General features: G+C 39.3%; 9 protein-coding genes and 3 pseudogenes across 10 annotated transcripts; 3 read left to right on the top strand and 9 right to left on the bottom strand.

Moving 5' to 3' along the window:
- Positions 1-21,269: 21,269 nt before the first annotated feature.
- Positions 21,270-24,303, bottom strand: LOC143539506 (protein POLAR LOCALIZATION DURING ASYMMETRIC DIVISION AND REDISTRIBUTION-like). The gene is made up of 5 exons (XM_077032799.1): positions 23,927-24,303; positions 22,537-22,862; positions 21,499-21,754; positions 21,378-21,457; positions 21,270-21,278 (listed from the first exon to the last, which is right to left on the bottom strand). The coding sequence occupies exons 1-5, from the start codon at positions 24,297-24,299 to the stop codon at positions 21,270-21,272; spliced, it is 1,044 nt and encodes a 347-aa protein (XP_076888914.1). The 5' UTR covers positions 24,300-24,303.
- Positions 24,304-25,521: 1,218 nt separating this feature from the next.
- Positions 25,522-26,236, bottom strand: LOC143539546 (small ribosomal subunit protein uS12). Its single transcript, XM_077032831.1, has 3 exons — positions 26,060-26,236; positions 25,847-25,973; positions 25,522-25,757 (listed from the first exon to the last, which is right to left on the bottom strand). Exons 1-3 carry the CDS (start codon positions 26,200-26,202, stop codon positions 25,617-25,619), a joined length of 411 nt encoding a protein of 136 aa, XP_076888946.1. The 5' UTR covers positions 26,203-26,236; the 3' UTR covers positions 25,522-25,616.
- Positions 26,237-50,819: 24,583 nt separating this feature from the next.
- LOC143539545 (interactor of constitutive active ROPs 5-like) lies at positions 50,820-52,189 on the bottom strand. The gene is made up of 3 exons (XM_077032830.1): positions 52,170-52,189; positions 51,770-51,851; positions 50,820-51,681 (listed from the first exon to the last, which is right to left on the bottom strand). Exons 1-3 carry the CDS (start codon positions 52,187-52,189, stop codon positions 50,875-50,877), a joined length of 909 nt encoding a protein of 302 aa, XP_076888945.1. The 3' UTR covers positions 50,820-50,874.
- A 7,154-nt stretch (positions 52,190-59,343) lies between these two features.
- On the bottom strand, positions 59,344-62,068 carry LOC143539544 (ribosome production factor 2 homolog). Its single transcript, XM_077032829.1, has 7 exons — positions 62,010-62,068; positions 61,593-61,668; positions 61,310-61,513; positions 60,252-60,497; positions 59,929-60,171; positions 59,753-59,818; positions 59,344-59,653 (listed from the first exon to the last, which is right to left on the bottom strand). Exons 1-7 carry the CDS (start codon positions 62,036-62,038, stop codon positions 59,498-59,500), a joined length of 1,020 nt encoding a protein of 339 aa, XP_076888944.1. The 5' UTR covers positions 62,039-62,068; the 3' UTR covers positions 59,344-59,497.
- Positions 62,069-78,841: 16,773 nt separating this feature from the next.
- LOC143539505 (uncharacterized) lies at positions 78,842-82,563 on the top strand. Its single transcript, XM_077032798.1, has 6 exons — positions 78,842-79,247; positions 80,344-80,529; positions 80,607-80,843; positions 81,064-81,281; positions 81,821-82,075; positions 82,167-82,563. Exons 1-6 carry the CDS (start codon positions 78,842-78,844, stop codon positions 82,416-82,418), a joined length of 1,554 nt encoding a protein of 517 aa, XP_076888913.1. The 3' UTR covers positions 82,419-82,563.
- A 1,260-nt stretch (positions 82,564-83,823) lies between these two features.
- On the bottom strand, positions 83,824-89,340 carry LOC143539543 (mitochondrial import inner membrane translocase subunit TIM14-3-like). Its single transcript, XM_077032828.1, has 3 exons — positions 89,222-89,340; positions 88,780-88,958; positions 83,824-84,141 (listed from the first exon to the last, which is right to left on the bottom strand). The coding sequence occupies exons 1-3, from the start codon at positions 89,222-89,224 to the stop codon at positions 83,985-83,987; spliced, it is 339 nt and encodes a 112-aa protein (XP_076888943.1). The 5' UTR covers positions 89,225-89,340; the 3' UTR covers positions 83,824-83,984.
- Positions 89,341-90,494: 1,154 nt separating this feature from the next.
- On the bottom strand, positions 90,495-93,529 carry LOC143539504 (protein IQ-DOMAIN 2-like). The gene is made up of 5 exons (XM_077032797.1): positions 93,441-93,529; positions 93,088-93,348; positions 92,020-92,235; positions 91,766-91,885; positions 90,495-91,061 (listed from the first exon to the last, which is right to left on the bottom strand). Exons 1-5 carry the CDS (start codon positions 93,513-93,515, stop codon positions 90,495-90,497), a joined length of 1,239 nt encoding a protein of 412 aa, XP_076888912.1. The 5' UTR covers positions 93,516-93,529.
- A 5,355-nt stretch (positions 93,530-98,884) lies between these two features.
- On the bottom strand, positions 98,885-100,286 carry LOC143539542 (DNA topoisomerase 6 subunit A-like). Its single transcript, XM_077032827.1, has one exon. The coding sequence runs from the start codon at positions 100,265-100,267 to the stop codon at positions 99,002-99,004; it is 1,266 nt and encodes a 421-aa protein (XP_076888942.1). The 5' UTR covers positions 100,268-100,286; the 3' UTR covers positions 98,885-99,001.
- Positions 100,287-101,440: 1,154 nt separating this feature from the next.
- On the top strand, positions 101,441-104,759 carry LOC143539540 (adenylate kinase 1, chloroplastic-like). Its single transcript, XM_077032826.1, has 4 exons — positions 101,441-101,759; positions 103,780-103,920; positions 104,015-104,287; positions 104,377-104,759. Exons 1-4 carry the CDS (start codon positions 101,490-101,492, stop codon positions 104,518-104,520), a joined length of 828 nt encoding a protein of 275 aa, XP_076888941.1. The 5' UTR covers positions 101,441-101,489; the 3' UTR covers positions 104,521-104,759.
- A 1,835-nt stretch (positions 104,760-106,594) lies between these two features.
- On the bottom strand, positions 106,595-107,595 carry LOC143539539 (geranylgeranyl transferase type-2 subunit beta 1 pseudogene; annotated as a pseudogene).
- Positions 107,596-110,232: 2,637 nt separating this feature from the next.
- On the bottom strand, positions 110,233-112,823 carry LOC143539503 (putative protein phosphatase 2C 38 pseudogene; annotated as a pseudogene). Its single transcript, XR_013136457.1, has 3 exons — positions 112,496-112,823; positions 111,472-111,868; positions 110,233-110,463 (listed from the first exon to the last, which is right to left on the bottom strand). The product of XR_013136457.1 is annotated as a putative protein phosphatase 2C 38 pseudogene (transcript).
- Positions 112,824-123,163: 10,340 nt separating this feature from the next.
- On the top strand, positions 123,164-124,818 carry LOC143539502 (strychnine-10-hydroxylase pseudogene; annotated as a pseudogene).
- Positions 124,819-137,949: the final 13,131 nt, after the last annotated feature.

Below are 137,949 nucleotides of genomic sequence, written 5' to 3'. Positions count from 1 at the left end.
ACGTTGAATTCACTTCTTTATGATAGTCATCAACTAGCAACATGTGAGCGCATAGCTACGCCGGATTGCCGGTTAAGTGCGGCTTTTCGAGTTCGTGGTGACACTCGTGGTTATTGTAGAAAGGCTTAGGCTATGGCCACAACTATTTGGAAAAAAAAACCCTCGCCCGTAACGTATCCTTTGTTTGAAAACATCAAATGCTCGTTCAATTTCTTTTCTTACATCTTCTTGTGTTGCTTTAAAGCATTTTCTTTTGTATCATGAAGACATAAAATGATTTAACAAAGGTAGCCCACTCAACATATATGTCAGAAGTGAGGTAGCAATCTCTGACTTGTATTGTGACCCTCTAAGGTGAAATGAAAAACATTTCTACTCCGTTTACCGTATTGTTGAATAGCGAACTACTCAAGTACGTTTAATTCGCTGTTTGAACCCATTACTTCAAAGAAAGCGCATAGGTTTAAGGATGTCTAAAAGAAAACATCAAATTCAACCTATGTCACTGGTTAGTGTTAGGATAAATTTGACCCGTTTAACACAACACGACATATTTTGAGTCTTTGATAGCTTTAATTGCCACCATCTGACTCATAACCCTAAAAATAAAGCTCCTATTAGAATTGCATAAATATTCACCAATTGTAAGTTGGGCGTTTTAACCATTAGTCCATGAATTTTAACGAACATCACATAGAGTCTTATGAAGTGGCATGTGGAGTTTAGAAATTGCCTGGTCAATATGATCCGAGTGTGATTTCATTGTGCCTAAAAAAATTAAACCACCTTTATTTAGTTTGACATAAGGTGAGAATTACACAATTTTTATGTTATTGTTAACCTCTTATATAACGTAATATCCTAAACAGATTTATATTTTCTTCCATTTCATTTATTTTTTCTAAATTTTATGTTTTTTTAAATCCTGAAGTCCGGTACAATTGTTCAGAGATGTATAAATTTGTCATATTTTCTTAATTTTTCAATGACAATTTGACAAATATATCAACACTTACAATCCAATAGTATTTTATGATGTTTACAGTATTTTGTTTTCTATAAATTTGGTTGAATTCGCACGGTTGGATGTAATCAGACTAACTTTTTACTTGAAAAGGCAGCAGATTTAGGTGTCAAGAATAGTCATTATTTTATTATGTTTTCCACTGAAGTTAGTACCCAACAAAACTATAATATTGTTTTTTTAAATTTCACATATCGTTCGGATTTTTACAACGTTTTTTCATTTTGATTTTAAGATTTATAAAAGAAAAAAAAAGTTTTGAATGTTAAGCTAATCGACTCTTAAATATTTCAATAGACCACTTTCTCATCACATCCACTGTCTTTAAACCAAAAATTATACTAAAACTCACTACATTTTTTTTTTCATTTTAATTAAATAATACGTTTTATACATTTCATTATTATCTTTTTTCTTTCCTTCACTCACAACCACCCTCAAAATATATTAAAAAATTATAGGAGATGAACAGTAGCTTTTCAAATATATAGAAAAATCACTATTTTTTTTAAAACATAAAAACTCTTCACTCACAACACCCTGAATCACTCTCTAAATTATAAAAACACCCCTCACATAAAGTAGAGGGTTGGATAAGAATGCTCTTATACGTGTATATTGTATGATATGAACTCTTTATCTCTAAAATAGAGAGAAGATACATTACCACTATAACATGCGGCATAAATAATTTATAGGTTTATGCATTTGGAAAATGTTTACATAATGATGCATGGGTATTGTATCAGATGTCAAAAAAGTATGCTAGCTAGATGACTTTTAAAAGCCGATGACGTTATAAGTAATTTAAATATAAAATACTATTGAAACTAATTTATCTTTTAGTGGATTTGAACTGTTTACAAAATATGAAGTCTTAGAATAGTAACACATCCTAAATTTTAAAAGGTACTCGGTGTCATATTTTATTGTGTAAAATAGATCTCAAAACTTTTTCATTCATGTATATGACGTGAAACTTGTTTTTAACATAAAAAAGCATAACTATTCTTTCATTTACAAAACCTTATAAACTAGTATAGTTAGTTTTCACAAGCCATTACAAAGACAACAACCATTGACACTCAAAAATAAACTTCATGATATACGTTTGCTCTTTTGTCTCGAGCGCTTGATCCTATATTGGGAACAGTGGAATAGATGTTGGTAGTTATAAAGCCCTTTAATTTATTTGATTTAATTTCTTCTATTTAAATAATATACAGAAACAAATGGTTTGATGAGCAAGAAAATAAATTTGGGAACGAGACTTACACGAGCAATTGCATTATCAGTGGCGTGATTCAGAATGCGTGCAATGTAAAAGTTAATCAAAAAGTGTTTGAAAATAGATCATAGGGTAGGGTGGAGTGGTGTAGGGGTGCTAAACGGGTTGTGTTTGTGGATTGGCGGTCTAAGACACGTAACCCGAACACGACCCACATACATGTGGGTTGATCTGAACGCGACCTGAATCTGAAAATAGTGTAAGACACAAAAATCTTTACACGGCCCACATACTTGTGAGTTGATCCGTATACGACCCGTTCAACCGGGAGCTTTTTTATTTATTTCACTTCATTTAAGCACTACCCTGTTGTTCCCACTATAGAAGTCTGCTTTCTAAATTGTACAATTACCAACGATACAGTCTAGAATAATAATACAACTGAAAACATTTCTTTACATTAGATAGAATTCCATAAATGAACTAAAAAAGAAATGCACATCAAAGATATGTGCAATGACAAAGGATACAGTAAAAAAAATAGCATTCAATACACTGCTTTTTAATACCAAAAAATAAAAACGAATTAGAAACCGACGGTTCGATTTTGACTTTTAGTAAAAACCGAAATATTGTTTCCAGTTCTATTTTATAAAAAAACTGAACCCAAAAAACCAATTTTGAAACGTTTGTGTTTTATACACTTGGATTTTGACTTTCGTTGTTTTCTTTTTGTTTAAATATAACACCGACTAACACCATTAGTCAGAATGGTTGATTATTGTTGTTTGTTACAGAAGGGTTCTTGTGGATGGTTAAAGTGGGCAGATACTCCTACTTGTCCCGGCTGTGAAAGGATCCCCACATTGGTCAAGAGTACGAAGAAGAAAGACGAGTATACAAGAACCAAAGCTAAAGAAGTCACAAAATTGAAGATTGTTTTAGGAATTAGTTGATGTTTTTCCTTGCTTATGTTTGTACTTTTTGAGTTCTTGTGTTGTATTTGTACTGTGTAAACATGTAATGGTTGAATTTCTAATCGTAGTTATTTGGGTTCACTCTATTTACATGTATAAAGTTAACATGGAAGCGGATCTTTGTTTGTAATGCAATTTATTAATCAATCAATGTTTTCTTTTCAATAAAGATTGGATCTTGTTTGACTTTTGATTATAACAAAATCAATTTGTGTGTGCTAACATAATAGAATAGAATATATATGATCTTTGTTTAGTGTTTCGTTTTCACTTGTTAATGTTGAAAATATTCTTAGCCTAAACACACGAACAAGATATAATTTAGTAACACACTAAAAGATAACAACAAAAGTTATCATACCATTACATAGCTTGTGGCAACCAAAATACACAATTTGAGTAGAAAGTTATCATACCATTACACAATTTGTGACAACTAAAAGACAATATCAAAATACTAAAAAGTCATTACCAAAATACAAAAAAGTCAATACCATGTAAGGCCCCGTTCCCGGTAACCCTACTTTGGTGTTGGATTTACTCATAAACACAGTTCTAAAATCAGTGTTAATTAAAACTTTCGCGGAATAATTTAAAACTTCATACATCTCATTACAAAACATTCATTCTTGTCTTAACATGTAAATTGTCTTTTCATAAATAATTAATTAAAACAGTCATAACACTTCTTCATGGATGTCATTCTCTTCAGTCCATGCCCTGTGTCCCTCCTTAAGCCAGCTGCCTCAACCTATTTGCCTGCGTGCAAGGCTAACTGTATAACGCATTACGAGTGTCAAATATCCATTACTACTACCTCTTATATCTAAGTCAATGACACCCTCAACTAACGGGGGTCCAGGGGCAGCGCCCCTGGTAGCGGGGTCTAGGGGCTAGCAGGGTCCAAGGGGCAGCGCCCCTGGCTGGGGTTGAGCTGCATCAGAAAATGAATTTTATTTTCATTAACAGTCATTTAACAAAAATGCATCATAAAATGAATTTTATTGTGTATTTTTGTTTATCATTGTATTTTGTGTTCAGTTTCATCATTGATTGTGTTTTTTTTCTTTACATTGTGTCTTGTTTTTTTTTATATTATGTTATATAGAAGGGTTCAAATAAAAATAAAGAGTTTCCTGTTAATGGTGAGAACCAATAGATTTTTGACATTTGGCATTAAAACCTATGATAAAAAAATAATTCTAAGAAACTATGTCGGTTATAATGGTGAAAGAGTAATCTTAGGAAACTATGTCGGTTTTTGGTAATTTTAAATCTCAACCATTGATTAACATGATCCAATGGCTATAATTTATTCCTAATCTCTTTTTATTTTAACCCACCCCTATATTACGCAACATTCTATTATATTTTGTTCGTCATTGTGTTATATTTGCGATTTATTGTGTACTTTTTATTTATTATTGTATATTTTGTTTATTTTCGTCATAGTGTTATATTTTATTCGGCATTATGTTTATTTATTTTTATTTTTTATTTTTTTCTTTGGAACGGGAATGTGGAGAAACATTTTATTTTTTTTATTTTTTGTTTTTTATTTATATTTTTAATTATGATTTTTTTTTGAATTTTTTAGGGGTTTTTTTTACCACAAATCCTTCTCATACTTCTTTTTTTTATTCTCCATTTACATTTTAACTTTTTCGTATAAAACATATCAAGCTTAGCTTGAAATTAAAATGTAATACATCTACCTATATTATTAAAGCAATAAAATCCTTTCAAATTACCTTACTCTTAAAATGTTTCTGGCTTACCAACTCAACTAAAATGAATTGTTGGTAACCTTCTCTTTTTCTTAATTGGTAAAGATTCACAACCTACAATTTTTATTTTCTAATACAAATACAAATTATTCTTACTAATCTATATATTTTAGAAAATTATTTATATCTTATGAATTCATAAGTTATGTTATTATACATATTATTCAGTTTAACTTTTCTTTTTGTATATTTTTAATCACCCGTGCATTACACAGGTCATATCCTAGTTGGGTAATAAAAAAATAAAGAGAGAGACACAGAAATAGAATGTTTTATATCTTGCAAGTTTACTTGTCAAATAGAAAGGTAGTTGTAAGGTTTGGACTCACTTGTGCAATATATAATTGATTGCTTTCATGGGACTATGTATGGTCATGTGGGATTAAGGATATGACAACACAAGCAAAAGTCTTTTACAAATATTTTTAAATAAAAAATAAATATTAAGAAAATAATAATATAATCATGCAAGATTTGCCAAGTATTTCAAAAAATATTAATATATCATGTAAAAAAAAATCTCCCACCATCAATTTGATATAAAAAGGGCAAATTTCTATAAAGCAAGAAATGGCTCCCACCTTCTCCTGTATAGAATCAATGTTGATGTACAACCCAATATATAGTATTTACATGGTGGAGTTCAATTGTGATATGTTTACAAAACTACCCTTGCTACCCTTTGGGCACAACACTAGAGCATCCCCAAAACTGGTGTAATTTAGGAAATTCCATTAACCATGAATTGGCATATCATGTAGGAGTTTACCCAACACTCCAATCAATAAGAAAACAAAATGTCACCATGGGTTTCAGAAATTATTTCCATTCTTGCACTCACTATTATTATTATTATTAGTATTATTATTATTATTATAATTAGAACATACGTGATCCGGATCTTTGGAGTTTATTTTCATTTTAAGATCTCTTGACTATTATTGTTATTGCTACACACTATTATTATTATTATTATTATTATTATTAGTTTTTGTTACTATTATTATTATTATTATTATTATTATTATTGATTTGGTGTTCTATTGCTTGTGTTTGTGTGATTAGTTGCAACCATAGAACGTAGGAACCATGACTATTACTTGAGACCATGTCCTGAAACGAGGGGTGTAGGAAAGAGTAAAGATAGGGAGCGTATATTGCGTTTGGCTTCTTGGAATGTAGGAACATTAAATGGTAAGTTACTAGAATTGGTAGATGTGCTTAAAAGACGTAGGGTTCAGATAGCATGCCTCCAGGAGACTAAGTGGAAAGGACATAGAGGGGCTGAGTGTAATGGGTATAAGTTGTGGTACTCGGGGTCTGATGGAGCTAGGAATGGAGTGGGGTTTCTAGTGGCTAAGGAAATACACACTAGTGTGGTGGAGGTGATAAGACATAATGACAGGATTATGGTGTTGAAATTAGTACTAGGAGAGGAAGTAGTGGCAGTAGTCTCCGCCTACGCGCCTCATGTAGGCCTAGGGGATCAGGAAAAGAGAGAATTTTGGGATTGCCTAGACGCAGTGGTAGGGGGCATACATAGGGGGGAGAGGATTTGCATAGGAGGTGATTTTAATTGACACATTGGTAAGGCTAACGATGGTTTTCAAGCCGTACATGGGGGTTTCGGTTTTGGTGATAGGAATGAGACCGGAACAGATCTTCTAGCGTTTGCGGTGGCACATGACCTAGGTATTATAAATTCTTATTTTAGGAAACAAGATTCTCATTTAATCACTTTTAGCAGTGGCGGACGCGACACGCAAATTGACTACCTTTTGATGAGGCAAGGAGACCGACGTTGGTGGAAGGACTGCAAAGTCATACCTGGGGAGGCAGTTGTGACTCAACATCGACTACTAGTGACAGATATAGCCTTCCGAAATAAGCTGACTGTTCGAGAGAAGAAAGGTACACCGAGAATTCGATAGGGAAATTTGAAGGACGAAAATCTCCTACTGTTTAAGGATAAACTCATACTGCATACGCGGGCTCGACTAAATGGGGACTCAACTCATATATAGGAAGCTATGGAGACAAAGATCATCCAAGTAGCAAAGGAGACTCTCGGGGTCACAACAGGAAAGACAAGTGGGCATAAGGAGTCTTGGTTGTAACACCCCGACCAAAGGCGGATTATACATCGGGGCGCCACATATTGTTTCATTACTCGTGACACTATTGGGTGTCAATATTTAATAAATACATTCATTCACGCACGCGCAACGTAAACACAAGATATAAATAAACCAACATAAATCAATATATTATAAATCATAATATTCGAACTGCAATAACTTGTCTTGATACATTTTAATCTAGGTCCAAAAGTAAAAACGTCCTATGTGTCCACAAGCTCCAAAACAGCTACTGCAAACCTGAACATGTGTTAAAATAAACGTCAAACACTTGCGTGTTGGTGAGAAATCAAGTTTAATACAATACATAGATAACAATAAATCTGCGCGCAACACGTGTATGTCTGGTGTTTAACAAGGGTGCAATCAGATTGTGATCAAGCCTAGATAGATCATAGCTCATAGTTCATAGTTCAATCCGTGCTCCCAATTGAGCACAAAAACGAGAAAACATCTGTGCAAGTGTAAACAAAGAAAACCGTAAACGATAGGTCTCCCGTGTTCATCTAATGGATCCATGAAAACTGCGGAATAGGCCGAACAAAGCGGTTAATGATACACACATACAAATAAACAGCCAAGTAAACGTCCTCAACACATGGGATACTGCGCGACTAAAGCTCATAAACAAGTTTAAGACTCTAAGTTTGTATGAACACATGAACATCCCAAAACATTAAAAGCAAAAAGGGATTAGGTACGAGATTACTCACTTGATAAACGATGCGGTGTAAGATAAAGCAAGAACCAACTTTAAACAAGCACAAGTTAACCTATAATTAAAGATTATTGTTTTAACGATCTGTTTTGAGTCTTGATATAAGTTAGCATAATTAAATTATTATATATAATATATATTACCGGAAAAGCAGGACAGAACAGGGAGGAAGACGGAGGCAGAGAGGGAGGCGGCAGAGAGAGCAAGGAGAACAGGAGAGATTAAGTGTTTGTGTGTGTAGTGTTAGGAAAATAATACTATTATTTATAGAGAAACCCTAGGGAACACAATCCCTAGAAAAAGGGGAAAAGATCTCAAAAAGTAAAAGATTCCAAAAGCAAAAGATATCAAAAGATATGGCAGCAGGGAAAAAGAGAAAAAGGCTGACAGGGAACAGTAAAAAGGCATGGGCGGTTCAGAAAAAGGTACTGGTCAAGCATGGCAAAAGCAGATCTCAAGAGATTATGTCAGTCACTTTTTCTGCCAACCAATGGGGTTGGTGCGCGTGCTGCGCCGAAAGTAACTTTTCAGACATAAAGCAGATTAGGTCAACAGCACAAAAGATAAGACAACACAAAAGCAACGGCTAGATTAAACAGAAGAAAACTCAAAGGGTTTAGCGCGAGAAAGCTCGAGCGCGAAGGCAGACACAGAAGGTCAAGAGAGCGCGAGCGCGAAGGCAGACAGAACCAACCTTAACGCGTCGCGGAAAGAACTACATTTCTAAGCGCGCCGCGGGAAGAATCACATTTCTTAGCGCGCCGCGGGAGGAACTAAAATTCCTAGCGCGCCGCGGGAAGAACTATAATTCTTCGCGCGTCGAGGGATGAACTACGATTCTTAGCGCGCTGCGAGAAGAACTACAAATCCTTAGCGCGTCGCGGGAAGAACTACCGTTCTTAGCGCGTTGCGAGAAGAATTACAATTCTTAGCGCGCTGCGAGAAGAGTTCGTCTCGCGAATCGCTGTACAGGTGGTCTTCACGCAGGATTCCTTGTAAGGGGTCTGGCGCGTGGAGCTGCGCAGACAACCTTAGGCGGGAAGGAACAAAGGACAAGCAAAGAGTTAGAAGAAAAAGAGGGAAACAAGGCGTAAGGGCGGGACGGCGACAAGAGGGAAAAGAAGGCGGAAAGAGAGAATGAGAGGGACGGGACGGCGGAAAGAAAGAGAGAGAAAGAGGCGGGAAGGAAAATATATATTATTATTAAAAGTAAAGTATAAGTATAAATATTAAATCATGAAAGAAAGAGATCGGATCGGAGAAACGGGTACCTGGGTCGGGTCGGATCGGGGCAGATGTCACAGTCTCCCCTACTTTAAGAAATTTCGTCCCGAAATTTATCTCAAAGTAGGTTGCGCAGAGAACAGGTGCGGGTACTTGATCTTCATTCGATCTTCCCTTTCCCATGTAAACTCGGCTCCGCGCTTGGACTCCCAGCGAACTTTCACGATAGGGATACGACTGCGCTTGGTTTGCTTTACCTCGCGATCCATAATCTCAACAGGCTTCTCAACGAAATGCATAGTTTCATCAACTTGAACTTCATCAAGTGGAATGTGAAGGTTCTCGTCGGCTAAACACTTCTTGAGATTGGATACATGGAACGTTGGATGCACATTACTGAGCGCGGGCGGCAGGTCAAGTCTGTAGGCAACTTTTCCCACACGCGCGAGAATCTTGAATGGTCCAACATATCGAGGAGCAAGCTTACCTTTCTTCCCAAAGCGGACAACACCTTTCCAAGGCGACACTTTGAGGAGAACAAGATCACCAACTTGAAATTCGAGAGGCTTCCGCCTATGATCTGCGTAACTCTTCTGTCGGCTTCTGGCAGTCAGCAGATGATCACGGATCTTGGCGATTTTATCGGTTGTCTCTTGAACAAGTTCGGGTCCTGTGATTTGAGTTTCACCCACTTCGCTCCAACAGATCGGGGAGCGGCACTTACGACCGTAAAGTGCTTCAAATGGGGCCATACCGATACTGGAATGATAGCTGTTATTATAAGAGAACTCGATCAAAGGCAGGTGTGAATCCCAATTACCTCCAAAATCAAGAACACAAGATCGGAGCATATCCTCAAGAGTTTGAATAGTTCGCTCAGACTGTCCGTCAGTCTGAGGATGATATGCCGTACTCATGTCCAAGCGAGTTCCTAGCGCAGATTGGAGAGATTTCCAAAAGCGAGATATAAAGCGGCCATCGCGATCGGATATGATGCTCAAAGGAGTACCATGGCGGCAGACAATTTCCTTGACATAAAGCTGCGCGAGTTGCTCAACACGGTAGTTTTCACGAATGGGCAGAAAGTGAGCAGACTTAGTCAAACGATCCACTATTACCCAAATGCTATCATGTTTGCTTGCTGTCAAAGGTAACTTGGTAATAAAGTCCATCGCTACACATTCCCATTTCCACGTAGGAATTTCAGGTTGTTCGAGCAAACCAGATGGGCGTTGGTGTTCAGCTTTCACTTTAGAACAAGTCAGACATTTAGCTACGAACACAGCAATATCCTTTTTCATACCGGGCCACCAATAAGTAATGCGCAAATCCTTGTACATTTTATCGGCGCCAGGATGAACGGAATATCGAGATTTGTGCGCTTCACTCAGGATATCAGCGCGAAGATTCTCATCAAAGGGAATCCAGATGCGATTAAGATAGCAGAGAATTCCACTCAGATTGGGCACAAAATGCGCTTCCGCGCCACATGCTAACTCGGCGCGAAGGTTACCATTACTGATGGATGCGCGCTGCGCGTCACGAATACGCGATTCAAGGTTGCTTTGAATCGGCGCGAAGTGAAGCTGGGTGCGCGGCAAGATACAGTTAAGCTGGCAGGGTTTTCGGCTGAGCGCATCGGCTACCACATTAGCCTTACCAGGATGATACCGGATCTCACAATCGTAATCGCTGATGAGTTCGTTCCATCGGCGTTGCCTCATGTTGAGTTCCTTTTGATCAAAGATATGCTGAAGGCTTTTATGGTCAGTGTAAAGGATACACTTAGTACCATAAAGGTAGTGTCTCCAGATCTTCAAGGCAAAAACAACTGCACCAAGTTCGAGATCGTGAGTTGTATAATTCTTTTCATGAACCCTAAGTTGCCTTGATGCGTAAGCGATAACCTTGCCTCGTTGCATAAGAACACAACCGAGACCTTGGTTGGAGGCATCGCAGTACACGACAAAATCATCATTACCCTCAGGTAGCGCAAGAACAGGAGCTTCACACAACAAACGCTTGAGCGTTAGAAAGGCTTCTTCTTGCTTCGAGCCCCAAATATACGGTTTACCTTTGTGCGTTAGAGCTGTTAAAGGCAATGCGATCTTTGAGAAGTTCGAAATAAATCGCCGGTAGTAACCAGCTAAGCCCAGAAAGGAACGGATCTCAGAAGGAGAGGATGGCGTAATCCAGTTCTTGATTGCTTCAATTTTGGATGGGTCGACATGAATACCCATCTTGTTAACAACATGACCAAGAAACTGTACTTCATCAGACCAGAATTCACACTTGGAAAGCTTAGCATAGAGTTGCTCAGCTCTAAGCTTTTGCAATACCAACCGAAGATGTTGCTCATGCTCGGCCTTGGTCTTAGAATACACCAGAACATCATCGATAAACACAATCACGAATTTATCCAAGAAAGGCCTACACACCCGATTCATTAGATCCATGAAAACGGCGGGTGCGTTGGTTAAACCGAAGGACATGACCAAGAATTCAAAATGGCCATAACGAGTTCGAAAAGCAGTCTTCGGAACATCTTCATCGCGGATGCGCAACTGGTGATAACCAGAGCGGAGATCAATCTTCGAGAAACAAGAGGCACCTTGGAGTTGATTAAAGAGGTCGTCAATACGCGGTAAGGGATACCGGTTTTTAATGGTGAGTTTGTTCAACTCGCGGTAATCAATACACATGCGAAACGATCCATCTTTCTTTTTAATGAACAACACCGGAGCACCCCAGGGCGAAGAGCTAGGGCGGATGAATCCTTTAGCTGTCAACTCTTGAAGTTGGCTTGCCAATTCTTGCATCTCAGCGGGCGCAAGACGGTAATGAGATTTAGCTACGGGGGAAGCACCAGGGACAAGATCAATACGGAACTCAACTTCACGAGCGGGAGGGATACCAGGAAGATCATCAGGAAAAACTTCAGGGAAATCACGCACAACAGGGATATCGCGAAGCTTCTCTTCAGCAGGTTTAACCACATGGGCTAAAAATGCAATACACCTTTTCCGCATAAGCCTTTGGGCTTCGGCGCAAGACATAAGCTTAAGACCACTGGAGGGTTTTTCGCCGTAGATATGAAGATCACCATTTTCTCGAGGTATGCGAATCATCTTCTTGGCGCAAATAACTTCGGCGCGATTATGCGTAAGCCAGTCCATACCAATGATAACATCAAAGCTTCCAAGGGGCATGGGGATGAGGTCGATCAGAAAATCGTTTTCGTTAAGGTTAAGCGTGCAATCTTTAATCACAGAGTTAATTAAAACAGTTTCGCCATTAGCCAATTCAACTGAAAAATCTTCTTTTAAATCGCTGCGCGGTCGCGCAAGCTTCTGCTCGAAGGCGCGAGAGATAAAACTTCGATCGGCGCCAGTATCAAAAAGTACAGAAGCATAAAATCCGTTAAGCAAAAATGTACCATTAACTACGTCATTATTCGCTTGGTGCGCGGTTATATTAAAAGCTCGTCCGCGTGTCGCTTGGTTCGAAATCTGGTTCACCGGATTCGCTTGCGTGATTTGCACTTGTAGTCTCGGGCACGCGTTCCGGAAATGACTGGGATCACCGCAGTTAAAGCACGATCTGGGTCGTGGGTTTTGGTAGGTTGGTTGTGGATTCTGCGGGTAGACTGGTGGTGTTGGCGCAATTGGGTTGGCGAGAGGGACTCTACAGTATTCGGCAGAGTGACCAACGCGGCCACATCGGTTACATTGTCGACACGGGGTTTGGGTTGGGTGGTGAAGTCTACAGGTTGGGCAAAAGGGTTGATTTCCTGTGTAAGGTTTCTTAGGTGGCGGGGCAGGGAGTGCGGGATTGGTTAAGGCATAGTTGTGGACTACAGGAGGTGTTGGGTAGGCTGTCAGTGGGTTAGGCGCGTAAACTGGAGGTTGATAAATGGGTTGCTGGGCAATGGGCGGGTTGGTAAGCGCATAGGCCTTGCGCCTGCGCTTGAGGTTGTTACGGTTTGAGGGTTCAGGTTTGGTTTCTGTTGGTTCAGGGGCAGTCTTGGTGAGTTTGGTCTTCTCAGCTCCCCGCAGGAACAGGGTTCCTGCTCTGACATGGTTGTCGCTGAGCACAGCGGCCAACTCGATGGCGTCAGAGAGGGTTGCTGGGTTTCTGGCCCATACAGAATCTTGAATTTCCATGGGGAGACCCCCAAGGAATTTCTCGATTGCTCGGCGTGAAGGGGTAACAAGGTGAGGGACCAGTAAGCTTAGCTCGTGGAAGCGCGTCGCGTACTCGCGCGCTTCTCCACTGTATTGTTTCAGGTTCCAAAATTCTTCCTCCAGGCGCTTTACTTCGTTGGGGGGGCAGAATTCTCGCGTCAAGAGATCCTTAAATTCCTCCCAGAGTATGCTGGAAGCAGCTTCTGCGCCACGCGCATGGGCTACTCCATTCCACCATGTAAGCGCTCTGGATTCCAGGACACTGGAGGCATATAGGGTTCGTCTGTCATGAGGGCATTGGGTATGGAGGAAAGTGTTTTCAATCTTTTCGAGCCATTGGAGCATCACGGTGGCTCCTTCAAGACCTGTGAACTTTGGAGGGTTACCCGCGTTAAAGGACTTAATGTTATAACTGGAGGTATTGTTTTGGCTCAAGGCTTGGGCTATCGCGGCGGCCATTTCCTGGGAACGTTGCTGTCTACGCATGCGCGAGGCTTCTCTTCTCTGAAATCGGCGAGATAGCGGAGGCATTCTATAAAAATTTTAATTTTAGTTAATATATTAGTTTTAGCACAAAGTATAACCTTGAAAAGCTTGGTTTCACGGAGTTAGATACTATCAAAAGTTAAAGTAAAATAAATGACCCTAAATGCAGACTTAATAAAGGTAGCAAATTCGAATCAAGAATCGACAATTCATGTATCACCATGACTTTCCGAATTCCCAATTTAAAATATACGAGCAAACGAGTATTGGAGATTGACGATTCATGTATCATCATGACTTTTCAATCTTCAATATAAAATATACAAGAAAATGAGTATTGGAGGTTGACAATTCATGTATCACCATGACTTTTCAAGTCTCCAACCTCAGAACATAATCGTAAATGGAATTTGAAAATCAACTATTCATGTATCACCATGACTTTTCGGATTTTCAAATCCAACAAACGAATATGCAAGTAAAATCAATAAAAATCGAAATTCAACAAAAATCGAAATATCGCGAAATAAAACATAAAATCATATACTGCGCAAGCGCGAGCATATTCATAAATAACGAGTAATTAACAATAAGCGCGCAAACATGAGATTTCTCTCATGCGCGAGAAGGGACTCTTAGGTATTCTAGGCCGTTACGTCTAACCACCTATCCTAAGGTCAACGAGCTCTGATACCAATCTGTAACACCCCGACCAAAGGCGGATTATACATCGGGGCGCCACATATTGTTTCATTACTCGTGACACTATTGGGTGTCAATATTTAATAAATACATTCATTCACGCACGCGCAACGTAAACACAAGATATAAATAAACCAACATAAATCAATATATTATAAATCATAATATTCGAACTGCAATAACTTGTCTTGATACATTTTAATCTAGGTCCAAAAGTAAAAACGTCCTATGTGTCCACAAGCTCCAAAACAGCTACTGCAAACCTGAACATGTGTTAAAATAAACGTCAAACACTTGCGTGTTGGTGAGAAATCAAGTTTAATACAATACATAGATAACAATAAATCTGCGCGCAACACGTGTATGTCTGGTGTTTAACAAGGGTGCAATCAGATTGTGATCAAGCCTAGATAGATCATAGCTCATAGTTCATAGTTCAATCCGTGCTCCCAATTGAGCACAAAAACGAGAAAACATCTGTGCAAGTGTAAACAAAGAAAACCGTAAACGATAGGTCTCCCGTGTTCATCTAATGGATCCATGAAAACTGCGGAATAGGCCGAACAAAGCGGTTAATGATACACACATACAAATAAACAGCCAAGTAAACGTCCTCAACACATGGGATACTGCGCGACTAAAGCTCATAAACAAGTTTAAGACTCTAAGTTTGTATGAACACATGAACATCCCAAAACATTAAAAGCAAAAAGGGATTAGGTACGAGATTACTCACTTGATAAACGATGCGGTGTAAGATAAAGCAAGAACCAACTTTAAACAAGCACAAGTTAACCTATAATTAAAGATTATTGTTTTAACGATCTGTTTTGAGTCTTGATATAAGTTAGCATAATTAAATTATTATATATAATATATATTACCGGAAAAGCAGGACAGAACAGGGAGGAAGACGGAGGCAGAGAGGGAGGCGGCAGAGAGAGCAAGGAGAACAGGAGAGATTAAGTGTTTGTGTGTGTAGTGTTAGGAAAATAATACTATTATTTATAGAGAAACCCTAGGGAACACAATCCCTAGAAAAAGGGGAAAAGATCTCAAAAAGTAAAAGATTCCAAAAGCAAAAGATATCAAAAGATATGGCAGCAGGGAAAAAGAGAAAAAGGCTGACAGGGAACAGTAAAAAGGCATGGGCGGTTCAGAAAAAGGTACTGGTCAAGCATGGCAAAAGCAGATCTCAAGAGATTATGTCAGTCACTTTTTCTGCCAACCAATGGGGTTGGTGCGCGTGCTGCGCCGAAAGTAACTTTTCAGACATAAAGCAGATTAGGTCAACAGCACAAAAGATAAGACAACACAAAAGCAACGGCTAGATTAAACAGAAGAAAACTCAAAGGGTTTAGCGCGAGAAAGCTCGAGCGCGAAGGCAGACACAGAAGGTCAAGAGAGCGCGAGCGCGAAGGCAGACAGAACCAACCTTAACGCGTCGCGGAAAGAACTACATTTCTAAGCGCGCCGCGGGAAGAATCACATTTCTTAGCGCGCCGCGGGAGGAACTAAAATTCCTAGCGCGCCGCGGGAAGAACTATAATTCTTCGCGCGTCGAGGGATGAACTACGATTCTTAGCGCGCTGCGAGAAGAACTACAAATCCTTAGCGCGTCGCGGGAAGAACTACCGTTCTTAGCGCGTTGCGAGAAGAATTACAATTCTTAGCGCGCTGCGAGAAGAGTTCGTCTCGCGAATCGCTGTACAGGTGGTCTTCACGCAGGATTCCTTGTAAGGGGTCTGGCGCGTGGAGCTGCGCAGACAACCTTAGGCGGGAAGGAACAAAGGACAAGCAAAGAGTTAGAAGAAAAAGAGGGAAACAAGGCGTAAGGGCGGGACGGCGACAAGAGGGAAAAGAAGGCGGAAAGAGAGAAGGAGAGGGACGGGACGGCGGAAAGAAAGAGAGAGAAAGAGGCGGGAAGGAAAATATATATTATTATTAAAAGTAAAGTATAAGTATAAATATTAAATCATGATAGAAAGAGATCGGATCGGAGAAACGGGTACCTGGGTCGGGTCGGATCGGGGCAGATGTCACATTGGTGGTGGAATGACGCAGTGCAAGACAAGATAAGGGACAAACAAGGATGTTTTAGGGAGCTAATGAGGTGCACGAATGAGGAGGAGCGAGTGGAATTGAGGGACAACTACAAAACGGCCAAGATAGAGGCGAAGAAGGCAGTGGCGGAAGCAAAGAAGGCGGCCTTTAAACGGATGTATGAAAGTCTAGAAACAAAAGAGGGGGAACATGCTATGTTTAAGATTGCCAAAGCCAGGGAGCGTAGAAGGCAAGATCTAGGACCGGTGAAGTTCATAAAGGATACAGATGGGCATGTACTGGTCAAGGAGCAGGACATCAAGCAAAGATGGCAAACCTACTTCCACAATCTTTTTAACAATGGGAGAGCTTACCAAGAAGAACATGACAACACAAACTTTCAACGACAACAATCGAATAACTGCTACTGCCGACGGATCACACGAGAAGAGGTGAAGGATGCACTTAGGAGGATGGGAAGGTCTAAGGCGGTTGGCCCAGACAACATGCCCATCGATGTGTGGAAGTGTCTGGGGGAGGAAGGAGTCATGTGATTAACTACTCTGTTCAATAGTATTCTCAAATCAGGTAAGATGCCAGACCAGTGGAGGAGCAGCGTTGTAGTTCCTATCTATAAGAACAAAGGAGACGCCCAATGTTGTGGTAACTACCGAGGAATCAAACTACTAAGTCATACTATGAAGCTATGGGAAAGAGTGATTGAAGTTAGACTTAGACGAGAAACTCAGGTTACGGTCAACCAATTTGGCTTCATGCCGGGGCGTTCCACCACAGAGGCAATACACCTTATAAGAAGATTAATGGAAAAGTATAGGGAGAAGAAGCGTGATCTACATATGGTGTTTATTGACCTAGAAAAGGCCTACGACAGTGTGCCACGACAGGTGCTCTGGGAGTGCTTGGAGGGTAGAAGAGTGCCCGGGAAATACATAGAGATAATTATGGATATGTATACCAGGAGTGAAACAAGTGTCCGTGTGCCAGTGGGGGATACTGATTTATTTCCTGTAGAGGTAGGTCTTCACCAGGGGTCAGCGTTGAGCCCGTTTCTTTTTGCAGTAGTCTTGGATGAGTTGTCAAAGTCGATTCAGGGGACTCTCCCGTGGTGCATGATGTTCGCAGACGATATTGTGTTACTTGCTGAGAAAAAACAAGATCTAAACATGAGGCTTGAGGAGTGGCGAACAACCTTAGAGACAAAAGGTTTAAAGATTAGCCGATCTAAGACGGAGTACCTCCACTGTGATTTTGGTGGGATAAACGACAATGAAGACGCACAGATCACAATTGAAGGGCAGGTGGTCCCGCAGGTAACGAAGTTCAAGTATTTAGGATCATTTGTACAGAGCGATGGGGAATTAGACAGTGATGTGACCCACCGAGTTCAGGTAGGATGGTGTAGATGGAAAGCAGCCACAGGTATATTGTGCGACAAGAGTTTCCAGACTAAACTAAAGGGAAAATTCTATAGGGTGGCAGTTAGACCTGCAATGCTATATGGAACAGATTGTTGGGCCATCAAGAAGGCACAAGTGCGGAAGATGGAGGTAGCAGAAATGAGAATGCTACGTTGGATGTGTGGGCACACAAGGCTAGACCGAATAAGAAACGTTGTGTTTCGCGAGAGATTAGGGGTGACGAACATAGCAGACAAGATAAGAGAGTGGCGATTGAGATGGTTTGGACATGTAAAGAGAAGACAGACGACGAATCCTGTTAGATCCGTAGAAAACATTACTATAGAGGGGAAGAGGGGTAGAGGACGACCGAAATTGACTTGGGATGAGAGGATTAGGCATGATTTGATATACCTAAACCTCTCCGAGGACATGGTTGAGGATAGGAATTCGTGGAGAAGTAGAATTAAAGTTAAGGATTTTATAGAGAATTGAATACCTTATGGCTTAGACTTAACTTATTTAGGTCACATACCATAATGGTATTTCCCTTACATATATTATTATTATTATAACTATTATTAGCTTTTATATAGCTGTTAAACTGTGATCTTATTATTAATATTATTATAATTAGTAGTAGTTTTTATATAACTGTTAAACTTTGATTTCCTTTATTTTGCTTCATACACATGTACTTAGAGCCGAGGGTCTCTCTGGAAGCCACATCTTTATTCCTTTGGATAGAGGTACGGTGTGCCTACATCCCACCCTCCCCAGACCCTACTTATAGCTTTGCTGTCGGTTGGATTTTACTGGGCATGATTGATTGATTGATTGAATCAAGAACTTGTCTTTTGACCCCACAGTAAAACAGGCCCCTATCAAAACCAACACAAGAGACATCAATTATTTGACAATCTGCCTCATTTGTGTAGAATGGCCAAAAGATATAAGAATTTTCAAATCAAATTAAGGTCAAATCGGGTTAGGTTATAACCAATGTTTTCAGACCCTGCCCGGACATTGACCCGGAAGTCTTACCGGGTCAAAAGTCGGACCGACCCAAAAGGGCGGACAGGTGTTTGACCCGAATGACGTCATATATATAATTACTAATTTTTTGAACTCTTTTATAGTCATATTATAGTTATTGAAGTAATGTAAAAAATAAAATAAAATAATTAAATTCACATTTAATCAATAATAGTAAAAAAAGTAGGTAGACCTTGGAAATAGTAATGCAAATAAATATATATTAAATATAATCAATTTGTATTGAGAAAAAAAAAACAAAGTATCAACTTCTTATCTTCTTCCTTCTCTTCTTCCCCTCTTTCATGTTATCAGAAAATTTGCCGGAAAAAAACTCCGACAACGTTATTTTTTATCTTCTCTCGGCACTTTGAACACGTCACGAGAGTCTATTTAGAGGGTCAAACACATCAAGGAAGCAATCAAGCATCTCAATGATATTTTAATGTTAATATAAAATCCGGCCACCAGAGGGGCACCGGACCTCCGTAGATTCCGGCGATGGGAGCAGCGAATGCTTTTGGTTATATATTTTTATTCCAGAGCCTGTTTATGAAAAAATTGCCGGTTCACCCGTCTGGTCACCGGGTCCGGTCCAACCGCCTCCCACAAAACTCGGCCGGGCTATTGGAAAACGGTTCTAGTACTCCAACCCGGACCGGTATTGGTACCGGGTCCCCGTCTTGCCGTTCCGGGTTTCAAAACACTGGTTATAACCAAGTTCACTCAATATAGTCTCAGGGAAAATTCTGAAAATAGTCCAAAATAAGTGAGAGATTCTAAAAATAGTCCAAGAAATTTTCATATTTCATAAATAGTCCAAGTAATTCTATCGGCACCGATAGGTTTGAAAAAAGTTGAAAAAATCCGATGGTTTTCCAATGAAATCCGTCTGGACCGATAATTTTAGAATGAAAATCCGTTGACGATGGAGTTCACGAACAATTCCGTCAAACCTGGTGCGTTCGCTGACGAGCTGAAGTAGTTTCCAGCAGTGGACTTCAGGTGGGGGTGAATGTCGCCGGTATTTAAAGGGGGGAAGGCATTTAAAAGAAAAGAAAAAATTAAGAAAATTACAAAATTATCAAAGTACCCTTGACTTAACTGATAAAATAGACAAAGTTAAAAAAAGTACTAAAAATGCAAGTTTTTTGAAACTGGGATAGTTATTTACATAAAATAAAGTATAGATACTAAAGTTGCATGGTTGGTCAAACCACAGATACCAAAATGACACTTAACTTATTTTTTTAAGTTTTTATTTTATTATGACTAGATTTCTCTTATGCGTACATTATTCTGATATAATTAGTTATGAAATTTATGGCAAACTAACTAATGCCGTGAAATACAATTAATGTAGAGAAGCTGCTTGATACCAATTGTATTTTTAGTGGGTCCTTTACTCCTTCATAAAAAACATATTAATTTCGTGAATATTACATTTCACTTAGGTTTTCTTTAGTGCAAACCAAAGGTTTTCAATATGAAAATAGGATTAATGAATATCCATATCAAAGTATTTAAACAAAGTACTTGCCAACTGATGGTCAACACAGTCTATCAACTGGTAACAGAATTGATGAAGACTCGTTTGTAGGAAAACTTGATACATCAATATATAACCAAAGTTCATGGACTGAATGTTGGAATTAATTCCCGTCCTTGAGTTAATGAGGCGGGTTGGGCCGACTCATCGAGCCTATGATGGGTTGGTGTCTTGTTTATCAAGTTAAGCACGTAACTTGGTTTACATGGAATAAATTACTTGGTGAACAAGTCGAGCCAATGACTTGGACAACAAGGAATTTATTTATTAATTATTATTTAGATTTGTTTTTACCAATTAGTATTTGAATATGATTATAGTATTTGTATTCTAGTCTAGTTGGGTTTTCTAATCTAAATTAGTATATATACCTGAGCTTGTGGGTTATATATAAAAAAAGGAGAATTGTAATTTTCGAGTTAATGGAAATTAGAGATCGAGCTTATGACCTAAATTTTCATTTTTGTGTTTATTGATTCTGGTCACCAAACTTCACTAAAACCATGTAGCAGTGGAAGCTATCGGTTAAGTGGTGTATCATTTTGTTGTAAAAGCTATCGGCTAATCGAGTTTGAATTATGTTTATGAGTTCTTGACACAAGCAGTTTGATACAACCTCAGATTAAATCATATGTTTCAGTTGCAAAACTAATGAAAATAATCATAAGTAATGAAATATTCTTATATTCCATAAACCACAAGAAAACAAGAAAGTCGGTAACATGCTAGAAATCTCATCATCAACTATGATAAAGATTAAAGTTCCTAAAAATGTACAATTTCATCGTAGAACACAATGTAACTAGGTTAGCATCAGTCAATTGCCCTTTTAATCCCAACCGTTGATCTTCTGTTACCATATACCATCTTGTTACGAGCTTCATCAAACTGGTCTTCACTTTCTTCATCTATAAAGATAAAAGTTTCGGTTTCAAAATGTGTCTCTAATAAAACAATACAAAAGTTCGATTAACAAGTGATGTACCTGAGGGACACGTTACAGAAAAGTCACTAAGGCGTTTAACGCAGTCTTTTAGCGCTTGGAGCTCGGATTCTTTCTCCACGAGCTTGGCATTAGTGTGTTGCAGTTCGGACTCCAAGTCAACGATTTGACTTTCCTGTTGTTCGATTAGCAAATGGCATAGCTTTTTATCTAGTTCATATGGTAGTACACCGTTACTTTGATTAAATTCCAAATCAAGATTTTGTGGATTGGAGGAATCTTCGGTTGATGCTTTGTTCTGTAGAACATCAACAAAACATTGTCAGATATAGTTAACCAAGATTCATTGTGATATATGAGTTATAATTACAAGCTTAGAATCATGAAGGCAAAAAATTCACATAATGTGGATGTGACTCTTGACAACACATAAAGTTTCTTTCTTGAAGCTCCTTAAGCGTATTTTGTACAATTTTACTAGGAACAACCCGATTTAACTTATGTGTTTACACAATGTTGCTAGAATTGGACTAGACTGACAGGTCAAACTGGAACCGCCTACACATCTTCGTTTGAGCCTTGCCAGTGCCAGTTGCAGCTACGAACTGGATCGGTGGTCGGACCAGGTTTTCAAAAATCACAGTTTAATATTTTATAAATATTTTTCCTTCCAAAACCGCATTTACTACTTCAGGCTTCATAATTTGTTTACTCCAGACTTTATCTTTTGTTTATAACATGCTGCATATTTTGTTAAATTGTAAATACACACCAATATATATTGTTTATTTTAATTATTTTTGGCAGCGTTAATTTAGAAAAACACTAAAACGGTCAACGGGCCCGTAAGACGATGCTTCAATGACAAATCTGGTTATGAAAACATTGCATTTTATAAAAGCTGCTAAAACAGTAGCATGTCTAGCGTGTTAAAAACCGATCAAAATCTATATATAGTGCATACAAGCTCCTAAGTCATTTCATTTTTTTAGATGACCTTGTAACAATATTGCTTATACAATCATAGTTTAATGCATTATTACTTATAAGCAAGATATCAATACCATAAAAAAGAATTACCTGAAAAGGAGATGTGTTGGAAATTTGAAGCTTCAGAAGCTCAGATTCAAGTTCAGCTTCTAACTGCTCCATTTCCACCGCATCTCTCTGCGGTTCATCGGTCAAAATACTGCTCGCATATTCACCTTCATCATTCATGGCAAAACCGTTAGCATCATCAGCCTTCGAATCACAGGATAATTTTCTTTTGGAAATCTCGGCTTTTAATTCTTGAACAACTTTAGCGGTCTCGTCTATTGCTGCATTTAGCCTCTCGATTTCAGCTTTCCCAGCTGACATCATGTACATCATGCCAACTCCTACTCCATAACTGAATGATGATTTGCCTGAATACGAATACGTTATAACGAATCAGAAACAATATGTCCCAAAACTTAGGGTTATAGAGGTCACTATTTCGGGGGTGTTTGGGATTCCTTATTTTACCTCCTTATAACTTTTCTCCAAAAGTTAATAAATATTGTTACTTATTAACTTATCCCCTCACAATACCAAACACCTTTTAACTTTTCCAAAAGTTAATATTATATATAATAATTAAAAAGTTTGGCGACGTAATCACGTGATTGGTCCACGTGGCCTCATGTGGTTGGTGGGCTTTTTTATTTGCTTTTAATTTGTTTTTCGTTTTTAAATTTGCGTCGGTTCATCTCCGTAAAATACGAGTTTTTTTTTATCGTTGATACCGTCAAAAGATTCTGGCCAAATTCGGTCAGCTCGTTAGTTATAAGTAGCCTAAAATAAGCAATCCCAAACACCCCGAAATAGAACTTGTTACATCGAAGAAAATTATAATCAAAAGGCGAATCATTCCCATGGTCCAGATATCCGTTACACGTACTAGAGCCAGGTCACACGCGTTACATGGCGCTGGATGCACGTTTCCCGGCCCCAATATGCGTAACTGCCATTTAAACATGTGTAAGGGCTGTTCACGAGTCGAGCCAGGGTGGTTTCAAGCTCGAGCTCGAAATTAAACGAGGCAACTTAACTAGGCTCTAGCTCGATGTTGAAGTTAAATGAGCTTAAGATCGAGCCGAGCCATGACTCGAGCTGAGCCTGGGTCGATTTTGGCTCGGTTACAAAAATGATCCAAATCAGCTTAGGATGTTTCAAATCAACTTTTTATAGCTAGCTTTATTCGAGCTTTTATCGAGTGAGCCACGAGCTTTTTAAACAGCGGTAGACCAAAACCAGAAGCAAAGCTGAAATGTACATTAATTTCAACAAAAAAATATACTTATGACAACCCGTTTTGACCAGAAACCCGTTCTTACCCGACCCCTTTCAACCTGAACTTATCCTAGACCGAACCAAAACAACCTTTGCCCCGTTCCGATTGTAACCCGTTCTAACCTGGTTCGGACCCGAACCAATTGCCATTAATTACCTTCAACATCAAAAGACTGGCATTTTGCAGACGCGTTTCTTCCAATACGCCTCTTCTTCAAACTAACACCAAATTTCTTCGCATTCTTCTTATGATCATCAATTAAAACATCCCCAATTTGGTTGTCCGATGCAATTTTTCTTTCATGATTTACTCGATTACCTTTAGCTCGCCCCAATTTCTTCCGAATGTTGTTTGATCCGCTAGACGCACTAGAAAACCTAAAGACCGATTCGTCTGTTATTGAAGTATCTGGTTCAGATTGAGCATTATTCTCGAGATGAAATTGTGGTGTTTGTGTGGGTTTGGTGAGAAGGGTTTTAGCGAAATAGCCGGATCCTGCGATTGCTGCTGCCACCAAAACTTGCCACATTGTATGTATGTATGTATGTATATATGATTTAGGTTTAAAAAGTTATTAGGGTTTTAGAGATAGATGATGAAATTAAAAGGCTCAACACATGGAGGAAGCAGGAAGAAATGACTGTCAAAGTCATGTGCTTCTTGCCTTTGAAAATCAAAAGCCTTTTACTTTACTTTTGGAGGGACTTTCAACTTTCAACTTTCATGGGGTTTAGACTTTAGATTATAAACTGGAGTATCATTTTATATTATAAGTTCAAAAAAAAAGTGTTTAGGTTTTCTTATTATGTGAGAGGAAATGTTAATAAGTTACATATTTGTAATTTATGACGACTTCTTATAAGTTATAAGGAGGTGAAAATGAGGAATCCCAAACAGCCCCTCAGACTAATTTTATGGTGCTTTACCTTAAATCATTCGATTACTTTTGCTTAAATAGTAACATATAATAAGACCATCTCAATGGTGAGGTGCAAGAAATTTGTGGATGATTTCGGGAATAGGGACAAGTTTAGCGTGACAAAAAGAGGGGTGAATGAAAGCGTTAGAAATAGATAGATAAGAACAAGAAATGTTAAAAGAGAGGAGAGATGAAGTGATGGTAAGGGGCGCACGTATGAAGCTAAGGTCATGCGTAACGGGGGACATAGGGGAAGTTAGTGCCTACACCATCCCCCAGGCATTGTGGGGCGTTATAAGCGCATTAATGTTTTTACAATAAGGTTTATGTGTCTTGAAGTGCATTAAGGAACATTATTCGTTACACGTGTTTTTAACTTAAAAAGGCGATGATAATATGACGGAAATGCCTCTTAAGGGGCATTACCCTTTACGCATGGCCTATTAGCCTATTGTTTCGAGTCTATTCGTAACAAGGTTTTACAGGTGTATGTCACAAGGTCATCATCTAGCCAGTGATCATTTTCCCATCAAAACTCGCATCTTATCTTACTACTCAAATATAGTGAAAGACAATGTTAAAAAGGTAAAAGATACATCTCAATTCTTTTTATTACAGTTAAAACTTCGGATATATTTTGATTTACAGTTTCTAGTTTAATTTCTTGACAACTGAAAGCATTTTTTTAGCTTGTTTCACTACTGTTACTGCAGCCAATTTGCAGCACAAAATGGCACTTGTGTGAAAAAAAACCAAATATGAGGGAAATTTTAGTCCATTTCATTAATGAAAACCAACAGTTGATATAAGTAGAGTTAAAGGGACAAAACAACTTTTAACAAACTACATGTTTTAAGATAACAAAACAAAACCAACATTTAAAATCCTTGACAAACATAACAAAATCTCAAAAGAACCTCTGAATACTTAAGATCTTGGCTTCTCCTTCTTCTCCTTAAACAGAGCCAAAAGAGAAACACCAGAAACCTTAACCACCTTGAACCTAACTCCAGGAATATCACCAACAGCATGACCCTTTCGCCCAAATCCGGCAATCAATACTTCATCCTAACACACAAAACAATCAAAAATTATAAATTCCAAAATCCGAACATATTAACAACATTTCTTTAAAATAAATAAAATTAAAAACTAACATTTTCCTCGATGTAGTTCAAGCAACCATCGTTGGGAACAAAGGCGGCGATCTTCTTGCCATTCTTAATGAGTTGAACTCTGGCACACTTTCTAATAGCAGAGTTAGGCTGCTTGGCTTCAATACCACTGAAAATAAAGACAAAACAGTTGTCGAGTTCATAATTGATAACGTAATGTAATGACAAGTAAAAAAAATTAAGAAATGTAATTACATTTTCTCAAGGACAATGCCTTTAGCGTGGGAAGAACCAGCAAACGGCTTCTTCCATTCGTTACCAAGATGAGACTTCTTGTACGACTTGTCGGCCCACCTTTGCCTCCTGCGGTGGGACTTCAACTTGCGACCAGCTCCCATTCCATGTGTCTTACTAAATTACAAACATTTAACCTTAATCAATCAATGAATCCTAAATAACCATTCTTAATTTGTACCGATCAAATAGCGTGTAAATTGTAGCAAAAAACAAGTAAATTACACTATCATAACATTGACAAAGTTGGTCTTCTTTATGTAAGAAAGCATATGCAAAATCAGGTTCAGTAATGTTTCATGAGCTAATTAAATCTCTTGGTACCTTTGTTTACTACAAGTAATTTGTTAAGTATGATGAGATCTCAAAACAAACACATTACACTATCCTAACATTTCAAATCCAAAATGTGGTACTATAACTTTCTATGATGTCTAACGCTATTAATACATATTCAAATAAGCATCAACCAGATGAAAACAAAATAATCAGATAATTACTTCAAATTGGCATATTCACACTGCCTAACTGCTAAAAATCGACCAATGATTAGGTTGATCAAAAGCATTTTAAGCTTAATAATTGCAACAGGATCTCTAATCATCATAAGGTGAAATTACAAGTTGAGGTAAAGAAGAATATGAATTAGATGACTGGAAGTGATGCATACCCCATGTTTGCTTGATTGGATGGAGAGAGGTTGAAGATGAAGAAGCGGCTGCCTGCCTGCCTTGTGATGAAAACCCTACTTCTTGTTAGGGCCGGATTGGGAGTGCTCGACCGTGGTTTTATATGTGTGGCAGAATTGGCCCATCTTTTCTATCGTTTGGGCTTCGTATTAAATGGCCCTAAGTCACTTTTGTTTGGGCTTCAGATCAAATGGGTTATAAAAATGACTGTTAACTCATAAGTGGGGAGTCTAAGTGGTTCTAATCTTGCTTTCGTTAGGGCTTCAAAATAAATGAACAGCTTAAACGAATATAATAATAATAATAATAATAATAATAATAATAATAATAATAATAATAATAATAAAGAACTAGTATTTAGACCCCCGCGTTGCGACGGGGCTATTAAATCAAAAAAGGACGTATGCAAAAATGTTAAAGATACAAAATGTTAACTCTCAAAATCTATATCCAAATCCTATATTGATTCGATGTTGAAGAAGAGCAGTCTCAGCTAAACAACCATATTGCAACCTGCATATGAAGTCGAGAACAAAATAATTAAAGATCCAAATCCTTGAACTGATTCATACAACATAAAGAGGTTTTTAATTATCAAATGTTAATCTAAATCAATAATAAAGCCTAACAGATGTTTATGAAGAATAAGGTGGTGTTTGTTTTTTTACAAAAGATCTTCCTGACCTCTTTTGTCTGCAGCGCGCAGACCACGCGCAGACATTGCCCTCTGCAGACTGTTTGTTTTTTCGAAGACGTTTCATTAAAAAACGTCTGCGCGCCCTCTTCTTGGTGCAGACTTGGACCATAGTCTTCCAACCTCTTCTAAACTCATTATTTCCATCAAATATCAATTAAGTTATTAAGTTTTTGTGAATTGAATTCTTGTTAATTGATTTGTTCAATTGAGTTGTTAATTGATTAGTTTTTTTCTTTTTTGTTCAATTATAATTTTGCATAATTGTTCAAGTATTATTAGTTTTTAATTGAAAAAAGTTTGTAGAAAGTTAAGGATTATAAAAAGTCTATAGAAAGTTTTTGTTGAAAAAGATTTGTAGAAAGTTTAGGTTTATGTCATCGGCTTGTGAGTTGTTTTAAGCCCGAGTTTTGGCTCGTTTCATTCGTTTGTATGAACTATCTACTTTCGAAAACAATTGAAGAAACTTTTAGAGGAAAAAACATTCATGTGGAAAATTGTTTATGTAAGTTTTATAATTTGCTAGTTCAGAGGTATAAAAGTTGGATTTATATTTTTAATTGTTGCCGAATAATTTGTGTTTTTGGTATAGAAGCTTATATTGAAAGTTTTAGTAGTTTGTAGACGTTAGAAAACAAACGGTCTTCTTCTTGCAAAGTGCAGAGGTTTGGTCCACCTCTTATGCTACAAATGTCCGCAGATGTGGTCTGCAAACTACAAACATTTTAGCTCTAAAAAAACAAATAGCACCTAAGAGGTATTTGGAAATTACACAGGCTAATAAAAGGGAGCAGTTTAAAAGGAAAGGTAAAAAAGAAAATAAAAAAGGCAAAACTAAAATTTTCAGATTCCAAAATGTGAACCTACGTGGAATCTGACTAACCCACAACTAAGAATGGTACACGAAGTTGTAAATGTAGTACAAAAATTCTACACTAAATTGAATAGTGAAAAGCCTCTTACAGCCGGAATCTGCTTTTAATATATTTATTAATAATAAAAAGCCTAAAGTTAAACTCTGAAGTCAGTGTGGGTCCGGTTAAGACAACACAGTCTGCCAGAGTTAAGCAATTAAGCTTTTCAATTTAGGAAGTGCGATGGCCTAAACACAGAAAAGTCGTCGTTCTAAAAGAATAAATAAATAAGATATTTGTTGACTATTTTAGTCTAAGGGTATTTTACCTTCTCAAAGTAACTTAGGGGGAAAAATGGATGAGGGTTTGTGGATTGTAAAAGAATGAAACGAAAGTTGAAACTACTGGACTGGAATTAATGGATATTTAAGCTTTTGGACTAAAACACTTATTTTGATCAGGCCACACAAAACTTTATTCGACTCTACAAAAGTATAATTTACACGCAACTTACATACACATCGTATAAATGGATGGAAGGAATTCATGAAGGATTGTAAAATACCTGATACAAACGGGTGGTTATAATAAACATATAAAAGTGAGTGTCGTAATTTCGTATAATAAGTGAAAGACTCAATATTTACTTTCATCAACGTTAGAGCATTCACATCCCGTTCTTCATCCTTATCTCTATAATTACACTACAAAACATTACATTTCTCTTTCATGTTAAATTAAATAATACTTTTATCATTACAGTTTTCTCTCTCATCTACTCACAACCAATCCAACAAATATTAAAAAATAAATAGGGGCAAACAATTTTCCCCAAATTTACAAAAAAACACTACATATTTCTTTCCACCCTATAATTTACACTCACATTCATTCAAAACCTCACCCTATAATTTACCAATCCCCCTCACATAATTATGGGGGATGGGATGGGAATGCTCTTAGAGCATTTCTGACAGCTTTTCTATCCCTATCTTTATAATTACACTAAAAAACATTACATGTTCCCTTTCATATACAATTAAATAATAACTTTTTACATCTTTATCGCTATCTTTTCTCTCTCCTCCACTTACAACCACTTTCAAATATATTAAAAAATAAATAGATGATGAATTGTGTTTCTCCAAATTTACTCGTCTATTTAAAATCTATTATTAAAACCATTATTGCTATTATTTTAAAAGGGATATGTTAAAATACTGAGAAGGGTGGATAATAATTTAAGAATAAACATTGATGAGAAGGGCATTAAGATAATAACTCACTTATGATGATTTTCTATCTTCACATGCAGAGCGCATGTCAATTACCCCATCATTTTCAAATTTTAAATTTTTATAACTTTTTCATACAACATTTTTAAAAAAAAAATTAACCATAATGACAAGCGTTTTCTTATCTTTAATATGAATATCATATTATTATATAAAAATAAAATAAAATTAGTGGATTTTTTTATATTGTGTTATTTGATTGTTCATTGTGTTTTTTAATTGGCTTTTTCTATACATTGTTATAGATTTTGGTCATTGTGTTTTTCAATTAGTACTCATATCATAGATAAAAATTAAAACTAAAATTACGTCATGGTGTCTTTTTGTTCGTCATTGTGTCTATGTGCTCAAAATTTGTCTTTTTTACCTATCATTGCGTTTTAGTCATTGTGTAATACGTTCATTGTCTTTTGTTCGGAATTGGCATGTGGCATTCTCTTAATTTGAGAAAAATAGTATTATGTTCATTATGTATTACGTTCAAGTCATTGTCAAATATGTAGTTTCCATTGTGTTTTACGTTTCAGGTCATTGTGTTACATGTATTCACCATTGTGTCTTACGTTTCATGTCATTGTGTTATATGCATAAATCATTGTGTTTTACGTTTCGGGTTGTTGTGTAATATGTATTCATCATTGTGTTTTATGTATTAGATAATTTGTTGGTATTTGTCATTATATTTACATATTATTATCACATAACGGTGTTAGTAGCATTTAAAAAAAACAATTATGAGCTGAAAGACACAATGACAAACAGAAAGTATACAATGACGAAAAAAGATGCAATGAAATAATTTTTGTTTTAATTTTTATATAACAAATTTATACTCATATTAAAGATAAAAAAACATTTGTTATTATTGTGAATTTTTTTAAATACAATATGAAAAAGTTATAGACGATTTAAAATTATGTGGGAATTAACGCGTGACTTGCATGTGAAAAGAAAAATGTGTACTATTACTTTTATATATTTTATTTCTTTAATCTTCACTTAACACATGTCAATTAATTATGATTTCTCGCACTTCTTATTTTTGTTGACATTTTTAGAATAGCTCAACCGTATTTTAGAAACACTCCTATTCAAATTATTTAGGCATTGCCTGTTGTGACATAGTGTGATGTGTTGTTGGGTTGAACATCTCACGTGTAGACCGGTTTAGTTTTGTTACCTTCAAAACCTTGAATTTTATGAAGAAAAAAGATATCAAGCGGACCTATCGTAATTGCTATATTCTAAGGCTACATACACATAGGTTAGAGATTGTTGTGTTAAACCCGACAATCACAAATCATTTCTCATAACTAACATACATGGAAGTCAATAGGCGTGCATCCAATGAGGACATTTCATATGTTTTGTTAAGATATTAAAAAAACTAACATGTAACTTTACAAGTGACACATTTAACAAATACATTTCACCTGCCTATAGGGTGGGTTAAAATAAAAAGAGATAGTTTTCTAGGAAGACTAGGAATAAATCATAGGCATTGGATCATGTTAATCAATGGTTGAGATTTAAAATTACCAAAAACCAAGATAGTTTCATAGAACTACTATTTCATCATTATAACCGACATAGTTTCATAAAATTATTTTTTTACCATAGGTTTTAATGCTAGATGTGAAAAATCTATTGGTTCTTATCATTCCTAGAAAACTCTTTATTCTTATTTGAACCATTTTCTCACTACCTATCCGATCACAATGGTGCAGGCATATAAACTTCGTTTTAATCGGTTTGCTTAAACGCAATATATATATTAAGCATTGTTAAATATTTATATGTACTCTCTAATATAAAAGTTCTGTTGATAAATTAGTCGTATACTCGTTGAAGAGGTAGGTCCCAGCAGAGCCCAGTTGGACCCGCAAGACTCACCTTAAACAGGGACGTCTGCGCAAAAACCAACTGGATCCGCAGGACCAACCATGCTCAGAGACGTGACGTCCTTACGCGCAGTACGCAAGCTGGTCCCGCAGGAAATGCCTCCCAATGGTGAAGGACTCCGCCTGTCCCCGCAGCCTCGGATACAAGCCATTAGGGAAGGCCACCCGCGCAGCAAGGCTACACGCACAAGGCACTTAGCTCTCAATCATACAGTGTCACCTGAAGGAATGAGCGAAGCCGGGAACAATCCCGCATAAGGGCGGGAGGGGGAATACTCCCGCCCAAATAAGCCAGTCCGTACGATACGGGAAGATCTTCTGTACTGTACCTGACGAGGTATGGGAAGAAGATCTGACTAAAGATACGACAGCTTATGGACAACAGTATGGCGAGCAGCATGCTCCTACACTGTATGTCACTATTAGCCGCTGCCTACTCACCAACTATTGTCATACCACGTGCGTAGCCGGCAGTTGGTAGAAAGGGAATAGTATACAGCAGGCCTGGTCACTATCAGCCGCTACCTACCCACCAACTACCAGCAGGGCACGTGCGTAGGCTACTGTTGGTGGAACAGGAACACTGTTGCAGCCGGCCATACCTCCTTGGAAACCTACCTTCGGCTATAAATACCACAAATGGTATGACCATCTCATCTTATCATATCTTATCACATTATCATCATATTATACCTGATATCTGCTCTAGCAATCTCTTAATATACTTTTATATTTAAAGAGCAATCTAGTCTGATTCTCACGCCGGAGGGTGGTCACAAGGAGGAACCCCCCCCCTTCTCAGTGACGAGCTCACGGTGTCTGTTTTGCAGGTTATCAGAAGAACCATCTTCAAAGGGTCTAACCACTCGTGGGAAACATCTATCTAACCCCCAGGTTATCAGTAATCTGCCCGGGGTCTGGTTAGTGTTTCTTCATTGGCGCCATCCGTGCATAAAGCTAGAACTACATTTTTCTCCAGTTTTTTCAAACTTCTACAAAGATGGTTAGAGAAATTCTGGTAACCACAACCCCAGCTACTGGGGGGAATACCGGTAACACAGTTTTTACAAACACTACCCCGGTTACCCAAGCCGGGGCAAGTGATGTGACATCTGCCCTGATCCGACCCGACCCAGGTACCCGTTTCTCTGACCCGATCTCTCTTTTATTATTTAATATTTATACTTATATTTTATTTTTAATAATAATATGTATTTTCCTTCCCGCCTTTTGTTTCCTTCCCGCTGTCCCGTCCCTCTTCTCCCTTTCCGCCTTCTGTTCCCTCTTGTCGCTGTCCCGCCCTTAAGCCTTGTTTCCCTCTTTTTCTTCTAACTCTTTGCTTGTCCTTTGGTTCCTCCCGCTTAAGGATGTCTGCAGCTCCACGCGCCAGACTCCTTACATGGAAGCCTGCGTGAAGACATCTTGTTCCTGCGATGCGTGAAGAGAACTCTTCTCGCAGCGCGCTAAGAATGCATGTTCTTCCCGCAATGCGCTAAGAATGTATGTTCTTCCCGTGATGCGCTTAGAATTCTAGTTCACGCAGCACGCTAAGGATGCGATTCTTTCCGCAGTGCGCTAAGGGTTGTTGTGCCAGCCTTCGCGCTCGCGCACTCAGCCTTCCCGCGCTTAACCCTCTTCTGTTTATTCCAGCCTGTATGCTTTGTGTTGTCTTATCTTCTGTGCTGTTGACCTAACCTATCTAATGTCTGAATAGTTACTTTCGGCGCTGCATGCGTACCAACCCCATTGGTTGGTAGATAAAGTGACTGACATTATCTTTTGAGATCTGCTTTTGCCATGCTTGACCAGTACCTTTATCTGAACCGCCCATGCCTGTTACTGTTCCCTGTCAGCTTTATCTTGCCCCCTGCAGCTGCCATATCTTTTGATATCTTTTGCTTTTGGATTCTTATGCTTTTTGATATCTTTTGCTTTTTGAGATCTTTTCCCCTTTTCTAGGATTGTGTTCCCTAGGGTTTCTCTATAAATAATAGTATTATTTTTCCTAACACATCACACACAAAACACTTAATCTCTCCTGTTCTCTTGCTCCTTGCTCTCTCTGCCGTCTTCCTCTCTGCCTCCGTCTTCCTCCTTGTTCTTCCTGCTTTTCCGGTAATATATATATTATATATAATAGTTTACTTATTAATTATGCTAACTTATAATCAAGACTTAAAACAAATCATTAAAACAATAATCTTTAATTATAGGTTAACTTGTGCTTGTTTAAAGTTGGTTCTTGCTTTATCTATCACCGCATCGTTTATCATGTGAGTTATCTCGTATCTAATCCCTTTTTATTTTAAATGCTTTGGGATGTTCATGTGTTCATACAAAACTTGAGTCTTAAACTTGTTTATGAACTTTAGTCGCGCAGTATCCCATGTGTTGAGGACGTTTACTTGGCTGTTTATTTGTATGTGTGTATCATTAACCGCTTTGTTCGGCCTATTCCGCAGTTCCGTTGGTACCATTAGTTGAACACGGGAGACCTATCGTTTACGGTTTTCTTTGTTTACACTTGCACAGATGTTTTCTCGTTTTTATGCTCAATTGGGAGCATGGATTGAACTATGATCTATGAACTATCTTAGGCTTGATCACAATCTGATTACACCCTTGTTAAACTCTAGACATACACGTGTTGCGCGCAGATTTACTGTGATTATCTATGATTATCTATTAAACTTGATTTCTCACCAACACGCAAGTGTTTGACGTTTATTTTAACACATGTTCAGGTTTGCAGTAGCTGTTTTGGAGCTTGTGGACACGTAGGACGTTTTTACTTTTGGACCTAGAATTAAAATGTATCAAGACAAGTTCATGTTGTTTGAATGTTATAATTTATAATATATTGATTTATGTTTGATTTATGTTCTTTATTTCCCCCGCTGCGCGTGCGCGATAAAATGTGTATTAATAAATATTGACACCAATAGTGTCGCGAGTAATGAAGCAATATGTGGCGCCCCGATGTATAATCCGCCTTTGGTCGGGGTGTTACAGATTGGTATCAGAGCTCGTTGACTTTAGGATAGGTGGTTAGACGTAACGGCCTAGAATACCTAAGAGTCCCTTCTCGCGCATGAGAGAAATCTCATGTTTGCGCGCTTATTGTTAATTACTCGTTATTTATGAATATGCTCGCGCTTGCGCAGTATATGATTTTATTCCGCGATATTTCGACTTTTGTTGAATTTCGATTTTTATTGATTTTACTTACATATTCGTTTGTTGGGGTTGAAAATCCGAAAAGTCATGGTGATACATGAATAGTTGATTTTCAATTTCCATTTACGATTATGTTCTGAGGTTGGAGACTTGAAAAGTCATGGTGATACATGAATTGTCAACCTCCAATACTCATTTTCTTGTATATTTTATATTGAGGATTGAAAAGTCATGGTGATACATGAATCGTCAATCTCCAATACTCGTTTGCTCGTATATTTTAAATCAGGAATTCAGAAAGTCATGGTGATACGTGAATTGTCGGTTCTTGATTCGAATTTGTTACCTTTATTAAGTCTGCATTTAGGATCATTTATTTTACTTTAACTTTTGATGGTATCTAACTCCGTGAAACCAAGCTTTATAAGATTAAAACTTTGCGCTAAAACCAAGATATTAACTAAAATTAAAATTTTTATAGAATGCCTCCGCTATCTCGCCGATTTCAGAGAAGAGAAGCCTCGCGCATGCGTAGACAGCAACGTTCCCAGGAAATGGCCGCCGCAATAGCCCAAGCTTTGAGCCAAAACAATACCAACACCTCGAGTTATAACATTAAGTCCTTTAACGCGGGTAACCCTCCAAAGTTCACAGGTCTTGAAGGAGCTACCGTGATGCTCCAGTGGCTCGAGAAGATAGAAAACACTTTCCTTCACACCCAATGCCCCTCAGACAGACGAACCCTATATGCTTCCAGTGTCCTGGAATCCAGAGCACTTACATGGTGGAATGGAGTAGCCCATGCGCGTGGCGCAGAGGCTGCTTCTAGCATGACATGGGAGGAATTCAAGGAAATTCTTACGCGAGAATTCTGCCCTCCCAACGAAGTTAAGCGCCTGGAGGAAGAATTTTGGAACTTGAAGCAGTACAGCGGTGAAGAGCGCGAGTACGCGACGCGCTTCCATGAACTAAGCCTGCTTGTCCCTCACCTTGTTACCCCTACCCGCCGAGCCATCGAGAAATTCCTTGGGGGTCTCCCCATGGAAATTCAAGATTCTGTATGGGCCAGAAACCCAGTTACCCTCTCTGACGCCATCGAATTGGCCGCTGTGCTCAGCGACAACCATGTCAGAGCAGGAACCCTGTTCCTGCGGGGAACTGAGAAGACCAAACCCACCAAGACTGTCCCTGAACCAACAGAAACCAAACCAGAACCCTCAAACCATAACCAGAAACGTAGGCGCAGACAAGCCTATGCGCTTACCAACCCGCCCATTGTCCAACAACCCATTTATCAACCCCCAGTTTACGCGCCTAACCCACTGTCAACCTACCCAGCACCTCCTGCAGTCCACAACTATGCCTTAACCAATCCCGCACTCCCTGCCCCGCCAACTAAGAAACCTTACACAGGAAACCAACCCTTTTGCCCAACCTGTAGACTTCATCACCCACCTCAAGTCCCGTGTCGACAATGTAACCGATGTGGCCGCGTAGGTCACTCCGTTGAGTACTGTAGAACCCCTCCCTCCAATCCGATTGCGCCAACACCACCAGCTTACCCGCAGAACCCACAGCCAACTTACCAAAACCCACGACCCAGATCGTGCTTTAACTGCGGTGATCCCAGTCATTTCCGGAACGCGTGCCCAAGGCTACAAGTTCAGATTACTCAAGCGAATCCGGTGAACCAAATTTCGAACCAAGTGACGCGTGGCCGAGCTTTTAACATAACCGCGCACCAAGCGCAAGCGAATAACGACGTAGTTAATGGTACATTTTTGCTTAACGGATTTTATGCATCTATGCTTTTTGATACTGGCGCCGATCGAAGTTTTATCTCTCGCGCCTTCGAGCAGAAGCTTGCGCGACCGCGCGATAACTTAAAAGAAGATTTTTCAGTTGAATTGGCTAATGGCGAAACTGTTTTAATAAACTCGGTAATTAAAGATTGCACGCTTAACCTTAACGAAAACGATTTTCTGATCGACCTCATCCCTATGCCTCTTGGAAGCTTTGATGTTATCATTGGTATGGACTGGCTCTCGAAGAATCGCGCCGAAGTTATTTGCGCCAAGAAATTGATTCGCATACCTCGAGAAAATGGTGATCTTCATATCTACGGCGAAAAACCCTCCAGTGGTCTTAAACTTATGTCTTGCGCCGAAGCCCAAAGACTCATGCGGAAGAAGTGTATTGCATTTCTAGCTCATGTGGTTAAACCCGATGAAGGAAAGAAGCTTCGCGATATCCCTGTTGTGCGTGATTTTCCTGAAGTTTTTCCTGATGATCTTCCTGGTATCCCTCCCGCTCGTGAAGTCGAGTTTCGTGTTGATCTTGTCCCTGGTGCTTCCCCCGTAGCTAAATCTCCTTACCGTCTTGCACCCGCTGAGATGCAAGAATTGGCCAGCCAACTTCAAGAGTTGACTGCTAAAGGATTCATTCGCCCTAGCTCTTCGCCCTGGGGTGCTCCGGTGTTGTTCGTTAAAAAGAAAGATGGATCGTTTCGCATGTGTATTGATTACCGCGAGTTGAACAAACTCACCATTAAAAACCGGTATCCTTTACCGCGTATTGACGACCTCTTTGATCAACTCCAAGGTGCCTCCTGTTTCTCGAAGATCGATCTCCGCTCTGGTTATCACCAGTTGCGTATCCGCGATGAAGATGTTCCGAAGACTGCTTTTCGAACTCGTTATGGCCATTTTGAATTCTTGGTCATGTCCTTCGGTCTAACCAACGCACCCGCCGTTTTCATGGATCTAATGAATCGGGTGTGTAGGCCTTTCTTGGATAAATTCGTGATCGTGTTTATCGATGATGTTCTGGTGTATTCTAAGACCAAGGCCGAGCATGAGCAACATCTTCGGTTGGTGTTGCAGAAGCTTAGAGCCGAGCAACTCTATGCTAAGCTTTCCAAGTGTGAATTTTGGTCTGATGAAGTACAGTTTCTTGGTCATGTTGTGAACAAGATGGGTATTCATGTCGACCCATCCAAGATTGAAGCAATCAAGAACTGGATTACGCCATCCTCTCCTTCTGAGATCCGTTCCTTTCTGGGCTTAGCTGGTTATTACCGGCGTTTCATTTCGAACTTCTCAAAGATCGCTTTGCCTTTAACAGCTCTGACGCACAAAGGTAAACCGTATATTTGGGGCTCGAAGCAAGAAGAAGCCTTTCTAACGCTTAAGCGATTGTTGTGTGAAGCTCCTGTTCTTGCGCTACCTGAGGGTAATGATGATTTTGTCGTGTACTGCGATGCCTCCAACCAAGGTCTCGGTTGTGTTCTTATGCAACGAGGCAAGGTTATCGCTTACGCATCGAGGCAACTCAAGGTTCATGAAAGGAATTATACAACTCACGATCTCGAACTTGGTGCAGTTGTTTTTGCTTTGAAGATCTGGAGACACTACCTTTATGGTACTAAGTGTATCCTTTACACTGACCATAAAAGCCTTCAGCACATCTTTGATCAGAAGGAACTTAACATGAGGCAACGCCGATGGAACGAACTCATCAGCGATTACGATTGTGAGATCCGGTATCATCCTGGTAAGGCTAATGTGGTAGCCGATGCGCTCAGCCGAAAACCCTGCCAACTTAACTGCATCTTGCCGCGCACCCAGCTTCACTTCGCGCCGATTCAAAGCAACCTTGAATCGCGTATTCGTGACGCGCAGCGCGCATCCATCAGTAATGGTAACCTTCGCGCCGAGTTAGCGTGTGGCGCGGAAGCACTCTTTGTCCCTAATCTGAGTGGAATTCTCTGCTATCTTAATCGCATCTGGATCCCCTTTGATGAGAATCTTCGCGCTGATATCCTGAGTGAAGCGCACAAATCTCGGTATTCTATTCATCCTGGCGCTGATAAGATGTACAAGGATTTGCGCATAACTTATTGGTGGCCCGGTATGAAAAAGGATATTGCTGTGTTCGTAGCTAAATGTCTGACTTGTTCTAAAGTAAAAGCTGAACACCAACGCCCGTCTGGTTTGCTCGAACAACCAGAAATTCCTACGTGGAAATGGGAATGTGTAGCGATGGACTTTATTACCAAGTTACCTTTGACAGCAAGCAAACATGATAGCATTTGGGTAATAGTGGATCGATTGACTAAATCTGCTCACTTTCTGCCCATTCGTGAAAACTACCGTGTTGAGCATCTCGCGCAGCTTTATGTCAAGGAAATTGTCTGCCGCCATGGTACTCCTTTGAGCATCATATCCGATCGCGATGGCCGTTTTATATCTCGCTTTTGGAAATCTCTCCAATCTGCACTAGGAACTCGCTTGGACATGAGTACGGCATATCATCCTCAGACTGACGGTCAGTCTGAGCGAACTATTCAAACTCTTGAGGATATGCTCCGATCTTGTGTTCTTGATTTTGGAGGTAATTGGGATTCACACCTGCCTTTGATCGAGTTTTCTTATAACAACAGCTATCATTCCAGTATCGGTATGGCCCCATTTGAAGCACTTTACGGTCGTAAATGCCGCTCCCCGATTTGTTGGAGCGAAGTGGGTGAAACTCAAATCACAGGACCCGAACTTGTTCAAGAGACAACCGATAAAATCGCCAAGATCCGTGATCATTTGCTGACTGCCAGAAGCCGACAGAAGAGTTACGCAGATCGTAGGCGAAAGCCTCTCGAATTTCAAGTTGGTGATCTTGTTCTCCTCAAAGTGTCGCCTTGGAAAGGTGTTGTCCGCTTTGGGAAGAAGGGTAAGCTTGCTCCTCGTTATGTTGGTCCATTCAAGATTCTCGCGCGTGTGGGAAAAGTTGCCTACAGACTTGACCTGCCGCCCGCGCTCAGTAATGTGCATCCAACGTTCCATGTTTCCAATCTCAAGAAGTGTTTAGCTGACGAGAACCTTCACATTCCACTTGATGAAGTTCAAGTTGATGAATCCATGCATTTCATTGAGAAGCCTGTTGAGATTATGGATCGCGAGGTTAAGCAAACCAAGCGCAGTCGTATCCCTATCGTGAAAGTTCGCTGGGAGTCCAAGCGCGGAGCCGAGTTTACATGGGAAAGGGAAGATCAAATGAAGATCAAGTACCCGCACCTGTTCTCTGCGCAACCTACTTCGAGATAAATTTCGGGACGAAATTTCTTAAAGTAGGGGAGACTGTGACATCTGCCCTGATCCGACCCGACCCAGGTACCCGTTTCTCTGACCCGATCTCTCTTTTATTATTTAATATTTATACTTATATTTTATTTTTAATAATAATATGTATTTTCCTTCCCGCCTTTTGTTTCCTTCCCGCTGTCCCGTCCCTCTTCTCCCTTTCCGCCTTCTGTTCCCTCTTGTCGCTGTCCCGCCCTTAAGCCTTGTTTCCCTCTTTTTCTTCTAACTCTTTGCTTGTCCTTTGGTTCCTCCCGCTTAAGGATGTCTGCAGCTCCACGCGCCAGACTCCTTACATGGAAGCCTGCGTGAAGACATCTTGTTCCTGCGATGCGTGAAGAGAACTCTTCTCGCAGCGCGCTAAGAATGCATGTTCTTCCCGCAATGCGCTAAGAATGTATGTTCTTCCCGTGATGCGCTTAGAATTCTAGTTCACGCAGCACGCTAAGGATGCGATTCTTTCCGCAGTGCGCTAAGGGTTGTTGTGCCAGCCTTCGCGCTCGCGCACTCAGCCTTCCCGCGCTTAACCCTCTTCTGTTTATTCCAGCCTGTATGCTTTGTGTTGTCTTATCTTCTGTGCTGTTGACCTAACCTATCTAATGTCTGAATAGTTACTTTCGGCGCTGCATGCGTACCAACCCCATTGGTTGGTAGATAAAGTGACTGACATTATCTTTTGAGATCTGCTTTTGCCATGCTTGACCAGTACCTTTATCTGAACCGCCCATGCCTGTTACTGTTCCCTGTCAGCTTTATCTTGCCCCCTGCAGCTGCCATATCTTTTGATATCTTTTGCTTTTGGATTCTTATGCTTTTTGATATCTTTTGCTTTTTGAGATCTTTTCCCCTTTTCTAGGATTGTGTTCCCTAGGGTTTCTCTATAAATAATAGTATTATTTTTCCTAACACATCACACACAAAACACTTAATCTCTCCTGTTCTCTTGCTCCTTGCTCTCTCTGCCGTCTTCCTCTCTGCCTCCGTCTTCCTCCTTGTTCTTCCTGCTTTTCCGGTAATATATATATTATATATAATAGTTTACTTATTAATTATGCTAACTTATAATCAAGACTTAAAACAAATCATTAAAACAATAATCTTTAATTATAGGTTAACTTGTGCTTGTTTAAAGTTGGTTCTTGCTTTATCTATCACCGCATCGTTTATCATGTGAGTTATCTCGTATCTAATCCCTTTTTATTTTAAATGCTTTGGGATGTTCATGTGTTCATACAAAACTTGAGTCTTAAACTTGTTTATGAACTTTAGTCGCGCAGTATCCCATGTGTTGAGGACGTTTACTTGGCTGTTTATTTGTATGTGTGTATCATTAACCGCTTTGTTCGGCCTATTCCGCAGTTCCGTTGGTACCATTAGTTGAACACGGGAGACCTATCGTTTACGGTTTTCTTTGTTTACACTTGCACAGATGTTTTCTCGTTTTTATGCTCAATTGGGAGCATGGATTGAACTATGATCTATGAACTATCTTAGGCTTGATCACAATCTGATTACACCCTTGTTAAACTCTAGACATACACGTGTTGCGCGCAGATTTACTGTGATTATCTATGATTATCTATTAAACTTGATTTCTCACCAACACGCAAGTGTTTGACGTTTATTTTAACACATGTTCAGGTTTGCAGTAGCTGTTTTGGAGCTTGTGGACACGTAGGACGTTTTTACTTTTGGACCTAGAATTAAAATGTATCAAGACAAGTTCATGTTGTTTGAATGTTATAATTTATAATATATTGATTTATGTTTGATTTATGTTCTTTATTTCCCCCGCTGCGCGTGCGCGATAAAATGTGTATTAATAAATATTGACACCAATAGTGTCGCGAGTAATGAAGCAATATGTGGCGCCCCGATGTATAATCCGCCTTTGGTCGGGGTGTTACAAGTGAAGTAAATTTTACGAACACTACCCCAGTTACTCATGCTGGGGCAAGTGCAGTAAATGATCGCCTACTGGGATCCACGGATACCCAGGTTGAAAAACGAAGACTCCCCCGCCAAACTCTCGATGAAGTCAAGGCATGGGCGGAGGCACGACAAAAGGAATTCCAGGCCGAGTTGAACGAACGCTTGCGTTCCGTACAACAGGCCGACGAATTCGAATACTGGGAGGATGACTCGGAGGAATCCGACTCCGACGCGAACCCTCGCCATAGGGCAAAAGGGAAGCGTAAGGAAATGGAATCCCAACCGAAAAGGCATTTTGGACAAGCCTTCAAACCAAAAAGCACAGGTGGAAGTCCACGAGACTTCTCCAAAACGTTCAGACCAAACATTGCAAATGCAGGAACGTCCAAGTTTGCAAGGGACATTGCGGAAGCAATCGCCCCAAAGAGTGCCAAACAAATGCCTAACATAGGCACATATGACGGTATATCTGATCCAGACGATCATTTGAACAGGTTCATAGCGGGGGCAACCGTCAGCAATTGGACGGAACCCACGTGGTGTTACATGTTCCAAATGACGCTTGTTGGGGCTGCTAGAGCTTGGTTTGATCGTCTACCGGTCAACCACATCTACGACTGGGCAGACTTCCAGCAGAAGTTTAGCCAACACTTCAGCCAGCAACGGAAGTATACCGAGGAGCAATGGACAATCCTCAAATGCATACGAGAAGAAGATGAATCTCTGCCAAACTTCATCACTCGCTTCAACTCAAAGAAGCTAAGTTTGGGCAATATCAGCGAAGATCTTGTTCGCGCTGCCTTCATCCAGGGCGCGCATGACCCAGAGCTCATCCGCACCCTAACGGGTAAGGATGGCATGCCATCCACATGGGATGCCATCATGACAGCAGCAAAACGCTATGCGGAAACAGAAAAGCAACTGGGTAGAGATCTCCCACAGAGCACAAACCTCTACACTCAAAAGACGAGAGAAGACAACGTCCTCACCGCCCGACTAAATAAAAAGCGAAAGCTAGGCATTTGGCAGTCAAGGGTAAACTTTGACACCCCATCCGGCTTGCAACATCGATTGGGCGGAAGGGATAATGTACAGCCGCACCGGAACTCCAGATGGACGCCACTCACCAAAAGCGTCACTGAGATATTCGCCACTGAAGAGCTCCCGTGGCCAAAGCCTCCAATAATCCGACATCGTCACGATGCTGATCGGAGCAAATACTGTGACTTTCACAAGACAAAAGGCCACAACACTGAAGAATGCATAGACGTAAAAGACATGGTTGAAGCATTTGTCAGAGATGGGACGCTCGCGCACCTCGTGGCGCAATAAAGCCTGAGCAGGCGGGTGCGTGTAGAACCCCAGCTGGGGAAAACACGAATAAAAATTCCAGCTTCAATGTCGAGACTACATGCGGCGTAAAGAACGAGATCCCGAACCAGGTGCGTATCGGCTCGATGGCACTCCCATCCCAACAACATGGAAGGGAGCTCATTTACACAGTTCGCATGTAAATCAATTCCAATTTGTAAAGAAAAGGCCAAGAGCCACTTCTAATGGAAATGATTCTCTTTAGAACATCGAAGCTGATGATTTTACTTTTCTGAACACTAATATGACGATATTCACATTGTGAAGTCGTTGCGTGGGAAGGCGGTTCTACCCGCACAAACCCAATAATGTGAAAAAACCTTCACGCAGGTCAGTTGAAGGGGAAAGGTTCAGCACCCAAAAATGAAAGTGCCGGTCTATCCGCACGAATCATAATGCGGAAACTGAACAATAACCTATCAACAACCGCGCGTCGAACGGTTAAACTATGCAACACTGGTAACGGCATTCACATTACGTGAAGTCGTTGCGTGGGAAGGCGGTCCTACCCGCACAAACCCAATAACACGAAAAAACCTTCACGCATGTCAGTTAAAGGGGAAGAGTTCAATTATCCCATTAAATGAAAGTGCCGGTCTATCCGCATGAATCATGAAAGGAAACTGAACACTAACCTATTGACAACCGCGCGTCAAACGGTTCAAAACAAAATTCTTAAAAGGATGAGGAAAACCTACACGCAGGTCAGATAAGGGTAAAGTTTTGCCATCCTACTAAGTGCAAGTGACGGTGCTACCCGCACAATCACGAAAGAGGAAGCAAAACTTCACACCTATTATCAACCACGTTCAAAGGTCAACTTATCCTCAAAGGATAAGGAAGACCTACACGCAGGTCAGATAAGGGTAAAGTTTCGCCATCCTACTAAGTGCAAGTGACGGTTCTACCAGCACAATCACGAAAGAGGAAGCAAAACTTCACACCTATTATCAACCACGTTCAAAGGTTAACTTATCCTCAAAGGATAAGGAAGACCTACACGCAGGTCAGATAAGGGTAAAGTTTCGCCATCCTACTAAGTGCAAGTGACGGTTCTACCCGCACAATCACGAAAGAGGAAGCAAAACTTCACACCTATTATCAACCACGTTCAAAGGTTAACTTATCCTAAAAGGATGAGGAAGACCTACACGCAGGTCAGATAAGGGTAAAGTTTCGCCATCCTACTAAGTGCAAGTGACGGTTCTACCCGCACAATCACGAAAGAGGAAGCAAAACTTCACACCTATTATCAACCACGTTCAAAGGTTAACTTATCCTCAAAAGATGAGGAAAACCTACACGCAGGTCAGATGAAGGTTAAAGTTTAGCCATCCTACTAAGTGCAAGTGACGGTTCTACCCGCACAATCACGAAAGAGGAAGCAAAACTTTAACCCATTATCAACCACGTTCAACAGGTTAACTTATTCTTAACACTTGGAAAATTGCTAATTTAAACTAAGTATGCAAGTCATAAGTTTATAAAGCAAGAAACCCAAAGAAGGAAATAACAATCTTATACGCAAAAAGATTTGTATTTCACAAACGAATTATTACAAGAATGGCCGGGTAACTACCCGCCTACGAAAAGAAAATAAATACATCTGTACAAGACTATCCTAGCAATGGGAAGGGATCTTCAGGATCAAGCTTCAGGGCCGCTTCCACTTGGACCCGCTCCATCAGAAGAACGGGGCGGTTCGAGGAAGGCTTTAAGGATAGCTAACCCATCATCAGCAGCAGCTACTTGGTTCACCTTCTCCACCACTGGATGCGGGAAGGCGGCGTATTGATTTACTGCTTGGTCGTATATGGCTTCAGTATCAACATTGTACAAAGGGAAGTTGGAAGGCGGGAAGCCTTTCTCAACGAACCCTAGACCAAGCAGGAAGCCGGCCCGTTCCCAATCCTCGTGAGAAGCGTTGAGGGCTGCGCTCATGGCATCATCGTAAGTAGTCTCTGAGAAGACCCGATGCACAACCTACAAAGAAAATATACAAGTGTCAAACACCTTTTCTATGTACAAAGGAAAGCGTGAAGCCGTAAAGCTAAACATACCTGAGGCAACGCCTCTCGAAGAAGCCATTCCTTAGCAACCAGAGCTTCTTGGAGGGCGGCTTGAGCTTGGGTGCGGGCGCGTTCGGCTTCGCTTTTGTTAAGGTTGGCAAGTAGCACTTCCTTTGCAGCAGCCTCTTCAACGCCCTTAAGCTTCCGCTCGGTGTGATCAAGCACGCCCCTCTGGTCCAGGATCTCTTGAAGCTTCTTGGCATCCTCCATCGCCAAGGCATCATGAGCACGTTGGAGAGCCTCCAATTTGGCCTTGAGCTCCTCGTTCTCCACGCGTAAAGACTCAGCAACGGCTTCAGCCTTGGTGGCCCTCTCGGTTGCGTTCCTCGCAGTCTCCTTAGCCAGCCGAAGCTGTTCGTTAACAGCTTGGGCAGCCTTGGAGCGGGCCTCGAGTCGCGCTTGAACCTCAACCTCGAGGGCCTTGAAGGCCTTCTCCTTCTCCGCAGCAGCTGCGGCCAACTTCTGGTTCTCCTCCCGAAGAGCCCGCGCTTGAGATACTTCCTTGGCGCGAGCTGCTTTTAACTTGTCGTTTTCACGACAAAGCAGCTCGACGCGCGGCTGCATCCGGGCCTGGAGAACCCGAAGCTCATTGGTTAGCCTACCCTCCTGGTAGCTAGCCATGGCTTCCCCCAACGCACCATGGGGAGCAGCGTGGCGAGCCCATTCCACGCACTCCACAGGGGTACGAAGGGTTGTTCCTCGGCGTATGTTCCATCGCGGAACATACACTTCATTGGAATCCGACACTGCAAAAAACAAAAAAGCAGTTAGGAAAAGATGATAAAAAATAAAAGTGAAAAAGGGCCAAAGGAACCCTACGCACCTGTAGGGTCTATAACAGGCCGATAGCCGCCGAACCCATCACCTGAACCCAAAGGAAACCCATCCAAAAGGTCAGGCAGATGGGAAGGTGGCAAAGATTGGCGAGTACTCCCATGCGTACCTGATGGGCCGGCCGTCGGTGCCGGTGGCGGGGGCATGGTGGCAGCCGCCGCAGTCGCTGCCGCAAAATCCGCAGCAATCGTAACCGCCGGCTCGGTGAAAGATGCTGTAAAAATCGCACTTACCACCGGCGGTGACGTCATCTCGGCTGGAACAGTCGGCTCAAGGGACTGAGCAACTGATCCAGCGGAAGCAGGCGCAGGCGCCTGGGTCGTCGCCTCAGGAAGGCTGACCGAGCCTACCGTCATCGGCGGAGAGGTACTCCTCTGCGCTCCACCCTGGAATGCGTCAACATCCACGCCTGCACAAGAAGATAAGTGTTCACAATAAATTTATGAAGTATGATAAATCTACAAAAACAAGGATGTTTGTACTTACGGGTTTTCTTGAGCCTGAACGTACGGACGGGCGGGGACAAGCCCGATGGAGCCGGTCTCTTGATGCCGGTCACCGTCGTCGTCAATGGTTCTCCGGAGGTAACAGTCGTAGCCTCCGGAACAGTGGTCTTCTCACCACCAGGGTTCCCCGCCACCTCTTCACTATCTGACTCGGTGTCAGATAGGAGCACCGGATCAGCTGTGGAGGCCTTCTCCTTCCCTTTCCCACCGGCAGCCTTCCTCTTCCGCACCAGCGGAGGACCATCTGCGGATTCCTCAGAAGAAGACAGGATGTCAGGGATTCCAGCAGCGGGTACAGCATTGAGGGGTTGAGGATAGAGTATCGCCTTACCTGGCCGCCGTTGGCTCAGGATCTCGTGGCCCAGCGGATAGACCTCCACAAACCGATCCGCCGTTTGCTCCAGGATGGGCAACTCATTCTCGTCTAGAGCACGAGTGCCCACCCGCACGGGACCGTCTGCTTCCCGCGGGTACAGGAGCGACTCCAAATCGTTCCCCTCTGAAAAGAAAAACAGTTAGAAGACAAGACATATTGCAAAGAAAGAAGAAACGATTTCGGAGGAATGCTCAACTGAATAAGAGTATTCACCAGAAATCGCCTTAAGAGATGAAAGAGAAGAAGTGAAGATGTGAATTACAAATGACCCTCTTCCCCTTTATATAGTGATCGCAATTAATGCGGTGAATTTAATGCGAAGGAGAGAGAAATCGAAGGTGCAATGAAACTATGACACGTGGCAAAGAGCAGGCTGGCAACAGCTGTTGACAGGACGTGTGCCAGCAATTTCGCGGCCACGCGCCCGAAAAATCGCGCCCACGCGCCTGAAAAAGCGTCTGGAATGACCATATAATGTCACGTCACCATAACTTCCTGCACGTCATGACACAGTCAGAAGAGACCGTCGCACGACGTTTCAGAGGTTTGGATTGTTCCTATCTTTCCACCAACCTTTCGAATTTCAAAATTCAAAATTTGAAAACATTAAAAAGTAAGCGGGAAAATACCCCTTACCTTGGCAAACAAGTAACCGTAAGACGGATGCGGGTACAGTGTAAAGGCAAAACCCTTCACGTACCTAGCACTCGCAGGGAATTGAAGCCAAGTAAATTTTGGCGAACAAGTAACCGTAAGACGGATGCGGGTACAGTGTAAAGACAAAACCCTTCACGTACCTAGCACCCGCAGGGAATTGAAGCCAAGAAAAACCTTGGCAAAGTAACCGTAAGACGGATGCGGGTACAGTGTAAAGGCAAAACCCTTCACATACCTAGCACCCGCAGGGAATTGAAGCCAAGTAAATTTTGGCGAACAAGTAACCGTAAGACGGATGCGGGTACAGTGTAAAGGCAAAACCCTTCACATACCTAGCACCCGCAGGGAATTGAAGCCAAATATTCCTCGGCAACCAAGTAACTATAAGACGGGTGCGGGTACAGTGTAAAGGCAAAACCCTTCACATACCTAGCACCCGCAGGGAATTGACGCCAGGAATACCTTGGAAGTAAAGTAACCGTAAGACGAGCGCTGGTACAGTGTTAAGGCAAAACCCTTCACATACCTAGCGCTCCGCTGGGAATTGAAACCAAGAAGGATCTTCTGGGCAATGCTTGCGGAAACGGAAATAACATCCCCGCATAGCGGGAACGTCGAGAACTACGTTGTTTGAAGCTCCAGGATGGAATTGGTGGTTTTAACATAATTGATCACTATGTTCAAAACTACCAAAACCTCATGGAGAGTCCACACAAGTGGGACTCAACGCTCCTGACTTGCGAGGAGGTTACAGACCTACCCGCATCATACCCAAAGACCAAGCAGGAAACTCGGGAATTTCTGCAAGTGACAAGGACTTCCGCGGGAAGAATCCCCATGGAAAACCTTAAAAACCCCTTTTCAAAACCCTTTGCTTAAGTCTAAAAGTTCACCTCACTTTATTAAACACGCATGAGAAGAACATTGGACTGGGGGGACTTGAAGAGGTAGGTCCCAGCAGAGCCCAGTTGGACCCGCAAGACTCACCTTAAACAGGGACGTCTGCGCAGAAACCAACTGGATCCGCAGGACCAACCATGCTCAGAGACGTGACGTCCTTACGCGCAGTACGCAAGCTGGTCCCGCAGGAAATGCCTCCCAATGGTGAAGGACTCCGCCTGTCCCCGCAGCCTCGGATACAAGCCATTAGGGAAGGCCACCCGCGCAGCAAGGCTACACGCACAAGGCACTTAGCTCTCAATCATTCAGTGTCACCTGAAGGAATGAGCGAAGCCGGGAACAATCCCGCATAAGGGCGGGAGGGGGAATACTCCCGCCCAAATAAGCCAGTCCGTACGATACGGGAAGATCTTCTGTACTGTACCTGACGAGGTATGGGAAGAAGATCTGACTAAAGATACGACAGCTTATGGACAACAGTATGGCGAGCAGCATGCTCCTACACTGTATGTCACTATTAGCCGCTGCCTACTCACCAACTATTGTCATACCACGTGCGTAGCCGGCAGTTGGTAGAAAGGGAATAGTATACAGCAGGCCTGGTCACTATCAGCCGCTACCTACCCACCAACTACCAGCAGGGCACGTGCGTAGGCTACTGTTGGTGGAACAGGAACACTGTTGCAGCCGGCCATACCTCCTTGGAAACCTACCTTCGGCTATAAATACCACAAATGGTATGACCATCTCATCTTATCATATCTTATCACATTATCATCATATTATACCTGATATCTGCTCTAGCAATCTCTTAATATACTTTTATATTTAAAGAGCAATCTAGTCTGATTCTCACGCCGGAGGGTGGTCACAAGGAGGAACCCCCCCTTCTCAGTGACGAGCTCACGGTGTCTGTTTTGCAGGTTATCAGAAGAACCATCTTCAAAGGGTCTAACCCCTCGTGGGAAACATCTATCTAACCCCCAGGTTATCAGTAATCTGCCCGGGGTCTGGTTAGTGTTTCTTCACTCGTATTCATAAATTTTAAACAACAAAATGCCATAATACATGTAGAAATTTTGTCAAAATAAAAGATAAACATTTAACCTACTAATATTTTAGGGTTGAAAAATATTAAAGTAAATAATTGATCTATTAGATAAACACTTTGAAAATTCTAAATATAAAACAGATTATGACAGCTTTATCATTGATTTGTTGAAATATTGATGAGTTGGCCTGTTGATAAATTTGTTATCCAACGATCTTCATAAATGTTATTATATAGATTTTTAAAACTAAGTAATGCACACAAACCTGTCACTATGTCCATTTAACAACTAATGATGCAATCTTAAGCCTCAAAGAAATAATTCATAAGTATGTGGTCAAAAGCGTATCACACGCACGCATATGCACTTATGCGAGGCACATCTTAAGTGCCTTAAACACACTCAAGCGCAACAAAGCTCGGAACCAGTCAGAATGTGCCTAAACCAGCCAAAAAACGGCTTGGCGGCTGACTCAAGTCCCCCCCCTCTCTAACCGTGCGAAATGGTCGCTTACTACACGGCTCACTAACTCTGCCTAGAGTGTTGGTACATATTATTTGTTGGCGAGGGCGGTCCAGAAAATTCTAGAGTATGTTGCATCAACGGTCAGCCATCAGGTAAACATTATCCCTCTTGACGAATTTCTTCACATGAAAAGACGTTGGAAACCAATATTTTTATAATTTGTTGAACTTTAATTTAAAAGAAACTAAAAATATACCTTTTGTTATACTTGTAAAATAGTATTAAGTAATTGTTTTTATATACCTATTACATATAACTTAGTTTCTTATAAGTTATTAATATTAATATGTTTTCGCCTCGAACTTGTGTGACGCGGTGGTCATTGGCCACTGCGTCCTTCATCCCTTGAATGCATCTTTTGCTATATAAGTATGCGGTAACATGTTATAAGGTAAAAGTTTTATAGTAGATAAAAATAAAAATTGGATACAAAAAGTAACATAAAGGATGTAAAAGTCTATAATCTTAATCCCACTTGTTTAATTTATTCCCTAACTTGCTTTTCAAGGTCGTGCAAACCAACTTGTAAAACAATTTATGTCGTGGAGACAATGATCAGTCATTCAGTCAGCCATCATCAAACTCCACCAACTCATCAATTTAAAACTTATTATTCTCTTTAATATTATCTCATCAAAACACAACTAACGTAAAATTTTTTTCCTACTGTTATCCTAAAGCAAACAATTAAAAAATCGAACAAGAAATCAAACAGAAACAGACTAACAATGTAAATTAACTGTTTATATCCATTGGATTATCAAACTAGACACATATATATCAAACAAAATTACCTACTATAATTTTTCTAACTACTTTTGTCCCATTTTCAACAACCACCCAAATTTCTTCAAGAGGTTACTCGTTTTCTTGATCGATGATTCATCTTCCGTATATTCCAAATAACCCGAATTCAACTTTTCACCAATCACATTCCCATCATAAGATTCTGTCGACTCCTCAAACTTCCCACCACCACCAACCTCCCCCAAAACCATCGCGGCCGCCACCTCAGCCGCCTTCCTCCACTGCTCCATTTGCACTTTCAACCGCTTTAATTCACCCTCCATCTCCGCCTTTGCTGCCAGAGCGGTCCCCACCTCCTCTGCCCGCACCGATTTCACCAATTTTAATTCTTCTAAAGCCCGAGATTCGGATTCTTTCGACTCGTTTAACTTAATCATAACCTCTTTGACTTCATTAACAGATTCTGAAAGTTGTGATCTTAGAGTTACAATCTCCTGAGCCAGCCTGGCTTGCTTAGCTTGCTCGGCTTCGGCTTGAGCCATTTTTTGAAGCCGAGTGTTTAGCTTCTGGTTCTCGTTTATGGCTGTGGCCAAATGTTTTTGGACGGCTTGCAGCTCAGACTCCCAAGCTCGGTCTCGATCCTGCGATATTTTTCTGAGCTCTTGAATTTTCGCTTCTTCGCTAGCCCATAGCTCGTCTAGCTTCGCTCTCATAGCTGCAAGCTCATTCTTGGCTTCTTCGGCTTCTTGACGAGCGTGCTTTGTGCATGACTCTGATTGGCTCAGCCGGGCTTTTGTGATCTTCAGCTCTTCTTGAAGCCGAGCCACTTGAGTTTCCAAGTCAGGTGCTTTCGTGGCTCGCTTTTTCTGCGGCTTTCGAGGCATGGTGTGTGATTAAAACATAGGATTTTCAGAACTCAAAAACATTTAAAGGATCATCTTATCATAGTATCATATATACCTCGGAAGTTGGAGAGCGTTGCCATCGGTGGTCAACGGCTTTAGGTCCCGAGTTCTTGGGTTTTGTGACTGTTTCGGTTGTTCTACCTCAGATAATAATAAAAATTGTTTTAGAAACATGTATTTTTTAAAAAACGATAAATCAAAATGATCGATATTAACAGTTTAACTGTCTGAACCGGTTTCTTAATCATTAATTTGTATTAAATTTTTGAAAACGCTAAAAATTGAAAATGCACAAGTCTTTTGATCGAATGATTGAAACAGCAACCATCCTAACCAAACCAATTCGGTTTAAACGGTTTGGTTAGTTTTAACGTTATACGTTAATAAATATGAAAAATGTTACATTGGGCTTTGTAAACTTGTACTTTGAGTAAATTAAAGATGGGAGTTCTTACCTTGTCTTGGGATGTTGCATTGTCTAAATTGCCCTTTAGGTAGACTACACCTTCAATGGGGTTCTTTAAAGGGAGAGATTTTGTGACGTATATATGTAAGGTTTGGTATGTACATGTAAATGAATACCTAAGGATGATGTCATCATGAAAACCTCAATTTAATCAAAGTCCATTAATGGAAAACAAACAATAAGTCAGAATCTACCATCTTACACCTGGTTGAAATTTCTAAATCAAGATGAAATTACAACTTTTAATGCATGATTTACAAGTTATTATAGCGGTATGGCTGTGGGAGAGTGGTTTTATGACAGGAAACAAGACAACCCTGAAATGAACTCCATACCTAATTGGAAGTTTGGAACTAACCCCACTCCAACAACCAAAGGAAAATTAATAAATGCCTCAAATTGGCAAAGGAGAATGAAGAAACATGAAATGAATCTGACCTGATCCGTGACGATGTTCCTTGATGTTCGAGATAAAACGAACCACGACTTCATCTTCTTCTCCGGTAGCTTGAGATCTGCCATGGAAATACGGGGGTGTGGAGGTGACTGCTAAGAAATCTCGAGGATCTCTTGTTTACAGACACAAAAATGGTTATGGTGGTGGCTCTTATTGAGAACCTCCACCCTTAATAAGGAGGTGGAGACCTCCTTATATAGGGAGCCTCATGGCCACCATCATGATACCCTAATGGGCCTAGCCCAGTTAGGGTTACCTCCACAAAACCCCCTCAGCCCAATAATATTGTATTAGTCCATATAATAAAATAAGCCAGACAAAATAAATTAAGGTCGTAAGCCGGGTTTAGTACCATACCCCTACAAGCCCCCCAAGTCCAGTGTTGCTCCTAGGCGTGCAAGCGTTTAGGTGGAGCGCTGGACTTCATTAGGTGTGTTAGGATATGAGGCAGTTTTTTCCCCTTTCTACGGCCTTGTCTTTATTGTCTTTGAGTTTTGAGAGGTTTTCTCCATGATGGTGACATGTTGTGATCCTTATGATAATGATGGTGCACTGGCATGAATAAGATATAGCACGCATCATAACAATAGTGGCGCGGGGCCTGATAAAAGATAGAGTGCGCATCTCGATAATAATGTAATGCAACTTGCGCGCGAGGCAGCTTACGAGCTATAAAATAATGAAGCATGCGCGAGTTGCGGCTTATGAGCTATAATATGATGATAATGACTGGCCCACAAGGGCCTCTTCTACGCAGGATGACTATCCCGGCTTGTCTTCAAAATAATAATGGAGGCACAAACGGCCAGATGATAATAATAATGTCATAGGTGCTTGTGCGACTCGTAGCCGAACCTGCAAAAACATATCAACTAAAAGTGGATGTATTACAAGGTTCCCATCCTCGGGCAAATTATGAGGTGTGCCCAACCTACGTTGGCGCGTGGCCGTTTGGGATATTATTAGGCTCCCGACCTTTATGTTTGCCGCGTGGCCGTTTGAGATATTATTAGGCTCCCGACCTTTAAGTTTGGCGCGTGGCTTATGGGTTTATGAGGATTCCTAACCTTTAGGTTTGGCGCGTGGCCTATGGGTTTATGAGGATTCCCAACCTTTAAGTTGGCGCGTGGCCTATGGGTTTATGAGGATTCCCAACCTTTAAGTTTGGCACGTGGCCATATGGGTTTATAAGGATTCCCAACCTTTAAGTTTGGCGCGTGGCCTATGGGTTTATGAGGATTCCCAACCTTTAAGTTTGGCGCGTGGCCTATGGGTTTATGAGGATTCCCAACCTTTAAGTTTGGCGCGTGGCCATGTGGGATATTATTAGGCTCCCAACCTTTTTGTTTGGCGCGTGGCCATGCGGGATATTATTAGGCTCCCGACCTTTATGTTTGGCGCGTGGCCTTATGGGTTTATGAGGATTCCCAACCTTTAAGTTTGGCGCATGGCCGTATGGGTTTATAAAGATTCCCAACCTTTAAATATGGCGTGTAGCCGTATGGGTTTTTGAGGATTTCCAACCTTTAAGTTTGGCGCATGGCCGTATGGGTTTATAAGGATTCCCAACCTATATATTCGGATGTCTTCCATCCTTAGGCGAATTATGAGGTGTGCCCAACCTAATATTCGACGCATAGCCGAGCGGGTTTATTAGGATTCTCAACCTTTAAATATGGCGTGTAGCCGTATGGGTTTATGAGGATTCCCAACCTTTAAATTTGGCGCGTAGCCATATATTTTGCATTAATATAAGCACTTTTTGTGCCATTTCATGCAAATCCTATATACTCATACATCAAGAAAACACCTTCATTCATCATACGAAAGACATCCAGATCGCTTCTTCAGTCCCCGATGATGGTGGTAGAGTGAATTTCATCCATGCGAAAGCGTGACGAGCCCCGGTAGTAACCCGCAAAAGTTGTTTACGGACGCGGAATGGCGCGAATCAACCCGCTATGGAACTCTCTCGTGATCTGCGGGAGCCAGAAATGACCCGCGATACGTCCATGATGGCTGAAGTTAACTTTTGGGAGTGCGCATGCGGCTCTTTATGGTTGCTAGTTGATCCTCGTGAGTGCCCAGATGACACGCCGTTAGTGTTTCATGGTGGCACTGTGCCGGGGCTGGAATATCTGAGAGCTTATGTCACCCGCGGGAACGGCTGTCACGTCTTGCAGTCCGCGTATATGACCTGCCACGGACGGCTTTTAGCACGTCTACTCACATGTGACTGGTGGTGGAGTTGGTCTACTAGAGGGAGTATGGAGCACGCATAATGCCTGCGGGAGGCGGAATCGACCCGCCTAGTTTTACTCGGAGCTTTCATGTGGTCTGCGGAAGCCATAGTGGTGGAATTCATTCGCCAGAAGTTTTGCACGTAGCTCGCGGGAGCCCGAGGCGATCCACCAGATTCTTTTGATTCCCGTGATTGTTGGTGAATATTGTGTTGATCTATCAGAGCTTGCATGCGAAACGAGAGGGTCCCGCCATGAGTGATTAACACGCCATCAATAACTTAACCTGCCGGAGTCCGAGGTTAACTTCTCTTCCCGCAGGTGTTGATGGCATTGCCAACCCGCAGGTGTTGATACGCGGATCGCGGCTATGATCCGTGGGTGGCGTTACCAACCCGCAGGTGTTGATACCAGGATTGCGGTTATAAACGGGTTTTTCCTTCGCACGTGTATAAACTTTCTTGGACATTTTATACTTTGTAAAATTTGCTTTTTATCAAGCGCGGTGCAGACAAGCGGATTCCGTGGATCTAACAAGTTAGAGGCGCGGCTCCTCGGCGGAGGTGGTGGGTGATCCTTAACGGTGTGCATGCATGGAAGCGGAGACTTGATCTCCGATGGCGCGTATGCATGGCAACGGAATCTTGATCCTTGGTAGTGCGCATGCATGGCGGCGGAGTGGTGACTCGTGGGCGCACATGCATGGTGGCGAAGTCTTGATCTTCGACACTGCGCATGCATGGAAGCGGAGACTTGATCTCCGGTGGCGCGCATGCATGGTAGCAGAATCTTGATCCTCCGCAGTGCCCTTGCATGGCGGCGGAGTGGTGATCCAAGGTCGCGTATGCATGGCGGCGGAGTGGTGATCCAAGGTCGCGTATGCATGGCGGCGGAGTGGTGATCCGCGGGCGCGCATGCATAGCGGCTGAAAGTTGAGTGCGCATGCATGGCCGAGAGTTGAGCGCGCATGCATGGCGAAGAGTTGAGCGCGCATGCATGGCGGAGAGTTGAGCGCGCATGTATGGCGGGAGTTGAGCGCGCATGCATGGCGAAGGGTTGAGCGCGCATGCATGGAGTGTTGATCCGCGGCTGCATGCATGGCGGGAGTTCAGCGCGCATGCATGGAGGCGGAGTGGTGATCCAAGGTCGCGTATTCATGGCGGCGGAGTGGTGATCCGCGGGCGCGCATTCATAGCGGCTGAAAGTTGAGCGCGCATGCATGGCGGGAGTTGAGCGCGCATGCATGGCGAAGGGTTGGGCGCGCATGCATGGCGAATGGTTGCGCGCGCATGCATGGCGGGAGTTGAGCGCGATGCATGGCGGGAGTTGAGCGCGCATGCATGGAGTGTTGATCCGCGGCTGCATGCATGCATGGCGGGGTAGTGCATTATCCGCGGCCCGCGCATGCATGATGGTGGAATGCTCATCCGCGGGGACGCATGCATGCATCGTGGCGAAGTCTTCCACAGGTGGAGTGTTGATCCGCGGCTGCACGCATGATGTATGAAGGCGTAGTGCACTATCAGCAGCGGCGCGCAAGCATGTCGGTGGAGTGCAACATGTGCATGGCGCGCATGCATGGCGGCGGATTGTTCATCTGCGGAAGCGCACGCATGGCGGCGTAGAGTTGATCAACGGGACACGCATGCATGCACGGTGACGCGATGATCCTTAGCTCGCATGCATGGTGACGTATTGTTGAAGCGCACATGAATGGTGGTCGGGTGCTTACATGCGGAGCTTCTGGTGATCCGCCTTGGTCAGAGTTTGTTATGTCGGAGCACGGCGCCCATGAATGGTGTCGTCTTCCAAGCTCATATTGTACTATTTTTGACCCGCATGGGGTCATCTTCCAACCCGCATGGGGTTTTGATCCGCGGTGCGCATGCATGGCGGCGTACTGAGGACCCGCGGATGCGCATACATGGCAGCAGAAAGTTGATCCACGGCGCGCAAGCATGGCAGCATAGTGAGGATTCGCGGGTGCGCATGCATGGCAGCGTATTGAGGACCCGCGGATGCGCATACATGGCAGCGGCATATCAATTGACCGCGGGAGCGTTTTTGATCCGCGGTTGTCCCGCAAAAGCTTAAAAGCTTCATTCGCAACGTGGAAGCAAAAAATGACCCGCATGAGATTATAGTTGATCCGCGGGGAGCGATTTTGATCCGTGGTTGATTGAAGATGACATGCGGGTGCGTGTAAGCAGCCAGCGGTTTTCCAGCCAGGGCTGTATTAGATAAAGAACTTGCGGGTGGCGAGTTTCATTCTCTGGGTAGCGTGAATGATTTTGTGGTGACAGTTTCACTCGCAAGAGCGCATATCGCCTGTGTTGGCTGGTGTTAGTCCGCATTTTAATGTATATGACCCAACCGCCATTGACGTTTCTGGTACAACCTCGCAAACACATCCAACCATAATCGAACTCAGGTCTGAATAAATCAGAACCGGATCTCGCGTATGTCACTTCGAAAAAACATAGATCTAAGGGTTTTCACCAAAAGGAGTAAAATTGTCGAGAGTGCGCATGCGGCCCGCTATGGCGGGGTAGAATCGCCGGAAAGCGCGCATGCGGCCCGCAATGGCGGGGTAGAATCGCCGGAAGCGCGCATGCGGCCCGCTATGGCGGAGTAAAATCGCCGGGAGCGCGCATGCAACCCGCTGTGGCGGAGAGTAATCGCCGGGAGCGCGCATGCAACCCGCTGTGGCGGAGAGTAATCGCCGGGAGCGCGCATGCAACCCGCTGTGGCGGAGAGTAATCGTCGGGAGCGCGCATGCAACCCGCTGTGGCGGAGTGGTGATCCAAGGTCGCGTATGCATGGCGGCGGAGTGGTGATCCGCGGGCGCGCATGCATAGCGGCTGAAAGTTGAGCGCGCATGCATGGCGGGAGTTGAGCGCGCATGCATGGAGTGTTGATCCGCGGCTGCACGCATGATGTATGAAGGCGTAGTGCACTATCAGCAGCGGCGCGCAAGCATGTCGGTGGAGTGCAACATGTGCATGGCGCGCATGCATGGCGGCGGATTGTTCATCTGCGGAAGCGCACGCATGGCGATGTAGAGTTGATCAGCGGGGTATGGTACTAAACCCAAACGGCCACGCGCCAAGCGCACGCATGGCGGCGTAGACAAAGAAATTATTACAAATATATCTATATATCAATATATATTAATTAATTTGACTTTCTGATTACTCTTATTTTGCTATATGCTTTGTTTTAAAGACATGATTTACTTGCACAATAATCATGTGAAACAGAAAAGTTGTAATTAAGTGAAAGAGAAATGGGAGACTAAGAAGTGTAGCTATCTTTTAATATTTTCGGGCTTGATAAAATACCTTAATAAATTGCATAAATGAACAAATTAAAAACTTTACTCACAACAGAATGCTAAAAGCTATTTGTAAATTTGTACGATTCAAAATGTTTTCAGCTTTGTCACTTATTTAATCATGAAACCTTGTTATCGTAAAAAAAAGCCATCCCGATATAGAGGTGTACCTGACCCGGCCTAACCAATGAACCAAACAACAATAAACATCTGGCAAACCCAGTCAAAACCCGACCATACCCAGAAGTCCGGAACCAGTGAAAATCCAACTTGGTTTTTAACTTTTGTTAATAATACCAAAAACCGGTTCTTACCCGGTTTCAGTTCCTGAAAGTACTTGTTTTGTCCACTTCACCAATACAGGGTTAGATACAATCAACTTGCACCACACACGCCACAATTGACGACCAGACATTATATATAGTTATCGAAATAGGAGATATTGCCTATAGTATTAATTGGTTTTCTGCCTTCTGATTATAAAGTAGGCTTGCATTTGCTACTTTGATTTAACTAGGGGTGGCAAATATGACCCATGAATTGAATGGGCTGTATTAAAATATATATAATGGGTCAGAATGGGTCAAATTAAAAAAAGAAAATGATTGAAACGAGTCAAAACGGATTGACATTTCTTGAGTTTTTTTATGTGGAACGAGAAAAACGGAGGAAACTTTTTAGTTTTTTTACCTTTTAAGTTTTAGATTTATATTTCGAGTTATGATTTTTTTAAATTTTAATTAGGGGTTTTTGAAATGAGTCAAAATGGGTTAAGATTTAAGAAACCCCTTATTAAAAAATTCAAAAAAATCATATCTTAAAATATAAATAAAAAACTAAAAAAGTAAAAAAATTATAAAGTCTCCTCCATTTTTCTCGTTCTATAAAAATATAAAAAAATAAAAATAAATAAAAAATACTTAAGAAATATCAACCAGTTTTGACCCGTTTCAATCATTTTATTTTTTTAGTTTGACACATTCTAACCCATTATATACATTTTAATACAACCCATTCAACCCATAGGTCACATTTGCCAACCCCAGATTTAACTAAAACAAAGGAAAACTGTTTTTTTAATATTAATTAATTTGGAGCATAGAGCAACAAGTATAGAACTAACACGAACAAACATGGCTACTTCCAAACAACATGACCTCGCACGGTTTTTACCATCTCACAGTACCAAAACTTACGCCGAAAGAGACCCAATAAATAATTAAAACATAAAATAATACCAAAAAAACTGTTTAAAAGATAAAGATACATTCCTTTTGAAACCATTATCAAGCAGAAGTTTCATCATCCTGCTTCTGCTTCTGCTTCTGCTTCTGCTTCTTCTGTTTCTTTTCTGAATGCTTATCATCATCACCTTTCGCCTTCGCTTCACGTCGTTCCCTTTTCACTCCTTTAGGCGTAAACGGTAAAGACGTACTTCCAACCTGCGATAAACACCATAAGGGTAAAATGGTCATTTTCTGTCAACTGGACCTTTTAATTCAAACACACCAAAGAAACAACAATTTTCATTCATCACGCACTTGTTGATCTGGAACATAAATTTTTCCAATTTTCCCTGCAATTGCATCTTTGCTGACATTTTTCACCTGAAAGTACGGCAAATAATAATGTAATTTAAGCCAATTAAAAACAACAATAAATAAAAAGTAAAGCAAGCTTCATTGTAAATAAAACTTTTAACAAAAGATAAACTAACCTTCTTCTGGATTAACTCCGGAGCAACTTTCATGGCTTCTTTCTTCAAGCTTTCATCAGGAAGCCGATGTCTTCTAACTACCAAATCCATTGTGGGCCCCACCTCAACCAGCTCTACCTTCGGGACAACGGTCCCCGATTTCTTAAGCCTCAAAGCACAATGTGTAAACACCACTTTGTTAGAACCCACAGCTGTACACACGTACACACGGTCTAATCCAGCGAGATTTAAATTACTCACAACCTGCAATAACAGATTATAAATCCAATTTAAAATAATAATATTATAACCACTAAAAAATGCTAACTATAACTTATACGCACCTGTCCTCTAAACAAATCAAGCAAAACCTCTTTTAGATGTTTTAATTCTTCAGTGTTTTCAAACCCTTCTCCAATAAACGCAAAGAACGGTTTTGACCCAATTAATGGGGCAATCTTCTTATCGTATGAACATGATGACAGGCTTTTAAAATTTTCAACTCCGACTTCCACGAGGTCGTAAATATGGTGATCGTATGTTCGTCCAATTACAAGATTGTCGGGTCGTTTCTTTGAGTGTGAACCAAACTGCAAGGGGCATAAAACATGTTAAAAAAAACAACTCAAATGTAAAACAATTAAATAGATTAGTTCTTTGCGAATTGCTAAATATTAGTAATTATTGATATGCACTCCAATAAGATGTAATTAGGCTAGTAAAAGGACAGAGAAAACACAAACGGGGCATGTTCGTGTTTGTTTGTTGAACTTAAAACAGAACAAGCAATCGAACATGAACAATTAAGCGACCAGGGTTTTCTTGTCCATGTTCGTTCGTTAAAGAAAAGAGTGTGTTCGTGTTCGTTTGCTATTAAAAGAAAATTAAGGATTCAAAAAACATAAAACCATCAAACACAAACAAGGTTTTCCTATTCATGTTCGCCCGTTAAAGTAAAGAGTGTGCTCGTGTTCGTTTATGTTCATTTGTTAATTGTTAATAGCATAAACGAATGGTACACAAAAATAAATGAATAAACACAACTGAGCATAGATGAACAAACATAAAAACACTGAACGATGAGCATCAATCTGTCAGACCTAAAAAATTAATAAAACCAGACTAAATAGTAATGGGTCTGAAATTTTTAACTGAAAACTAACGAACAATTAAACATAAACGAGCGTAAATGAGAGAACATTCACGAACATAGATCAACAAACAATACGTACCAAGGTTTGTTCGTTTTTAACTACCTAAACTCAAAATTTTGTTCGCATCTGTTCGTTTGACCCAAAAAAACAAATTTTTGTCAAATGGTTCACTGAACGTTCGATTCCTTTGCAGGCCTAGATGTAAGTTTATCTAAACACATCAATTTAAACAACAGTGTTTGGCTTACCACAAACAAGCTGCAGTCAGTTTTGAGTGAATAAAATTCTAATGAAGTTTCACCTCCAGCTTCAAAAGGTCTGATATTATCATTTCTTCTGCTATATTTAACAGAATTATCCTTCTTAAGATGATATATTTCCGTCAACACAGCATTCAAAGTGTTGCTCGTTTTTGTCCCGTGCAATATGAGTGTCTTTTTTTCAAGTTCCACCTGCAAAAACACACGACAAAACATCAGCTTCCATCAACCTTTTTTCGCAAAAAAAAATAACAAAAATCTATAACTTCACCAGTTTCGGGGCCCGTTTCTCGAGAGCTCGCTTAGCTCTTAGTGATTTAGGTGTTTTTATACTCAACATCGTCTTGCTGCAACAAAATAAAACATGTGAAAAAACCAAATATCATCAAATATCATATTATTAAGTGAGACTAAATTAAACAGCAATAACACATAATAATCAGATTATCACTTCACACTATACTTAAATAATCAGTTTTGAGCTTAATCTTTACAGTGAGCTTTCCAGCAGCAACAATTAAGCATCAAAACGTGCTTACTTTCAATCAATTAAACCTAAATTAATACAAACCCTAGCAATTAATCTTTACGGCCGAGAACCACACACGATTTAATCTTTGAACCGTTAATTCAATCCATGAACATAAGCTAAGTAAACGTAGATTGAACGCATAGCATCGATTGTTACCTTTGCTTCTTGGTATTTGGTTTCAACATCTCTGTATAACTGCAAAATACAACGAGCCAAGTGATGACGAAAAGAGGCTGCTAGGGTTTTAGAATCTTATTTACATAGCACATTTGAACTTAACTCCTTTTACTTTAAAGGTATTGCAAAACTAACCTTGGACTTTTTCCGAGTGTTACATGAATTAATGGAATAGACGAATGTGTCCTTTAAAAACTCCAAAAAAAAAAATTAAGAAATTTGAGAATTATTAACAACGAAATGTTTTTTTAAATTTTTTTTATATATTAACATTATTTAAAAGTAGTTTTATTATATTTTAAAATAAATTTTTGATTGCGTATGCAAGTTACAAGTTTTTACATATGTATAAAATTTATGTAATAACAAAAGTTTATATATGTGTAAAAAAACATAGATATGTGTAAAAACTAATTTTCATAATTGTAATAGTAAATGTAGATATAGAGAGTGACAAAACTATATTCAAATAATTGTAGCATACAATTTATTTTTATAAAAAAAAAAGTTAGTTTTTAAGGGTTCCTTGAAGCTTTTAAATAATTTAAGAGTTATGCAATGAAACTCTATAAACCTAAACTTTGTTATTTGTATTCTTTAAGATTGAAACACCAAGATCTAAGTAATTTAAGCTGAGTGACACGAATAAAATATTTAGTGTTGTTTATACAACGATAATATAAGAGAAGCTTGTATAACTATTACACCAAAGATATGACTAACTTTTTTTTCACAGGATCAGATTTTTTTTTGGTTTGATGTGGGTTTCAAAAGTTTTATTTATCTGGGGGGGTGTCAAAATATCATGTATAAATAGCAATAACGCTTGTTTTCGCATTGATGTCAGGCGACCCCGATAAAAGTTGGGTAAGTTTGCCCCTTATACCATATTAAAAAAGTAATAAAAGGTTCTTGTTATATTGTTGGGTTGTGATGAGGGATATTATACCTTCATGTAGCGTTACACTTGTATTTGTGATAATAGCATTTGTCTTAAAGATATATTGTTGAATGTGGATTTGTGAGAGAAACATTATTTTGATACAGTGTTAATTTGTATTTCTAAAGTATAACACTATCTTGGCATGGTATCGTGAGAATTCACTATTTTGACAAAGTAAATGGTGAATGAGTGTAAATTAGTTATTTTGGCGTGACTAGTAAGTGTAATGTTAGTTACTTGATGTGATTAGTGAATAGCTAGTACAAAATAAATAATATTAGTTTAAATTTCTAAAGTATAAGGGCCTTATATGTAATTATTGTAATGGTTAGAGCTATGTTTGTAAACTATTTAATAAGCATTATGTTTGTAGCGCGCTGTATTATAATGAAAGCTTTGAGAAAACTGTAAAAACCATTTGTAACATTTTTTTTACATATGTAATATATGTTGTTACATTTAAATACGAAACATCAAAGAATAAAAAATTTGTTTTGCTATTTTTTTTAGCTTTTAAGCACATTTTTCAAAAGAGAGAAAATGTAACTTTATTTTTATATTTTTTATTAACTTTAATTGTGGATCACAAGAATCAAAATTTAATAAAAATCATGTGGTTGATAATGAGTTTTCATAGTTTTCTCAACTCAAATGGGTTTTTATTTTATCCTAACCCAATCGTTACAAACCCAGGTAATGTAATGAAGGAGTATCAATCAATTTGAGGCTGTATTCTACGTGTCAAACTTTCGGCTCTCAATTTCCAATTAGGGATCTATCTTTGAATTCTGACAACAGGATTTCAATTCATTTCACTAAAGACAATGAGATGAATTAACCCAAGACTTGGATTACTTACTCCAGCTCAATCTAAGCCTCATTCACACATAATTCATGAGTTATTATTTTGTAATAATAAATAATCTTTACTTTAAATCATTTGTATTATCATTCAATGTGATATAAACTCGTAATTCTGTACGACTGATATTGAAAATCAGTTTTTCATTACGCACACAAATCACCCACTAATATGTTGAAATCACTTGCCATCTTTGATAATCGAGCTGTCTTGGATCCAGCAATTTCATTAACATCCATTTTAAACTTTATAAATCAATTGTGTTATCTCTCTTTCAAAACTCATTATATATTTTTTATTGAATTATTAAATATAAAAGTTGTAGTAAACTTATTAAAGAAAGATAAAAAAATAAATTTGAAGATAGGGATGAACAAAACGGGTACTAGTATCATCAGTACCAAGTTTTGAATTTTCGGTATCCATACGATACTGGTATTTCTCAAATATACCAAATATTTTCAAATTTCATGATTACTATGGATACCGCCCCGAGCTCATCGTTATTTGAAAATAAGAAAACAAACCTAGTTGATGCATTTAAAAGTTAAAACTACATTATTTGAAAATAGATGCATTTAAAAGTTAAAACTACACTACTGTACTATATTAGTTTTTTATTAGCATTTCTTTTGAAAAAGGAAAAATAAACTCAAAAAATTCTATCCAAATCTTACTTCAACATTAAGCTTTCACTTTCTGTTCATTTTGGCGCCTCGGATTTATTCGTTTAGCAAAATAATCCTCAAAAGTATGATTTAACTTTGGTCAGTTGGTGCCCTATATTTTAACGTTCACTACCGGCAGTGTTGGCAAAAAAACGTCGTCAATTCAACAAGGTAGAAAATGACACGTCAAATTTAAAAGAGAGACATGTTTATGGAAATAAACACACTTGTATGTTACAAATTATTACGTAATCTATATAATAAATACTAGCTTTTATCCCCTGTATTACAGACCTGTTTTACTTTATTCATTTATAATATTTATATATATTTTGAATTTAATTTTATTTATTGTAAAAAAGTTAATAATATACATAGGATTTGTTGATAAAAGGGTTTCACAAATAAATGAGATGTTATAATCCATTTTAAAAGTTATTTAGGTTTGTGAGACCAATAACCCGCTTATTTTTTGTTTACTATAAAATTATTTCTTAATTATAAACAATATATTTTTTTTTAAATCGGATATTATTTTTTAGTATATTCCTATTTTATAGAATTTTCGTATCAAATATTTGGTGAGGTTCATTTTTAATTTAATGAGATATTATAACTCGCTTAAATACCTGTGAATCGGGTCAAATGCATGAGAAACATCCATTTACAAATAAAACAATCTGGTGGCTTGAGATAAAGCAAAGGGAGCAACTAGAGAGTTCTTAAAGGTTTCGTTTATATATATTTAAGATTGTATTGTGATTGGATATAGTGGTGGAACCATAAATTTTTTCCAATGGGTTCAGGATTTTGTGATGTTTGATTTTTTTTTCGACGTGAGGGTTTTCGGGCCTAGAGGGTCGGGCCGGTAATTCGATCAAATAAATAAAATACAATATCACTATCATATCAAAAGTATATCGTCAACATTCAATAAAATACAAAGTCGTATTAAATAAAAAATATATTACATACTATTATTATCTACATGTATTATGTTTTGAAAATAGTCACGACTTTCAAAAATAGCTCATTTTCAATATAACAAATACAAGTATCATTCATATAATCGATTGAAGCCTTGAAGTCTTGAAGCAATCAAAGAAATAGTTGAGCGGTCGTTGTTGTCTGGTTGAAGTCCGAATGTGAGACGATGGTTGAAGTCTTAAGGCGAACTGGCGAAGAGTCAAAAACGATAGAAACATAAACTGATTGCTGTTCTTTTTTGTTTTTTCTTATTTAGGTATTATGTTTAATTAAAAATGTTGATTGGATTGGGTTTATCCACCCATTTTATGAATAGTTTTGGGCTACTTTTAATAATCTATGTATGAGTTATTATTTGCTAATTTACAATGCTTGCTAATAATTTAATAGCTTTTTAAAAGCTTTTTATATTTATAAAAAAATATTCATTGCTAAAATAATTTAAAATTTTCCGTAATCAATGCGTTTGATTTTTTTTAAATGGTACCGGGTTCGTTCGCCGATAAATAATGGATTCAGTTATTAATTCGATACCATACATTAAATGTTCTTTAAAATGATAATGGGTTCACTTGTCGAAAAATAATTGGTTCGATCGTTAATTCGATACCATGGGTTATGTATAAATTCGAAAGAACATCGGGTTTAGCTGAACCCAATGCGTACAATGTGGCTCAAACATTGAGTAGATATGAAACTATTTGTTATGAAATTAGTTATTTGCAAAATGTTAATCATTAATAAAGGGTGTTGCTAAACGTACTCCTCCTCTCTACTTTTACTAAACATACCCCTTCTTTAAATTTCACATTAATACTACTTAAACCCTTTTGTTCTACTATTTGTCATTTTGTATGTTTTACTATCATTAGTTTAAAGATGTTTTATCCCTACCTTTTTAAATAAATTATATAAATTATATATATATATATATATATATATATATATATAATATTTTTTTAATAATTTTAAAACAACCAAAATTTTTTTTCAATAAACAACTTTTTTTGTTTTAATTTTTTTATAAAGTGTTTTTTTAAAATAATTATAGAGATAACTTACACTAAAAAAGTTGTATTGGTTTATAATAAACAAAAAAAAGATTAAATAATAGTTTGATTATGCTCCCAGATGCCATTAATCTCATGCGCACGAACTTAGTGAAAATAATTCAAATTGTTTTGATTTTTTTAGACATGTGATAAGAAAAATATAAAAATATACAATACATTTTACATCGTTTTTATAAAGACATTATACAATTATTCTTTGAATATATTTTTATAAAAAATGAAGAAACTAGCTAGAGAAATATAATTAAAATGATTTTTAAAGTTTTTAAAGAAAGTAGTTTAAAGTTTTCTTATAATTAAATTTTAAAAACCTTTTTAATTAAAAGAAAACTTTATATTTTTTGATTTAATATTAAAAAGTGTTAAAGACAGGTAATATGCCAAATAACTGTTAAGAAAAGTGAAAGTATAAGAGAGGGATATGACAAATAAAGGAGAGAATACGTTTAACCTAACCCTTAATAAAAATTGCCATGAATTTAACAAATAAAAAAAATGATACATGAACTTAAAATGAGAAACAAAGAGAACTTATAAAAGTTAACCAGTCATCAAGTAATTAATCCAAAGTTTTATTAGAGCATGCAGGGGATTGAATTTGAAAACCTTTCATGGTTTATTGGCTTTTTTCAAAAAACCATTTTAAAAAGTCATGATTTAAGGTTTTAAAAACTGTTTTTATGCCGTTTTAAAAAACTAAAATAAAATAAAAATAAATTTTATGATTGTCAAATACTACTTTTTAATTTATTAGCTTTTGATATCACCAGTAAACTGTTTTTAAACTCAATCCCTATTATCCAACTTAGTATAAAAACAAGAAGATCAACAGAAAAAAAAGAAAAAGCAAAAGGAAGAGATAACCAAGGCACGTCATAGACGGTCGAGCCCACATCAGATCCTGCAAAACTGACCCCACCATCAATCACCTCACCCCCAAAACCCACAAATCAAACCCTCAATCGAGTGTCTTATGCACATCATAACCGGAGCTCCATTAATGGCTGCTTCCTTCCACATCATATAATTAAAAAAAAAGTTGGGAAAACTTCCAAATTAAGTATTTATGAAAATAAAGTTCTAGTTTTAGGTATTATTTATAAAATAATTTTAGAAATAGGTATTATAATCTAGTTATAACGAATAGTTTGTAGAACCAATTAAAAGTTGTCACGTGTTCTTAAATTAACCGTAACGAGCACGTTCACTAATCATTTACTCGTCACGACTAAGTAAGTTTCATGACTCGTTATCAACGCCCACGAGTTATTTATGAATCCTTTAGTCGCGACGACTAGTTTACCTGGTTTATATTTCCTATACGAGTAGTTTATTAGTAGTTAACCCGTCGCGACTAGTTTAATTTTATAATCTACTCGTCGCGACTAGTTTAACCTTATATTTTACTCGTCGCGACTAAAGGACTTATGAATTACTCATGGTCGTTGATTACGAGACATGAAACTTAATTATTTAGTCGTGACGACTAATTGATAGTGAACGTGCTCGATACGGTTAGTTTAAGAACATGTGGCAATTTCGAATTGGTTTCTACAACCTACTCGTCACAACTAGTTTCTAATACCTAATTTTAGAATTTTTTTACAAATAGTACCTAAAACTAGAATTTTGTTCTCATAAATGATTATTTTGGGAATTTTCTCAAAAAAATTTGCATTACATTTTCACCACACCGACCACTTCTGAAAATGGCGGGTTGTTTATGTCAGTCACACTATTTTCGTCCTAAAGCAAAAAGCAAATAATAATAATAATAATTGACAACTTTATAGAATAGTAACCAACTTTCAAAAGTGTTTCAATTAGGTCACTCAACTTTAAAAAGTGTTCAAATTAGATCACTTAACTTTCGTGTTTGATTAAATTAAATGTTTTAACATGTTTTTTTAGCCAATTTCTTTTTTGTTTCATATAGGAAATCTTTTTATCTTCTTTTTGAAGTTGACGTTGAGTGGCGACGTGAATTTTATTTTTTATTTTTAAATTTTAATATAATTAACGTTTTTTAAAAATTTTTAAATTTAACTACATATATTGCAAATTCCGACACCCACATCTTATCATCCATTTCTTTCTTGGGGCACACAAAAATCGGTGAGATTTGATTTGAAGATTTAGTGACTCGATTTGGAAAAAATATGCATAAGTGATCTAATTGAAACACTTGAAAGTTGGTATATAATAATAATAATAATAATAATAATAATAATCCTTTATTCAACTTCTGAAGAAACACTAAGTGAACCCTGGACAGATTATAGATAATCTGGGGGTTAAGTAATGTTTCCCACGGATGAGATCTAGCTGAGAAGGTTGTTCTTCAGGAGACCTGCAAAACAGACACCGTAAGCTCGTCACTGAGAAGGGGGGGTTCCTCCTTGTGACCACCCTCCGGCGTGAGAATCAGACTAGATTGCTCTGAATATAAGAGTATATTAAGAGATTGCTAGATAAGATTGAGATATCAGATAATGTCCTTACCATTCCAAGGTGTTGGAGTATTTATAGCCGAAGGTAGGTTTCAAAGCAGGTACAGCCGGCTGAATAGTATTCCTGTTCTACCAACAGTGGACGTATGCACAGACCATGCTGGTTGGTGGATAGGTTACGGCCAACAGTAACAAGGTCGGCTGTATACTGTTCCTTTACTGCCGGCTGCGCACTGTTCCACCAACTGTAGGCTGCGCACGTCCCCTCGTAAGGGTTGGTGAGTAGGCAGCGGCTAATAGTGACAAACAGTACTAGAGGGTGCTCCTCCTCGTATTATTGTCGGTGAGCTGTCACCCTGTGATTAGTTCATGGGCTGCTCTGGTCAAACTGTCTGTTCCGTCCATACCTTAGTAGGTATAGTACGAAAGACCTTCCAGAAGTATACGGACTGGCTCATTTAGGCGGTAGTGTTCCCGCCTTGCTCATTCCTTCATGTGACAACTGAACGGATGCCTTGTGCGTGTAGCCTTGCTGTTAGTGCGGGTAGCCTTCCCTGATGGCTTGTATCCGCAGCTGCGGGAACAGGCGGGGTACTTCATTATTGGGAGGCTTTCCCTGCGGGTACAGCTGGCGTACTGCGCGTAAGGTTCTTTGAGCATGGTGGGTCCTGCTGGAGCAGTTGGTCATCGCGCAGACGTCCCTGTTCAAGGTGAGTCTTGCGGGTCCAACTGGGCTCTGCTGGAACCTACCTCTTCAAGTCCCCCCAGTCCAATGTTCTTCTCATGAATTATTAATAAGTGAGGTGAGCTTTTGGACTTAGCAAGGGGTTTTGAAAAGGGTTTAGTTTTTCGGTTTTCCGTGGTGATTCATCCCGCGGTTTTCCTGATGTCACGCAGAAATTCCCGACTTTTCTGCTTGACCTTTGGGCGTGAAGCGGGTAAGTTTGTAACCTCCTCGCGCGTCAGGAGTGTTGTGTCCCAATTGTGTGGATTCTCCATGAGGTTTTGGTGGTTTTCGACATAGTGATCGTTTATGCTAAAACCACCAATTCCATTTTGGAGTTTCAAACAATGTAGTTCTCGACGTTCCCGTCGTGCGGGAATGTTATTCACGTTTCCGCAAGCATGGCCCAGAAGATCCTTCTTGGTTTGAATTCCCTGCAGAGTGCTAAGTATGTGAAGGGTTTTGCCTTGACACTGTACCCGCACTCGCCTTACGGTTACTTTACTTCCAAGGTATTCTTGGCGTCAATTCCCTGCGGGTGCTAAGTATGTGAAGGGTTTTGCCTTGACACTGTACCCGCACCCGTCTGATGGTTACTTGGTTGCCAAGTTATTCTTGGCTTCAATTCCCTGCGAGTGTTAGGTATGTGAAGGGTTTCGCCTTAACACTGTACCCGCACCCGTCTTACGGTTACTTGGTTGCCAAGGTAAGGGGTATTTTCCCGCTCACTTGAATCTTTTTGAATTTTGAATTTTTTGAAATTCGAAGAGTTGGTGGAAAGATAGGAACAGTCCAAACATCTGAAACGTCGTGCGACGGTTTCTTCTGACTGTGTCAGGACGTGCAGGAAGTTATGGCGACGTGACAGTACATGGTCATTCCAGACGCTTTTTCAGGCGCGTGGGCGCGATTTTTCGGGCGCGTGGCCGCGAAATTAATGGTGTGCGTCCTGTCAACAGCTGTTGCCAGCTTGCTTTTTGCCACGTGTCATAGTTTCATTGGACCTTCGTTTTCTCTCTCTTCCGCATTAATTTCATCGCATTAATTGCGATTAGTATATAAAGGGGGAGAGGGTTATTTGTAATCCACACTTTCACTCTTCTTCATCTTCTTTGCGATTTCCGGCGAATACTTATCCTTTTCAGGCAAGCATTCTCCCGAAATCGTTTTCTTCTTTTACAAGATGTCTCGTGATATCGATTCCACAGCTGACGACAGGAGTACTGCTGGTGAGTGCCAGTGTGCTCTTCCTGGCGATCTGTACCGGTATGTTGTCAGGAAGTTCATGCTCGAGTCTCTCGAGCCTGAGTTTCTTGAACCCCATCAGACCGTGAACGATGCCCCCCGAGGCAAGATCGGGGTTTATGCAGCATTCTTTGTCTATGGGAATCTTAGGTTCCCATTGACAAAGTTTGTTTACCGTGTCCTTGAGAGGCATGGTGTACACTTGACCGAGTTGCACCCCATGGCGATCGCCAAGATTCGCCATTTTGAGTGGGTGTGCCGGATACTGGGCATTGAGCCCTATGTTGACCGCCTGATGACCTTCTACACTTGGAGGTGCATCCAGGGGTGGTACACGTTGACAACCCGGATTAAGGGTTTGAAGATCTGTGCGACCGAGCACAGTCTTCGCGCGTGGAAGAGGGAGTTTTTCTTCATATCCGCCCGCGCCATCCCCATTGCTATGAAATTCAAGAATGGGCAGGCACTTCCCAGCCTTCACGCTTCCAGCTACCAGGAGGCGGAATGGTTTGCCCAGATATCTCGGGTTCAATCTCCGGTTTACCGGTTTGCGGAGTCCGGGATGGTAATGCTGGGGATGAGCCGGGTGTGGAAGGAGGCTGATGCGCGCAAGATTCCGATCGTCCTCGAATACGGTTCGAACTCTGTTCCTTACGGTATGCCTTTTTCCCTTTTGTTGATTTTGAATTTCTTCTAACTTTTTTCCTGTTTATTTCAGAGGGGAACGACCTGCAGTCGCTCCTGAACCCGCGGGAGGCTGACGGTCCCGCACGGATGGGTACTCGTGCTCTAGATGAGAATGAGTTGCCCATCCTCGAACAACGGCGGATCGGTTCGTGGAGGTCTATCCGCTAGGCCATGAGATCCTCAGTGCCCGTCGGCCAGGTAAGGCGCTCTTCGCCCCTCGACCTTTCAATGCTGAAACCTCTGCTGGAATTCCTCTAATCGTATGTTCTGATGAGGAATCCGCAGATGGTCCTCCGCTGGTGAGGAAGAAGAAGGCTGCCGACGGGAAGGGAAAGGAGAAGGTGGCCTCCACTGCCGATCCGGTGGCTCTGTCTGACTCGGAGACTGAGAGCGAAGAGGTGGCGGGGAATCCCGGTGGTGGTAAGACCACAGCTCCGGAGGTTGCGACTGTCACCTCCGGAGAGCCAAAGAAGACGACGGTGACCGGCGCAAAGAGGCCGGCTCCATCGGGTCCGTCCCCTCCTCTCCGTACCTTTAGGCTCAAGAAAACCCGTAAGTATAACTTTCTTTTAGCTTTTATCTTCATAGCTTTATCTGTTTTAACACTTTTCTTCTTTACGCAGGCGTGGATGTTGGCGCATTCCAGGGTGAAGTGCCTAGTAGTACCTCTCCGCCAATGACGGTAGGCTTGGTCAGCCTACCTGAGGCGTCGACCCAGGCGCCTGCGCCTGCTTCCGCTGGATCAGTTGCTCACTCCTTTGAGCCGACTGTTCCAGCCGAGATGACGTCACCGCCGGCTGTGAGTGCGATTTTTACAGCATCCTTCACAGAGCCGGCGGTTACGATTGCTGCGGATTCTGCGGCAGCGACCGTAGTGGCGACCACGGCGGCTGCAACCATGCCCCCACCATCGGCAACGACGGCCGGTCCATCAGGTACGCGTGGGGCTTCTCGCATTTCTCCGCCACCTTCCCATCTGCCTGACCTCTTGGATGGATTTCCATTGGGTTCAGGTGATGGGTTCGGCGGCTATCGGCCTGTAATTGACCCTACAGGTGCGTAGGGTTCTTTTGGCCCATTTTTCTACATATATTTTTTATCATTTTTTCCTAACTGCTTTTTGTTTTTTGCAGTGTCGGATTCCAATGAAGTGTATGTTCCACGATGGAACATCCGCCGAGGAACAACCCTTCGTACCCCTATGGAGTGCGTGGAATGGGCTCGCCACGCTGCTCCCCATGGTGCGTTGGGGGAAGCCATGGCTAGCTACTAGGAGGGTAGGCTAACCAACGAGCTTCGGGTTCTCCATGCCCGGATGCAGCCGCGCGTCGAGCTGCTTTGTCGTGAAAACGACAAGTTGAAAGCAGCTCGCGCCAAGGAAGTATCTCAAGCGCGGGCTCTTCGGGAGGAGAACCAACAGCTGTCCGCAGCTGCCGCGGAGAAGGAGAAGGCCTTCAAGGCCCTCGAGGTTGAGGTTCAAGCGCGACTCGAGGCCCGCTCCAAGGCTGCCCAAGCTGTTAACGAACAGCTTCGGCTGGCTAAGGAGACTGCGAGGAACGCAACCGAGAGGGCCACCAAGGCTGAAGCCGTTGCTGAGCCTTTACGCGTGGAGAATGAGGAGCTCAAGGCCAAATTAGAGGCTCTCCAACGTGCTCATGATGCCTTGGCGATGGAAGATGCCAAGAAGCTCCAGGAGATCTTGGACCAGAGGGGCGTGCTTGACCATACCGAGCGGAAGCTTAAGGGCGTCGAAGAGGCTGCCGCAAAGGAAGTGCTACTTGCCAACCTTAACAAAAGCGAAGCCGAACGCGCCTGCACCCAAGCTCAAGCCGCCATTCAAGAAGCTCTGGTTGCCAAGGAATGGCTTCTTCGAGAAGCATTGTCTCAGGTAAGTCTATCTTCATGTCTTCACGCTTTTCTTTGTAAATAGGGTGTTGACACTTGTATATTTTCTTATGTAGGTTGTGCATCGGGTCTTCTCAGAGACATCTTACGACGATGCTATGAGCGCAGCCCTCAATGCTTCTCACGAGGATGGGGAACGGGTCGGCTTCCTGCTTGGTCTAGGGTTTGTTGAGAAAGGCGTCCCGCCATCCAACTTCCCTTTGTACAATGTAGATACTGAAGCCATATATGACCAAGCAGTAAATCAATACGCCGTCTTCTCGCATCCAGTGGTGGAGAAGGTGAATGAAGTTGCTGCTGCTGATGACGGGCTAACTATCCTTAAGGCTTTCCTTGAACAGCCACGCTCTACTGACGGCGCTGGTCCAAGTGGAAGTGGCCCTGAAGCCTGATCCTGAAGATCCCTTCCCGCTGCTAGGATAGATTTAGTTTGTATAGATTTACTTTCTTGTAGGCGGGTAGTTACCCAGCCATTCTTGTAACGAATATTTATGAAATGTAAATCTTTGTGCGGCTAAGACCACTTGATTCATTGGATTTCTTGCTTTATAAACGTTATATGACTTACATACTTTAGTTTAAATTAGCAATTTTCCAAGTGTTTAGAATAAGTTAACCTTTGAACGTGGTAGATAGGTGTGAAGTTTTGCTTCCTCTTCCGTGATTGTGCGGGTAGGACCGTCACTTGCACGTAGTAGGATGGCTAAACTTTACCATCTGACCTGCGTGTAGGTTTTCCTCATCTTTGAGGATAAGTTAACCTTTGAACGTGGTAAATAATAGGTGTGAAGTTTTGCTTCCTCTTTCGTGATTGTGCGGGTATGACCGTCACTTGCACTTAGTAGGATGACTAAACTTTACCCATATCTGACCTGCGTGTAGGTTTTCCTCATCTTTGAGGATAAGTTAACCTTTGAACGTGGTAGATAATAGGTGTGAAGTTTTGTTTCCTCTTTCGTGATTGTGCGGGTATGACCGTCACTTGCACTTAGTAGGATGGCTAAACTTTACCCATATTATCTGACCTGCGTGTAGATAATAGGTGTGAAGTTTTGCTTCTTTTTTTTTTTTTTAGGATAACCTTTGAACGTGGTAGATGATAGGTTGAAGTTTTGCTTCCTTGTTCGTGATTGTGCGGGTAAGACCGTCACTTGCACTTACAAGGATGGCTAAACTTTACTTATATCATACCTGCGTGTAGGTTTCCCTTATTGTGTTTATGCGGGTTTTGCCGCCTTCCACACGTAACGACTTACTTCTTCCCGTTTATGCGGTGAATACCGGCACCAGTGGGAAGTTCATAAGTATAAAGGTAAACACATTATGAAAGGAGAATCATTTCCATTAGAAGTGGCTCTAGGCATTTTCTTTACAAGTTTTGGAATTGATCTACATATAACATTTGCGTAATTGAGCTCCATTCCATGTTCTTGGGATGGGAGTGCCATCGAGCCTTTCGAGCCGGTATGCGCCCTTTCCCAGGACTTCTTTGATAATGTATGGCCATTCCCAGACCGGGGCCAGCTTTACCGGGCGCTCTTGGTTTGAAGCCTCGTTGTTACGCAGTATGTAGTCTCCTATATTGAAGTTGCAGAGTTTTACCCGCGTGTTGTAGTACTTTTGCATTTGTCGTTTGTAGTTCTCTTCACGCACTGCGGCTAAGTCTCTGCGTTCCTCGGTTAGCATAAGATCCAACCGTCTTTCCGCATCATTGTCTTCTGGCTGACTCAAGACCCTTGGTGAGGGTAGACCAATTTCGACCGGGACCATGGCTTCAGTGCCATAAGTGAGGCTGAACGGGGTTTCTCCCGTACTGGCCTTCTTCAGCGTTCTGTTTGCCCAAAGGACGTGCGGAAGCTCGTCCACCCAGCCGGATCTGTGTTCCGATAGTCTCTTCTTGATGCCTTCGACGATGCTCTTATTTGCTCTTTCCACCTCACCATTACCTTGCGGGTGTGCCACTGAGGTAAAGGTGTGGGTGATTTGAAGTTCTTTTAGCCACTGTTGTAGCTTCTTGTCAGCAAAGTTGGTGCCATTATCGCTCACCAAATTATGGGGAATGCCGGTGATCATCGCTACACCCTCAGCTGTTGGCCATCCCATCATGCCGTGGACTGAGGATACCACGGCGTTGAATCTTGCCATCCCGTCTCTCCCGAAGAGAATGTCGTACGTGTGGTGTGGCTTCCTCATCACGACAAAGTCCACATCCTCTGTGCGGGAGTGTTTTCCATCTGTAAGAGTGACGGGGAAAGATAGGATACCCAGGGAGGTGCTTGTGCTGCCATCAAACCCTTCCATCGAGGCGCAGATCGTCTCCAGGCGCTCCTTGTCTTCGTCATCTAGCTTGTCGAAGAACTGCCTGTACATCACCGTTGACGAGGCGCCGTTGTCAGCAAGAGTGCGAGAAGTGATGTAGTGCCCCAGCTGGCTTTTTATGACGATAGGGCCTTCTTTGCTGGGTCCTCCTGGCACTCGCGGGAAGCGCACCTCAGCTTCCTTCCATGCGCATGGTTCTGGTGTTCGCCTTTTTCTTCCACTGATGTTGCCATGAACCATGTTGATGTTGATGTCGACGGGCTTTCGTCCGTTGCCCCGGTACCGGTTGTCGTTCCGTCCTCCCTTCTTGATTGATGCCACCAGGTGTGTCAATCTTCCATCCTTGACGAATGCTTCAACAATGTCTTTCAAGGATGTACACTCCTCCGTACCATGACCTTTTGTCCCGTGGAAGTCACAGGATTTGCTCTGATCCGCATTAGGTCGGTGGCGGATCGCTGGAGCTTTTGGCCACGGTAGCTTTTCAGTGGCAAATATCTCCGTGACGCTTTTGGTGAGTGGCGTCCACCGGTGCTTTTGGCTTGAAGGGTGTGTGTGACTTCTTCCGCCAACAAGAGGACGGGAGCTGGATGAGGTGTCAAAGTTTACCCTTGACTGCCAGATACCTAGCTTCCTTTTTTTGTTATGCGGGGCGATCCGGACATTGTTCTCTCTTGTCCTCTGCGTGTAGAGGTGTGTACTCTGGGGAAGATCTCTTCCCAGTTGCTTTTCCGTCTCGGCAAAGCGCTTTGCCGCCGTCATGATGGCATCCCATGTTGATGGCATGCCATCCTTACCCGTCAATGTGCGGATAAGTTCTGGGTATTCGGCGCCTTGGATGAAAGCGGCGCGAACCAGATCTTCACTTATGTTGCCGAGACTTAGCTTTTTGGAGTTGAAGCGGGTGATGAAGTCTAGTAAAGATTCATCCTCCTCTCTCACGCAGTTGAGGATCGTCCACTGTTCTTCAGTGTACTTCCTCTGTTGGCTGAAGTGCTGGCTGAACTTGTTCTGAAAGTCCGCCCAGTCATATATGTGGTGGACCGGTAAACGATCGAACCATGCCCTGGCCGCTCCGACCAGAGTCATCTGGAACATGTAGCACCACGTGGGTTCCGTCCAGTTGCTGACGGTAGCCCCCGCAATGAACCTGTTCAAATGGTCGTCTGGGTCGGATAGACCATCATAAGTGCCAATGTTGGACATCTGTTTGGCACTTCTCGGGGCGATTGCTTCCGCAATGTCCCTTGCGAATTTTGACTTTCCTGCATTTGTAGCAGTTGGTCTAAAGGTTTTGGAGAAGTCACGCGTGTTTCTCTCCGCAGTTGGTTTAAAAGCTTCCCCAAAATTCCTTTTTGGTTGGACGTCCGTTTCCTTACGCTTCCCTTTCGCCTTATGGCGAGGGTTTGCGTCGGTATCGGACTCCCTCTCGTCGTCTGAGTACTCGCACTCACTGCTCATATTGAGGTGTTGGCGAGTACTGCCGAATTCGTCAGCCTGTTGAGCTGAACGCAAGCGTTCATCCAATTCAGCTTGGAATTCTCTTTGACGTGCTTCGGCCCACGCCTTCACTTGATCTAGTGTTTGGCGAGGGGCCCTCGTTCGATTTTCCAACCGGGCGTCAGTGAACCCCAGTGGAATATTTACTGCACTTGCCCCGGCTTGGGTAGTCGGGGTGGTGTTCGTAAGATTTGTGTAACCGCCGGTGTTCCCCCCAGTTGCTGGGGTTGTGGTTACCGGGGTTCCTTGGTCGGTTACTGGCCTTTGGACCGGAGTAACGTTAACCATTTCTTCAGAAATTTTGAAAAAACTAAAATAGCTCTAGCTTTTATGCACGGATGGCGCCAATGAAGAAACACTAAGTGAACCCTGGACAGATTATAGATAATCTGGGGGTTAAGTAATGTTTCCCACGGATGAGATCTAGCTGAGAAGGTTGTTCTTCAGGAGACCTGCAAAACAGACACCGTAAGCTCGTCACTGAGAAGGGGGGGTTCCTCCTTGTGACCACCCTCCGGCGTGAGAATCAGACTAGATTGCTCTGAATATAAGAGTATATTAAGAGATTGCTAGATAAGATTGAGATATCAGATAATGTCCTTATCATTCCAAGGTGTTGGAGTATTTATAGCCGAAGGTAGGTTTCCAAGCAGGTATAGCCGGCTGAATAGTATTCCTGTTCTACCAACAGTGGACGTATGCACAGACCATGCTGGTTGGTGGATAGGTTACAGCCAACAGTAACAAGGTCGGCTGTATACTGTTCCTTTACTGCCGGCTGCGCACTGTTCCACCAACTGTAGGCTGCGCACGTCCCCTCGTAAGGGTTGGTGAGTAGGCAGCGGCTAATAGTGACAAACAGTACTAGAGGGTGCTCCTCCTCGTATTGTTGTCGGTGAGCTGTCACCCTGTGATTAGTTCATGGGCTGCTCTGGTCAAACTGTCTGTTCCGTCCATACCTTAGTAGGTATAGTACGAAAGACCTTCCAGAAGCATACGGACTGGCTCATTTAGGCGGTAGTGTTCCCGCCTTGCTCATTCCTTCATGTGACAACTGAACGGATGCCTTGTGCGTGTAGCCTTGCTGTTAGTGCGGGTAGCCTTCCCTGATGGCTTGTATCCGCAGCTGCGGGAACAGGCGGGGTACTTCACCATTGGGAGGCTTTCCCTGCGGGTACAGCTGGCGTACTGCGCGTAAGGTTCTTTGAGCATGGTGGGTCCTGCTGGAGCAGTTGGTCATCGCGCAGACGTCCCTGTTCAAGGTGAGTCTTGCGGGTCCAACTGGGCTCTGCTGGGACCTACCTCTTCAACTTCCGTTTAATATATTCCTGGATTCAATTTCACGCTTCATTCACTCTACACACATTCGCTTTACCTTTAATTCATATATTAACTATTATTATATTATTATTATCGTCTAAAACCTAACTGAGTTAGTTTAGTTACTCATGGACAATACCGGTAGACTGAAATCATGGACGGAGGAGCTGGCGAGTCTGGTGGAGGACACCGGAATCCGCTACACCGGCGACGATCATAACACTCGCCTACCAACAACGCCGTCGTATGCGGTGTTGGAAGGCGAAAAGGCGGAATCGGAGAGTTTTAAAGACCAGGTGCAAGGATTTGCGAAGGCGTGGGGTGAGATAGTGGTGGAATTAGGTAAAGGATGTAAGGACGTTGTGTTTCAGACTGTGTTGACGGATGATTCGTTTATAGTTAAGAAAGCGAGAGGTCCGTGGCGAGTTGTGGAACGAAAACTGAGTGTTTTGAATGAGTTGGTGTTGCCGGAGGATCGGGATCCGGTTGTTGCTTGGCAGGTTATATTGTCTGTTTTCCTCATTACTGTTGCAGGTAATTATGATATTATTAGTGAATAATGCGTTACAATAGATAGAGAACTAAATAGCCGAGCTGCGCTAGGATTGATAAAAAGGTTTAAACGAGCGGGACTTTTTCGAGCTCGAGCCGAGCGAGCCTGAGCCTTAAATAAAGCTAGTTTATTAATTGAGCTGAGCTTGAGCTTGGGCTCGAGACTTGTGTACTTTTAAGTTTGACCTCTTTTGTACTATTATGTATAATTTTACATTTCACAGTTGAGCTACAGCTGAGCTTGGCTTGGGCTCGATTAAGTCTTTTCTTAAAATATATTAAAGTAATTATAAATGTATTTAAATTAATTATAAATAATACACACTCAAGTTTGAAAAACAACTCACGAGCCGAGCTTGAGCTTGAGCTTTAGGAAAAGAGCTTGGAACTAGCAGAGCTTGAGCCTAGTCGAGCTCGGGCTGCTTGCACCCCAAGTCGTAGTGCAAATAAATCGGATTACTGAAATTTTAGCTATTTCAGGTCTTAATGATTAGGTTAATCGCATAGCACTAAATTACTGAGAGAACAAAAAGAAAAAAAAAACCTGAATCGTATAATTTTGTTTATTTTTTTGTACTTTATGTTTGTATGCTATGAACTCAAAAAAACTATCAAACTAATTTTTTATATATACCTTTTGAATATTAATTGCTTATTTACACATGTGTAAGCATTGAATTTTAATCATTTTCTTATATTTTGAAAAATCTTATGATGGATAAAAGTTAATGATTTAGTTCTTCTGTTAGTGAAACCTTCCTATAGAAGTATATACCTTTTGAATTTTAATGATTTAGTTCTTCTGCTAGTGAAACCTTCCTATAGAAGTATTTAGGTAGTTCCTTCTTGATGCCATAAGTGGACACTAATTAGTAATTTATATTGTAGAGGTGTCAATTTCGAATTTTTGACCCGCATACTTGCAAAGGGTTAATTTAGATTGTCTTTTATCTCAAACGGGTTGGGAGACATCCAAAAAGCACTGTCTGTATGCAGCCACATTAGTTTATCACACTTGATATATGAGGTTATGGTTAAAAGAATTTTAAAATTGGAACAATATTGTTACATGTTGCAGTTCTATGTGTGAATATCAAACACGACAACATACCCGTCCCACTTGTTCAAGTGCACGCGCTGTCCGCCATGCGTATATTACTTCCCGATGGTAGAAACATGTCGTATCATGAACAAGGCATTTCTGCAGACAAAGCTAGATATGCATTAGTTGCTGTTCACAGCTTTCTATCTTCTCGGCTTGCAGGTTCAAACTGTTCAACACTTACTACAGAACTCTTGTTATACAGGTTGTAACTTGTGAAGCTAACTTTTGTTTTACAGGAATACCAGGGATCAAATTGTCACTTTTGGAAGAGTTCGGGGTTCGACTGGTAACTTATGATCTTCCCGGGTTTGGGGAAAGTGATCCACACCATAATAGGACTCTCCAATCATCAGCTATGGATATTTTATACTTAGCAGATGCACTTAAAATTGATAAATTTTGGATTGTCGGATATTCAAGCAGTGCGGTTCATGCTTGGGCTGCCCTAAAGTACATACCGCATAAAATTGCAGGTTAGACTGTTAGATTAAACGTGTCCCATTAGGTTGGCTAGTTTAACAAGTCAACCCACTAAACCCGTTAACCCAATTTTTTTACAACCCATCAACTCGATTAACACGTTTACAACTTGGTTATCACCACCAACCCGTTAAACATGCTTAGATAAATGGGTTGAACGGGTCATGTTCAAGTTACACGCTACTGAGCCTAAATTTGGGTGATAATGTACAGGTGGAGTAATGTTTGCTCCAATGGTTAACCCGTATGACATGGGTTTGACAAAAGAGGAAAAGTTTGGAATTTGGGAGAAATGGACAAGAAAAAGGAAACTTAATTATTATTTAGCTCGCCGGTTTCCTAGGATTTTAAGGTTCTTTTATCGGCGTACTTTCCTTTCGGGAAAACACGGACCTGTTGATAAGTGGTTGTCCTTATCTCTTTCAGAGCGGGTGAGTTTTATTTTAAATTTTCATCATTTCATTATTGACTGTTTGACCAGTTTCCAGTTTGGCTCGTTTACTCAATTAGCCCGCTGGAGATACAACATAACCCAAAACTAGGGGTGTTCATCGGTTCGGACATCGGTTTATTCGATTTTAAACTTTTTTACTCTAGCAGAAAAGCGAGCTGATTTGAATAAAAATTTGTCTAACGGAACTGAATTCAACCGATTAAAGAGATTTATTTGGTTCGGTTATCCAATTAAACTGGTTGTTATTTGGTTTATTCGACTGAATTCGGTTCGGTTATCCGAATAAGCAAGATTTGTGGAACCAATAACTAATCAACTTCACAATGCGCTTTGGTTTTTTTTCCGGTTACAAATACGGTTTGGTTTTCGGTGTTTTATTTTTGGGTGTTTTTGCACACTCCTTGATTCTACCCTTTCACTAGTAAAAGGTCAGAAATTTTGACGCCATTATTTATAATATTCTGGCAAATGGTTTTTGCGAAGACCTTGACCTATTTATAATCTTGATTAACGCAGGATAAAAATGTGACGGAAGACCCATTATTTATAAAATTCTGGCAAAGGGATGTTGAGGAATCAATTCGACAAGGAACTGTTAAACCGTTCATCGAGGAAACTGTGTTACATGTGTCGAATTGGCCCTTTAGTATAAGGGATTTACATGTGCAAAAGAAATGCCCAGAAAAAGGCTTATTTCACTGGTTCAAGTTCATATCTGAAGAACCAGAATGCGAGTTGACCGGGTTTCAAGGACTGATTCATATATGGCAGGTTTGTAATTTCATCACAACTTATGTTTATTGCAGTTTTGATATTTGAGAAGTTGGTCATAACTGTTTGTTGAATTTGAATTGGTGAGCAGGGAACGGAGGATTTGGTTGTGCAAGCTGCCATGACCGATTACGTGACTCGTGCACTACCAGATGCCATTGTACATAAACTTCCAGATCATGGGCACTTTTCGTATTTCTACTTTTGTGATGAATGTCACAGAGAGATTCTGTCAACCCTGTTTGGAGAACCTCAAGGTCCTGTTGAAGTTAATGATCAAGATCCTATTGAAGTAGATGATGATGATGGTCAAAGTCAAACATCTCCAAGACTTCCCAGCTAAACTCATCCAAACTAGGTTTGACTTTGACTTTTTACCAATATAAACAGAGTTTTGATTTCACAGTATATACCTCACAGGTTTAGTGTCTGTTGACTTTTAACAGTTTAGTCATTGTTCCCACGAAAAGGTTTCTTGTTTTGCAAGAAAATGTGTTCATTTATAGTTTTGATGTTATAACATTAAATTGAAGGTTGAAATTCTGATTTTACTAGGGACATGCTTGCTTTGTTTGGTTATTGATTTCAAAGCATATACTTTCTATAAAAAAGACCTAAATCGAAACAGTAACACTTCGATTGGATTGGGGTCTGTTGGTAATCAAGACACAAAACTGTTTTTGTATTAAAGAGAGGATCAAACCACCACACTTTTACAAGACACTTTAGCCACCTATTTATACTAAAACATACAACATAAAATTTGTATAATCTTGAACAACATGCACAACTAGTTGCAAGTCACAACTTTTATCTTTCTAGATATGCTGACTTCATTATTTTAAATTATCTAATATAACAACTTGACACATAAGTTGTTTACACAAAACATCCTTTTACTTGATCCAGAAGCCTAACCTGACTTCTGTTTTGACTGGACCTGAATATTGACTCGCGACCCGTGTGTTAACAAACCTGTGAACATAACGATTAAGTCTAACAAGGTTCGATTGATGGGATGACTGGGCATACTTGTTTTGGGTCAAATCGGACCTTTTTGAAACGGTTTTTTGAGTAATGACAAAATGGATATTCAAGAATAATTAGCATTTAGGCCAATGGAATTGTGTTTTCTTCTTTCCCTAAAGATTAATAGCATGTTTGGAATTTAGTTTGAAAAGTGTTTATTGGTTTTTTCAAAAAGCATTTTGAAAAGCCAGGATTTGAGGCTTTTGAAAAACTGCTTTTTAACCCTTTCAAAAATCTAAAATAAGAAAGATTTTTGTGATTGCCAAACACCTTTTAATATATTGGCTTTTTAAAAACACTAATAAGCCAATAAACATTTTTCAAACTAATCCCAAACATCCTCTAACAATGCCATTTTTGAAGAATCATAATAAACTTGACAATCCATTTCATTTCATTAGGTATTGGTGCAACGTTACGTATTGATAAATCTCTAACTTTAGGTCTTTCTTTGAGTATTTAAACAGAGAATAGTTGTTTGAAAGTGAACTCTCCCAATATACGCATAGTCCTAACGATCAGCAACAAAGGCTTTTAGAAAGTTCTACATCTGTTTTCGTAACGGCTGAAAGGTTAAGGCGCGCTGATGGTGGCTTTGCTGGTGGGCATGCCTATTCTAACTTAGAAGTGAATAGGTATGACTCCCATGTCATTTTAAACAAAAATAATCCAAATCAACCTATTTATTGAAGAACCGGTATGACCGCCATAGTGCCATGTCAATATAAACAGTAACAGAACATAAACTCCAAACCTAAACTATGAGCATGACCATGGGTCATTTTAAGAAACATCAAGCTTTTAATAGATGGTACACAAATCAATAAGAAATTAAAGTATAACCAAAATTTATGTTCTTTATTCTCCTTGATGGAGATAATCAGAAAGCCGAACCATTGTTGCTTTTCTTCCTCATATTCATATCTTTGGCTTCACTGATCTTTGAAGCGAGATAGCGACTGCCACCAGCGTCCGGGTGGTTTGCAAGCATTACCCTTCGGTGTGCTTCCTTTATCTTATCCATTGCACTACTTCCCCTAAATAACAAAAAATCATCACATTATATAAAAGAATATAAATAATATTTGTCGAAACATGAAATAAACTTGACCTGATCCATGACGATGTTTCCACGGATTTCGAGATGAACGAACCACGTCTTGATCTTCTTCTCCGGTTGCCTGAGATCTGCAATGGCCTTTCGGGGATGTGGAGGTGACTGCTAAGAAATCTCAAGGATCTCTTGTTTACAGACAAGAAAATGGTTATGGTGGTGGCTCTTACTGAGAGTGACCCACGCTCAATAAGAAGGTGGAGACCTCCTTATATAGGGAGCCTCATGGCCACCATCATGGTACCCTAATGGGCCTAGCCCGATTAGGGTTACCTCCACAAAACCCCCTCAGCCCAATAACATTGTATTAGTCCATATAATAAAATAAGCCAAACATAATAAATTTAGGGTCGTAAAACCGGGTTTAGTACCATACCCCTACAAGCCCCCCAAGTCCAGTGTTGCTCCTAGGCGTGCAAGCGTTTAGGTGGAGCGCTGGACTTTATAAGGTGTGTTAGGACATGAGGCGGTTTTTTCCCTTTTCTTCGGCTTTGTCTTTATTGTCTGAGTTTTGAGAGGTTTTCTCCATGATGGTGACATGTTGTGATCCTTATGATAATAATGGTGCACTGGCATGAATAAGATATAGCACGCATCATAACAATAGTGGCGCGGAGCCTGATAAAAGATAGAGCGCGCATCTCGATAATAATGTAATGCAATTTGCGCGCGAGGTAGCTTACGAGCTATAAAAATAATGAAGCTTGCGCGCGAGGCGACTTACGAGCTATAAAAATAATGAAGCTTGCGCGCGTTGCGGCTTACGAGCTATAAAAATAATGAAGCATGCGCGAGTTGCGGCTTATGAGCTATAATATGATGATAATGACTGGCCCACAAGGGCCTCTTCTACGCAGGATGACTATCCCGGCTTGTCTTCAAAATAATAATGGAGGCACAAGCGGCCAGATAATAATAATAATGTTATTGGTGCTTGTGCGGCTCGTAGCCGAACCTGCAAAAACATATAAACTAAAAGTGGATGTATTACAAGGTTCCCATCCTCGGGCAAATTATGAGTTGTGCCCAACCTACATTGGCGCGTGGCCGTTTGGGTTTATGAGGATTCCCAACCTTTAAGTATGGCGCGTAGCCGTATGGGTTTATGAGGATTCCCAACCTATGATTAGGACGTCTTCCATCCTTAGGCGAATTATGAGGTGAGCCCAACCTAGTATTTGGCGCGCATGCATGGCGGGAGAGTCTTGACCCTCAGCACTGTTCGTCCGCAACGCACTTGCTATGACGGAGTGGTGATCCGTGAGTGCGCATGCATGGCGGCGGAGTGTTGGTCCGCGGGCGCATGCATTGCGGAGTGATGACTCGCGGGCGCGTGAGCATGTGATATGCGCCATACGCAGATGTGATATGCGTGAGCATACGTGATGCGTGAGCATATGTAATTTGCGTGAGCATATATGATGCGCGAGCATATGTGATACGCGCCACGCGCATAGGTTTTGGCTTTGTGTCCATGACATCCTGATTTTAAGCCTGGTCTATCTTGTGGGTTGACCCGCCCCGCTCGATGTTAAGGCGGGTGCATACCCCTTCGAGCCCCTCCAGTCTAATGTGTGTCTTGTCTCGCGCGAGCGAGGTAAGATAGATATTAGACTTAATAGTTTGCTTTTTCAACAGTGCTTGTTAAAACGAATCGTCGATGCACGTGGTTGGTTGGTGTTGGATCGCGGTGGTGCGGTGTTTGGCGCCAGCGCGCATGTGTGATGGCGCGCTGCTGCTTCATAGCGGTGGCACTCATGCATGGTGGGATGCACCATGGCGACCAGATGGTTATCCGCGGGGACGCGCTGCTACTTCATGGCAATGTACTGAACCGCGGTGGCGCATGCGTGGTGGCGATGCATTGAATCGCGGTGGCGCATGCGTGATGGCGGCATATCGAACCGTGGTGGCGCATGCGTGATGGCGGCATATCGAACCACGATGGCGCATGCGTGATGGCGGTATATCGAACCGTGGTGGCGTATGCGTGATGGCGGTGTATCGAACCACGATGGTGCATGCGTGATGGCGGTGTATCGAACCACGATGGCGCATGCGTGATGGCGCGCGCGTGTGCTTGTTGAATATAAGGTATGCTTACACTTTGAAATTTGAACAAGGTTGTAAGGAAATTATTTTTACTTACTCCTTAACCGTTGTCATATTTCAAGTTATTTTGCGATATTTTGAATATGCTGACACGTGCCTTGGCATTTCATTATTCCTCTTTTGCGCGACGTTATCGTGCATTTATTATAAGGAATTATGAATGAGTTTTTTAGCCTTTACGTGTCAGTATGTTTTACTCTGCCTATATCCATTGTAATCCCATGCGCGGCCCCGACCTGAAACCTTAACAATTATGCTTTGGCATGTGCTTTGCCTTAGTTGTGCTTAGGTATTTTATGGTCCAGCTGCGTAATGCGTAGGAGGAATGCTATGAGTAATTTGAGCTAAGGCTCATGTTATTGGGCTAAGGCCCTAACGTTTTAGAGTTAAAACTCGTCAACGCGTCTGAGCTTGAAGCTCGCGCATGTATGTTTTACTTCGCTTTATTTTTAGTTTGATGTCAATACAATGTTGTCATATTGCTCAAATTTATAAAGGGTAGTGTGAAACATGTATGCAAAATCAAAATCAGGCTCGCACATGCATGGCGGCGGAGTCGTGACTCGCAGGCGTGCATGCATGGTGGCGAAGCTTGATCCTTGGCAGTGCGCATGCACGGCGGCGGAGTGGTGACTCGCGGGCGCGCATGCATGGCGGAGAGTTGCTTGCATGGCGGCGAGTTGCGTACAAGCATGGTAGAGGGTTGCGCGCACATGCATGGCGTTGGAGTCTTCTACGTAAAACCAAAAGCATTGAGTCGTCTTCGAACTCACATGGTGGTTTCCGCGAGCGCGCATGCATGGCTGCGGAGTGAGAATCCGCGGGCGCGCGTGCATGGCGGCGGAAGTCTTGTAATTTTTGGATCTACAATTTGAGAGTTAGATCTGTAATTTTAAACCTAGAATCCAGGTCTGTAATCTAGATCTAGATCTGTAAATCAGATCTAGATAGATCTGAAGCTCGGAGTGGAGAGAATTTAAAACCATCACAGATCCGGAGGCTTGATCATCCGAATCAGGTAGTTTCTTTTTTTGGATCTACAAATCTTTTTCAGCTTCATTTTTGCACAGATCTGGAAGCCTCTTTTAGATCTATGGATCTTTTTGAGCTTTAATAGAACAAATCTTGAAGCCTCTTTCTGTAAACTTCCAGATCTGGGTTTTTCTTGGGAGAGATCTGAGAACCGAGACGAAAATCGAAGGGTTGTTCGTTGCCGTCCCACGGATGGCGCCAATGTCGAAACATGAAATAAATCTGACCTGATCCATGACGATGTTTCCACGGATTTCGAGATGAACGAACCACGTCTTGATCTTCTTCTCCGGTTGCCTGAGATCTGCAATGGCCTTTCGGGGGTGTGGAGGTGACAGCTAAGAAATCTCAAGGATCTCTTGTTTACAGACACAAAAATGGTTATGGTGGTGGCTCTTACTGAGAGTGACCCACGCTCAATAAGGAGGTGGAGACCTCCTTATATAGGGAGCCTCATGGCCACCATCATGGTACCCTAATGGGCCTAGCCCAGTTAGGGTTACCTCCACAAAACCCCCTCAGCCCAATAACATTGTATTAGTCCATATAATAAAATAAGCCAAACATAATAAATTTAGGGTCGTAAAACCGGGTTTAGTACCATACCCCTACAATATTAATTCACCCTTCTCTAGTTCTATGTGCTTTCCTTAAACTACAAGCTCATAATCACGAGTGGTAAAATGGGTTGCGTCCACAAGGTGGTCGGTCGAAAAAGCACATGGATCCGAACATGACATGAAAGCTGGTTATAAAATTACAAGTTCAAACAAAACATACGAATATATATTTAAAATACAAAATCTAGAGGTGTACAAAACCAGTTTTTTTTCCCAAACTGATCCTGGTCCGGCGTGGGCCAACAAAAGTTGAAACCGGCTTGAATTGGAACCAGTTCGAAGAAAGCCAAAGATCGAGTTTGACCGGTTTGAAACTGGATTTTGACAGGTTTGGTCGGAATTGATTCGTTTCAACCCTACAGTTCGGCTGGAACCAGTTAAGGCTTGGATCAACAAAAGTCAAAACCGGTTTGAGTTGGAACTGATTTTAAGAGTTAAAAAATCAGGTTTCACTGGTTTCAACCATGGTGTTCGGTTTGGAACAGGTCCGGTTGTTATCCAACTAGTTCCTAATCAGAACCAAAGCCAGTTCTTTTGTACACCTCTAATAAAACCTATTGCATTTTCTCTTTTATCTTTCAAACTTTGGCATCAAATACAAAAATCGATAAAAAATATATATTGAGCCCCGCCAGACCTGAAACAGCCCATTTCGCTAAAATGTCCACGGATTCAACCACAACCTATTAGATTAAACCCAAACGCACAAATTCCGCATAAAGTCGAAAATTCACACCCATACAGTCATCATAACTTTTTACTAAACAACCAACAAGTTTGAATAAAAATCAGGATACCTGACTCCAAGAATAAGTGCAGCTTCTCTTCTAGTCATCTGCGGTTGAAACCCGCCTGGATAAAATTTGCGAAAGGCGCTTGCAGCCGGTCTAGCCTTGAATGCATTCCAAGCTTGAATGCTATACCGACCGGCGTATGCAGCACCAGCAACTGCAAGCCCTACCAACAATGGAGTTGCCTGACCATGGTTATAGTGTAAATATTCATAAATTGGCACTAAAATAGTAAAATCAAACAAAAAAACACAAACTTGATTGTTGCATTTAATAATACAGCACTAAATTCATAATATTTAATCTCTGTTACGAAGATGAATTGTATTGTATTGCTATTGTTTTCATTAATTTGAGAAATTGAATTGCATACGAACAAATAGAACCAAAATCTAAAATTAATAACAAGTATTATTGCAGAAATTAATAGGATTGACGACTGACTAACCATTGAAGATCTGAATCGGTTATATCAGAGAGTTTGAAGGAATCGAAAGCTTGGCAATAGATTATGGCTTGCAGCTTCGAGAATTTAGGGTTTTATCGTCGCAACGTTTCTGGGAATTTGGAGAATTTGGTGGATTTGTTAAAAATCAGGGTTTGATTTTGGGGGTTTTTTAATTTGGGGTTCGCCGACTCTCTTTCTTCTTGTCCAAGTTAGCAAAATGTCCAAAACTTTCAGTTTTGAAAAATCAGATTAAATTGACACCTTATTTCTCAGTTAATATATCTTAACTCAATAATTAAAAGAAATTAATTGTTATTTTTTACATGCCAATGATCTCTAGTCTAATCGGTTAAAAAGGTAGCCCGTCAAGTTCAACAAAAGAATAATGCTTTTTACATGGGCATTATGCAGAAAGTAATGTAATGTTAGAAATTATAAAACAAATGGTATAATTATTAAAACTTTATTGTCAGGTGCAAGTCATGTGTAATTTTTATAAACGTTAATAATTTTTTATTAGTCATTTAAAAAAAATGCAATATTAATTAAGTTTTTTTTTTCTTTTTAATATGTTTATGCTATTGTCTTATAAGAATAATTACGTTTTAACTAGGTTTTTAATTATAAAAAATATGTTTTTTTTTCAAATACAATATTATAAATCACTAACCTAAACGTTTTATTCATCGTCGCGTCAGAATTTCTATGTAAAGTTTGTATATGATATGAATGTGTATTAAAATTTGGTATTTATTAAACAAATTTTTGAGCATAGTGAATTTACTAGACTATCTCCTGTTACGATTAAACATAGTAACACATATTATAACAATGAATGAACATAAGGATTTTACATAGTTATGTCTAAGTTGGCCTACGTCCATAGATGAAAATCAGGTTATATTATATTTTAGTTAAAACGATTATAAGTACATAGCAATCAATATATAAAAACTAGGCTAGGTTACCGCGAATAAAATAATCAGACTCATGCGGTGTGCCACACTTCCTGCGCGCCGCACTTCTGTTGCGATCTCATCCGAACCCGGCCCAACATCTCAGTGGTGTATACACACAATACATATCATACGAAAGAATCAACATCAAGACCGAATTCGAATTTTGGTTGTAGCAAGAATAATCAAAAAGAAATGCAGCATATGAGCAATAATTACATAAAAACTTCATACAAAGTAAATAAATAATTTTTTAATACATACATACATACATACATATATATATATATAGATCCAAATTGCATCTTACAAAGAAATCACTCAACCACCTCCCTGCTCTGCTCCAATCCATCGCAAACTGTGGGTTCAACCTTTGGCGGCCCAGAATGCCGCCTCGGTTTAGCCTGAAAAGAAAGATGCTTCTTCGCACCACCCACCACCGCTGTGCTCCCGCCACCACTCCCGGCCACACCCTGTCCACGTGGTTTCCCCTTAGCTGACTTACCAGCCACCACAGAGCCTCCAACACTATGCCTTCTATTAATCTCAGATTTAACACTTGACACACTCTTTGAGTCATCATCCACCTCGACCCCTGAACCGTTAGCCCGTGGGCTAGGGCCTGTCTTGGGCTTTCGTGATGCTAGCGGGTCACCACCGCCTCCTCCTTTTGACCGAGGAGTTGAAGGGACGGAGTTAAGTTGGCGACGAGCATAAGATTTTGTAATTTCACTTTTACCGTTGTCGGTTCCACTTTTAACCGAAACATGGTCGGTCCCATGATCTTTGTATCTCTCTGACCAGCTCCAACCCCATTGGGGATTTGTCGGGTTCATGAAAAGCATGTTTGTCCCCGCGGTCCCCGCTGATTTCTTCCACTGTTGCTGTTTCATTAGAATCATCAAATATCTCAAATTAGATGTCTTTGTATTCATCTTTAAGTTTGATATGATTAGAAAGCTATTGAATGCTTAAACTTGCCTTTGGTATTTGGTAAAATATTCAACTCTACCAACACATAATTAGCTGGTTTGAATTTAGTCTAAGCCGACTAAACGGGCCCGGGCCTGTTTCGGGCCAAACTCACGAGCAGGTTTAGATAAAGTCGGGTTCGGGCCGACCTGATGTTATTTAAATAAGAGGGTATTTTAGACAAACCCGCAAACACATTTATTTTAATTAATTTTTTTAACAAGAGGGAATGGCAAATTTTGAAAACCGCAATGTCTGCCACGCAAAAAGTAAACATTTTGATTAAAGTGGGAATTTTAGCAAACCACAAAGACTAAAAATGAAATTACCTCTATACTTTAAAAGAAACATGTTTTATGTCATGACTTGAACTACTAGGTATTTTATGCAAGATTTGAAAGATATAAGAAAAACAAGCAATTAAGCATTAGGTATTTTATAGTTTAAAGGTCATTGTTTTACACACGTTCCTATTTCTGGTTATAAACGTGTACATTAAGAGCCATAATATGCAAAAACGAAAGTTCGTTTTAAAACTAGTTGTGTTCGTGTCAACCCGTGAACCGATCTATTTAGCACCTGTACACCTAAAACCCGCGTATCTTTACGACTTTACCTGATGAGAAAAGGAATAAGCCAATGCCCTCTCTCTTCTCATAGTAGCATCATACTTGCTCAAAAGCTTTGCTTCTATCTCTTCCTTAGACTGCACACGATCGTCCCATTCGTCTCCATTCTATAACAAAATATTAAAAATAACATGATAATAATAATAATAATAATAATAATAATAATAATAATAATAATAATAATAAATAAGTGTTATATAAAAAGTAGCAGGAGGCGGGATGAGCTGTAACAGAGAATAACCTCCATGTTGGCGGTTTCTTTGGCCCTTAGGAGTTGTTTCCGTATAGCTTGGTTCTCCTCCGCCATTCGGGATCTTCTAGAACTTATTTGGGATTGCAAATGAGACAAAGTTTGTATGGATTTGAGGGTGTTAACCGTTTGCAGCTTCACACACGGCCCTTCGACCACTGTTTTCAACCTAACAAACCCTCGCAAGCCCCATAACGCCCTTCGTGCCTATAAACACATGAAAACAAATCAATAAACATGCAACATATGTTTTGATTAATAATTATTGGTGAGCATGAGTCCATTTGGGTCGGTTTTGGCGAAAACCGTATTAACATGCATCATATGCTTTAATCATATTTTCGGCGAAAAATTGATTGTTTATATTTTGAAAACAGTTCGTTTTCTGATTTTGTCATTTAGGCTTGAAAGTTTTGGGATGAAAACCAAATGGTCCAAAGTAAATGAATTTGGGTCTAAATCTTTTTAATAATTAATAATTTATTGATTATTATACATTTGGGCTCAACTATTTGGATTACACTATTAATTAAATTCTTTAAATTACTTAACATTCAAAACAGGTCCATAAATTTGGTTCGCTTCAGTCTTTTCGGTTATAATTACATGCAAAAGTGAAAATTTGGTCGATTTGGGCTCAAACTGAACCAAAATCGAATAGTCGGTTTTTGAGTGTTTGAAAACCGTTCAGTTTCGGTTTTCGGTTTGAGTTTGCTTTAAATTTTTGGGCCGAAAGAAAATGGCCCAGAATAATGAACTCGGGTCTTAATCTTTTTGTTAATCAATAATTGACTGATTATTTCACATTTAGGCTGAAATAGTTAGGTTATACTATTTGTAAAATTATTATAAGTGACTTAACATTCAAAATACAAATGAAAATCCATAAATACGGTTTGGTTTTTCCGTTATAATTACATGAAAAACCAAGACCGAACGGAAAATTCGGTTTTTATGAAAACATAAAGCCAAACTGTCAGTTTTTTTGGTTCCATGCACACCCCTAGTTGTAATGTAGACAATAGCTGATATTCTTGATTTAATCAATTTATGAAGTACCATGTAACCGCGAAAAACCGTTTGAATTTTGATGGCTGCCACTTCCTCCCTTAACTCTCCCGCATATCGGGTCGTGACGGCTGCCACAGGTGTCAACACATCAGCAGTGGCAACACTGGCAGCTTGTGGCGGCTCATCAAGCGGCGTCACCTCTTCTGGCGGAGGAAGCGGATGAGAATCGTAAGAATCACCAGCATTTTCTACAATTGGTGTGTCGGATACTGAAGGATGATCCTCAACAACCGCATTATGTTCTGACTTCTGATGTTTCATTAACAAAAAGATTGTTACTTTCATGATCATGTTTAAATAAATTGAGAAACTTTAATGATCAATAATGAGTTGTAAAGAACCTCGATTTTCTTCTCTTTGGAGCTCGGGCTTAACGTCTTCTTAATCGAAGAAAACCAGCTTCCTTTCTTTCTCATTACTGAATCATTCCCCAAATATCCTGAGGGTCAAAGTCAAACATAAATAACAATCTAAATTTATAATTTTGACATGAATTTAAGACCAACATTATTCCTAAATTGTAAGAATTTGTCATGAGACTCAATGTACTTTGCAATATCCTCTAAAAGACTAAAATTTAACTATTACATGTCAATTTTAAGCTTAAAAATAGCCCATTTGACCCAAAAAGTCAAACGAGGGTAAATTCTTGAACTTGTCAGTGAAAAACTGTTGAATTACTACTTAAAACCCAAAATTCATCAGTAAAATATATAAATATGCATACAAACAGTAAATCAATGAATACCCAGAAGCCAATTGATGATGAATTTCAAGAAACTCAAACAAATTAGCAGGATCGATGAGAGAATAAATACCCAGAAGCCAATTATGATGAATTTCAAGAAATTAAACAGAAAATATTCAAAATTCAGATGAATGTCGGTGCTTTTACACAATAACCGCTTACACCCAATTTCGAAAACAAGAAAAATAACAGGATTCAAGTAATTATTGACACACCCAGATGCAAAAGATTAAGAATTTGAACAAAATTCAGTAAAAGATTAAGAATTTGAACAAAAGATTAAGAATTGACTAGAAATAGTTTATGCTTTTGGAGTTGAAGAAACTTAGAAGGATGGGAAATGAGTCAAATTACCGATGAATGTGGTTTTGGGATCTTCAAAAGTCTCTTGATTGTGTTGAAATCGGTGGGTTTTGGAATGTTTTGAGGAAAAAACAGATCTTGTGGATGAAATGGTGAAGTTAATTAAGGAGGCTGCAGAATGACACATGGGTTTCGGTTTGATAAAAGTCCGGATGAGTTGGACCCTGGATGCGGTGGGCTCCTTATATCACGACTCACTTTCTTCACATTTTTTCATATCCTTTTTGCAAATTAAAATCAAAATTTAGTAATAATCAGCAAGCATAAATCTCGTGGATTGTCATATGATTCTTCCCACATGGTGGATTGTCTTTTAGATCTAATTGTATTATAAGTTTATTTTCTTATGATTAGCATACGAAAGAATCATAAACTGTGTGTTTTATAATCTCACGCTAATTATAAAATTGTATTTCAAAACCGTCTAATATATTAGAGACTAAAGTATTTTTGGTTGGAGGTAATGGAATAAAGGGGAATGAAATGGACAATGAAATGAAATGGATCATTATCATTTCTTTGTCATGTTTGATTAACCTATAGGAATGAAATTAATTATTACTTTATGTTGTTTGGGATAAAAAAAATGTATGAATGAAATATAAATAATAAAAACACTTTATTTCAAAATAATTTTTTTTAACAAAACAAAAAAACTACATTGGCGACGGTGGTGGTAGCTCCGATGATGAAAAATGGTGTTGGCGGCAGTCAGGCGGCATGGGCGATGGTTGTGGTGGTAGCATTGGTAATGATGGCGATGATAGGGTGGCAACAACGGTGGTGGTGGTCAGGCAGCGAGAGTGGTGGTGACGGTGATGGCCAAGCCTGGGAGATGACAATAGTTGCGGTGGTTACCGTGACGATGGTGGCGGTGGCGGTGCGGTGATAACACCAGTTGTAAAGAGGTGATGGTGGCTGCAGTGGCGGCGGCGGCGGCGGCGGTGGTGGTAGCGCCGGTGATAAGGTGGTGGTGGCGACAGTGGCAGTGGTGGTGGCAGTCAGGTGGTGGTGGTAGCGATGGTAGTGGTGGTGGTTGTTGTAGTTAAGTGATAGTATTGTTGAAAAAATAGGGTGAATGAGGAATGAAATAAAAAAAAGGAGGGTGGGAAGGAATGGTTTTAATGGAATGAGATTTCATGTGTAATGGATGACTCTATTTCATTGAGCAACCAAACATCAACTTTTTCCATCCCACGCAATGAATCATTCAATTCCCCCTGTTATTGCTGCATACCAAACGCTACCTAATAATTACCCATTAGGATTCCTATCACCCAAACATCATACATGGCCTACTTTAATTTAGGTGAGTTATAGCCTTATTTGCTTATGTTGAGTATATGTTTAGTTTAATTTATTTGTGTTAATTGTTGAATGTCTTGTATTTAAACATAGCTGACACTACTAAATGTGTGAAGTGTTCATCAAGATAGTACAAACAATCTAGCATACCCAGTGATATATCTCTCGCATAGTGTAGTTTTGATAGGATGATATGAGAGCAAACCCTAGTTTGGAGACTTCTTCCAATGAGAACCCGATTCAATAAATCTTCTTGAGATGATAAGACCATCCGTAGCGGATGGCATTATGTGACGTTTTGGAGCCATAATGCCAGGAACCCCCCCCCCCCCCCCCCCCAAAGGCATTACGGATAGCTTTATGGTGAGGAATGGCTCACATTTTGAGGGTTTTGTGAGAGAAAAGGGGAGAAGAGGTGCGTTTTGTGGCCATTTCCCACTATACCCATTTTTTGCAAAATGCCCAAAAGCTAAGTAGACGTCACATGGCGCAAAATGCTCTATGCATGGTCTAATAAGAGACATAAAATTGAAGTACATTATGTTCAACTTACAAAAACTAAAATGGATATTGATATACGATGACTTGTTATCACTCGTGTTTCTGAAGAAAATGAAAAGAATTAAGAGGAAGTCATAAAAATTGTGTTCTACAATTTTTATTCATTTTTTAAGGAAAAAAAAAATAAGACTTGCTTTCTTCCTTCCATAAAAAAATTCTTTCTTTGCTTTTCATTTCCTTTAAACTTGGTAACACAGTTAGACGTGCACAAATCGGGTATTTTTAAAACCCGGAACTGGGTAGGAACCGGTTTTTTTAGAAACCGGGTATAAAATGTCCAGACCCGATCGGGTAGGCAAAAATCAAGAACTAGTGGAACCGGGTAGGGTAGGAACCGGGTCCGGTTTATACCCGAAAACCAGTTCCAGCGGGTTTTCCTTATTTAAATCAATTTGACCATTGAAAACCGGTTCCAACGGCTATATTACCGTTTTTAGACCATTGGAACCGGTTTTGAATGTTCAAACACCTCCACACATACTATATATAGATATACTAGGTTTAGAACTTATTAACCAACTCCCTTAACTTGTTAATCACTTCCATTACTTGTTAAACCACTTGTTAAACCATTACCAATGGCAACCAACAACGAAGTTGTTATGGTTATCGACACCCCGAGATGTCCCGAGGTTTGGGTTCACTATGACCTGTGTGTTATTACCGACACACAGGAGATGGCGCGCTGCATATACTGTGGCAAGTTTTTGAATGCGGGATTGAATTCCACTCTTCGTAAGCATATCAATAAGTATTGCAAGAAAAAAAAACATTTGGATGCCAAAAAAGGAGAAGCCGGAGAGTCGTCCGGCTCTATAAGTCAAGCCCCAGTCGCCGGTAACAAAGCTTGATGGTCGTCGTCCGGCTATATTTCCAACGGCTATATTACCTATGAAACCTATTACAACGGCTCTTTTTCGAAAAAAACCCGGCGGAACCGGTTATTACGGGTAGGAACCGGCACCGGGTTGGAACCGGGTAGGAACCGATTTTTGGGAAAATATATGGATCCGGGTAGGGTTTTCCGGGTATAATAATACCCTAACCGGGTATGGGGTACACCGGGTACGAACCAGAACCGGTTCGGGTACGGAACCGGTTTTTTTTTTGCACGTCTAAACACAGTAGTTAATTTGATTTTTCCTTTCCGCTCCCTTTCTTTTCTCTCCTTGCTTGCATTTCTCTTTTTTTTCTTTCATTGAACACAGCAAGGCAGCAAGGCCAATGTCCAATTCTTCACATTCTAAGTTAAGCGTCAAAAGGACTTCCTTCTGTTCGAGTTGCCACTCGAACCATACAGTCAAGCACTCAAGTGATAACGAAGCTTTGTCATAGTAATGGTGCCTGTCTCTATTTTGATGTAATCGAGGACGTAGTTGGCTTGTTGGTCAAACTTACCATGACAAGTTTCAAAAGCACCTATTCCATAAAATATGCTTCAAAATAGTAGCCTTCAAAATATTTTCATGTTGTACAAATTAGATAATAAACATTAAGATGTAATTTAACATCGAAAAACATATAGGGATGTAAAATCAAATCACCATAACAACAAATCTAAGCATCTGGCCTAAAACTACAAATCACAACACCAGGAACAATTTCATAAAAGCAGTTTCACACAACCTTAAATTCCTAAAATAAACTTTTGATACTGGAAAACATTTAGGAATGCAAAACCAAATAACCACAAGTATGAATTCATGTAATAACACGTCACCTACCATCATACGACAAATAATCAATTGAGCAAAGTCGTTAAGAGAAACAGCATTAAGATTTAAGACTCTTTGGTTGAGATTGAGAACAAGTTTGAGCATGTAAAATAGAACAAACTACGTACTTGGCTGGCCTAAACTCAAGCTCGAGAATGGGAAAAAAAAATACTCGTTCATCACTCCATCGTGTTCATCATCCCTTCAGTTGCTTCCAGACTGCACCCTTTCCCTCTTCACAAAGAATACATACATACAAACACATGGAAACCGGTAAATCAGTGAACCAGAAAATAGAGAAACAATCCATTGTATCGAAACTCATAAAACTAGTAAATCACAAATCAACAACCCCAGAAAATCCCAAATGAACAGTAACTCCGAAATTGGCAAACAAAGATATCAAACCAGAAAATCCCAAACATATATCATATATCAGATTTATCATTTATAGACCAATGAGGGTTCTGTTCATGTATGCGAGAAAGGAATTTCAAGTTTAAGATATGTCCAAGGGTTTTGAGTTATATATCAAAGCACCAAAAGTCTAAAAATGTTTTATTGATTTGATAATCTCAAGAGCATATATAAAAATAGCAGTAAGTATTCATTGAGCACCTCATGTGAGCCTTAGATTCTACTCCTCGTCCCAACCCCACTCTGAGTTGAATCAATTTTCATGAAAACTGCTACATATACCCTCAAAACTCAAAAGCACATAATTGCAATAAAACTTTTGTTAGAAACAAAAAAAGTAAGACAAGTCATAAACTTTGTAAACATGCTTCAATCAATCAGCGACAGATTACTTGATCAAGAATCTACCAAGAATTTCAAAAACATTTTCTTGAAAAAGTTTCATAATTGCCCAATTGTAAACTATACAAATGGCTCATTACCCATAACCTGTTCATTAAAGAATGATTTACAAGCATCAAACTTTACCCTAGAGTTCAACAATTATATTACAAATTCTAATATAACCAAAAAAAAAAATAGTAAAATGATTTTTTTTAGAATGAGGTCAGTAGAAGTCAGTCACAGTAGACTTCACATTTTGATAGTAAATATATTAAAGATTAACAATATATCTTCTCAAAGACAGTTTAACAATCATAACTTGGTAGTTGTCATAGATTCAACACAAAGTATTAAACTTTAAAAACAACAAACTTAACACAATGAAAAAAAAAGAGGTAACAAACCATCACTAGAGCCAATCCTGCTGCTGCAACTTCAATGGCAGATAAACCTCAGACAAATACTGAAACCCAAACGTACTCAACGCCTGAATTTCCGCCTTCTGCTTCGACTTCACCATCAACGTCAACTCCTCAACCCACCCAGGATTCTTCTTTACAAAATCCTCTTCCAACAAATCCTTCCCAGTCTTAATATCCTGCTCCGTCATCGGCAGCCTACACTGTTCCGGTATCTTATACTTATCCAAATCACTAGGCCTAACTCCCAACCACTTAATATCCGGCGTCGTCAAATTTGCACTATCATATGACATATTCTTCGACCCACACCCGTAAACCGACAGTATCTTCAACCCGTACGGATCACTATCCACAAGAGCCAACACCGGCAGCTTCAACTCCATCTTCATCTTCCGCAAAAACAACCTCGTCGCAACATCCGGCTGCCCTTTCGCCGTCACAATAATACACGGAAACCGATTGTAAAACCGATCCTCCGCCAACCGCATATACGCAGCATCCTTCTCAACCAACAAAATAAACAACGCGTCACTCGACATATCCCCGACTCGATCGATATTCGGCGGAATCGCCTTCCCGCCAATCCCCATTTTCGTACAATCAATCATATCACCATTATCACTAAACATAAGCCTACCAACCACCACACCTTTCTCAGCAGCAACCACATTCAACGACGACCTAGTGCACCCTAATATACACGACACGTCATCCAAAACGGCGTCGGATTGCGTCTGGTCCTGAAACAGCTTCACGTCGGTGTAAAACAAGTCACGCTTGGTGACGTGGATGTTTTTTAAAGAGAGCTGGTGAATGAGAGAGAGTATTCGTGTTGTGATTGTGGTTTTCCGGACGGTTGCTACGGACGCGTACGGACGGGCGGTGGACTTGTCCTTGAGGACGATGCGGTCGAGTTCGGGGACGTAGAGTTGGTTGGTGGCGGCGCGTGAGGGGACGTTGAAGGAGAAGCCGTTGCCGGAGAGGATGGATTTGGTTAGGGAGAGAGCTAGGGTTAGGATTTTGTTTTGGACGGAGGATAAGGGGAGGTCGGTGACTTCACGGCAGGTGCTGGCGAGTGAGAGGTCGGCTAGGGTTAGGGCTTTGGAAGTGGAGGCTGAGGATTTGGTGGATTCGGTTAGGGATTTGAGTGTGGCGAGGATGGTGGAGTCTGGTTTCAGGCGGCTTTTGAACGGGAGGTGAGTGTTGTCGTCGGAGTCGGAATCTGCTCGCCGGCGTTTTCTCTTGTCCGCCATTTCAGAGATGGAGGCGGGAAAGTGGTCAAAGGGAGTTCGTTTCGGTCTCCGGAGTGTAGAGTCTACAATTTATGATGATGTGTTTGTTTATTTTTTAACAACCAACAACAAAAAGACAACTGTATTGGTACTCGGCTTGGTGATTTAACGGTAAAAGGTCACTACCAGTTAATCTAATTTAATTATACAGAACCCTTAAAATCCTTTAAGTTATCTCTAATTTCGAGATAAACCAATCTGTCTGAAGACTCATTGGTGGTAAAATCCAAACGCTCGTCAAGCTCTCAGGATCGAACTCGAGATCACAAAGATCTCATTCTTTCTTCATTGAGCCATATGTGCCCCATAAAATGTTGTCTGTATGGATTGAACCTGGGTCTTTATCGAGACGTCCATGCTTCCTACCACCACACCATATTGAAACTATGTGTTGATGTGTTTACGAGGATTTTTATATTTTATTTACTGGTTTTATTTAACTAGTGGCATGCGACAACGTCTGATCCTACATAAGATGGTTTTTCGTATCTTTAGATCATGGAAAATACCAAGCCAAAACCTGCTACATGTGAAATCAAAAGCTAAATTCAAATGAAATCCGACATGTCTTATGAAGAAAGTACAACCATATTCAAGTTCACAAATATATATGGTCATATCTATGGGGTGGTTAAATATTTAAAAATAAAAAATGTTAAAATATTTTTCCTTTCTTTTTTTCTTTTTCCCTAATTGTAGAAAGCCAAGGCATATGCCTTCGGAATTATCCTCACTTGTGGCTCAATGGTAGGAGGTTTGGGTTCTCTAACGGAGACTCAAGTTCGAATCCCACTTATGTCATATTTGGGTGTATATTGGTAATCAAGGATTTGAACTAGGCCTTGTGCAAAGGTTGTCAGCTCGAATCCTGAGCCCACCCGGGTTTTCGTCTCACCGTGTGTTACGCTAGAGAGTTCTGCTTTTGTGGTGGCACGGCTGTCAAGTGACAGTCGGCAGTATGATTTCCTGATGGAATACCCAAACCAAACCAAACTCTAAAACTAAAGTTAGCATGAGCCCGGTTAAGACATCGTATCGTGGCTCTGGCCTAAATATAATTGAAGTAAGCCGAAGGCATATGCCTTCGGAATTTGGGATCTCATCATCTCCCTCATTCATTCATATTCATTACGTCGCTGACTTTTCTCTTATCTCTGCAATTCCTTCCGCCGTCAACCCACCAATGGCGGCCCTCACCCGCCTTCTCAAACCCTCCTCATCCTTATTATTCAAACGCTCACTCTCAGCCACCTCCTCCGCCGTCGCTTCCGACATCCCCAATTTCTCAGATCCCAAACCTTCCAGAAGCTTCCAGTGGGTCTTTCTCGGCTGCCCCGGCGTCGGCAAGGGAACCTACGCTAGCCGCCTCTCCAATCTCCTCGGCGTCCCTCACATCGCCACCGGTGATCTCGTCCGTCAAGAGCTAGCTTCTTCTGGCCCTCTTTCTCGCCAGGTACCTTACCACATCTTATTTACATTTAATATCATTATTATTAATCGACCTCGTGCTTTGTATACATCGTGAATCTTATTTTATTTTGCACTCTGATATGTCAATTGGGTCTTTGTAATTTTTAATACCATCTACAAAAGCTTGCATTTTTTTTTTAAATTTGGTTATATTTTTTGTATAGGGGGTACGAAAGTTATTCACTTTGTGATTGTAAACTAAAATCCATGAATGTTTAGAATAGTGGTTACATGTGCTTCAAGTTTAAAATGAAGTGTTTCATTGAGGCCTAAGCAGTTAATGCGGAAAAATATCGGATATCGGTCAACCAATATCTGACATATCGGTTATCGCAGTGAGATATCGGCGGGATATTGATAATTTTAATATCATGTAAAATTCATATATATATCAATTTAACACTAATAATTCAGTATAGTCTCCTACCATTAACAGATTAACCTTTTGCAACTTGCAAAACACTAACAATCATAGCAAGTAAGAATTGATTAAGACTTAAAAAACTAACATTAAACACTAAAAGTTGATAATTAAGACTTATCGGGAATATCGATGATTTATCGGTCAAATATCTGTCAATATCGCTGATATCGGTACCGATAGTTTGACTGGTATTTCACCAAGGGACCAAAAACCGATATATCACTGATATATTGGTGATATATCGGCGATATCGACTGCATAGATTGAGGCTTCAAAGAAAGTTGATTGGGTGCCTAGTTGCTTACCGATTTTATGATGGTAACAAGTTATCCATTTTTGGGCGAGAACGTGAGATTCCAATCAAATTTTATTAGGCTATGGGGCGTGGCGCACCTGGGGTGAGTGTGAGTGTGTGACTGCAATTGGGCTTTGTAGTTATAGACTCTTTATTTTATTTTTTTTCAATTTTTTTTTCACAGTACATATTATTTTTAGATAGTTAAATTGAAAAACACTTAAAAACATGAATTAAAGACTAGCATTAATTTATATTTTAAACCCATACCATTTACATAATTGATGAAAATGTTAATAACTAAGACAACTAAACAAGATAACTTAAGTCCATATTTGTCCTTAATTTTCTGCCTCATCATCTTGGCTGTTCCAGTCTTGTCAAACGATCAATGTTATTCAGGAGTGTTGTTATATTGTGCTGTCCTCTCTGCTATCGCCGACCGTTTCGTTCAAGTCAATTCACAAGCATCTGATGCACCCTGACTGCAGTCATTTGTGGATGAAGTTTTGGACATGATTGATTCATCAGGGCCCACTTGGAGAAATTCGTTCAATATCCCAAAACGGTGTCAGTAAACCCAACTCTTTGATTCTCTTTGTATACGCGTGTGGCATTGTTCATGTTGTTGACATCATTTGATGCATTCCTTTGGTTGGAATATAAGTTGTTAAATATCCCGTTAAACTTGGAAACCTTTATCCGTATGTCCCACCATTTGGATGTTGTATGGTCTCCGTCCCATATCGTTGTGAAAAATTTCGGAGTCTCATGTCCACCGATTTCGATTGATCATTGCCTTAAATTAATAAGAAACCCAAAACTATTTACAGTAAGAAATAAACAATAAACATAACAAAATAAAAGAAGAAACTAAATATAACAATAAAAATTTTGCCTAACAACGGGATCCTCGGATACATCGATCCACGCTGAACCTAGAACGATTTCTTCTTCGGAAGTCCATTTTTGCTTTTGGTGCATGATTCCTTTGTTTTGTATTACATTCTTCTTATGATTTCTTTTTCACATTTATGGTTGTGTTTCTGGGATAAACTCGGGCTGTTGTTCTTGGAAACCTTCTTGTTGTTAGCCCCGACAGCGGAGAATAACATTGTGATCAATTGACTCAACTTGTGGGATATAACAATTCGACAAAAAGTTTGGGTTCTTGGTGAGAGCGTGTTCTTTTGGTATACGAATTGTGTAATGTATAACGGTGCATATACAGGTTCTTTTTGTTTAACGTTTTAAATTAATTTTTCCTTTTTGCTTGGTATTCAGCTTGCTGAGATAGTGAATCAAGGGAAGTTAGTCTCTGATGAAATTATATTCACCTTATTATCAAAAAGACTCGAAGCTGGAGAATCAAAAGGTGAATCAGGCTTTATTCTTGATGGTTTTCCACGAACCATAAGACAAGCTGTAAGTATTGTTCTTAACCAGATCGAACTATATTAGTTCATCCGATGTTCGATAACTAAAATTATCTTTTTCTTTGTTGTGCTCAAATGTACAGGAAATTCTGGATGAGGTTACAGAAATTGATCTGGTGGTGAATCTGAAGCTGAGGGAAGATGTGTTGGTTGAGAAATGTTTGGGACGAAGAATATGCAGTCAATGTGGAAAAGGTTTTAACGTTGCATCAATTAACGCAAAGCCTGAAAATGGGAGACCGGGAATGAGCATGGCCCCACTTCTTCCACCTCAGCATTGTGCTTCAAAGCTCATTACTCGTGCTGATGACACTGAACCTGTTGTCAAAGAACGACTTCGTGTGTATTATGAAATGGTATTATTATTATTATTTTTATTATTGTTGTTGCTATATTTTGCTATACTAAATGAAGCATATTAAATATGATCTCTGGTTGTGTGCAGAGTCAACCTGTTGAAGGTTTCTACAAAAGTCAAGGTAAGTTGATGGAGTTTGATTTGCCTGGAGGGATCCCGGAATCATGGCCAAAGTTGTTGGAAGCACTTAACCTTGATGAGACCGAGGTCAAACGGTCAGCCGTCGCGTAAACCAGCAGCTTGTCTCTATAATTAATATTATTTTACGCGTAATTGGTGTGCACACCAAATTTTGGAAGAAAGAATAATGGAAAGACACTTGTTTTTTTGTTCTGGTTTTCATTGTTTAATAACCAAACATTAGGGGCTACTGTAAGCTGTCAAGTGCTGATGGCTGCTCCCTTTTTTGAGTATGTTTGTTAGTTGTAACGTTGTCATGAAAACTAACTTTGGGAGAGGCTGCTTTCTAAAGAATGAATGATTCTTTTCATATTGGTTTAATCCTCAAAAGTTTTCATCTTGTAAAAACCCAAAAAGGTATCATGTTGTTGACTTAACAACTCTTTTTTTTCCTACCTCGTGTCACAACAGCCACCTTGGAGGAACCTTGAATTCATCACATGTACAATTAACAAAAGGCTAAGTGAATACTTAGAGCGGTTTGTGACCCAAAAACTGCGATTAGACTTTGCCAAAACAAACCTGAGTGTTAAACCTTGGTAGAAACAACAAAAAGAGCTCGATAGCCCATTTTAACATATCTCAAAACAAACTTGAGCGGTTTGTGACCTAAAAACTGCGAATAGAAGGTAAACATGAAGTCTTGAAGTTCGAGATTTATCAAGTCTTACATGAAAGAAATGAAGGAATTAAAGAGACATTTCTCAACAAGTTCCTCAAAGACTATAATGAGTCCTCATGTTTATCAGGAGAAGCCCAAAATACAGAAGATATCACATGCCTAGATACGGACTTGAACAAATACTTGGAAAAACTTGAAGAAGAATTCATAGATCAACCAGAGGAATTTTCTCAAAGCAAACTCGACAAAGAAAAGGGAAACAAACAAAAGTGATAAAGCACATTCTCTATTCATATAGTGAGAATATCTGACAAAGCTTCATAACATATTCATATAGTGGGAATCTCTGACAAAGCTTCATATGCGTTGGATTAATACCAACATATGGAATAATAGTTATGTCTAGGCTACTCTTATAGAGTTTCTTTATAGCCACTAAGTAATGTTATTTGTATTTTCCGGTTTGTTTTTAACTGTTTTTATACTATTCTAGTGTGTGTTCACTATATAAAAAAGGTTAGGCTATAGTTGGAGACAGACTAATTTCTAACATCTCCTTTCTTTTTGCATTTTTGTAAAATATTCATCTCATATAAATAAAAATTTAAAGCTTTGGAGTCTTATGGCGTATCATTCTTGTGCAATTAAGAAATTCTGATTCTATTATATTTGCATTGTATATTTATAAACATCATGATAAGCTAAGCCCACAAAGTATTAAATCATGTCATAATGACACCCCTTTAAGAAATGGTTCTAATATTATTTAAGTAATGTTAAGTACATGATAAAGCAATTTAGTGACTAAGTTAAAATTAGCACGTAAGGAAACTTTGTCCACATGTTTATTTTGTTAGGACGTCCTTTTATTCTTTACAAGCTACTTTGACGGTTTATCATTTTGTAAAATAATTATATTCTTATTGAGGGACTTTGCTTAGTAATATTAACAATCCATCCATGTTTTACTCTTACTAAATGGTATGCGGGTTGTATAGAAAAAAAACTGAATATTTTAGTGGGCAACAATGAGCAAACACAAATAGCTTAGGTTTGAAATGGCTTTTGGATCTGCACATTCTGCATGTAAACATAAGATGCATACTTACAATACCTTAACTTATAGAAACCCATCATTATTACACAACTTTAAAGTTTAAAAGTATTTCAAAATGTAGTCATATTGAATCCAAGATGGTTAATAATGTGTTTTTCTGAAACAACCTAATCTTTTACCGTTTTACATGAATCAAACTAAAGGCTATTTGGTAACCTCTTAATGGTTTCATAACCTCAAAAGGTTACCTCTTAACCATTAAGAGACTATGAACCATTAAGAGCCTCTTAATGACCATTAAAAGGCTACAAACAGCCCCTAAACCTTTTTAGTATCAGCTTTTCATGTGATGAATTTAGCATTTGACAATCCGCTGTACATAGATTGTTGATCAACCATTATAAAACCGTAAAGAAAGTCTAATACTCGTCATTGGTAACAATAATAACAATAAAAACAAGGTCTACCAGCATAAAGTTCTCACCTTTCTCAACAACCAGAACACCAATCAACGAAGCAAAATCCTATTTATAACATCAACAGGCAATGCATAAGCTGGATCAGTCGGCTTTAACCCCGGATATTCAAGAAGCGAAAGACCCACGACTCCAAAATAAGTGTGAAAAACATCAACCGCATCATCCGGTCTATCTGAAATTCCACCATTTTCCTTATCTTGACAGTCCAAAATAAACTTAACAAGCTTATCTTTATCAATCCAATGAACCCTATCAATCATTATCAAACTCGATAAAACCCACCACGAGTAACAAACATCGGGAAGCTTCTCAGGTCGCCCGTTTAACCCACCCGATTTCACCTGTCTTTCACATAACCACCATCCCAAAAGATCCTTATCAACATAATGTAAAGAACCCGTTATCGCAAGCGCACCAATGCAACAAAAGATTTGACCCGCGTGCGATTCCGCACCTGGGGTGCACCCGAACCCGCCATCAAGATTTTTGCAACTTATAATGTACCTAACTGCCTTTTCAACGTTTATTTTATCCAACTGCTTTAATAATGCCAGAGAACATATAGCAATGTAGGAAAACCTAGTATCGATTTCGCCCCATTTGTCTCCTGAAAATGACCCGTCGTCATTTTGAAGGGCAGTTATGTAATTTGTCACTTTTTGAATATCGAGTGTGTCTATTTTGTTAAAAAGGGCTAGTATTTGGATGGCGCTGAGGGTGTAATGCAAATGCGGATCGTGGCCTTCGTTACCACCAAAACCACCAGACTCGTGTTGGCAACTCATGACCCATGAAATAACTGTTTCTTGATCAACAGCTGTGAGTTTACCTAAGATGTCGAGCGTGGTTAAACCCCAATATGCACCGTTGATTCTTAGATGCTCCATTAAGATAGATTCAACATCATCTTTCTTCTTTTCAACTGTTAAGATGTATTTGGCGTCATTTTCAGCTGCTAATTCTCCCATTCTGTGAAATGTAATTCTACATAATATTAGATATTTAGATTTATCAAACAAGATTCAATCATATAATCATATCAGTTTAGTTGATATACGATTTCAAGATTCTAATTGGCTGGCAGCTGATCATTAGATGATTTAAATCAAAAGCAAAAATCTTACAGTTTGACTAGTAAAATTTCTCAATCTTAACTTCTGTTTGGATGTAACTGTATGAAAATTATGTGATATGAAAACAATATGAACAAAAGCAATCCATCTAAATTGCACACAATATAAGTGGCAAAAAGAGTCATTTAAAGTTTAAACAATGGATAACTAAATTAGCCCGTTCAAACACAAATAAGGGCCTCTTAAACGATAAGTGACAATTTACCCAATTGATAAATTTGTTTTAAACGACAAATTTGCCTTTTTTTAACCTTTTTAGAAACTTGAAAATGTAATTGGTCAAATGGGCTTGACAGACTGCATACAGGAACAACACAATCAAATGCAGACGAATAATAAGAAAAATCTCAACTTCTAAACATTCAATCCTAGACATGTTAACGCAGCGAAACACCGTCCAACATTTTTCGTAAAAGAAAACATTCTATCTGCAAAAAATTCACAAACCTTTTGGCACATCCAAGATCCAAAGACATAAATGACAAATCTTAACTTGTGGCTATCGGCTAGTTTATCAGTAACTGACGGAGGAATAAATCACGCTAGAAAAATACAAATAGAACCTAAAAGGACTTCACTTTTCCAGAAATCAAGTGCGTAACGTTACTAGATACTGATAACTGAATCAAACATATGCAAAAGCATATCATAACATATCTCAAGAAAACCAAAAGGCAAACAAAGTTTGTTTCTGTAAATTGAAGTGAATCTGTTAACAACAATTTGAATCACATAGAGTTATAATTATGATTATAGTAGTAATAATAATAATAGAGTTAATCTTAACAAGTTGAGAATTGGAAGTGAAGCACAATTAAGTGAAGCATTTGTTGATAATAATTTGAAAAGATAACCTAGAAATCTGATAAATCAGGTACTGAGACAAGACAAGAAATTAGCAAACTTACAGGATCCGATCAAATCGAGAGAGACGGAAAAAGGCCTTTGAGAAACCCTAGATCTATGAAGAAACCCTAGCTTCTCTGTCTAGATATGAAGAAGAAGAAGAAGAAGAAGAAAGGAGCAGAGATTGATTACCTTGCAAACAATACAATGGCGACCTGAGAACAACTCAAGACCGGTTATAACGGTGGTGGTGGGTTAATGGGTCAATTTTATTTCTCTTTTTTACATTTCGTAGTGTGGTTCTGCTTTTTAACATTATCTTATGTTTGGTTTAGCAGTCTCACGTTGCTCAACGTTTTAATATTATCTTATGTTCCAGTTTAACAGTCCCGCACAACGCACGGGCCTAAAATACTAGTTTATACAAAGTATGGTTGTGACTCATTCTTTTAATAGCGTTTGAAACGAACTATCGCCAGTATGTGAGTAATCCTTTCTAATATGGGACGTCAATCATGGTATTCATGAACACAAATTATACAAGCATGTGCATTTTTTTTTAGGTTTAACAAATACAAATTATTAACCCAAAATAAAATGGATTCGGATACTAAATTAATTATGTAAATTATTAACCAAAAACGGAGCGGTGATTTGAGCATTGAATTGTCGCTACTAGGGGTGTTCATCGAATCGAATAACGAATTTTCAAGTTAAATCGAATCGAATAATTCGAATAATTGTTTTTTTTTGCCGGTATTCGTATTCGATTAAAAGTTGAACTATTCGATTCGTATTCGTATTATATGCTCAATTCGAAATTCGATTCGAATTCGTATTTCAAACTCGAATTCGAATAAATTCGATTTTCATTCGAATAAATACAATCTAATTCAAGTTTACCTATGCAAAATATCTAAAAACCATAATCATAATTGTAAAAGAAACATATAAATTTAAAATAGCTACGATACCATATGATAATAAATTTAAAACTAAACTACAAATAGTATGAAATTCAAAATATTCAAAACGAGAAGTAAATAACACACATATTAGTATAGGCTAGGAAACAATAATATGGCATATTGGGTTAAATAATTTGTAATGAACATTTATTATTTATGGATTTGACACAAATAAAAAATAATAATTATATATATGCATATATGTATATATAATTTGAATTCGAATTTCGAATCGAATAATAAATTATAAATTCGTATTCGATTAATATACTCGAATACGAATCGAATTCAAATTTTTTAAAACCGAATTCGAATCTTAATAATCGAATTCGAATCGAATCGAATTTCGAATGTGAATCGAAATCTGAACACCCCTAGTCGCTACTGACTTCCACAATGGGCAGCCCCGTTTAGAGAGGGCAATGTGCCCACGGTGGTGCCGATGGCCACATCAAATTACAGAGGTGAATTGGGGACTACACCCCGATAGTCTTAATAATAAATCTACAAACAAGAATTTAGCGTGTCCCTTCAAAAAAAGGTATAAATGTATAAAACTATATACATAATAATTATAAACATCAAATGTTCATATTTACAAGAGCCCCCACACTCATCCACACATGCTCTTGATTTACACACATTCACTCATTTTGGGCTACAACTTGTTGGTACGAGGTAATCCTCGGGTTCCTTTTATTGATAGAGCCGAAGCACGAGCAGATGTTCGGTCTGTCAACGACGGGTCTAAAAACACGACAACTACCGTGATGTCATCATGGAAATGTCTTCTAACCCCTCTATCAATTTTCTTCAAATCTGAATATCTCATTTCTCTTTTCTTGGCTGCTATTTCAAGTGCGGCCTTCACTAGTCTTCTTGCAATTCCCTACACACACAAATAAAAACACAAGATTTTAATACTGTAAACTCTCGGGACCCACCAATATGTGACCTAAAATGAGGTTATTAGGACACAAGGACTTCTAGTCCAATGGTATTTTGGTGGTGGGATAAGACTTAGTGACCAAAAGGTCTTGGGTTCGAATCTCACAAGAGGGGGGGTTTTCTCAAATATTGAGTTTCCTCCTGAATTGGTGGCTTGGTGGTGGATATGATCGCGTGGTAGGCACAATGATACTCCAGTGGTCCGTGAGTGATCCAAATTAGTCGTTCAAAAAAAAAACTATAGGATGAAAAGACAACAAAAGTATGAATCTCTAACTGAAACAAGTCCAACGGGTGTTTTGGACTTCAGTTTTTAATGTTTGAATTATAAGATTCTACATTAAATTATAGGTTTTGGAAAATGGGTCAATTTGGATATTTACCTTTTCTTTCAACCTAGTTTAGATGTTTTACTCCTATTTTACAAAAACCTCTCATTTTCACGAAAAAGTTGCATTACATTAAACTTCTTGAATAAATAGGATGTACCAAATACGAGTGTGCATGAGTCGGTTTTAGGCTCAAACCAAACCAAAAATCACTAATTCAGTCTTGAGTTTTTGAAACAGTTTGGTTTATGGTTTAGGTTTGGTTCTGGTTTTTCGGTTTTACCATTGGGCTTGAAATTTTTGGGTCGAAAAAAATATAGGCCCAAATCTTTTTGTTAATTAAGGATTAAACTGATTATTATATGTTTGGGCTAAAATACTTAGGTTACACTATTTATTAAATACTTATTAATCAACTTGCATTTTAAATTAAAAACAAAGATCCATAAATTCGGTTCGGTTTTTTTGGTTTCATGCACAAAATAGAGCAGAAAATATTGAGAATAAAAAATGATTATAATACTTGCACCAAAGAAATGAACCAAAAAATACAAACTAACCTGACTTAACAAAGAAATGAACCAAAAAATACACCAACCAGATTTTAATTTCAAAGGTACCAAGTTTGACTTCTTATAATTCAAACTAACCTGTATAATCCCTTTAACGCGCCAAACAGTATGCTTCAAAACAACAATCTTCGGATCATCAGGATGCATTGAATGAAGCTCGTCTCTAACTGAAGCATCGCTCGCATTATGCTCGGTTGATAATTGTACAGCTGAGACACCTCTAACACCCCTATCTGCCCGCCCCAACACCGCCCTCGAATCGCCAGCATTCGCACGTATAACAACCCATCGCAAATAATACCCGCCAAGCAGCATGTCCCCACCGTCGCTATTTGTGGGCAAACACGCCATTGTTGTCTTACAAGTGATAGAAACTCATCTTCTGTCGCTAAAAATGCTTTCTTGATCACATTTGCAGACATTTCTTGATCTTCAGATGCAACTTCTGAACCAAAATACAGTTTTTCTTTATTATAAAAACAAATAAACGCATCCAGTAAGATTCCAATGCATCAGTGGGGTGTGCATGGGTCAGTTTGGTCGATTTTGGGCTCAAACCAAACCAAACCAAAGACCGAAATTCGGTTTTTTAGTTTTTGAAAACCGTTCAGTTTTTTTGGTTGGGGTTTTCGGTTTTTTCCAATTTTACCTTTTGGGCTTGAAATATTTGAACCGAAACACCGAAAAATTAGCCAAAATAATGAACTTGGATCTAAATTTTATTGTTAATTTATAATTAACTGAATATTTTACATTCGAGCTAAATTCTTGTAATATACTTGGGAGATTCAAAACTGAAAATGAAAATCCATACATTCAGTTAAGTTCAGTTTTTTTCGGATTTAAATACACACAAACTGAAACCGAACCAGGAATTCGGTTTTTACATAATCGTAAAGTCAAATAATCGGCTTTGGTTTGGGTTCATTATTTCGGTTCGGTTTGGTTGTTTCGGTATCACTTTTAAGGGTAAAATAACAACAAACCTTTCCTATATTCCAATAAAGACCAAACCTTTCTTGAGTATAAGATTTCATAATCAAATTCAATTCTTGAAATCAACTAAACTTACTATTAAGATTATCAAACAGATTCTCATTAACAAATCTTGAAGTTTCCGGTCCACCGTGTCCATCATAGACGCCGATAAACGTTCCGTACGTCCCTGAATTCGAACAACTTAACGGTCCAGATTCAACCTGGCTCTTATCTTCCAACAAATTGTTTGCTTGGATTGCCGCCACTGAAAACTCACCATTTATATGAAACCCTAAATCTTTATACCATAATAATCCGTCTGTTCTTCCAATTTGATCGCCTTCAATTGATGGCTTCCAACAGGGTTTCACCATGTTCATGTAATTATTCCCAGATACCATATTATATTTAACAAAACCCTAAACCCCAATTCAACTTCAGGTTCTTGAAATTTTTGAAATTATGTAATTAAAGGGATTAAGATCAAGTGGGTATGCGTCAAGATTGCTTAAAAGCTAATAACTGTCATCAGGAGGAAAGAAAGATTGTTTTTTTATGGGTTTGAGAGAATATGGAGGTGTGTGTGTGTGTGTGTGTGTGTGTGTGTGTGTGTGTGTGTGTGTGTGCGCGTACCTTTGAAGTTGAACCCACCCTCTTCATTTATGTGGACCTTACCCTTGTGTCACCTTCCAAGCACAGCCTTAGTTGTAATAGCCCATGTAGATTTGATTGTGACAGAGTTTGTTCATAGATCAATGGAAGATGACAATGGATAATAAGAAAATAATAATAAGGGGAAAACTAAAAAAGTAAAAATAATAATAAGAAAATAATAATAAGGGGAAAACTAAAATAATAATAAGGGGAAAATAATAAAGGTGAGTTTTGGATTTATTATTATTTTTTTGTTGGTGTAGGAGATTTTTAAGTTTTAAATATATAATTATACTAAAAAAGTAAAAATTATTGTTTTTCTTTTCTGTTTAATTAAATAATATTTTTATACTTTTATTATTATATTTCTCTCTTCTCCATTCACATCCTCTTTCAGAAATTATTAAAAAAATTATACGGTATGAATAGTGAAATTTAAAATTTAACTTTCTTATATAACATTTTCTTTCTTTTCTACTTACAACCACTCATAACTAGGGCTGTCAATTTTAACCGAAACCTGAAACCAAGAAAACCTGTACCTGAACCCGAACTAACCCAGCACGAGAAACCCGAACCCGAGAAATGGCTAACTCGAACCCAAACCGAAGTAATTTGGGTTGGTTTTTTGTTCGAATTCTAGAGTTCTGGTCAACCTGAATAAACTTTTAGTTTTAAAACCATATATATTTTTAAATGTTATAGGCCAAGCCTTAACCACTGACGTTATCTGAATTTAGTCAAAATCGACTGCTCTCATTCCACCTATTATGAATCGATTGTTAATTCTTTATTAATGTTTCAGTTTATGACTAAAGGCAACTATGATCCGATACCCTAGTCACGATATACTGAAGACAATTATGTCGGTCGCGTTTATCATAGTTGAACTTTCTTGAATTTACTCTTTTATGATGTTTTGTCAGCTTATTTTTGTTTTGTTATTGTTTAATTTCCTTTACGAGTAAAGAAGAATATGTTACATTTAAATTTAGCAATGTAGTTTTTTTTTCTTAGGACACCTGAAACCCAACTCGAAAAAATCCGAACCCGAAGAAATCGTAAGAGATTTGATTGGGGTTTGTGTCTGGATTTAAAACTTTGAAATACGAAAAACCTAACCGAAAAACCCGAAACCCGAAGAACACCTACTCATAATCATACCATATAATTTACAAATCTCCCTCACATATTTTTAGGGAACAGACTGAGAATGTTGTGTTTGGGATTGCTTATTTTTACCTCCTTACAACTTATTTAAGTAATAAATTATAAGTCATAAGTTAACTTATCAATTTATCCCCTCACATATCAAACAATCCCAAACACCCTTTTTAACTTTTCAATAAGTTATAACTTATAAGTTGGCTAAAATAAGCAATCCCAAACACCCCATTAGTCTATCTGTCTATGTGTTATGGCGTGTTGTTGGGAGCGAGGTCACGAAAGTGCACTACCATGCTATGGTGTGTTGTTGGGGCGAGGCCACGAAAGTGCACTACCATGTAAGACGTGTCCACATGAACACCGTTTCCTCGGGTGAGAGATGGGCATGAGGTTGCGATCAGGCATAGGGTACCATCGCCCAACACTTCAAACATTAACACATTTATAATCTTTTAACAACCAATCTTAATCTTTCATTACATCACTTCTTTTATTAGAAGAACAAAAAATCACTCGGTTATCATGTCCTCTTGATCATAACACGTGTCTAGTGAGTGTGGAAACACCATTTTTCCACATTATACAAACAACGCATTTTCGGGTAAGCTAACACGTCATATTTTTATTATGATGCAAAACCATTTTGTTAATTTATTTTTTCTGGTTCTCTGCCTTGTCTCTCCTCACCATAACAACGGATTTTTTTTATGTACATGTCTATAGACATTTGGCACACGTACGTTTAGTAGTTTCGATTATTAAAAGATGTATGAATAAACTAAAGGTTTTGTTTATGCAGTTTAGCTTTTTTATAATGTGGAATGGATTAAGAACCTTTTTTTTCTTTATTAAAAAGTCATTATATATTTGGAACTTATTTTCTCTATTCCGACAGCTAAAGAATCAACCTCATTTTCTTAATAAAAACTTTAGATTTTATAACAAAAGTTTGACAGAATTCCAGTCAATGGATCCGTTGACACTGTTGAAAGTTGATCTTAAAATAGGTTATTGAGAAATTGAAGCGACTAAGTGAAAGAGTTTAATTAATTATTATTTAATTAATAGTTTGGATGTTTAAATTTATCGGTTTAGTAGTATATTCGTTTGCATTTTTGTTTTATTAGCATGAAAGTTTTGAAATTAGGAGTTTGAGCCCTAGTATGTATAAGAAGTTATTTAACATAAGTAGATGGTCAGAACTATATAACCGGTGTGCAAGTGTCAAGAATTATAATAAACATAAAACAGTCGATCTTGACTGAGATTAATCTTATGTTTATATTCTTAGGTGTGATTTTCAACATACACCATTTTGTTCTCTCCTACTCTCAATAAATTATATTGTTAGAAGCTAAAAATATAATTTTCTTATTTGTATATTGTATCAATATAGAAATATTAAAAAGTTGTTTTATCTTTTTCTTCTTGAATTTAAAAGAATACACGATTTAAAAACATATGTTATGTGATTGTTGGACAACTATAAAACGCGTCTTGATAAACGTCATTAGCTTTGTTTTTAACATTCGGTGTACAATCCAACAAAATAAATGGCATTTTTATATTATTCGTATTTAATTATTTTGTTATGTTATGGAAATTACATTAGCATATTCGTTATGAATATGTTTTTTTTTCAAAGTATATATTTTGATGATACTATCCAAATCTTTAATTATATAATTAAATGAGAAATCAAGAATGCATATGACAATTTGTTATGAAAAATGTGTACCAAGAAATGACCAAGGACTTGTCTTCTATTGTTGGGGGAACCATCTCAATGATTTGTTGTAATATCACAACTCCTCATAAAATAGTATGCAATCTGATAGTTAAAACTTAAAACTGTATTATTCACTTACATTATCAGGCAAATCGTCGTCAGCAACTCAGTTACAAGTAATGGCTGGCTCGTCCAGCTGTAACTTGTGTACTGTTGATCATCCAACACCCTGATACTGATGCATAATTAATATTGATAGTAGTTACTACCAATGCCTACTGCCTAGTTGCAAATAATAGACCAAGTCGTCATTGATCACAATCACTACTAACGAAGGTGCTGCCCCTTGGAACTCAGTTATCACATATGACCAGCGCGACCACCACGAGGGTGCTGCCCCTTGGACCTCAATGCTTTAGAAACCTGTTTTTACGTTGTATCAGGTCGGGCTTAGAAATGGGACAACCGATAATACCAACCGTTTTTTTTTTAAAACAACTTCAACATAAAAAATAATCTAAAATTACATTATTCCATAATCAAAAATCAGTTTCCAACAAAGTTTTATTTTTTAATAAAAAAGTATATAATAGATTTATGGAATTTGATTGTTGAATACATCAAGTTCACCAGTGCTTAAAAGATAAAATTGACTATCAACGCAATCCTCATAAACAAGAACATAACTATGTTTCTTACAATATAAAAGAAGTTTAGTTACCAATAATCATAATATACTAAAACTGAGTGATGAAATTGAAAAGCCATTAGGTTATAATGGGGAGTTTAAAAATTAAAAACTCACAATTGAACTTGAGTATAAACCAGTTCATCGATATGCACCTGTAATACCGGACTTTCCGAAGGTTCAAAAGCTATGCAGTCCTCTAATTAGGCCAGGCTTTATCATATTGGCGATATCTCCAATAGCCGGTACAACTGGTAATAGCAGACAGTTTGAACCGGTTTTAAATGCCCCCTTGTAATGTTTGTTTATTTATTTGGTTTCAATTTAATCCAACTAGACTAAAATGAATAAACATTTATCCCGCGTTTTTATGCAGTCTTTGATTAATTTAAACATTTATCCCGGTTTCCTTTGTTGTTCGCTCTTTCCAGGTACAAAGATTATTTGATTTCAGATTGTTATAAAAGGTTGGGATAGCATGTTACGTGGGATTGGATGTGGGCTTGTCTTCCAAACAGTAACAATGAAAAAAAATGACAAAGACATTTCCAATTATAGAGGAACCTCGTCAAGTCCCCCTAGTCCATTGTCCTCAATCTTTTGGAATCCATACGAAATCCTTTCCCCAGCCCATTTCCGATTATAGAGGAACCTCATCAAGCCCCCTAGCCCATTGTCCTTATTAGTTATGATAAAGACAAAGGACTAAACTAGTCTTGGCCCATCCTTCGGCCTATCACCTTGGCCTCTTGGGCCGAATCATTGATTTCAGTGAGATCCTCTTTTGATATCGACACCAAGTATGATGAGACAAGAACATCCATTAAACTGTTCAAGTGGCCAAAACTGTAATATTTTCAAGTGATAATGTTTGATCCCCATGATCTTGACCCAAGATTCCTTGTTATGGCAAAACCTTTTTGGAGTGGCTTTTAACTCGGCTCTCTTGATAGTTTAAACTTACCATGGTAAGCAAGAGGTCTCACTTCTACATAATAAAGAGTGAGTCATAACCCTAATTGGTTGGCTCCCTTTCGGCTTACTATAAAGTTGGGCTCAACAAGTTGGACTATTGGGTTGAGTCATGGGGTGAGATAAGGACCAAGCGTATCTAGCTTCAACCCCATACAATAAACCCAGTGCTGGGGTTACCTCTTCAAGTACCCGCAATCCTTTATGCTAATTATTTATGATTGGGATAAGTGACTATAAGCCCAAACTTCTGATCATGAACAAACCACGTTTAATGTCTTTCTTTTAGGATAATTTAGCATAGTAAGGTGGTAACTTGATAGAAAGTTCGACGTTTATTCGCAAGTTAGGAAAATAAAGTTGTGAGGTCATGGACCTTGACCATCGGAGGTTCGTAAACGAAAAGGATTGAGAATTCGTTTGATGGTCTACTTGGTCATGACGATGTAATTTATAGAAAAACAAAAGATGAGGATGAGATTCAACACAACCTTGGTTTTATGGGTTATTTATGGAGTATGGTCATTGTCTTTGTGAGTGGAGGAAACACAAAAATTGCTTGATAAAAGTGATTCATCAAGACCAAGCCATACAAAAAGACTTCTGAGGGTCAAAAGGTTATATGCAATAAGGGGCCGGCACAAAGGGGGCAAACCTGCGTGCATACACATAACATGTATTTACAAACCTGCGTGCATACGTGTGTATACAAACATATACACCTGTGTAGAAACGTATGCACATACACACATACCTATTTACACACGTACACATGTACATGCATAGATACATTTACACTAATACACATACATATAGTACTCGACCATCCAGCTTCGACAGACATCCAACCATGACAACCCTACTCAATGAAAGTACTCACAATGATTTTTACACGACCACACAACTTAAAGTTACATAGCAAGACAAAGTTTTCACATCATGTGCAAATTTAGTAAATATGTAATTATAAAATCGGTTATGCTTCTAGATTAAGGGTGTATAGAATTTTATATTTATCGGGATGAAAGATTTAAAATGTGATATATCATAATCATCCCACGATTAAATAAACTATTAGCTTTGTTTAAATTTTCTACAAAAGATTGTCAAAGACAGGATGTACACATTTTAGTATTTTACTGTTTGATTAATACTAGAATTTTAAGTTTTCAACTACTTTTGTAATTATGTGTTGTAACTATGTGCAACTCATCGGTATGAAAGAAAACGTATTCTTTTTTATAAATATATATTATTGTTGTAGGGGTATGGTACTAAACCCGGTTGTACGACCCTAAATTTATTATGTTTGACTTATTTTATTATACGGACTAATACAATGTTATTGGGCTGAGGGGATTTTGTGGAGGTAACCCTAACTGGGCTAGGCCCATTAGGGTACCATGATGGTGGCCATGAGGCTCTCTATATAAGGAGGTCTTCACCTCCTTATTAAATGGAGGATGCTCAGTAAGAGCTGCCATCATATATTTTTGTGTCTGTAAACAAGAGATCCTTGAGATTTCTTAGCAGTCACCTCCACACCCCCAAAAAGCCATTGCAGATCTCAAGCAACCGGAGAAGAAGATAAAGGCGTGGTTCGTTCATCTCAAAATCCGTGGAAACATCGTCATGGATCAGGTCAGATTCATTTCATGCTTCGACATTGGCGCCATCCGTGGGACGGCAACGAACTACCTTTCGATTTTTGTCTCGGTCCTCAGATCTCTCCCAAGAAAAACCCAGATCTGGAAGTTTACAGAAAGAGGCTTCAAGACTTGTTCTATTAAAGCTCAAAAAGATCCATAGATTTAAAAGAGGCTTCCAGATCTGTGCAAAAATGAAGCTGAAAAGGATTTGTAGATCCAAAAAAGAAACTACCTGATTCGGATGATCAAACCTCCGGATCTGTGATGGTTTTAAATTCTCTCCGCTCCGAGCTTCAGATCTATCTAGATCTGATTTACAGATCTAGATCTGGATTACAGACCTGGATTTTAGGTTTAAAATTACAATCTAGATTACGGAGACTCCCGCCGCCATGCACGCGCGCCAGCGAATTCTCACTCCGCGGAAACCACCATGTGGGTTTTGCGCAAAAGACTCGCCGCCATACATGCGCACCTGCGAGTCACCGCTCCGCCGCCATGCATGCGCACTGCCAAGGAGCAAGCTTCGCCACCATGCATGCTCGCCCGCGAGTCACGACTCCGCCGCCATGCATGTGCAAGCCTGATTTTGACCTTTGCATACATGTTTCACACTTCCTTTTATTAATTTGAGCAATATGACAACATTATATTGACATCAAACTAAAAATAAAACGAAGTAAAACATACATGCGCGAGCTTCAAGCTCAAACGCGTTGACGAGTTTTAACTCTAAAACGTCAGGGCCTTAGCCCAATAATATGAGCCTTAGCTCAAATTACTCATAGCATCCATCCCGCGTATTGCGCGGCTCGACCATAACATACCTTAGCACAACTAAGGCAAAGCACATGCCAAAACACAGTTGTTGAGGTTTCAGGTCGGGGTCGCGCATGGGATTATAATGGATGCGCCAAATATAGACGCGCAAAGGCTAAAGAACTCATAATTCCCTATAATAAATGCACGATAACGTCGCGCAAAAGAGGAATAACGATATGCCAAGACACGTGTCAGCATATTCAAAACATCGCAAAATAGCCTGAAATATGATAACTATTAAGGAGTACTTAATAAATTCCTTACAACCTTGTTCAAATTTCAACGTGTAAGCATACCTTATATTCAACAAGCACACGCGCGCGCCATCGTGCATGCGCCACCATGGTTCGATGTACCGCCATCACGCATGCGCCGCCGCGATTCAATACATCGCCACCACGCATGCGCCGCCACGATTCAATACATCGCCATGAAGCAGCAGCGCGCCGTCACTCATGCGCGCTAGCGCCGAGCACCGCACCACCGCGATCCAACACCAACCAACCACGTGCATTGACGATTCGTTTTCACTAGAGGGATGGAATCACGCGCAACGCGCGTGCAAGAAAAGAAAAAGAAAAAACAGGCCCTATTGAAAAAGCAAATTTGTCTAATATCTATCTTATCTCGCTCGCGCGAGACAAGACACATTAGACTGGGGGGTTTGAAGGGGGTATGCACCCGCCCTACATCGAGTGAGGCGGGTCAACCCACAAAATATAGACTAGGCTTAAAATCAGGATGTCATGAAGACACAAAGCCAAAACCTACACGTATGCTCACGCATATGCTCACGCATCACGTATGGTCACGCATATGCTCACGCATCACGTATGCTCACGCATACGCTCACGCATATCACATCCGCGCGTGAAACATCCGTGCATGGCGCATATCACATACGCGCCAAACTTAAAGGTTGGGAATCCTCATAAACCCATAGGCCACGCGCCAAACTTAAAGGTTGGGAATCCTCATAAACCCATAGGCCGCGCGCCAAACCAAAAGGTTGGGAATCCCCAAACCCATACGGCTACACGCCATATTCAAAGGTTGGGAATCCTTATAAACCCATATGGCCACGCGCCAAACTTAAAGGTCGGGAGCCTAATAATATCCCACATGGCTACGCGCCAGCTTAATTATTTTATAGCTCGTAAGTCGCCTCGCGCGCAAGCTTTATTATTTTATAGCTCGTAAGTCGCCTCACGCGCCAGCTTAATTATTCTTATAGATCGTAAGTCGCCTCACGCGCCAGCTTAATTATTCTTATAGCTCGTAAGTCGCCTCGCGCGCAAGCTTAATTATTCTTGTAGCTCGTAAGTCGCCTCGCGCGCAAGCTTTATTATTTTATAGCTCGTAAGTCGCCTCACGCGCCAGCTTAATTATTCTTATAGCTCGTAAGTCGCCTCGCGCGCAAGCTTAATTATTCTTATAGCTCGTAAGTCGCCTCACGCGCCAGCTTAATTATTCTTATAGCTCGTAAGTCGCCTCGCGCGCAAGCTTAATTATTCTTGTAGCTCGTAAGTCGCCTCGCGAGCAAGTTTTATTATTTTATAGCTCGTAAGTCGCCTCACGCGCCGGCTTAATTATTCTTATAGCTCGTAAGTCGCCTCGCGCGCAAGCTTAATTATTCTTATAGCTCGTAAGTCGCCTCGCGCGCAAGCTTTATTATTTTATAGCTCGTAAGTCGCCTCACGCGCCAGCTTAATTATTCTTATAGCTCGTAAGTCGCCTCGCGCGCAAGCTTTATTAGCTCGTAAGTCGCCTCACGCGCAAGTTTAATTATTTTTATAACTCGTAAGCTGCCTCGCGCGTAAGTTACATTACATTATTATCGAGACGCGCACTCTATCTTTTATCAGGCCCCGCGCCACTATTGTTATGATGCGTGCTATATCTTCTTCATGCTAGTGCACCATCATTATCATAAGGACCACAACATGTCACCATCATGGAGAAAACCTCCCAAAACTCAAAGACAATAAAGACAAGGCCGAAGAAAAGGGAAAAAACCGCCTCACGTCCTAACACACCTTATAAAGTCCAGCGCTCCACCTAAACGCTTGCACGCCTAGGAGCAACACTGGACTTGGGGGGCTTGTAGGGGTATGGTACTAAACCCGGTTGTACGACCCTAAATTTATTATGTTTGGCTTATTTTATTATACGGACTAATACAATGTTATTGGGCTGAGGGAGTTTTGTGGAGGTAACCCTAACTGGGCTAGGCCCATTAGGGTACTATGATGGTGGCCATGAGGCTCTCTATATAAGGAGGTCTTCACCTCCTTATTAAATGGAGGATGCTCAGTAAGAGCTGCCATCATATATTTTTGTGTCTGTAAACAAGAGATCCTTGAGATTTCTTAGCAGTCACCTCCACACCCCCAAAAAGCCATTGCAGATCTCAAGCAACCGGAGAAGAAGATAAAGGCGTGGTTCGTTCATCTCAAAATCCGTGGAAACATCGTCATGGATCAGGTCAGATTCATTTCATGCTTCGACAATTGTGGTTATCAATACATAATATAGATTATGTTTTTTCTTCAAGTTATCTTCTCCTACACATACATCTTCTTACATATCATTGTAATACGTACACACCTAATTAATGAAATCTCAACTTTCTCCCTACATGTCCATTTCTTATTGTTTAACTATAAGGCCTTATCATTTGACATTCAAAACATATAATAACTTATCTAGGGCATGCACACATCCAAATAATTCAAACGTAATCGCACGTTTCATACGGTAAACTGTGACACAAGGCTGTAAATTTTCAAATACTAAAATTAAATCATTTTTTTTCTTTTTACTTTTTTTTTTTTGCTTTTTTCCATTAAATGTGTAAAGCGCTTAGGAGGTATCTTTAATCGTCTTGTTAAACGAATCATTATTAAATTTAAATACCCCTCGTGGATCATAAACAATATTTCAAGTAAATTATTATAATAATTAACCAATGCAACACACACACACCCATTGTGGTTACACTTACATCTATATATATATATATATATATAAATATAAAGTTATTCACATCGTTGCTTCACATAGCCAGAGACAAGAGTTGTCATGGAGTTCCTTCTCTCGTTTCCCATTTTTCTAATCCTACTTTATATCATCAACAAAAAGAGGGCTAAGAATATTGACACCACTAGAAGCCCACCTCAAGCCAAAAGTGCATGGCCTGTGATCGGACACTTCACCTTCTAGGAGGATCTCAGCTCCTTCACAAGGTTGTAGGTGACATGGCTGACACATATGGCCCTATCTTCACCATCAAGCTAGGTTCTCGCCAAGCGTTGGTGGTGAGTAATGCGGAGTTAGCCCGTGAATGCTTGACCAAAAACGACAGGGCCTTTGCGAGTCGTCCCAAAGGACAGGCTTTCGAACTCATGGCATACAACTATGCCGTGTTAGGGTTTTCTCCGTATGGGGATTACTGGAGACAAGTTCGCAAGATAGTGATGCTTGAAGTTCTGTCTCAACGCAGAGTTGAGATGCTTGAACATCTTCGAGTTTCAGAACTTCGAGCATCAATAAAAAGCATATATGATGCTTGGCTAAAAAACAAAGAGGATGTGGTGAAGGTGGATATGAGTCATTGGTTTGGAGAATTAATATTAAACAATTTGGTTAGGATTATATCGGGAAAGAGATTTTCGCCGAATGATGAAGAAGGCGTCCGGTTTCAGGTTGTTATAAGGAAATACTTCGAGTTATTGGGCGCATTTGTGGCGTCTGATTATATCCCTTTTCTCAAGTTCTTCGACGTGGACGGATATAAAAAACTCATGACGAAGACCGCCAACGAATTGGACGAAATCGTTGAGGGATGGTTCAAGGAGGTGAAGATTAAGAGAGAGTCTGCTCCACAACATGAAGGCAATCAAGTCTTAATGAATGTGCTAATTAACATTCTTGAAGGTGCTTCCGAGACGCAGTTTCCCGGTTTTGATCATGATACAGTTATCAAAGCCGCATGTCATGTAAATTCGAATTTTATTCTCTCTTTATTTCCTTCTACCTTCTATTATCGCTTTCTTTCTCATTACTTTGCATTTTAATGATTCCTGGTATATTTCATTTTGTAGCAACTCCTAACAGCAGGCGTGGACACGACATCTGCAACTTTAACATGGGCGTTATCGTTATTGCTAAACAATCCAAGATCACTAAAGACTGCCCAAGCGGAAATTGATAAACATGTTGGAAGAGAAAGGCTCGTGGAGGAGTCGGACATGAAGAACTTGGTCTACCTTGAAGCCGTCATCAAAGAAACAATGCGTATGTATCCGGCTGCACCTCTCTCCGTACCTCATGAGTCAATAGAGGATTGCGTTACGGGTGGCTACAATATCCCAAAAGGCACCCGTCTCTTGGTAAATCTTTCCAAGATTCACCGCGATCCAAATACTTGGTCAAATCCCCATGAATTTCAGCCAGAAAGATTCTTGGCAAGTCATCAGAATATTGATGTGAAGGGAAATCATTTTGATTTGATTCCCTTCAGTAGTGGTAGAAGAATGTGCCCTGGTGGTATCTTGGCTCTGCATGAGTTACGCATAACGCTAGCTAGTTTGATACAACAGTTTGAACTAAAATCGCCATCAAAGGATCCGATTGACATGAGTGAAAGCTTTGGAATTACTATTAGCAAAGAAATGCCACTTGAAGTTCTTCTTGCTCCCGGCTTATCGCCTGCTATGTATGATCTTGGTGAATGATCTATCAACTTCAAAGTATTTATGCACCAAACTCAAGCCCTTACTGTTTTGGTTGTGACATGTTTTCTAAGATAATTATCTATGTGAAATATTGATAATAAGAGTTATGACCTCTCCTTTTATTTAAATGCTAGTGTATATATCATTGCTTATGAGACTATGAGGGTGATAGTAAAAGCTATAACTAAAAACATTTGCAAGGGTCTAAAAACACTCACAAACACTATGAGGGTGGTGGTTGTGGACGGTGGGTGGTGGTTGTGGCCGATGGTAGGTGGTGGTGGGTGGTGGTGGCGGACGATGGGTGGTGGCGCACAATGGGTGGTGGTGGTGTTGGATATTGGGTGTTGATAGAATGTTAAGAAGTGTGTACATGTGTGAAGAAGATGGATAATAACTTATTTTTTAAGACAATAAAAGCAGTTTTTTCAGATATTTTTTTTAAAACAAACCATCTTCAAAGGCATATGTCTGTGTACTCGCAGACATAGGCCCATTGCAGACCTTTTAAGCAAAAAAACAAACACAACCTAAATGTCAATACATACAAATAGGAGTCCTGATACGTTTTTGAGAATCATAGAATATATACACACATGATTATGAATATTTAAATTTCGAGACCATGAATTCCAACAAACCCGCTACAAGCTATTTACGCTATTCTCATAAATCCCGTCCAAACAAAGTCATGCCATATCATAGAAAGTTATGTCGACGGATAATATGTCGGCGATGGGCCTAACACTTACAATGAATAAAAAGTCTGAGCAAGAATCCAATTTGAAATCTTCTTCTCAACAACATCGACAATTACCAACAAATAGTTCGTCCTCATACCGTTCCCTCCAAAAATGGTAAAATTTTATAGTTCGTTCCAAACATAACTGTTTGTAAACCGTTGGTAAATGTCAGTTTGCTCATGATCAACAATTGCGTTCTTATTCGGTAATTACTGATGGATTACTAGTTGTAGTGTAACATTTAAATTCCATTAATATTTTTTCTTTGGTTTTTGTCAGGTTCAGTTGCCCGTTAGAAATCATCGTCGAATGAATTTTGTCGATAATGGTTTGTCGGTGAAAATATCTTTTTGTTTCTTGGTGAATGTTAACGTACAAACTTAAAAAGTGTGCTAACTGTGCGAATCAAGTAATGCAATTATATATACAAGTAGTGTAATTATGTAATTACATCGTAGTGTAATTGCACTACACTACAATTACAGTACGTTGCATGTATAATTAGACTACTTGATTCACATAGTTAGCACATTAATTTAATTTGTATTTGATCAAAACCCATTTTTTCTAATAGGGTAAAAACAAATGCCGGATCCAAAATTTTTTTCATGGGATCTTCAATAGGGTTCAGGTCAGGTCGGGTGTATATTCGATAGGGTTCAGGTTTCACATGCTAAAAAAGATAAAAGTCAAATTAAATTTCAACTTATTTAATATTTATTCTAGCAACAAGTTTCAATATTCAAGCTAATACTCATACACAGTAATAATCAAGCATTCTATCAATTTTTTGCTAATAAATCAAACAATCGAATCCACTAATAATAATCATACAATTAATCTAGCAAGTAAACAAGTATTAAGGTAAAATCATGAGAATTTTTTTTTAAGAAATAACCAAATGACTGAATTGAAATGGAAGTTGTTTAGAAAGTAGAACCGATTTGTAAGGAGGGTGGCTAGACTTCTGACTTCGGATTTGGATTGTGAAGGGACAGTCGAACTTCGAAGACCGGCTGGGAGTTGAGCGGTAGTGTGTGCAGGCAGGCGGTTGGGTGATTGTCCAAATCTCTGATGCACGGAAACGCCGATTAGGGTTGAGTCCCCCTTCTGGGAACGGAAACGCAGCCGAAACACGTTGGAAACGTCCCTATACGAATCCGGTTATTGGAGACGGATCCAAAACCGTTTCGAGGACGTTTCTATTAGAGCCATATGCCGCTACAGAGTACTTGGCAACCAAATAGCAACCCCCTGTAGCGAATTCCGGCGACGAATTCAGTTTTGCCGGAAAACCAAGAAAGAAGAAGGAAGAAGAAAATGGAGGCTGTGAAATAGCGGCTGGAATTAGGGATGAGCAAATTTGGTATTGGTACCGGTACTAAAGTTTTGAGTTTGGGGATCGGTACGGTATCGGTATTTCCTGAATTTTATCTTCAATACCGGTACCGAAACGAATATTTCGGTAGCGGTACCAAGAACTTGCGATTTTCTGGATCGGGATTTTCGATACTAGTACGGTACCGAGCACATCCATAGCTGGAATGCTTTAGGTTTAAATAAGTTTAGTTTTTTTTAACTTTGATCCCCTTTATTTTTCACTTGTTTGCATCTAGTCTCTAAAACTTTTACATAAAAGGTGTTTTTTCTTCAATCTAGTCTCTCTAGGGTTGTGTATTTCTTTTGTAACCATTGGTTTTAAAGTAACGTATTTAGTTCTTAAGTAATATATATCTATTTTGGAATTTTTTTAATATATTTTATTTTTTTATTGCCGTACCCGTATCTTGAATTTTTGAGTTTTGCCGTTTCCAGTTCCCGTATCGATCACGCACCCTGATACCATACCCATTCCTGTGCTACATAGGTTCAAATGCCACTAATGTTTTGAGTTGCTTTAAAATGCCCACTAATTTGAGTATTTTATTGGGTTTACATAAACAATATTTGGGTTAGTTAAATAGGCTTAATAGAATCATAAATAATTGTTTAGTTTGGGCTTGAATTCAAATTAATTTTTTTTAATAGTTTTCAATTAACCAAATTAAATGTTTTATCTATGTTAATTAGCTAGCTTATAAAGGCTCAATATTTCATTACAATGAGTGTAATTAAATTCAAAGGGGTTTATGTCAACACTATAAGGTTTGATAGATGTTAGATCGTATAAACTCTATTTGGAAAAGAATTTCTATGGGATATGGGTGCACCATGCACACACATGGGCGAATCTAGCACAGGTTGAAGGGTATCTAGCACCATGTAACACCCCGACTTTAAGTGGAATACGCCCGGATGTAACGTACAGATCATTCAAAGCTCGTAACATTATTAAAGCGACAATAATTATATTTAATGCATTTCATATCATCAAAAGTACAAATATTGTTCATAAATAAATGCAAAAGATAACACTTCATCGAAAAGTAAACAAGTTCTTTATTTCAAATATTCTAAGGCAAACTAATGAACTTCGTCCTTAGCACACCATCGGTTCAACCTGTAACACGTTGAAAATAATATATTTTGTCAACAATTAAGTTGGTGAGTTTTCATAAGTTTTTGTGTATACATATATATAGGAAACTCGCGACTTAACAATCGTAATGCAATAATTATTCAAGCGTAAAGTAAATGAAAGCAAGTAATGTCGTCCTCCCGTTCATTTAGCCGAAGCCGTTGAAGTCGAGGAAATGAGAACCACCTTACGTAAACAACCGAGGTCGTAACGTTAGACGGCGCGGGTACGTCCCGTCGGACCCTCTCACTATGTGTATGCGTTTGCGTTTGCGTAACTTCCACCATAAAAACAATAAACACATTGCAAGCAAGTTCACGTATAATCATAAACAATATGCACGAATAATATTAACATGTACGATGTAAGTGAATCGGTTTGTAAACAACCACATAACTAACGAAATAAAAACTTGTAACGTGCTACCCCCAAAATATTATAAAACGTTAAAATAGGGTTATGAAGAACTCACATGGAATGAGGAATACGGTAATGAGAAGACGGTTAAGATTAGAGCAAACTAGTTGGTCCCGCGAGAATTTCCGACAATTTGTCCTAATTAGTAAAGCGTAAATATAATAAATACTTGAACGAAATAAACGAACAAGACACAAGGAGATGGGTTTACGGTTTTTGGGGTCATTAATGAATTAGTTATATGCCATAAATTATAGGTAAAGGTACACTTCAATTTTAATTTTAATCATTAGAAAAATAGTTGAAAAGTTATATTTATTTATTAAGGAAAACATTACAAATATGAATACCGACTTTTCCATGAAACGATTTAGGTGATAGTTTTAACGAGATTTCATTTAGAAAGATAAGAAACATATTTATTATTATTATCATTATTATTGTTGTTATCATTACTATTTAGTTAAGCAAAAATATAGATTTATAATTAATTATGTACATATGTGTGTGTATATATATACATACATACATATATATATATATATATATATATATATATATATATATATATATTCATACGGGTTTGTTTTAGAACTTATCGGGGCTCAGTTCGTTTAAACGAGTGTAACAAAAATTATGGTTTTAATGTAAATATAGTTTTTATATTAGTTAAAACAAAAATTTATAAAGCAAAACAAAAATAATATCAAAAACCGGACCAGGGGGGTCGAACCTGCGCCCCTGGCCAGGTTAAGAGTTTAACGTGATATGCACTGGCCATCTGAGCTAGTTTCTAATTCGTTAATAGACACAGAAAATAATATGTATAACCAGTTAATCAAACAAAAGCCCCAAATCATATAAACCCGAATCAAACTAAATTCCCAATTGAAGGTCTTGTACCCTCTGTCTATTAAAATTGACAGAGGGATTTTAACCATCATCAAAATCCGACCCTAATGCATATACTAATTACCTGAAAAGATTACGAATTGATAAAGAACAAGAGCTACGGTTGGCGGCCGGAATATGAGCACAAAAACGATCCTGGAATGTTTATAACTTGCAATTTCCTTAGGGATTAAGGTCGCAGTATGCTAAGGTGTGTGTGGGACAAGTTAATTGCGTTTTGGTTGAGTATTTATAGGCTAACAAGTTGGATTTCAGTCCGCGGCTCAAGTTGACGAAATTTGATTATAATTGATTCGATTAGTTGGCAATTACGCGTTATTTCCATAGGGAGGATTGGCGTGGAGGTTAAATATCAACAACTACTGATTTTACGGGTCAAACGAAGCGAAATTATGGAAGGGGGGGGGGGGTCGACGGGCTGTGATGGGGGAAGGAGAAGAGAAAGGAAAAAAATAATATTTTTCAAAATATTTGTAATTTAGTCCTTATAGTTTGAGTTGGGTCCAGAAACTGATTAAGCTAAAGTTTAGGGTCAAAAGTGCATATAATTGATACTTTAACGATCTACGAAATGTTTACTCGTAAAACAAAATAAAGACAAAATCGTGTGACATAGTTAATACCTCGACGTAATAAATAATATTCGGTTACAAGAAAATAACATAAATACAATTATAAAAGAAAAAAAAAAGACGAATGTCACACACCATCCCTCAACTTTTTTGACGAATTACATTTTAAGTGCAAAATTCTCTTCTTCGTCTTCTTTGTTTTATGTGTCGGCTACCCCCCGAAAATTTTTTTTAGCCTTAGCTACCTCTTAACGTTTATTCTAGATCCGCCATACTCACTTAAACCCACTACCATTTGTATTGTTATTCGCCTAGTGGTCTCTAGTTCATGGCCTATTGGCCAACATGTTCCAACCGTCAAGGTTCATGAACCTATGTCATTTAAAGTGGTGCAAGCACCCAATGGCGGATCTTTCTTTGGGCCAAAGTGGGTTGTGGCCCATGTTTTTCGATTGGTAATGTATTTTTTTCGAAAAAATCAAAAAATATATGAGTGTATTGAGTCCGGCCTAGCCAAGTTATTTGAGTCTCCCCAGCCTTGAATTTTTTAAAAATATAAAGTTTGTTTAAACTCGAAGAATGGGAAACCGTTTTTGAAATAAACGTGAAGATAAAAAAAGGCTAAGAAATAAAATTTCATAAGATCAAGCCCGAACCCAAATAAATTTTAAACAAAAAAAATAAACATTAAGACCAAATCCAACCCTACCATCTGGTCTATGTTCGAACACAACAACACACGGAGTTTCCATTGTGCGTTGGCCACCGTGTGACTTACTGACTTGTAAGGTTCGACACATAAACAGAAGCCGAGAAGCAAGTAGGTGAATTGGTGACATCATTTGGGTGTGAAATCGATTAATCGAATGATTAGGCACTTCCGCTGTCTACTTAGGCCTGAGGTTCAGAACTGACTTGTATGGGAGTGAAATCAATTAATTGAAACAATCAACATAAGCAAGCAGAGACTAGGTTTGATAATTCGCATTTCACTATTTTGTATTTCTTTCAATCTGGTAGGTTAGGGTTTGGAATTATTGTTTAACCTGACCCGAACCGAATTGTCGACCCGAAACTTGAAAGTAGGAAAAAGAATTTAGGTCTTGTGACTTTCGGCCCATCTATATTAGATATTTAATATCCGCCACTGCAAGCACCGCGTGTGTCCCTCTGCTACCTTAAACAAGCTCCGCGTGTGCGGTACCAATGCTTTGCTACTTTATCACAAAATATGGATTCTGGAGTAGCATCATTTTATATTACACATATGCAGTATACATACTACACATATGCAGTATACCGTATATCATTTTACTTTTAACTTGACAACCACTTTTAAACACTAGTTTTTTTTATCTTTTTATAATATATACAAGCACACACTATGCCATATTTGATTATATATATTTCATCTTTTCATAGTAATCTATATCTATAATATATATAAAAGAAACCTTTGAAATCCTACGTGTCGTGATATGGTCTCCCCCTTTTTTGCCGAAGCCATGAGATTGCTTGATTTTTAAATGGTGGTCTCTCATTAATTTAGCCCGGTTTAACCCGTTTAACCATACACAGGTCATAACACCTCAAAAATCTTATAGCCTTCTCTTTTCTGCTTCATTCTTCTCAAAACTATCCCACACTAGTTATTTTTACTTTTAACTTGACAACCACTTTTAAACACTAGTTATTTTTATCTTTTTATAATATATACACGCACACACTATGCCATATTTGACTATATATATTTCATCTTTTCATAGTAATTTATATCTATAATATATATAAAAGAAATTGATGTGTTAAAAGTAGTTATATAAAAACACGATAATCTAGACACTAAGTAATAAATTCTAGACTCTTAAACTTAACTAAACTACTAACCGGCAAGTGAACCGGTCGACTCTAGTACAACTAAGTAAGTCTGGATATCGAACCCACGAGACTCTTTTAATTACGTAAACTAGTTAAATTAGACTCAACTACAAACACGACTATTTATTTATTATTATTGGGAGGTTTACTAAAAACTAATATTAAACTAATATTAAATTAATCACTAAGACTTAAAAACGACTTAAACCTAGACTTACTTCAAATGATAACAAGCAACCACCTAGGTTAGAATCCCTAATGTATCAATTATCAAACAGTTGGAAAATGCTAAGTTATGGAATTGGGATCTTAAATTATTCACTTAAAGAAAAACCCAAACAGGACCTCTGACCTTTCTCAAGAAGACACCTATGGATCTCTATTAAGTTCTTAAAAACACCAGTTTAATTAGACTCGCTTACGGTCGCTAATTATTTTATGACAAGTACCTCTATAAGAAATCATACTTTACAGCGCGGAAATCAAAGGTAGTTTAAAGTATTCACTCAACTAGATAAACAAGGCTGAAAAATCAAACCTAGACGGACTCCTTACAAAGAACTAAATCTAGCAATCTTAAACAACCAAGACTTATCATATAATCTATCACCTCTCAGCTATTTAAATTAGCAGCACACTTAGGTCTATTTGATTTATTAATATTGCTCCTATGGCTTTAATGCATATCAACCATAAACTAGTCAAAAACACACAATAGATGACCTAACAGAATCCTATTCTATGAAACAATCACCAAGGAAACTGTGAAACAATAAAATTCATCAAACAATCCTAAGCACACATATACATCGAATGAATAACAATAAGCCTTTTACTTAATCATAAACCATAACAAAAACAAAATCCAAACTAAAATCCAACGTCACTAAAAGTTCATCATAACCTAGGCAGTTTGAGGGTTTAGCCAACAACCATACTTAAGAATAAACCAAAATAAATAAATTCAAATAATGAGTTCATAACGAAAACAATAAATTCGAAACGAATAATAATGATATTTGAATGAGTTGGTGTTAAACCCAAAAGCTAACTGCTTGAACAAACAACTTTTTCTCCAATATCAAAGTCAACAGGAGCGGCCTCCTTTAAAAATTGCCGTCCAAGTCTTTTCTTTCGTCCATGGGGTTCCACACACTAATCATTGGGTTTTTTTCTTTGTTTTTGAACCTCTTTTTAAATATTTGTGTATTCCACCAGATTGCCGACATCCAACAATGCCATCGACTCTTTCTCTTCTGTTGGGCTTCATAATATTTAACTGGGCTGATGTTTATGCTACCTCCAATTCTGATTAGTGGGTGGCCCATCAAAATCATGAATCATCTTTGTATTGTCTGTGCCACTATACAAAAGAAACTTACAATTGTAATTCCGCATTCATGTTATAATAATAAGCGTACTAACTATTAGTTAAATTTGTTACATGATATTTTAACCATATACATATATAAAAACCAACGGATATTAATATTAATAGTATATGATACAAAAGTCACCCGTTGATCTTAAGTAATTCATTTTAGCTCATTGTCTCTTAAACCTTTTAAAAACATAAATATGAGCCACTTTAGTAATACTAAATAAAGAATTAGCTAAAAGTACTTAAAAATGTAGGAAAGATTTATATAATAATAAGTATATTTTAGACTACATCAGAAACCTTTAAAATCCTACGTGTTGTGATATGGTCGCTCCCCTTTTTGCCGAAACCATCAAATTGCTTGATTTTTAAATGGTGGTTTCTCATTGATTTAGCCTGGTTTGACCTGTTTAACCATACACGGGTCATAACACCTCAAAAATCTTATAGCCTTCTCTTTTCTGCTTCATTCTTCCCAAAACAGTCCCACACTAGTTATTTTTACTTTTAACTTGACAACCACTTTTAAACACTAGTTGTTTTTATCTTTTTATAATATATGCACGCACACACTATGCCATATTTTGACTATATATATTTCATCTTTTCGTAGTAATCAATATCTATAATATATATAAAAGAAACCTTTAAAATCCTATGTGTCGTGATATGGTCGCTCCCCTTTTTACGGAAGCCATCAGATTGCTTGATTTTTAAATGGTGGCATCTCATTGATTTAGCCAGGTTTGACCCGTTTAACCGTACACGGGTCATAACACCTCAAAAATCTTATAGCCTTTTCTTTTCTGCTTCATTTTCCCAAAACAGTCCCACAATAAGGAAAACCCTAACCCCCCCCCCCCCCCTCTCTCAACTCAATATCGTCCTGCTTCTTCTTGTACCACAATCAATCCAGTCGAGTCCATCATCTCTGGTACCTCAACGACGAACAATCCTAAGCCCTGGCTATTCCCCCTTCCTTTCTCCAAGGCTTTATTGCCGCTTCCAATAAAAACATGGTCTGATAATCAAAAAAGAGCTTGATAAAAATTGGCACAACAACGAGGAGTGGGATATTCCATCTTCAGTTGGCATAGACTGCAATCTTGGTATCACACCTACAATACAAATTATCTTCTTTTTTCAACTTAGGGTTTCTTTTATGTTTTCAACAATTTGGTTGGAAGTGATTTACATGATCATCTTATTCTAACTTATTCTTATTAGTAACAAAGATTAAGAAAACCACAAAATAAACTTCATAGAAGTAAAATATATAACGATTCTCCACAACATGAAATTGAACCGCCAACTGGAACAAAACCAAATATTCGACTTGCTCGTTTTTAGATATATATGAATGTTAAGTAGCCCAATAATGTTGGCATAAACTCCACATATAGAAAGTGCAATTGGCATCTCAGCAAGCATCATTATTCCTCTTCACATCAAATAACAGAAATGTTTTCCTAATAATAGCACGTTACGTTTAAAATCGCTTTTAAGGAGACGCAATTTAAGCAGTCGCGGCTGCAAAGAACACAGAACCACTCATCAAGTCGCTTGACGACTTGAGGTTGGCCAGTGCTACTCCATTCCAAATTATATCTGCACTGATAAGCCGTATATGTGAACTGTTGGTCATGAAGCATCTATCAAGCTTGCAAGGTATATATTGGCAGCTCTGAAACAGAACGATAATGTAACAGCTCAGCTACCGTCGTATCATAATATTGTCCGCTTTGGCCGGGACGTACCACCATCGCCTCACGACTTTGCTTTTGGTTGCCCATGTGAAGACTTCCCAAGATGTCACCCATCCTGATGCTACTTCCACCTGAGCACGCTTAACTGTAGAGTTCTCCTCTCATCCACTACTATTAAGCGCCCAAAACACGTTATGATGTGGAAGGTATCCACCTTCTTATAAAGAAGGCTTAGTTCTCCTCCCCAACCAATGTGGGATGTCACAGATAACGTTCCTTTACATAATTCTAACTTCCTGCCATGCAAGCTGCTCATTAACCGCAAGAACAATAGTCTGTTAGTAGTCTGCTCATTTACACCACTGATTAGTGGCTTAACACAATAATTAAAAGACATAAACTGGTTTTGGTTCAACCTTTAGATAAACTGTTGGTTTCAATAATTTAGAGGTTTGTTTATTATTGGTTTAGTGATTTCAACCAATTTTTTTCTAAACCGCCAATTGGTTCGTATTAAAATTTTGAATTGATAAATACGGAATATGCATATAACGCATAACCACCATGCTTCTTCTCGATGGTATTCTTAAAAATTAAATAAAGAAATCAAATCTTATTTGTGTTTTTAGGGATGGAATTAGGAGGATTAATATGTGGGTTTTTAATTTTGGTTCAATTTGGTGAGTTAATTTTGATATTATGCATATACTTAAATATTGTATATTGGTTTTTGTTGCACGTGTAATCCCATAGTAACCAATTTATTGAATTTGTTGGTGGGTTTTGTTTTTAACACACATAATTGCTTCAGAACTGATTATTTAGGTCTTTGGGTTTTCAAAGTGGTTTGAGGTTAAGGAATCAAGAATTAGATGGTTAGCTACAACTAAGTGATTCATACAGGATATAGTTAGGTAATTTTGTATTGGTTTAAGAAATTATTGTAAGTTTTATAGCTTTGGCCAATAGAAATCTGAAGTTTAGAGTTAGATTTGTGACACTAGAAAACTAATTGAATATACATTAATCATTTTGTTGAAATTGTTTATATGCTATCTTTTTTTTTCACTTCTGAGACGTTTTATTTCATATAACAATCACTTATGCACATAACGAATCATTTTTAGACCATTATATTCTATCTCTCTGTCTCCTATGCATATACCTTTCAATTTCTTATATTTGTCTATGGATTTATCAGTTGATAAATTGTGTGGTTTCTAGAGTTTAACATTAGGGCAATTTGTTGTTTGTATATTTTGTATATTTGGTGGACTGTTGTTAAGTGCCAATGTAAACGTGAAAACATCTGTTCTTTTAATAAGTGAAATGACAGGAATGAATTATGCAGCCTCTAGGTGAAATCTAAGCGGGATTTGAATAGGATGTTTCAAGAATTGTACCTTAAGCTTCTTAATTTGTAAAACTCTTAATTTTAAGAGTTTTGTGAATGACTATTTTGCCCTCCTATATATATTTTAATATAGTGCGTGCTTATGAAGAAGAAAGGAAGGAAAACAAAAGGTAGCTTGCGATGCTTGTCTTCTCGAATATGGGTTTTGCGGTATGAAAGTTATTATGTGGACGGTGGTATGATTTATTCTCCTGAAACTCGTTGGGGTTGATAAAGGAGGGAAAAGAAATGATTGCTGACATTGTTTGTGAAGATCATGTGTAAAAATGTGATATTTATAACTCAAGGAAAAGCTATAATAATAATTTGCATGAACAAAAATATCCTTAGCTAGCGCTAAAGTTTGCGAAACTTTATAAACTTTTAGTGTAAAAGATTTCTATTGGGTGGTGCCCTATGAAAATATTATCGGGGATCATCATGTAAAATGGCTCGTTGAAGACAAAACTTTTATAGTGATAGCCTTACGGGCTTAGGACTTGTTTGAAGTAAAAGATTTTACTTAAGGATCTTATTTTAACCCTTCAAAATATATTATAAGCATAATAATAATAATAATAATAATAATAGTAATAATAATAATAATGTTAATAACCAATTGGCTAGATTGAAATTTTTTTTAGAGAAAAATTAACTTGAATATACTTCATATAACAAAATATTTTGTGAATGTTTGAATATATTTATTAATTGACTATTTTAAAATAATCGAGATTTGAAATTTTACGTAAGAGGTGTTTATAAATGAAATAAACATGGAGCATGCTTGGAAAAAAAATTATTTATTTAAAATTTAAGCATGATAGATGAGTTGGAAAAAAATAAGCATTTATGTCAGAAAGAGAATAAAGGTATAAGCGGACAAGGAACGTGGGGTAAGGTATCGCATAGCGGAAACGAGTTAGGTTTTTCAGAGCTTTTACGGGGGCACAATAGTAGCAGGCTTGAAGTACGAGCATACGGTGAGGCAGATGGTTGGGTAACAAGTCATGGAAATAAATGTGTGGTGTTGCATTACGTGGCAAGAGTTGATGGAGATAAATGATATAAACAAGGATTAGAATCATGGAGATAGATTATCGCGATACAAGATGGCTCAATTTGGAATATAATCCTTGTAATAGTATAAAAACAATATTCTATAACCAAATACTCGGGTATTTACTTCCCGAGTAGGTTTTCAATGTAAATTAATATTTTAAAGTCTTTCGCTAAAATAAACCCGCAACTCTGATATATTTACAAAACAGGTACCAACTGGGTGTCACATTTCTAGGCCCTAAGTCGGGGTGTGACACAATGAGTGTTATCTACCAATTCGTTCTATTTCCCGAAGATTCTTTCTTTCTTCATTAACCCTTCATCCATAAGCACCTCTGGCTGTACCTTGCTGATCTCTCCAAAGAAGTCTGAGTTAATGACCAACTTATAAGACTTCACTGTCGCGATGACTTTTTCGTTCTTCTGGCTTAAGGCGTCAGCGACTACATTAGCCTTTCCGGGATAATACGTGATGTCACAGTCATAGTCCTTAATCAGTTCTAGCCATCTCCTCTGTCTCATATTCAACTCCTTTTGTTCGAAGAAGTA

This window comes from Bidens hawaiensis, unplaced genomic scaffold, assembly GCF_021521415.1.
Source record: "Bidens hawaiensis isolate Kalapana, Puna unplaced genomic scaffold, B.hawaiensis_p1.1 tig00011901_1, whole genome shotgun sequence".
NCBI lineage: Eukaryota > Viridiplantae > Streptophyta > Magnoliopsida > Asterales > Asteraceae > Bidens > Bidens hawaiensis.
This window is presented reverse-complemented; position numbering and strand designations above follow the sequence as displayed.

What these genes read in the sequence shown, in the direction of transcription:
- LOC143539506 (XM_077032799.1), bottom strand. Translation starts at nt 24,299, where the DNA reads ATGTGGCAAGTTTTGGTGGCAGCAGCAATCGCAGGATCCGGCTATTTC. An exon ending in CCAACACATCTCCTTTTCAG is followed by an intron (nt 21,755 to 22,536) that starts GTAATTCTTTTT and finishes GATGTTCTACAG; the next exon opens with AACAAAGCATCAACCGAAGA. An exon ending in TTCTGTAACGTGTCCCTCAG is followed by an intron (nt 21,458 to 21,498) that starts GTACATCACTTG and finishes TTGTTTTATTAG; the next exon opens with AGACACATTTTGAAACCGAA.
- LOC143539546 (XM_077032831.1), bottom strand. Translation starts at nt 26,202, where the DNA reads ATGGGAGCTGGTCGCAAGTTGAAGTCCCACCGCAGGAGGCAAAGGTGG. An exon ending in GGCATTGTCCTTGAGAAAAT is followed by an intron (nt 25,974 to 26,059) that starts GTAATTACATTT and finishes CTTTATTTTCAG; the next exon opens with TGGTATTGAAGCCAAGCAGC. An exon ending in TGAACTACATCGAGGAAAAT is followed by an intron (nt 25,758 to 25,846) that starts GTTAGTTTTTAA and finishes TTTGTGTGTTAG; the next exon opens with GATGAAGTATTGATTGCCGG.
- LOC143539545 (XM_077032830.1), bottom strand. Translation starts at nt 52,189, where the DNA reads ATGCAACATCCCAAGACAAG. An exon ending in ATGCAACATCCCAAGACAAG is followed by an intron (nt 51,852 to 52,169) that starts GTAAGAACTCCC and finishes TATCTGAGGTAG; the next exon opens with AACAACCGAAACAGTCACAA. An exon ending in AACGCTCTCCAACTTCCGAG is followed by an intron (nt 51,682 to 51,769) that starts GTATATATGATA and finishes ATGCCTCGAAAG; the next exon opens with CCGCAGAAAAAGCGAGCCAC.
- LOC143539544 (XM_077032829.1), bottom strand. Translation starts at nt 62,038, where the DNA reads ATGTTGAAACCAAATACCAAGAAGCAAAG. An exon ending in AGAAACGGGCCCCGAAACTG is followed by an intron (nt 61,514 to 61,592) that starts GTGAAGTTATAG and finishes GTGTTTTTGCAG; the next exon opens with GTGGAACTTGAAAAAAAGAC. An exon ending in TTGATTTGTTTAGAGGACAG is followed by an intron (nt 60,172 to 60,251) that starts GTGCGTATAAGT and finishes CTGTTATTGCAG; the next exon opens with GTTGTGAGTAATTTAAATCT.
- LOC143539505 (XM_077032798.1), top strand. Translation starts at nt 78,842, where the DNA reads ATGGACAATACCGGTAGACTGAAATCATGGACGGAGGAGCTGGCGAGT. An exon ending in TCTATCTTCTCGGCTTGCAG is followed by an intron (nt 80,530 to 80,606) that starts GTTCAAACTGTT and finishes TTTGTTTTACAG; the next exon opens with GAATACCAGGGATCAAATTG. An exon ending in GACTGATTCATATATGGCAG is followed by an intron (nt 82,076 to 82,166) that starts GTTTGTAATTTC and finishes ATTGGTGAGCAG; the next exon opens with GGAACGGAGGATTTGGTTGT.
- LOC143539543 (XM_077032828.1), bottom strand. An exon ending in GCACTTATTCTTGGAGTCAG is followed by an intron (nt 84,142 to 88,779) that starts GTATCCTGATTT and finishes TTTGTTATTTAG; the next exon opens with GGGAAGTAGTGCAATGGATA.
- LOC143539504 (XM_077032797.1), bottom strand. Translation starts at nt 93,515, where the DNA reads ATGAGAAAGAAAGGAAGCTGGTTTTCTTCGATTAAGAAGACGTTAAGC. An exon ending in CCAAAGAGAAGAAAATCGAG is followed by an intron (nt 93,349 to 93,440) that starts GTTCTTTACAAC and finishes ATGAAACATCAG; the next exon opens with AAGTCAGAACATAATGCGGT. An exon ending in AAGAAACCGCCAACATGGAG is followed by an intron (nt 91,886 to 92,019) that starts GTTATTCTCTGT and finishes ATTTTGTTATAG; the next exon opens with AATGGAGACGAATGGGACGA.
- LOC143539542 (XM_077032827.1), bottom strand. Translation starts at nt 100,267, where the DNA reads ATGGCGGACAAGAGAAAACGCCGGCGAGCAGATTCCGACTCCGACGAC.
- LOC143539540 (XM_077032826.1), top strand. Translation starts at nt 101,490, where the DNA reads ATGGCGGCCCTCACCCGCCTTCTCAAACCCTCCTCATCCTTATTATTC. An exon ending in CTGGCCCTCTTTCTCGCCAG is followed by an intron (nt 101,760 to 103,779) that starts GTACCTTACCAC and finishes CTTGGTATTCAG; the next exon opens with CTTGCTGAGATAGTGAATCA. An exon ending in CACGAACCATAAGACAAGCT is followed by an intron (nt 103,921 to 104,014) that starts GTAAGTATTGTT and finishes TCAAATGTACAG; the next exon opens with GAAATTCTGGATGAGGTTAC.